The sequence below is a fragment of the Gambusia affinis genome, linkage group LG13 (assembly GCF_019740435.1).
Source record: "Gambusia affinis linkage group LG13, SWU_Gaff_1.0, whole genome shotgun sequence".
NCBI lineage: Eukaryota > Metazoa > Chordata > Actinopteri > Cyprinodontiformes > Poeciliidae > Gambusia > Gambusia affinis.
The window spans coordinates 3762898-3884793 of record NC_057880.1 but is presented as its reverse complement, the minus strand read 5'-3'; the positions used below and the strand labels follow the sequence as shown (position 1 = coordinate 3884793).

Below are 121896 nucleotides of genomic sequence, written 5' to 3'. Positions count from 1 at the left end.
CAGCAGTCATATTAGTTTGCAAAGTCAGTCTAAAAAATTTTTCTATAAAAATAGGACTAAAACAATCTGAATTTAAAGCTTCTTTCATTTCCATGCTATACATATATTCCGAGTGGGAAGTCTGACTTCGGGGAGGGGATTGTTCCAGTTGATTTTAAATTTTTTTTTTTAAAGTCCCGACTACAAATAGAATCCAACATATGGTTCTGTGTAATGTCATCCTTTAATATGTCACATATGTGTTTATCAAAAATGGTCAACACAAAATAACTTGAAAAAAAATTAAGACTGCATTCACCCCCAAACATTTCAGTTATTTATTTATTTTGTCCCGTTTTTAAAAAGATGACTTTACTTTTCTCACTCTTGTATGTATATTTAGAATTTATCTGTGTACATACAAATATTAATATCCCCAATAGAACACACGTCGAAATATTAAACTTGAGCAAAATATGAAACAAGTAATTTGGAAGCTACTTTTCAATAGGATAAGCATAACAAAGTGTTTTGCCTTGTGCCCCCATATAACTGGATCCGCCTCTGTTCCAGTGTGCAAATTACCATCGAACGTTTTCGTGCACGCACGGTTTCATTGCTTTTCCCAGAATGCAATGCGCCTCTGTCATGGCTGCTTACTGACGCTTCTTTCGGCACATGGATAGCTAGAAACAATCTCTTGTCAGATTCAGGCGTTGTGATTCGTCTCAGTGTCCAGGTTGCCTGGAGCTCGGTCTGCCGTGGGACCGTCCTGGCTGCACCCGGGAGATCCAGCCGACGTTTAGCAGAAACGAACAGTCATGTTGCTCAGCGTAGAGATTCCTGTACTGAGAGGCTTTCTGACAGCCAGCGAGGCTACGAATTGGACACAAAACATCGTCACTGATGCAGGTGAGACAGAATCATGTTTATTTCACGGGGTTAACTCCGCTTCGGCATCCGATTAATGTTGCCTTTAATGGCCATTAATTTTATTTTCAACATAATTGGCTGACATTTTGTTATTATTATAGGATGGGGAATCTGGGGGCGACAGTGTCGGGATTAAATGTCTTAGCCCTATTTGCACAGCGTTAAGGGTTTGTCTATTTCTCGAGTGAGCACAACATAGACCCACAAGGTTGGGCAATAAAATGTCAACTGGAGAGACGTGTGTATTTATACTTGTAAAATAAAACAGGTTTCTAAAGAGCTCATCATCTGTCTTAGCCGGTCTGTTCTATTCGAGTTGGCTGTTAGTAAGTGATTGTTTTACATGTTAAATCTTGTCGCCGAACAGTGGTTCAGATAGCTAACGATCAAAGAAAGAGCCGACCCTGCGTGGAAGTCTCGTGCTCAGTCTTTGCGCTCTCACGCGGCATCTCAAGCGGACCCGGAGAACATGAACACCTGGGACTGATGTGGGAACATGCTTGTGGTACGCCAGGGGAGGGAACCTTATAGCAGAAGTAAACGTGCTTGTATGCTCGCAGAGTATAAAAGAAAAAAATATGAGTTGGTGTTAAATTAGAAAGTGTCTCTTGCCGAGCTGTGCCTCGATAACAGTCCTTACATCCCTCTGCGCTCAACTTCGAAGGCATGTTTGGCTGCTTTTATTTCCATTTGGATTCATGAATATTCCCTCCTGATCGCTTTCTTGTTAAAGGTGTTCTCTGTAATCAGTCACCCTCCGTATCGGTCATCCAGTGGCGCAAAATTATGTTTCTTCTTCTCTCATTCATGATGAGCCAAGAAAATCCCAGTTCTACCTCCAATCCTAAACTAGGAAGTCTATAATTTTTTATTTGACTTATTTTTAAGCAAGCAAGCCAAAAATAAAAATAATAAATATAACTCATTTCTGAATATTAGTCCTTTCACTTGTAAATTTAATCCACTAACCAGCCAAATTTGGAAATGAAAGCTGGGGTATTTCAACTCAATCTCCTCATTCTGAATGTTTCCATACCCCCATCTGAACTGAAACACTGAAAAAGTTCAGCGCAACTTTAAAATATGTAACAAGTCACACACCGTCCCTGCTGGCTTCCAGCAGCAGGCGGAATCAAACAGATATAATATTGCATACATCTACAATATTGCAAAAATACTGCTTTTACTAAGTTCAAGCCAATTTCTTCGCAAGAAAAATCGCTTGAGTGTAATAAAAAATTTTTTTCTAAAGTGAATCTGTAAAACTGTGGCGTTAACTCAATGTCATAAAAAATTGGGGTGCACCCAACTTTTGTTTTGTCTCACCAGGGCAAGAAGTTAGTGTAGAGCAGTGGTGTCCAGAGTCGGTCCTGGAGGGCAGCCATCCTGCATGTTTTAGTTCTCTCTCTGGTTTAACACACCTGGATCAAATGATGTAGGGTGACCAGATTTGGGTTTCTGAAAAGTAGGACACTTCTTTTTTTGTTGACGGGGGGTAGAATCGGCGGACAAACATGCGCTAACGGGCATGTTTGTCATGTGTCCGCTGTGTTTTGAGGCAGTTGACCAAAATCCCGGACGATTTTGAAATTCCTGTTTCTTCTTCTGATTACAGAATGTTGATAGGATGGGATGACAGGGGTCAGAGGTGACTAGTCAGTCATAGCCATTCCAGGGAGTTAGAGAACCTTCTGTAATACTCTCTGTGATGACCCTTTGGAAGGTGTTTAGTATCCTGCAGGATACTAAACACAGCGACTACTCTACTACTTGGGTAGAGTAGTCGCCTTGTGATCTGAAGGTTGTAGGTTTGATTCCAACTTCCTCTCGCTTCCATGTCTATGTGCCTATCAATCTGCCTATCGATGTATAAATGGGTCAATGCGACTCAACTGTAAAGCTCTTTGAGTGGAAAAGCGCTATATAAGTTTAGTCCATTTACCACTCCTGTCTTTCCTGGATCAATCCCCACTGTGGGGACTGTGATGTTCTGTTCTCTCTGCTGTCTGCTATCGTCCACAATGACCTCCCTGGTCTTCCAAACACCATGATGAGAGGACTCATCACCTTAAACTGGCAGTGCTAATGGTGTCATCTGTGATTTTAATGTTAAAAATGTAAGCTATTTTTGGCTGTACAAAATTAGTTGCTCAGTAGACCCCCTAGTTTGTTTGCCTAGAAAACCTGTTCTTTTGGGGAAGTTGTGAATGCGTAGTCGAACTCTGATGCGGACCAAGCAAGCAAACTCTGGTTCACCTGCAAAGTTACTTCTGGGTTCAATTGAAGTGAACTCTGGTACGGATCCAAAAGCAGGAGTGGCCTACAGTGCAGGGCATTCTGGGTAAATACAACCAAAACAGACGCAAGAGTCTTATTGAGTCTTTCTTCGACAAAGAACAACGTGGCTCGAAAACAAAAGAGAAATCCTACAACTGCTAAAATCTGATTCCACTCCATTTTTGTTTCCATTTGGTGAGAAAGGGGGTTTGGTGTCCTGTTCAAAAGGTTTTGTGTCGTTTCCTGCTGTGGTCCTTGGTGCAGTGCTACCACAGGCAAGGAGGGGGAAAAGTTACTCAAAGAGGTTGGTGTGTTTGAAGTGTGAAGGAGAGATACAGCCTCTGAAATTATAACAAATGTTGCAACTTTGGTCCTGATCGAACCATTTGTACTGGACTATCAGATGTGAAAATGATCGTTTTCTTGCACTTTTGAATTTGTTGAACTGTTTAGGGATTTTACAGCTGTTACTATAAACATGAGAAAAATAATTTTTGTTAGTCCAGAAGCTGTTTTTTGTTTTATATAGAATCCTACACCAGTGACCGTACTGGGGACAGTGGTGGGGTCAGTGACTTGTCAAGGACATGTGGAGGCACTGTGGGGCCGGTTAGTGGGCTTTTACAGCCGTCTTTATAGCTGCACCATTATGGCCTGTGTGGTGTAATTAAAAGGAGAGGGATGGGGTATCCATGGGTTTAGAGGAGAAAGTCTTTATGATATGTAGAACTGTACGATGGCGCAGTGGGCAGCTAGAAGGTCCTGGGTTCAAATCCTGACCTCACCTGAGGTCATTCTGCATGTTCTCTGTTGTTCTCCCCAGATACTCCGGATTCCTCCTGCAGTCCAAAAACATGACTGTTGGCTTATTTACTCTGTACATGCATGGTTGTCTGTTGCTCACTTCAACATGGTGTGGAAAAAATGGTCAGTTTGACCAAGAATGAAATCTTAAAACACCAGCTCTGCTGTTTGCAGTTTTAGAGAGTTTGTTCTAATTAGTCTTAAATTTCTTGTTTCACAGAGGAAATAATGTTCTTGTTTAATTAAAGGCATAAATCATTATTCCAGCCAGCGCTTTGAAAATTGCATATTGTAATTTTTTTTTTATCTCTAGTGCGGAGTGTAGAAGCTGCATTTGAAACCAGAATTACTCACAGCACTGCCTGTAATTACTTCTGTCGACCTCTTATTTATCAGATTACCGTTATACTCCAGTTGTTTACTAACAGTATGGTAATTGCTCAGCAGGAGAAACCGGAACAGATTATACAGAGTGGGATTGTTTGGACGTGCTTTAAACAGCCCGGTGTTATTTCTCCTTATGAGTCGTGTGAGTTTTAATTTCAGTGATGTGTGAAAAGGAGAGGCCTTTTCAAGTCGGCTGCAGAGCAGTATTAAGGCGGCAGAAACCTCTGGAAATGAACTGACCGACTCCCCACAACAGACCACCAGCAGGATTCCCAGCTGTGCCCTTCTGAGCCATCTTGGGTCTGCATTGTTGCCCAGTCTTGTGCGCTCCATCCACAGTGAGGCTAATTAATGGCAGCTTATTTCACTAACCTTTTATGAGTTATGAACTAATTTGAGAGCCTCTCCTTTGTTTTCCATAATTGCTGCCTTTTCATCGGCACGCCTCAAGAGGAGCTGAGGTTTTATTAAACGTGTGGTCGTACCACTGCCGTTCATTTCCCCTCTCATAAAGCCGGGGCCGGCTCATTCTCCTGCTTGTCCTCTAACTCTTCCCCCGCCCCCCTCCTCCTGCTCTCATGGCGGCCCCTGGGTTTCATTAGATCAGCCGTGAGATGAGAATCTCCGTAGCTCCTTTACAATGCCAGAAGCACCTTATTACAGCCAAGGGTACCGTGAAGGGGTCGTCTGATTGACTAATGGAGGCGTTTGCAGGCAGGCAGGGAATCTGACTTCATGACAGAAGCAGAGGCTGACGTCGACTCGGTGACAGAAGGCAGGTAGGTCTACAACACAGATCAGGACTTGATCTTGATCTGATCATGTCCAAGATCAAGTTGGACAAGTTATCTGGAATAACCAGATACCAGGTTATTTTAGACCTTTTTTAGACGTGGTTATGTTTTCTAAACAGGCATTTTGTGGCCGTCATTAGAGTGAATATTGAGAACATGCATGAAGGAGGTAAATGGAAAAAGGCAAGAAGAAACCATGATAAATAAATAAAGACTCTTTGCTGTAGGGATTGATCATGTATTGTTCCGATAAGTAAAATTGTGTGGAACTTAACAACCAATATTTATTCCTATCTTGCTGATGTTTGTTTCTGGAGGCGGCGTAGAGGAGGTGTCTGTTTGTTGATGTGACTGAGATATATCTCTATCACTGCTTCAGTTAAACTCCCCACAATCTTTTGCTGTATCACCATCACAGGGTCCACATGACCAAGATCCTCTGCTCCATCTCCTCAAACAAACGGCAACAAGATGGAAATAAATCACTTTAAAAAAAAAAAGAAGCATAGCCAATCATCTGTCTGTCATCTCTAAGCCCTTTTAGATCAACTCACATATAGTAGTGCATACAAGAAGCAACGTTGTGTAGCGTGTCGTTAGCTTGCGTTGTTAAAAGTCCACCATGCTTCGTGGAAGATGATGGCAGGGTGGATCTGTCGGGTCAGACCAGCCCTGGAGTTCCTTTAGCCCTAAACAAAATGATGCCAGCTTTAGTATTCTTGGCATGCCGAGCTGTCTGCTCTTGCCTTGAATTTAATGGATGTTTTCATGTGGGTGTGTGTGTGTGTGTGTGGCACTGTTTGTTAATGTGGCCAGGTTGTATTCTGCAGCTCAGAACACCTCTTCTTCTTCTTCTTCTTCCTCCTCCTCCTTTCCTGTTTGTTGTCTCCACCGGGGAGCAGAATGCAATCAGTGCTAATGAGCTAACCCGGCTCCCTCTGCAAATAAAAACCTAATGAAAGACGAGGAGAGTTTCACTGGAGCAACAACGTTCCTCCTTTGTTGCTCTTCTTTCTTTTCCCATCCGTGTTTGACACCAGCTGGCCGTCTGTGTTACGGCAACATGAGGGGAGACCCCACATCATGCTGGCAGTATCATTCTTAGAACATCAGATGACAGAACATGGGAACAAGTACTTTATTTTTGTAAGTTTATATGTGTTGAAACATTTTATCATAGCAGAAAACGAACATTATGCAGGTCTGTGGAATTAGGAGATGATGCATTTAAATCTGACCATCTAATGATATTTATAACCTTTTGGTAGAATATTGTTTATATCCGTGAAGAAAGCTTTAAAAAGCAGTTCCTGTATTCATAGAACTGAAACTGGAAGGTGGCCCGATCACCTGGATGTCTCAGGTAACACACTGCAGGCTTTATGGATTATGTTTGCACACATGAGATTTGATCATTTATGACTATTCATCTCCATAATTCATAGCTACTTAAACAAAAAATAAAGTCAAATGTATTGATTTCCTAACTTTTTACAGGTATATGAAGGTTATGAAGTGACTATAGACGAGGCCTATTATAATATGGCCGTATATTTTGCTGGGTGTTAAATTGGCACGTAAATTATTGCGATAAATGATAATGTTGTTTGGAGTCCATTACCGAGTAATATGATGGTAATGACAACTGGAAGACATTTCAAATATACCAAAAATAAATAAACAAAACAACAGAAACGGCAAATAAACTAAATTATGACTTTGTTTTAATTGATTGTGTGATTAATTTATTTGCTGCTTATTGCGACAGCCCTACCATGGGTCTGAAATAAGAGAGTCTGAGTTTTGGCTGTGTCGTCTGTCTTGTTTTCAGCTGCTCTGTTGGTCTTGTTGCAGACGCGGGGCCCCTGCTGCGGGCCCTTCTGGACGGGGACTTCGAGGCCGTGCTGCTCAGCCCTCAGGTGGCAGGTGTGCTGACTGGAGACGGCAGCTGCAGAGACAGGGAGGACATGGAGGCCTACCTGGAGAGATGCCTGCTGCTGTATCTGACTGCCCATGGTGACGGTCACACGGACAACAGGTAGCCCAGCACGAATGCTGCTGTTCAGTCAGACTCATGTTAGATTTTCACCAGTAACTGATGGTCATTTTGTCTTCCATTGTTTCAATGTCAACTTTTTGGAAGGTCGATCTCAGTAAAAGCCACTGAAGGGTGTGGTTCTGATGTGTTGAAGAACTATTTTCTGAATCGGGTCATAGCTTCTCCTGGCTTCTCCTGGTTCCTGTGTCCATTTCGTCTCTCTTCCAGATTCCACATTTCTTCATTCTGTGTAGGAGCTACAGTAGAACCGGTTGATGGTTTTAGAACCTGCTGAAGCTTTTGCTCACTGAGACTTATAAAAACCATTTATTAAGAGAGAAAAGCCTTTTCTTAAAGCAGTGGTGAGTAACTCCAGCTGTTCTGTTGCAGGGAGCTTGTAGTCCTGGCCATGGCCGTCTCCTGTCTCCACCTGTTCGCTCAGAGCAACTGGACCGGACCTCCACTCTCTCTCCCCATGTGGGACCGGCTGCCTTCGGCTCTGCTGTCCTCTCGGGTACGACGCCGTTCTGTTCTGGCTCCTCATCTTATCCTTCCTTGTTGTTCTTGTGTTTCCACCCAGCTTTAAACATGAAACCAGATTGGTGGAGATTTATTTACTGGATCCACAGCAGTGAGTCTTAGAAATATGAAAGCCTTCAGATCACACTTGTGTTTGCTGTCTACTGTTGACTGCTGGCTTATTTTTAAATTTAGTTTTCATAAATTTGTTTAATTTTAGCCAGTGGTGGGACTTGATTAAAAGTGGCAAACCACTTTAGCCAAAGTGGTTTGCCACTTGTGCAGGACTCGAACTACACAATGAACTACTACACATGAACTACACAACCACCAGGGGCTGCAAGTTCTGAGAAAGCTTTTTCACCAGCAAAAGTACAAAATATGGTTAGATAAATAAGAAAAAGATAGCCCCAGATGGACACATTGCACCTCGGCTGTAAATGTCTCTCCAGTGAAAATACATCAGAAACTAAGGTAATCAGAAATGTAGATACCGGTCACAAGCACATCTTCTGAACTTGTCTTCTGGCCCGTTGGTAATTTAACAGATTTCTACATGGGCTGCATCTTTTGGCTTAATATTGTTGCCATCATCAAGGCAGTAAGGCAGTCCCTCATAGGCCAAAAAAAAAAAATCGCTTTTAAAAAACAACTGGTGAAGGACCTATTGTCGCAGAATTTGTCCAATAGCCCAATCTTAACGGAGAGCCCAACACACCACCTGCTCTGTAAGACCTGCCAGACCGATCAGCAGGATGATGGATGCTGCAGCAGACCTGGCCTCCAAAATCAATCATACATATTCTGAGTTTCCAGGACATGTGTGTGCGTGTGTGTGTCTCTGGTTGGTTCCTTCCTAAACATGACAAAGTTGGTTGGAAATGGAAGTGTGATTTCATGCTGTCACTGACCATACAGTCTGGACATGGTCTTGACCTGACCATGTTCACAACACCAGTGTTGTGAACACGTCAGATCTTTTCATTCCACCTCCTCAGCTTTATTATCTGCGTTCTTTGCCAAGTCCTTATTTTTCTGTGGATATTTAATCCAGAGTTTTCAGAGACAGATGTAGGACGGCGGCGATCTGGAGACACAGGAAAAGGTTCCCAGAAAGGAAGCCTCTCCTGGGTCCTAATTACAGAAGCTTTCAAGGTTTTGCTTCCTCAGAGAGCCTCACATCCAGGCACGCCGTAGCAGTTATCACGCTCGTATGTTTAGCATCCGTGATTTATGTACCATCACACTGGCTGTTTCCAAGCAACCACCAAGACATGCGTGACAGCAGAGGTGAGACGGAGCGCCAACATAGGAGGGCATCTCTCATGTTTATATTTAGTAGTTATGTGTACGTAACCAAGACGATTGCTTCTAGTAGGAAATATTTTTTTCTTTTGAGAGTTTAAAGTCCAAATCCTTCCACAGATTCCCAATCAGTTTCAAACTGCTACTCTAAAATCTTAAGACTGCTTCCACACAGATCAAACATTTCGTCCGGTTGAAAGATTACTCTAAACCTAAATCTACCAAGGGTAGGATTAGCTCTGCTATGAACTTCATGTTAGTGTAATAAAATAAATTTTTCTGGAGGCCTTTTAGACGATGTTTTCACACAGCGGCCGCTTTAGCTCACAGAAGATTTCTCTCCCTGGCAGGCGGTGCTGATAGTACTCAAAAACTTTGTTTCTTATCCAGACCAAGGTCTGGATAACCATCTGGCAGGCAGGCCGGCTCTGTCATGGAGATCATTAATGCTTTCATATATCAACATAATATCTGAACTTTTAGCGTAGCAGTATTTGCAAAGTAAAGCCAGCACTATCATATCTGCATTAGGGAAATTATTTTTGTTCTCAATTAATCGTTCTGACCATTAATCAAAAGCAAAATCTTCAGATTTTTCATTTAAGCCTTTTATAAAAAAATTTTTTTTGCACAAATGTTTTCCTAAAACTATGGCATTTGAGGAGTTTTGGGTAGAACATATTTACAGACAAAAGTTTTTTTTTTTATCTTGTATGAAAAATCTTTATATTTTCTGTACAGTTTTGCTTACTGCTCTTGAGTGTGGTGTTCTTTCAGCAAATTGTCTTTTTTTTTTTGATTCTGTACAGTCCAGCTAACAATTAGTCAGTTACTAAATTAGTTGGTGATTATTTTAATAATCAACTTATCATGATTGATTTGATTAATCATTTCAGCCCAGATCAGCATGCATTCAGTGATAACTCTAATATCAGCAACTGTTTGAAAATATTAACTTTCTTACATTTGCATTTTTTTTGGATAAAGAAATTTTCTAAAAAGTATGTAATTATTCTGGAATTTAGTAAAAAGGTAGTCTGATTTAATGTCAGACAGTGAGAAAAACAATGGTGTATTACATATCTGCTGTCAGTTTCTTGATGATTGTCAGAGTTTAATTACTAATTTCAGACCAATTTCTCATCTAAATGACAGTTCTGCATGAGGGTGATAAATCATAACACATTTTCCCACCTCCTTTTGAATATATTTTTTCTAGAGCCCCCAGTTGTTGACGGAGGCGACCCTCTCCAGCCTGCTCCTCGACGGCGAGTCAGTGTACAGCCTAGTGGTCAACCCCTTCCTGCTGCTGCTGGCCAGGGTCATTCTCACCAAGTGCTCTGCCAAAATGGATCGCCTTCAGGTACATCAGATTTTCTCTCGCCTCATAACTGGAGCATCCGCGCATCCTAACAAAGTCTTAAAAGTTGTTCAATTAATCTATCTTAAATTAAGACCTACAAATGTCTTAAGTACATGAAAAAATATAAGTTGGCCTTAAATACATTTCTCACAGGTCTTACATTTCGACAGGACAAATTAATCCCGTATATATTGGGAGTTTTTTTTCTTGCGGGACCTTTCTATGTTTTTCTACAAGTTGCAAAATCATTGGTAGTGTTTCCAGACACAGCTTTTCTATTTTCGCATTAAATAATAACTAGTCAGAGTTTCCACCAGAACACCTGCTAAGCCTGGTGGTGGGGGTGTCCACCAGCGGCCCACCATTTGTTTTGTGTTTAAAAATGTTTAAACATATAAGAAATTCCAAGGTGCACAATAAGTCATCATAATTTGTAAATAATAGCGTGAGGCCAATGGGAAGCTCAGGGATAAAAAAAAGCACTATTTAAAGTAAACAACTATTAGGAAGCTGAAAATTGAATGCAGCAGTAGAAATTCTGGATCCATCTCTGCACTCCACTGAAAGAGAAGCTGTACAACAGGAACTAGCCGTTAGACTGACGCCAGCAGACGTTTTGCCTCAGAAGCCGACATCATCAGCTGGATCTGGACACCCAGAAAGCCCATTTATTATTTGGTGATTTAGTCATAAAGGACTCCTTACATGCTAATGGTCTATAAGAGAGAAAACTACCAACTTGTTCCCCAGATAGTGGGGTGGGTGAACTGGCCTAGTTTTTCTTCTCATCTTCAGCTGGTCATCTCTCCTCCTGCTCTCTGCCGAATCACGCAGGCCGTGTTCGGACGCAGCTAATTGCCCCTTGAGCACGCTTGGCTGGCCTGCATGTGTGAATACAAGCTGCGGGACACTGATTCAGCGAGACAGACTATTAAAGGTTCGTGCAGCCGTGTGACAGAGGATGTGCTGCGCCTATACTGGAAGATGCAGCAGGCACCCGCAAAATGACTCGCAAACAAGATTTGACACGGTTCGGTTCCTCTCTAGTGCTGAATAAGAGCAGGGGGGCAGAAGGAGAAAGCGTTGACTGGCTGAGAGACATTGCCGGTTCTTTCTGTTGTAGTCAGATGGAAAAAGCAAAGCAGTTTGCTGTTTTTACTTTGTGTTCAGCACTTTTCCTCCGGCATGCGTCTTTGTGTTTGCTGGTGTTTCATTTGTGCTGATGGGGCCTGAAGATCAGCGTGTCCAGGTGAACTCTGAGCCGACTGCGTGTCAGTTCCACACGCTGCCTCGTCTTCTGGCCTCGCAGCCTTTCACGCCTTCTGCAAAGCTGGCATTTATTCCACACAGTTTTCATAATAATCCAGGACATTTGAACATGAGGCTGTATTGTTGGAGCATTAAAGGGTTGATATAAAACCAAGTCACCAATGGGGGTATTTGAATGCATCAGTCTTTAGGACTTATCCCAGCTTTCTTGACTTAAACAAAAGGAGTCCATCTAATATACGTTTGAAGATGGCTGACCTGATCTGTTTCTGGGTTGCAGCTCCTGCCCTGGTGGACTCTTCGTTACATCAACCTGCACCAGCAGATCCTGGAGGCTCGCTCTCCACAGCTCCTCAGCTTGGCCCACTGCTGCATGGACAGAGGTCTGTAGAAGCTCCGCTCTTCTTAACACGGTCCAGCTTTGGTTTCCACTGGGTTAGGGTTAGCTGTGCATATTAAGGTACATTTTGTGTTTGAACTATTAAAATAGGCACTTCTGGGCATTATGAGATGGAGTCTCTGAGTACCGGCGGTCCACTGTGCTAAAGGATTTTGGAGACCCATAACCTGGATGTCCAAGAATTTGTGTTAAATCCTTTATTGCCCCTCAGCAGGGAATTTGACTGTATAGACAAAAAGTCAGAACGCATACTGACATGACACAAATTATTGCAAGCAATTGGAACAAAAAGGTACCACAAAATGAGGTGGGATTCTGCTGCAGTATTAGTTAACTGAGTTAATTACAGACTGCCATTTAAGATGCCATGTGGGATACGGCTGGATCTGAAACTAAAGAAAACGTACAGCTGTAAAGAAGAGCCGCTGGATTTCATCACTGTCTGCATGGACCAAATATCTGATGAAGATGGTTGTTTTTTCTGTATTCAACAAAACCCAAATGCCTCTAAATGTGCACAACACACAAGCTTGTAGTTTTACTCACAAGAGAAAGCATTGCCAAAAGTGTTGCATTGTGAAATATCAATGAGGGAATTAATAATAGACACTGAACACTGTGTCTGTGAGTCAGACACCTCTATTAGGAGTTATGGCCGGAATTATGGAGATGCTTTAGGGGTTATGGGAAAAGTAAATTTCTTTGGAAGGACAAATCCTTTCTGTTATGATTTCATGGCTGCTCTCCGACCTGGGGCATTCTGCATGAAGGAATCAGTCCAGAGAAATTTTCTTCTGTCTGTGTTTCACTTCCTCAGTAGTTTCCTCATCTGTGTTCTCTTCCACTAACTGCACTACTTACTGGTTAAGGCTACCCCATCACTGGCTGCACAAGTGGAGTTAAGTTGGAACGGGTTTCCCCCAGTGAATTATCAGCCTGGCGGGTCACCAGGCTTTACTTGTGCCCCCACCAGGCTAAGCATTGCTTATTTTTATTTAAGTTTTTTTTTTTTATGTTTGCATTTTTAAAAATTTTTATAGTTGGTGTTCAGGTGTTAATCATCCAATTTTTCAATAATGCATAATTATCAAGTGATATTTTAAAATTTCCTGTAGGCTTTGCCCTAGTGCAGAGTGGCCGTGAAGATGGCCGCTCTGCACCGCAGTGGCAAGTCTTCAGTGGATTTCTGGTGGCAGAGAAATGCCGCTAGCTGCTAAACCAGCTCATCGTACTTGCTGTTATCCATAGCCCTTCTTCTTCCTACTGGCCACAAAGTGTGGGGAATGTAGGAAGTGATACATTAACTCAACTATGAAAACTATATAAAACATTCAGTTGATTTTTCCACAGTTGTTGTGATGCTGGTTGGATTAAAACCAGACAACAGGTTTGCTATTGTTGCTAATATGATATAACAGTCAGCAGTAGTAAAGAAGGAGCAGCATGAGCTGGATATAAAATTCCTGAGAGCAGAGAGGTGTGTAGGATGTGGTGGGAAGCTGCTGCACTGTGTGCCGGAGCTGTCATCATGTCTGGCTCACTTTAGATTGGTTTGCTGCTCTGTGGGGTAAGGTGCTGCTGAATTCATTTCCTCAGCTCTTTTTAATCACAATGTCTATTAGCAGTTGAACAGTTTTAATTAACTGATGTTTGAATGTGCTGCTGCTGAGTTTAACCATCATTAGCAGAATCAGTTTCTCTTCAGCGGTCAAGATCTTGTTTATTTCTTGTCTAGGTACAAACTTTTGAGTGTTTTTTCTCTTTTTTTACTATTGCTTTTAAGCAATAGATAATTTCTGCCTGTTGAGACATGACACTTTGATAGTTTGTTGTGTTATCCAGGCATTGAAATGTTTCGTTGAAAATATATTATTTAGAAGAAATGCAGGTGGTGCTCTCATGAGAAGACTAAAAGATCATAATCCACATCTCCATACTTGACTACAGCTACAAGCTGTTTCTCAGTTTGTGCTTTATCATGTAACTATATGGTCATTTTTCTATATTCTCAACCCGTCCAGAGAAGATTTTGATTGATTTTAATATTTCACATTTTTCTGATTTACTGCTTTTACATGTGTCACCTTCTCCTTAAGCTTCTTACTGATGCTCTGGCAGCCCGTTCCAGAGCAGTGTGGCCATCTTGTCCCTGTTACAGCTGTCCAGTGTTTCCCATGAGGAACAAGATGTTGGGAGTAGAAAAAAAGGATTTTATTGACGGATGTGTTTTTATGATAAAACACACAGGATGGCAGGATGTTTTATACATGCAGTTCCAGTGAACTGTGATGTTTGGAAAGACTCTTCTGTTTTGAGTTGACCAACCAGTGGCATCACACTGTTACTGAACATGCTTTACCCTTTAGTTAGCTGAAATCAAGTGTGTTTTCCTTGTTTAGTAAAATCCATCCACTGCATGTTTTTCTTGCTTTCTAGTGGTGGCACACACACACACACGCGCACACACCCTGCAGTGAGTCATTCCCTTCAATGTGAAAGTGGCTGTTCTGGAGGTGACTCGGCCGTCTTGCATGTAAATTTATTCCTGTGACTTTGTTAGACCAGAATCAGGAGTTCTCGGGCTGAGGTAGGTTTTGTGGGCCTTAAGTTTGAGCATCAAAGCCTATACAGCTTTAAGCAATAGATAATTTATGTCTGTCTTTGTTGCATGTCATGTAAAGGTCCAAAATTATTTCATTAAATTGAGATAGTGGGGTAGGATTAATAAGTATTCACTTTTTCCTACTCCGTTTCAAACAGAAAAATAGTTGCAAAGAAATTATTTTGTTTTCTCTGTCCTACGTATTGCTTGTTAGCTTGTTTTTTAAAATCTGATTGAAATAAATAATTACAATTTTTTTTTTTTTTTTTTTTTTTTTTTACAAAAGTTAGCTAAAATGCTATCAATACCATGTTGACTGACTTGCCCCATTTCAGCATCAGATTAGCTAAAATGCTAATGTTGGCATGGGAGCTATTACTAGTATGTTAATCTACAGCAGTAAGGTATACGTTAAAATGTTCATTTTAGCTCGAATGCTAATGTTAGCATGGGGATATCAGTAACACTGCATGGGAGGCGGTGCATTGTCTTGACTCAGCCCCACATATCAGATTTTTGATGAATTATCCCATTGCTCTGTGCTTTGTTTCCCATGCTAGTTTCTCCTGAGGAGAAATTCTTTGTCTCTGTTGAAAGGAGTGAATTTTTGATGAGGTTAGAAGGAAAGAAAATGAAGTAAATACAGCTTTTAAGGAGGTTGTTGTGGTTGTAGCTTTCCTTCTCTGTGCCGCAGCTCCACTCTGCTCACACAGCTTGTGTTTATAAGAAACACCAAGACGACAATTGATCCTCACAGGTGTGACAGAAATTTGCAGTGTCCAACATGAACAAGAAAAATACCTTGTAGAGAATAGTGGATTTGCCATTGTTCAGTATGGTCCTTGTACAGAGTATTGATTCATAGTATTATTGATAGCAACATTCTTGGAAACATGATTCTGTTTCTTTTCCAGTGCTGAAATGCCAGTCGGCGTTGTCGGACCAGAGGAGCCTGGCTGTCCAGTTCCACCTGGAGTGTGCCTACATCAGTCTGACCTACTACGAGTACGGCAGCGCCAAGGAGCACATCAACACGGCCAAGGAGCTTTCCGGGCTCCACATCGGCATGACAGGTGTGTGACATGCTGGTTGAAAATATGAGTGTTGTGTCAGAGAAACTCTTTAAAAATGTGGGGTTCTTAAGAATATTTGGTCATGTTGAGGTTGAACTCTTTTTCCTGATCTGATGCCGTTTAATCCAGGTGCTCTTGGGAAACGGACCCGCTTCCAGGAGAAGTTTTTGGCTCAGCTCCTCCTTGAGGTGAAAAGGCAGGAGGGGGAGGAGGAGGAGGCTGATCAGAGAGTCAGCGAGACCAGTCCCACTCCGACGCCCCAAGCCAGCCTACCCAAAGTAGGAACGGACTCTATCTTCATAGCGCAACAGGAGCTTTTGTCTGGTTGAGTTTCTTAACTTGGCTTAACAAATGCTTCACCTGTTTTAGACTTCACTTCTTATTGAAAAGCTTCAACTGTTTTCAGTTTCTATGCAGGCTGGAGCCTCCAGAATAATCTAGTAATTGATACACAATCACTCACGACCATTTGGTTTGGGAATCAGCACTGGAACTTATCAAGTCAGCATGAAATGAAATGAAATTGTTATTTCTGTCTGAGGGTCCTACCATCAGTTAACAATGTTCATCTGAGTTCAGATGAACAGAAGTAAACTCAATCACGACATCAACTTAATAAAAGCCAGCGGTTAACAATTTAACTTTCATCAAAGGCACCAGAACACCACTTCACTTTATCACTCAGATGGCCTTCACACCAGCCAGGGAACAAGGCTCGACATATAGGACTTGACAGTTTACGACGTTTAACATTTATTGATAAGTGTACTTAAACATTTATGCCATGCTATGAATGCTAAAGTTGTGCTTCTTCAAATTCTCTGCCAGCCCAATGAAGGATCCAGCCTTTTAGGACAAAAACATTAATTCAACTAATAGTTCTTCAAATCTCCTCCCAAGTTATTGTTAAAGATTTTGTGGTTGATGGTTTAATATTCGTCTTTTAAATATTTTCTAAATGTATTTACTGGTTGCTGGGCTGCGTCCCGAGAGGTCTCAGACTTACTGCTTTCCTCCAGCTCTTTTTTTTGTCAGTGCTTAAATTTATCACACTTCCATTAAGGAGGGAGGGACAGTAAATGGACTCAATCAAGACTGTCATTAGCCGGAGCTCAGCGACTCATTTTATAATGATGGGAGGAGAGAAGAGAAGCAGGTCATGTGTTCATCACTGAGCCAGAACCCCAGCAACCAAGGAGGGGCTCTGCCTCTTGGTCTGACTGGACTTTGTAATCCTGACTGATGCCGCATTGTCACCTGGTAGACAATTTTCTGAGGGCAGGGGCGACGTCAGCGTTTGGAGCAGTTTAACAAAAGCGATCTGAAATAAAAGAAACAGTCCCTTCCTGGCCTGTGATGCATCAAACCGCAGCGCTGTAAACAAGGTTTCCCCTCATATTTTCATCTTTTTGCTTTTTATCTCACTTAGATGTTTTTGATAATCAAACCCATGTTAATATTAGACCAGTACAGCCTGAACAAATGTAAAGTGTAGTTTTCAAAGGTTTATTTAATATACGTAACAGAGTTTTCTCCAGAAAACTTGCTAAGGCCGGTGCTTGAGGCACTATGGCAGTCATGCAGCAGTTTGTTGTGGTTTTGAGTTAAAAATGTTTATAGTTGACGGGAAGTTTGAAAATATCACTTGATAATTATGTGTTATTGAAAGACTGGAAGAGTAATGCCTAAACTCCAACTATAAAGCTCTAAAAAAAAAATCAATTGTTAAAAAATAAACTTAAATAAATAAACAAGTAAAGCCTGGTGGCCTGCCGGGCTTGTAATACACTGAGGGGAACCTTGAGCATTAAGCAAAACAACCTGACCTGATGTGAAAATACATGCACATCCTTTGTTTAGACATGAATTAACAATGAGTAACAACATTTTTATTTGGTTTAATTTAATTTAAGCGGGATCAAACCACTTATATCTGTCTTTTCATATAAAGTAGGCCTCCAATGTAACACATCGCGCCTCAGTCTAAGGAAACGAATGAAAGGATAAGAAGCATTAATGGGCATTGATCAATGATGCCTGGACTGGAGAGCCATTATCTCCAAATGAAGAGAAACTCAATATGAGAGCACGCTGATGACTCATCCAGGAGGTCTCTAATGGAAACAGACTAGCTTGTAGAACTGAGTTAGTGAGTGTTAATGAGTCAACAGCAGAAAAAAAACTTCATCCATGGGAGGCCAAAACTGCTGCCAACACAGGATTTTCCCCAGAAATCTTGTTTCTCAAGGTTTCTCCAGGAAACCAGAGTGGACCACTGATGGGCTGCTAGAGCATTTTTAACATTTAAAAATGTTTAAAAGTAAAAAAAATAAAATAAAATATGGAGGTGCACAAGCAGGCATCATAATCTTGAAATAACTGCGTGCGCGTGTAACAAACAGGTGCAGGACGGTGAAATTGGTGCACAACCCCTCATGCACACATCAGTGTGTCATTAATGAACCTAGCTTCATCTGTATTTACTGTCACTGTTGCTGGTGTATAAGAAATATTTAAAATAAACAAATGATGCTTAGCTTGGAGGAGGGTGGTCTAGTAAAGCCTGGTGGCCCGCCAGGCTTGTAATACACTATTGGAAGCCCTGCAACAACAACAATAAGAGCCTGACTCAAATCTACTTAAGGAAACCTCAACCTGGTGATCACTAAGGAATTCAAAAAAATTGACTGGACTGACAGAATGCAAGTGGAACATTTTGTATGGTGCAGCCTACATCTTTTTCAAGCTGTTTAAAATCTATTAACAGTCAGGCAGCGTGGTGGTGGTATTCATGGTTCCATTAACCATGAATTCTTCTCTCTAGCAGAAAATGACTTTCTGATGGCATTAAGCTCAGACTGCTCAGGTCTTCAACACAGCAGCAGCAGCAAGTGCTGCCTCAACAGCCAGACCCAGAAACATTGGTGTCCCATCACACCTGAATTTGTATTGATGCCTCTGAGTTATTGTCCAGCTGTTTGTAAACCCGTAATCTGGCATGTCAGAACAAGGACTAGCAGAGAGAGAGTTTTTTTTTTTAAACAAAATCAATACAATTAGAAGACTAAACACTTAATATTCTGTATGTTCCACATCAATTAAAGTACAGCAGGCTTATGCTGACTTTATGTCCTGACTTCTTTATATGTAATATTTTTTTCTTTTTGTTGCTATGCTATGCATTGCAAAAATAAATCTTGTCTCTCAACCCATATTTTTATCAGACGTTGACATATGTGACTGGACGTTTTTGTTGTTGTTGACAGGATTACCATCTGGACGACGACACGCTGCTGGATCGGATCACTTTAGCTGAGCCCGATCAGTACCAGCTGCCTGACCTGAGTGCTGAAGAGCAAGCCCTGGTCCTGGGTGTGTGGTAGGTCAACTCAACGCCACTTTTACTGATGTTATCCAAAAAAATAAAATAAAATTGGGTTGAATATCAAACCCAACTTTTTTGTTAAACTGGGTGTGATTAGGACAGGAGCAGAGTTGCAGATCCATGTATTTTCAGGGATTTTCAAAAGATCAGCGATCTTCTGGTTGTTTCTGCCCTTAAGGTGTTCTGATTGGGCAACACGCTCTTAAATCTAGTGGCTGATCACTAATAAAATGATGATAAAATATGCGTAAAATAGGGGTGCAGCGATTGCAGTTTTCTGGCCGATCATCGATTAACAATCTTTTAAAAATCCTAACTTACTGGTTCCGATTTAGGCCGATACGATTTTTTTGATATATTGATATACGTTGCTTAATATATCAAGAAAGTTGCTGAAATTGGCAACGATGGGGTGACCATTTTTAACTGTAAATGTGCAGACATGACCTGGTTGGCCGGTTTGTCTGTCAAACCTCTCTCACAGGAGTAAAGGAAAACACTGGTTGATTTTTAGACCCTTGCTGAGGTTGATGACATTGATGGATAAGATCGGCTTGACATGTAAAAATCGGGTGATCACCGATCTCTCAAAATTAAGGAAATCCGCACCGATAAATCGGTGCACCCCTAGCATAAACCGTTATAAACTCCACATATTCTCGTAGCATTTGCACCAAAAAAATGGCACATCATGATTAAAATGGCACATCATGATTAAAATGGCACATCATGATTGTGGTTGTCTCATTATTGTGAAACAACCACAAGATTCTCCTTACTCAGAATCTTGTGGTTGTAGAAAAGATCCGTGAATAAGATCAGTCTCACCAATCGTCCGTCAACCACAGTAAAAGAAATCGCACCCTAAAACAAAGTACTGAAAACAAAATTCTCCCTGCCCCATTTACCTCTTTACAGTTCTTTTTTAATAATATTTTATTTACTACATAATGTAAAAATACACCCTACATTGTTGCATCAAACAATAGAATTTTTCATAAGGATTTTTAACTTGACAGTGTAATATTGGGTTATTTTGAAGAAGAAGCCAATGCAAATAAAGCAATCCTTCAGTCTAATTTATTTTCATCCAGCTCTATACTTCGTTTTGAAGAAACTGATTGTTGTTGTCGCTATAACAACGTGGCCTGTAGGGTTTTTGTGATTCCATTAAAGCTGTATTTGTAATGATGTGACGGGGGTTTAGAGCAGTTCCTGGGACAGCGACCCGTCCATGACCAGAACCAGTTTACGGGCCCGTTTCCATCCAGAACCAGGGTGACCAACAGACACTCAGCCTAATACCAGAGCTCTGTACCTGTCGGTGATGAATTTCGTCGGCGCGACGGAGGCTGGATGGGTCAAGTGAAGGGCGACGCAGCAGTCAGTGAGATTGCAGGGAGATGATTGATGAGCAATGGGCTCTGTTTAAATTAAAGCCCTATCTGCACACCTGAATGTAGCTCCAAGGTAATGTCAGACAGGAGTAGATTAGACCTCTGAGTCCTCCAAAAAGCCACTCATCAGATTTATTCGTTTTAGTTTTTTTCCAGGCCCTATTTGTTATTGCTGGACCCAAGGAGCCTTGAGAACATGAACTGTCTCTCTCCCTCTCTCTGATTTATCCTCATGTTTATCATGACGATGTTGATGCAAAACTCGCCACACTCCAAACTGAAGTAAAGGTCAAGTGGAGGCGTTTGCTTATACACTAATAATTACTGCTATGGTGTCCATCTATCCATCCATTGTCTAACATCCTTGTCCCTTAGAGGGGTCAGGAGGTCCTGGTATTTATCTCCAGCCAACGTTTCGGGTGAGAGGCGGGGTCACCCTGGACAGGTCGCCAGTCCGTTGCAGGGCAGCACAGTGACAAACAACCATGCACACACACATACACACACCTAAGGAGAATTTAGAGAGACCAATTAACCTGACTGTCATGTTTTTGGACTGTGGGAGGAAGCCGGAGAACCCGGTGAGAACCCACGGATGCACAGGGAGAACATGCAAACTCCATGCAGAGCTGCTGTTTTGATATGAGCTGTGTTTGGGTGTTTGTTTACTGTAGAGGTCATGATGGAGCCTTTCAACCTGAAACATTACATTAAAACAGAGATGTGTGTGTGTGTGCTTTGTGTCTCTTTTAACCCCTTTCTCCAATTTCTGCCTGTTGGAGTTTCTGCGAACATATTCCACTTCTCACTCTGACTTTTCAGAGACAGAACATCCGTTGAGCTTTCTTATTCTTGTTTGTGTTAAAAAGAAACCTTTACTGAAAAAGGGATTTCATTTAAGGTGTCAGGATTTGGAGGATTAGTTGGTAGAGATGACAACGCCTGGCGAGGCTCAGCATGGGCTGCCGGAACGATTCGGTCTGTTCATTGAACCCAATGAGAGAGAGAGAGGAGGAAAGGGAAGAAAATGATTTTCCTCCTCTGTGGTACTCTGCAGGTGATGTCAGCCTCTGGCTTTGTTAATAACACTGTAACCCTCGGAGGATCCAGAGTTGGGGCTTATGGTTGAAGGGAACTGAATGACGCTGGAAACAGTCTGAAACTTTGTCTCGGAAGACGTTTCTTATCTAAAAGCCAAGCTGGCTTCTCTTAGCAGCCTTCAGATTAAACACAGCTGTGCTCCATCTTCATGCTCCTTCCTAAAAGAAATGTCCGATGTTTAGTTTCTCTTTCTTTCTTGCTTAGCTTATGTTGTTTATTGATGCATTAGCCACTAGGACAAATCTGTTCTGTCAAAACCCTTCTATAACAAGGATATCTCAAACAAAAGGGGAGTAGAATTGAGCGAGGTTAATGTAGAGTGTTCCACGCAATGGCCGCCATGCATCAGACAATGTGCCTTAAAAATGGCTGCATTGACATTTTCATGCTCATTTCTGCATTTATCTCTTGGGATATTCTTAAATCCCACACCTGCTCTCAGACGGTGTTCAGGTGTGTGTGACTTTCTCAGTGCAGCAGAGGAAACCGAGCCGGGTCGGAAAATTACTATCATTCAGATTGTTTTTATTGTGCATTCTGATGTACATTTAAATAGAAAAGTCATTCAGCTTCTGAAACTTTCAGAAAGCCGTGACACAGCTCTTGAGCTCAGGATTTCTCAGGATGGCTGTGTGGGGGTGTGCAGGTGTGTGTGTGTGTGTGTGTGAGAGAGAGATCCGGTTTTAATGATTTGGATCAAACATTTCATAGCCTCACCAGAAGATCAGAAGCAGCTCTTTGGTCTGGGCTGGGAATCTGAGGTCATGTTGCAGAGAACTGGAGGGTTTTTTGAATTGAACAGTTTTTTTTTTCTTTACAAAGTTTTTTTTTATATTTTAAGGCATGTAATTATCAATTAAAAACATTCAAATCTGACAGAGCACTGCTCCATATTATAATTCTACCAGCAGAGGCTTTTATTTTTATTTTTTTGAAGTGTGAGGTCTTTCAACAGAAGACGCATGTCTTCTTGAACAGGCCTCTGGGGGGCGCTGCACCTGGTTCCCGAACCACAGATAGGTTTTTGCTGGCTGGAGGAACGCTTGGGGAAAGTGTGTGACTTCATCCTGGTGTGGTTTATTGGATGTTCTGCAGTGTGATGACCTGATCTGGGTCAGAAAGCTCCAATACAGACAGAACCTCGCAGCACATCTGCATTTTGTCTCTCATTATCACTGCAGTGTCTGTGGGAGAGGAACCATTGAGTATTTACCAAGGTTTCACCACCATCACTGTGTGTCATTCACAGGGTGCGGCTAACATATGAGATGCAGAGAACAGTTGGTCCTGAAATAGTCCTCTTATCACTTTTACGGCTAAATCGACAGCAGTTTTTCAGTTTTGAACAGTGACCATTTACTTATGGAAACATGAATATTTGAACATTTCCTTTTTTTGGTCCTTTGCTCTTTCACAAATTAATTTGTTTATCCATGTGCTTGCTTATGAATGAGCTTATTTTAGATCACTCCTTCAGTTCTTCATTTCCTCATCGTTTCAGGTTGCGGAGCGGCTGGTGAGTTTGTCCTTCTGATCTATTCTGTTGTCTTCCAGCACTGACTTTCAGAAGAACAATCCTGTGCACAAACTAACAGCAGAAGAACTGCTGGCATTCACTTCTGTAAGTCCTTTTACTGTTCTTTTGACGAGAATGAATTGGTTCTCAATAATAACATTGACATAATTCTCTAAAATGGCTATAATACATAATGTTGATGCATGAGCGTGGTCGTGTTTCCATCTATGTTTTTTGTGCACATTTTGACGCCTCTGGTTAGAAAAAGTTTTGTATGGAAATGGCACAATACAAAATTACTTTCTCATTTTTTCAAAACAGGTTTTGGGACTAAGATTGTTTGTGGATTATTTGAAAAACTCTAAAGAGAAGATGGAAATACATTTATCTACAATGTTCTGCACCTTCCCATCCACTGTGCCTTAGCAGAGGCACGGAGCTCAGAAAAATTTCTAATTTGAAGCCTCCAGCTCCAGGAGTGGACTTTCCATTTCTGAGATGTGTGGGACATGCTAGTTTGGAACCTCTACGTCCTGTTTATTCCAACCATGTGTAGCGTAAACATGTAACGAAATCACGTTTTTTGCGTAGCCTGATTGATTTGCTCCAAACACATATAATTGCCATTCCCCCCCAACCCCCCTGTTTTGCAACATCTTAAAAATTTCCTTGAAATTTGCATGATTGTTGGTTGGAAACATAGCTGGTCATGACACTATCTGACAGCAACAGTCTTCAGTCAGAGGCATCTTTAGATTCACTGCCTGACTGACTGCTACTAGAGATCTTCAATATCCACGGCATCAGCATCCACAACTCTTTTAATACTTTAATGATAGATGTTATGACATTCAAAAGTATTTTTGAAATAAACTGAACTAAACTGAATTGAATGTGGACTATCGTAGTTTCCATGCAGGAATGTGTGTGAAGCGGTTTATTTTTTAAATCTTTACTTTCTTGTTATTTTCTCTGTATTTATAAAGTCAAGGTTAAAATCCTAAGCAAGCTGATTTGTGATAAAGGAGGTAAAGGCGTGAGGCATCAGTCATCACCACATACTAAAACCCAACATTCTCTAATTAAATGAGCTGTTTGGCAAAGAAGGTGGAGAAAGACTCTGGGTTAGTGGTTCAGTGACTCCAAATAATAACAGCCCAAGGCAGTCGAACTGGAACCAGCTTCCAACAGAGAGAGCACAGCTATTTCACAGTGCTTTGGTCAAAATCGGTCAATGTTTCATTGTTTTACTCCTCCTTAACCTTGAGGCTTGAGATGAAACTGGAAGGCATTAAAACAAAGGCTACACACCTCGGGCTCTGGAAAATGTATTCACAGGTTTCTTAGAGATCCAAAATGTTTTGCAATCATAGCCAGAAATTCAATGAAATCCTCCAATTGCAAAGCATTGTTCTATGTAACACCATCCTATGTGTCTGTCTGTGTTACTCTTGCACCAAGACTTATGGGGGGGGGGTTCAGGCTTCACAGCTGGTTTAAAGGCTCAGCATCAGGGAATCAATATCTAATCAGTGAAAAGGCAAGCTCGATGTGCTGCAGAAATGGGAAGCAGTTCAGGGCTGCGCTGCCTCACAACAAATGCTACACTGGGACAATAACATGATGAAAAGTGCTTTGGACTCCACTCATGAATAGCAATTTGAGCTGGATAAAAAGCAGCCGTTGTTTCCAGACTGTGACCTGCTGCCTCAGAGCGCTGACAGTCTATTACTGAAAAGCCCTTTTACTTTAGGCCATATATACACTGATCAGGTGTAACGGTATGACCACCGAGATGGGAAGTAGGGGCAATATCCTTCCATATTGCTCAACTCTTTACTCACCATTTAGGGGCTTATTATTGGCTCTAAATTTTTATGTCCGTAACCTAATTTGAAATGCATACAGAGAAGAACATGTTCACCACTTATATGTCTCATTGGCAATTCAATAAACATTAATTAATTAATTTTTTTAAGTGTTTGTTTTCTTGACAAGCTTTGAAGCAGCAACTAACCAGTTGCGGTACTCTCAATGCGTTTGCCTCTGTTTTTTAACTTAGTTTTTCCAGGTAAGTTTCCAAGAAGCTAGCAAACAAACAATTTTAAAGCGTTAACAGCTTTTTAAATACCGTTTTAAATGAGCGTCGCCATCTGGCCCAACAATCAGTCTTCAGTAGCCGACCGTCATTGATGGCGGCTGCTGCGTTATGACTGGAAAGGAAAGCTGCTGCAGGCCAGGCAGCGGCCGGCTCTGTGAGCAGGCATCTTCCCAGCCTACATGTAGATCCAGGAATCTGCAGGCTGGTTAGATGGTTGTCACATGGCTGGCCATCTTCATCAAAGCACTTCTTCTGTTTCTGTGTCCTCCCCAGAATATGATTCTACTTCGTGCACTGCTCTCCAGTGTAATTCTGACAATGAGACCTGACAGAGACAAACGCAGTTAAATGAGTTGAGTTTACAGAAAAAACTATGCTCTGAATTGGAAAGGTTGAATGTGTACTACAGATGTAAATGAATGGATTGTGATGGTCCACGTTGAAAGGAGTCACAGGAAGTATTTTGAAAAATTTGATTTTATTTTAACTCAAAAGTTACATTTGAACTACAAGTATAACTGAGCTTGTGAAAGAGGTCAAAGGAGCAAACTCTACTGGTGGCAATAAAAACATGGTTCATGTTTTTAACAAACCAAATGTCTGCAGATATGTTAGAAAAACAGTCGTTTTTTGGGTTTTTTTAACGGGGAATGATGGTCTATTGATAACATGTATACCATAGAGTCCTTGATGCTAAAAACTGCTTGTATTCCAGCTTTTACATTGTTGTAAATGCTACAATATGTCAGATCTATAATGTAAGGGCTTTTCTTCTTCCTGGCACGTTCAATGTTCCATTCACAAAGTTCTGATTGCTTCTGAAAAGCTCCCTGTGCTCGTTTATGTTAACAGGAGGGTGACAAATGCTGATCATGTCACATCATTTGATTTTAATCACCCAGTGATTTATATAGCTATAGAATAACTGCATAATTAGGACAGTTTACTGTTGCACTAATGACTCTGACAAGACCTGCTAAGCATCCACAAACAACATCAGTGCTTGTTCATCACTGCTACCGACATCGATCACTTTCATGAGACATTCACATCGTCATCAATAATCTGTGTGTAGAAATTCATCGTTGCATAATCCCGTCATTATAGATGATCCTGGCATTAGTCCTTATCTGACGTATCCATCTGTGGGTAAATCATCTGGATGTCTGCATCCCACCTGCACTGTTCCCTGGAACCCTTTTATCAGCTCTTGGAGAGCTGAAACCCCAAGCTGGCCCAGCTATTACACACCAGCTTATCACCGCAGTGCCCAGATAAAGTCTGCAGCTCTAATAGCTTTTAATAATTAGGTGTTTTAAATGAGGCTTGCTTGTCGATTTCTCACTACAGCGAGCAGGAGAAGTCTTTGACTTTAGTGCAGAGAGGATGAAGCAAATGAAAACTAGGTTCTGTTTCCTGGTCGGACAGTCAGATGGCCAGCTGCGAGATGCCTGACCGCTGTGGAAGCTCAGGTCAAACCTTTTAAAACGTTCCTTGTTAATTTTAACTGGAAAACACACATTCAGAGTGTTTTGTCTTGGTTCACTTTGTAAAAGACCAGTTCACAACACATGTCCTCCCACTGAATATTCAGCTTTACGCAATCAAATTCAGTCCAGGCTAATCCTGTCAAAGAGATGATTTAAAAAAATGTGGGTCTTAGTAAATACTATCCAGTTTATTCAACTCAGACATACGTTATCATTACCGCGGCGAAAATGTCAAGTTAGGCACAAAGTCTGGTATAAGACCAAAATGGAAAAAATATGTTTATAATTACTTTGTAACAAATCCAGGCAGAAGTAATAATTAAAGGAAAAACCAAACCATGAAACCAACCGATACTAAGTCAGTAATGTGATTATAGTGCATGTTAGAACAGGGCAAAGTACTTCCAGTTCCAAAAGGCTCAGAGAGTGACATTAGAAATACAAAGCTTGTGCACAAACAAGAAGTCTCCCTTTAACTTAAACTCTTGGTGTGTCTGAGTCTGATGCATTTTTTGTTTTTTCTTTACTCTTCAGCATGACAGTGGGTAGTGTTTAGAGTTTTTACTCTAGAGTAACAATGTTTTGTCACTAGTAAAAGGTCTACAGTGTGGAACATGTTTTCCATTATAATGCAACAACAAAATGTGACCATCAGGTTAAAGTACATTGAACATGCTATATAAAAAGTAGATTTTTGTTTTCTCTCTTTGTTGCAAACCATAATAGCTTATTCCTTCTTACTTAAATTTTCAGAATTCCGTCTTTTGGAAGGTTGATTAAATACATTAACAAAAAAATGTTTGCGCCCAGAAGAGTTCATCTAGTTTGTCACAGATCAGCAGATTACCCCAGAACTGCTCCCTATCACGTTAGAAATGATTGTAATAAATCCAATCTTCTGTCTCTTTTGTCTTTGGAACAGTGTATTCTGTCCCAGCCAAAGTTCTGGTCTGTGGAGGTCACAGCACTCTGCCTCAGGACCAAACTAGAGAGAGGAAGGACTCGCTGTGTTGAGAGAGCCATGATGCAAACCCAGGTAAGGAGGCGGCCAAGAGGTTTGTTATTCAGCAGTAAAGTGACACTAAATGACTTGGGACATCTAATGTGCCTCATGGTGAAACATCGATAACATCAAGGTGAGAGCGTTAGTACTGGTTTATCACTGGTCTAGTAACTTTCTACAACCGGTCTACCATATTTCTAGCATTGGTCCAGCACCACTCTACCACCAGTCTACCACAGGTCTTGGACTGGTGTACCATTGGTCTAGCACCATTGGTCTTCCAGCACAGGTATAGAGTATTCTAGAGAGATACTGTTGTGTTTTGAAACATTTGTTCGTGTTTTGCGACGGATGTCTCTAGAGTTGGAAAACATGAAGATTTGCAGTTGGACGTGGGACATCAACCAATCAGATAGACTCCACTATGTGACACAGTGGCCTGTAATTGATGTCCTGGCAGGTCACATAGGCACCAAGTCATCAAACTGGGTTTGGATGAGATGAAAGTAGAGCTGAAAGCGATCCTCATCAGCGTGCTGCTTAAGTAGGTGGTGAAGCTCACCAAATTCAGAACGCTTCTGAATTATCTGGTGAATCCATCCAGCTCTGAGGTGCCCAACAACGTTCGTTCTTTCAGTAAATAAAGCAAAGCCACTTCCTCAATTTCATCTGCCTTTGTACAAAGAGACCAGCAGAGGAAAACAACCAACGCGCATCTTTCCACACTTTGCTTGTTTGCACGTCTAGAGTGAAGATTTTAATAGAACTCTCGATATGAAATGTCTGACTTCAAAGTGCACAAACGTCCAACATGAGACATTGGACGCATTCAGTCTGAACACAGCATTAATATTTAATATTTTATGCTCTGTCCAAACTAGGACTTGCCACCCAATCAATCCATCCTGGCCGATTCAGTTACCAAATGCCAACTTTCAGCGTTAATTCCTGTCACACAAACCAGATTTCAGCTCAGGCTGGTGTTGATGGCAGACGTCTGTAAAATCCTTCAGCAACTTCTTGTGATTCACTACCAGCATCTGGATGAGATTGGTCATCAGAAATCATCATGGGCCACCAGAACGATTCAATACAAGAGAAGGAGTATGATGTGTGAGATGAGCCAGGGTCGGTTCGTTAGCACTGTGAATCTGCTGATTCATACATCAGTCCTTTTAGTCCTTTTTTTCTATCATTTTTCATCCACAGACCAAGAAAGTCCTCTTCAACTTCATTATGGGTTCAAACCTGGAGCTCACGATGAGTGTGCAGCATACTTTTTGCACACATATTTATATATGTTACATTCAGCAGCAAAACAGAATAAAAGAAAAAAAAACTATGCTCCATGTACAAGCAGTGCATTTCAATCAAATGCTGTTCTTTGGACATCTGTTTTCCTGAGTGTGTGTGTGTGTGTCTGCTTCAGAAAGCTACTGATGGCGTTACAGAGCTTTGCTCGGCTCGCAGTGCCGATGAGTAATTGAGTAACCTTGCCCCTTCTTTCCGAACAACCCTGCACACAAACAAAACCATTAATCCCCCACAGCTCCAAATGTTATTTTCGATGTTGATCAATAACATCCCAGAAATGGCGAACGCAGACATGGGATGGGTTTATGAAAAACCTGCTGAAGGATTTATTAGGCTGGCACGGTTACTGTAGCCGAGGACTACAGCTCCAGAGCTCCAAGTGGAACCATATGAAGCCCAGATTGGTTCTGGTTGTTTCTCAGACCCGTCCACTCTGAGGCCTGGTTCTGCACAGAGCAATTGGAAGCAGTAAAGCCTTTGATCAGCTCTGCTGTTTTCTGTGCCATTTCCCAGAATTGTTCCAGGTTTACATCAAACACACTTTCTTCCAACTTTACAGTTTTCCCCAACTTATTGTGTCTTCTCCGTGTTGAAGTGCATTGGTAACAAAGCCACTTCTGTTTGTTGTGATTGCTCTGTCAGTGTGCAGTTGCTTTCTATTTTTAGGTGTTTGTCCAGAGCTGCTCCACGTTTTAGTGCTTCCTTCTCACCACTCGTCTCTCCTGCTCACTTCTAGCCGAGCAGCTGCGAGTTCAGCATTTCCCTTCTCTGTATAAAATGTTACTTTTAACCGTCCTGTTGTCCTCGGGTCAAAATGACCCGCCACTGTGTTAAAACTCCCCAAAGATCCACTAAATGTTATTTTAGGACAACAGGAGGGTTAAGAAAATAATAGTGTTTAATGAAGTATTCCAGTAGAAATCTGTATGATTACAAAGGAAATATTTTTTTTTTTTTCTTTTTTCTCTCTCTCGCTCTATTTCAAAAGAAGGGTAAACTACAAGATTTCTTCTCCAAACCACTCCTTTTCATTCAAAACTTTTAAACTGTATATGAATGAAATAAACAACTGCATTCTAAAACGGCAGCCCAACGCGACTGTCCATATCTGTCAGGTCAAAGGTTGCATACCGTCTCCTACATGATGGTGGATCAGAGGTTCTTGTAATCTGACACCTAAGCAGTCTTACCTACATGTGTTTGGAGAAATGAACTGTCTATTATTTAATTTCCCGGTTTCTTTTGTTTTTTGTTTTTAAATTTTCACATTGTTATGGAAAAATTACAGCCTACTGCCAACTCTTTAATCCTCTGCTTCACTGTTTGCATGATCTAATTTCTGTAAACTTCAGATTTGGGACAGAAGGCCTTTGTACTTGAATCTATAAAATGTTGCTATGCAGAAGTGGTTTTGAGGACCAGAGGGTGCAGTAGAATCCCAAGTCATCGTCATTTTGAAAAATATGTAACTGGCCACCAAAAGCAGGAACAAGTCATCAGGGCACAAATTGAGAATTATTTATTTACTTATTTATTTTATTTTATTTTATTTTTTGCATAACATACTAGTTGAAGTCATGAAGAAATCACCTTGTGTTTAAATAACAGTTTCAACAACTGATGGCTTCAATAACATGGATGGAGTGACAAATGTGTTGGCAAATAGAGCATTTTAGAGCAATGTCCCAAAAATATAATAATTAAGTTCATACATCACATCCCTGGTAGATGCTAAGGCTCTGAACACCACCAGTTGATGAGCATCCACTTCTGGGAAGATTGTCAAAACTGTCAAAATGATTGTTCTTAAGATTCCTCTATATTGCCATGTGTCATATGGAAGAATGCATGTGTTCTCAGAAACCTTTAGTGTGGCAGTTTATGGATCAAGCAGATATTTAATCTATAAAAATATAATACATTTCCAAAGCATGAAGTGTTAAAAGATGAGATAGGAGCATCTTACCAGCTGCAGTCTGAAAGAGTTGTCACTGTTCTTTCTGTTTTCTCTGTGGATTCTCCCGACCATCAGCCATTTAGTACCTAATGACCCTGAAACCCGTCGATACTCGGCAGCCAACTGCAGTGTGTTCTCCGCTGGCATATGCAGTGAGGGTGCCAAGTTCATTGGTTCTCAATCTGCTTTAATCATCTCTTTAATCAATAAACTGCAGTTTCAAACTGTAACTGTAGCAGGGTAAATCTTACACTTCCAGTTCCCGGAAGAACATTTTCACTCTCTTCTCTTGCAGGCAATAGTCGATCATTTTGAAGACCAGAGCTGTCCTGTGAGCGAGCGCCTCAAAGTGTTCTACTGCTGCCAAGTACCGCCCAGATGGGCCCTCCAGGTATCACAGGCTCACACACGCACACACACACACACACACACACACAACAGCTCAACTCATGCTTCATGGTTTTCATTGTTCTGTTCCTCCATCCTTCACTCTCATGCTTTAGGTGTGTTTCCACTAGAGCAGGGGTCTCCAGCTCCCGTCCTCAGAAGCTGCTGTCCTGCCTGTGCACACCTGAATCAGACAACTGGCTGGTTGACAGGCCTCTGTAGAGCTGAAGGAAACTCAGCCGTTTGCTTCAGGTGTGTTGGCGAGAGGATGCCTCTGAAAGTCGTAGGCCAGCAGCTGTTCAGGACGGGAGTTGGAGCAGCGTGAAATGATCTAGAGGAACATTTTCCAGGAACCAGACTATTTAAAAAAAAAAAAAAATTATTATTATTTTTTTTGTTGTGTTTGCGCTGCTTTTGCCAGCTAGAAACTACGGTGGCCCTGTGGCACAAACTACTTCAACAAAATGAAAAACACATAATTAGCGAAGCGCAATTACAGATGACAAAAAACATAACATTAACGCTAACTTTCTAATGTCTTGGCTGTTGACATGGGGAGACTAAATCTTATAAGAAATGTTTTAAGCTGTTTGTTCTGAGCTGCTGTATGAAGTTTATGCTCCTGTGGGACATAAATATCTGATTGCTGTGAGATGCCTCTGACTTTGAAGTGAGCGTATCTCAATTCAACACTGAATTGTGCCGTCAGTGACGTCTCCTCCCCTCTTTACCCTTAAAGCGATAGAAAACATGAGTCTCCCTTTAAAATTACAGACATCCCTTCCTTTCCTAGGCCTTCATAGCTCCTCTGTCAGTTATAAAGCATTATAACTGTGACAGAATCATTGGTTGTTTAGTTTCATTGTGTACACCATGGACAGAGGGAACTCCACATGTGGTCAAATGTCTTTGCAGTGGGAGGAGTTACCGCTCAGTAGAGGTGCAGAAAAAAAAAGTATTCTAAAAAGAATCGCACTTCCTAGTTCTGGGTGTTCTGAATCGATTCAAAATTCTCATGAATCCATTTCAAAATCTGTTTTAAGTTGTTCATCTTTGCCGCTCGTGTTTCCGAGTGTAATGCATATCACCTAATGCGTCCACTTGGCCACTGTAGAACGCCGTCTCGCCCGCAGTGTATTAATTATTTGATATTTTTTATTTAAGAAAAAGCCAGGAAGCTAAGCTAACCCAACGCAGGTAATTTAAGTTACAGAATTATATGCAGAATTTTGTTTAAAAATTATTTGATGCACCTTATAGAGTCAGTGCATTTGTTTACACTGTCTTTTCCTGTTATCACATTAATTTGAGCAGGATCTCTAGACTGATTGAACAGGTAAAATAGTTTCTGAATTGACTCTTGACCCTAACAGACGGTGAGGAGGTTCTGGTGCACATGTGAAGTGTGAAGAGAGGTTTGCGGAACCTTAACGTAGCAGCAGAGCTACGAGGAGGAATTTTACGTTGCTCAGAATAAAGGAAGGAATTAAAATAAGAGCAGTAAGCAGAATCTGTGATAGATAGAATAAGATGTGTCGAGGAGATTAAAAAAGGAAGGGGAGGAGGAGGCAGCAACTGGCAGCATGTAATAACTGATCCAGCAATAAAGCTGGAATGGAAGAGTGTGTATCGGTGTTTGGGGACCTGACGGAGGCTGAGGGGGAGCAGTGCAGCAATCAGCTGCAGCAGGCGTGGAACAAAACACCAAAGGCCTTTTTATGGCTGAGAGGAGAACATCATTCATTTCTGTACCGCTTGGCTTGCCTATATATATCATGGTTCTGTGCATTTAACACAGGATGTGTTACTACTGCTGATAATTTGGTAAAAGATCAGGTTGACTGCTGCTTACTGTTGACGGTAAGAGGAGTAGAGTCTAATGAGTGCAGTGACAGGGTTTGGGCTGGTTTTGCTCTGCAGAAGCTGCTGGCCAGCCTGCTGATAGACCTGGGCTGCATCAGCTCAGCTCTGCTGCTCTACCAGCAGCTGCAGCTCTGGGAGGACGCCGTGGTCTGCTACGAGAAGCTGGGCCAGCATGGAAAGGTACGCTCTCTCGCGCACACACACGCCGTCGTGTTTTCATGACTTGTGAGGACTTTATATTGACTTCCATTCATTTTCTACAGCCTAACTCTAACTATAATCCTAAACCTAACCATCACAGACCTAACCCCTAACTCAAAAGCAGCATTTCCCCTTAGGGAACCAAGAAAATGTTCCCACAAGGAGCAATGGTTCCCACAACCCCACATTTTAGACAGAAATAGGTTCCCATTAGGATATAAAAACCCGGTACACACACGCACTCAAAAAGTCTTTTCATCTCTCAACCCGACTATAGACCAACTTCCTTTACTTTCAAAATGACTTCAGCAGTGTTTAAAAACCTGCCCTGCAGAGACATATTAGAGTAGAATATGCTTTATTGTCACACGGTGGGGAAATGCATATCCACACAAACAGTGAAAATAAAGTAAGAATAAGACTGTACATTAGGAATACTTTTACAACCTAAACATAATAATTCTGTCTGACTTTGCTACTGAAAAAAATAGCAGAATAGGAGTAAAAGCCATCTGCAAGTGATTGTTGCTACATTTGGATTAAAAAACAACAACTTGCAAGCCCAGAGAACACGGTCCCAACAGGGAAGTATGGCGGTGGCATCATCATGGTTTTTTTGTGGTTACTCTTGGTGCAGGATGGACTGGTAGGCCGAGTAAGAGAGATGACATCACAGGTGTCATCTCTGTGATGGGGAAGCTTTAAAGCAACGTCGCAGTACACCGGCAATTAAAGCTGAGCTTTCTAAATGGAGATGGACTCTAAAGAAACCACCAGATTAGTTAGAAACGGCTTAAAGACAACAAGTCAATATTTTTGAAGTGACTGTCGTCACAATGCCCTGATCTCAAAGTGATAGAAGATTTGTGAGCAGAGCTGAAAAAGATGTGTGTGTGTGCGTGTGTGTGTGAGCCAGAGAACCTGACACCAGTCCTGTATGGAGGAATGTTTCAGCAAACCACTGTAAGAAGTTTGTGGCAAACTTCAGGGAAATCTGTTGTTCTGATCCCAACCAGCCTGAAACAGGGTGAAACAGGGAAGGTTTAGTCTAATTTAATGTTAGATGTTGAGCGTCTTTTTAAAGAATGTATGTAAATATGCGATCTCAGCTATATTTCTGTAATTACTTGTTAGCGTGGCGCTTCTCTGGATGGTCGACGGCCTCAGAGATCTGCTTCCTCCCACAGGAACGTATTGGGCCATTTATTAAAATCATTTTTAGCTACACCTCATGCATAATCTTTTGTTTCGGAACATTGAATAAAAAACAAAAAAAACAAAAAGCCTTGTTCCTGCTTGAAGCTAGATGAACTCCTGTAACATGGGTCAGGTCCCAGGCAGCTCAGTATTTGTGCTGAGCGAGATTAGTGCAACCTGTCCAATCAGATCACACCCAGCTGGACGTCCGCCCGCTGGGGATGTCTCTGTGTGTACGCTCCCTTGGCTGGTGGAGCCAAGGGAGCGTTTAATACCCAACACTTTGTCCCGACGGGACCGCTCCTCTCCCTGACCCTGCTGCTTTCAGCGCACACATTCTGAGGCGCACCGGACCAGGAAGTCAGACTACTTTATGTGCTGTCTGATGTGGACGACGCAGGCCTGCCCCTGTCCTTCCAGATTCTAATAATGTGGATGATCTTGTCATGCCACGACGCCACGGGAACCATCCATTTTAAACCATCCCTCCCTCACAGAATAAAACTTTCTTAAACCTTTCTCTGTGCCAAGCTTTGTTTTCCTTCAGAAAGTCCAAACAGGACATTCACAAAGTTTATTCTGTTCTCCATTGTGTGGAGGAGTAAATGTGCCTTTTGAAGACCTATTCTGTTCTTCATCTGTGTATTCTTTTATATTGTATATTCTGTGTTATGGTCCTTATCTGGAAACCCCAATCCTCCAGCTCGGTGCAGCTGGTGTTTGGGATCTGGCCCTTTACTGTTTTTTTTGGCCCATAATTCTCTGGATCTTTTTAGAAATACAAAACGACGTCCTTGTTCAGAAGTTCTTCCGATATTATTTGATCACATCACCATTTTGTCTTTGGGTTATTTTTTTAATCCACAATGATTTTTGTTGGATTAAAAAAAAAGGTGAGAACTTTTCCCACAGATCTTCTGTGTGAAGTGCCAGCTGTTCAGGTCAGACTCGTCTCCAGGTGTTGCAGCTGTTTTTTTGTTTTTAAAGCAGAGCTCAGAGTATTTGAAGATATGAGACCAACCTGAACTCTGCTCTGATGCCTGGCCTCTGTAAAGATTCAGGCTTTTATTTCCACATCTACTTAAATGAAAGGCATGACCATGAGGCTGTTGTCAGCTCGTGGTGGAAGTGCTCTGTCTGTCGGACGCAGGATCAGAGTGTAGATGTGCAGACGTGACGTAAGTGCTGATTCTGATCCCTGGCCTCGCTCAGACTCCTCAGGTCCGGAGCTCATCTGGGCTTTCTGCCAGCTCTCTTTATTTAATTACACCATCCCTTGTCTCTCCAATTAGATTACCCAGCTTGCCTCTGGCTCATAATGAAAGTCTCCTTCCCCCCTTTTGCCCCGGCCGTGGTGGTCCCAGCCAATAGTCTGTTATGCTCCGACTGCACTCCAAAGCAACAAGGTAATCCATTTGTCTGGAGTGGTTTGGGCTCCGTCCAATGTTGCTTCTCCTGTTTCTAGTGCTGTCCTCTTCTTTCACTCAGACACATGGTAGTGAGCAGTAATGTTCCTGGACAATAGAAAGGTTGAGCACTGCTCAGCGGTGTGCATCTTCCTCCAGCTCGCTGTGTATTGGATCGAGGTTTGGATCAACCCCAGAGGAACAGAATGACCTTTGTGAATGTGCTGCAGTCATGTCATGTTTCTGTCTCTCGGACTCCTCCTCCTCTCTCCCTGTTTTCTTTGCGGTATTAACAGATATGTGTGCGGCACGGCCATTCATCATTGTGGCTGAACCTCTAAACCCGCACTGTGCGCCGCGTGTCTTTTTAGTTTCAGCTCCAGGCAGTCCAGCCTGGTGTTAAAGCCCTCTGATTGATGATCACCATCAGATAAAGCTGCCCTCTCTCCCATGTTTCCAACACTTTAATTCAGACTTTAAGAAAACTTGAAATTGAAAGTTTCACATTGCAGCAGATGAGCTTTGAGAACGACTTGACGGACTGGGCATTCTAATCGGAGGTGGTCTCTGTAAACACTGTTGTTGAAAAGATTCTTACAAGCAAGTTAACTTTATAAAACAAACAAGTGATAGTCCAGAAACCAGCAATAAAAGCAACGAGCTGATACTAGTACAATGAAGGGAAAGAATCTATTAAGAAGACTTCCCAGTACTTCCTAATAACAAGTTGGATTTTTTTTTTCTGAAAATATTTACCTCAAAGGTCTAAGAACATTAGATGTGTGAAATCTTGAAGCAAGGGATTCTAAACCAGCTTACCATAAAACGTCATCAAACTCATAACCTCTTTCCATAGAGCAGTCCCTCCAGTTCTTACAGATCCCATAATGTAAATCAACAGATCCCACATTTTTTCTCTGCGTTAATGCATAGTTGTAAGTTTATTGCAAATTTCTCGTAAAAATTGATAAAAAAAAATATTGAAGTGAATGCTAACTCCCACCTGCAGGTGGCAGTATTTCTTAGTTCTTTGACACGGCTCCCTGTTTTACTTGATGTCAAATTTTTAGGCGACGAGTGACAAAATCGAGCTACTTAAGTTCTTAAAACTGTTTTATTCACATCTTTTCCTTTATACGTAGATATGAGAAAGGGTTTAGTAATGGAAAAGAAAACGTTACAAAAATTCCTAAAGTAGCTTCACACAATTATGCAAAAAAAATCACAAAAAACAATCTTGAAATCCCAGAGGGCCCAATACAGAAAAACATCTATCTTATAATTAAGTTTGCTCTCAGACCAGCCACTGTTCTCCTGTTTGCCATATTGTATTTCTCCTGTCACCATTTGCTCAGGCTGAGGAGATTGTGCGCAGAGAGCTGGAGAAGAAGGAGACTCCGAGTCTGTACTGTTTGCTTGGAGACATCCTGAATGAGCATCAGTACTACGACCGGGCGTGGGAGCTGTCGGGACGGAGGAGCGCCAGAGCCATGCGCTCCAAGGCTCTGCTGCACCTCCGGGCCAAGGACTTCCAGCAGTGTGTGGACTGCTTTGAGCAGTCGCTGAAAATCAACACCATGCAGGTAATCGGAGACATTTCCCACTTTGTTCCATATGCAGTTTACTGACATTAGGCCTGTCACAACAAACTATACATCAATTAATCACATGATAAATTGAAATGAGTTCAATCATTTTTCTTTGCATGTTTTATCGTTTTTCTCTTTCTACCAAAAACTGGATGATAAGAGTCTCCACTCTGTTGTTTTGGCCTTTACCAGCCCTTTTTTTTTTTGAAGGTCAATTTTGTTTACACAGACTTCCTAATTCATTTTATTAGTTTATTTTGGATATTTAAAATGTCTTTCACTTCCAGTGTTAAATCTTTATTAAAATGAAAGTCTATTTCTCTTTGTAAATGCGTTCTTGCATTATTATGCCATTATTATGATGCTTGAAATTTGTGTCAAAGCAACAATATTATCATTTATCGCAATAAATTCTGGGACAGCTTATCGTCCAGTAAAATTTGCTTTTGCGACAGGCCTGACAGACACATCCTTTTCCAAAACGGAGTGAGCAAACCTTTAGTTAAAAATGAATCATAAACATTTCTCATTTAATCCTTTGCTTGCTTGCAGCTAAACTTTATTTTTGTTGACATTAAGTCATGTTAGTCATGCAGCTTAATTACTTATTTTGTGAATTTTCTGCTATTTAAAAGTCCTAAAACAAAGTTAATTATTACTTCAGCGTTTACATGATGTAACAATTTTCAAGTTGACCATTTTGTGACATGGTTGTTGAACTATTTTGCTTTTTACTGGTTGCTTTGTTTGCAGTACCTTGGTCTGCGTGAACACAGGACCAGAAACATTCTTTCTACCAACAGCAGAGCACAGTGGTAGAGGAGTGATGATCTGGTCACCTTGTTGTTATTGAGTCTATCATGATGCCCTTGGTATGCCAAAATATTCTAGCGTTATATGGTGAGGTCATTTCTGGGTCATCAACAGGACGGTAACCGCCAATATAAGTGGATCTGTGACGAGATGAGAAAAGAATCTTTAAGTTCAGCCTCAGCCCACAGCAGGACTCCACACCAGCAGAGAAGTGAGCAGACATGATACCTCTAGACTGTGCAAACAGCAGGTGGTCCAGTTTCTCTGCAACTACATAAAAGCTCAACAGCGTCTGATGCTGACGGATCGTCTACAGGGTAAAAATGACCCTGTGATTTTGGATTTGGCTTCAGTTCTTTAAAGACACGTTTCAAGAAAAACTCATTTCATCAACCGATGCTGACTGAAAGACGTTGCTTTCATGCTTTGAAAACCAGATTGTTTCTGTCTTCTTGAACAGAGGCTGTGAGCGATCAGACAGAGGTGACGTCTGTTACTCCTAACGCTCAGACTGGCTCTGATCCCCCTTTCTCCCTCCTCTTGCAGCTTGGCGTGTGGTTTTCCCTCGGCTGTGCCTACTTCGCTCTGGAGGGCTATGAGGGAGCCGCTAGAGCCTTCCAGAGGTGTGTGGGACTGGAGCCAGATGTAAGTGTATAAACATCACACATTGATCATGACCTGTTGGTTTCCTGGCTCTAGGCCTGGTCCATCCTATATACACCTAGGACTATTTTTCTGTGTGTGATTGAGCTTCTAAGTCCTTCACCCCAGCCTGATGCTCTTAATCAGCTGTCGCAGTGAACCTTGGGTTCAAGGTTCAAGGTGTCTTTAATATCCTCAGGGTGTAATTAGTGCTACAGGCAGCACGACAAGCATTTACCAACTACAAATACACTAAACAAAAACCAAATCATTGTATACACATAAAACTGTAACTACTAACAGACGCACAACGTTCAACAAGAAGTATTATGTAAAATGTTATGCTATAATCATGTTATAATGTTATTCCCTCATTAAAAATGCCTTAAAATTGCCCATATCTCTTTTTATCAAGAACTAATAACATTAATCTTTACAGCTGTGAAATCTGAGCCAGGGAATAGAGAGGGAGGGGACAACTTCACAGGTACAATCTTCTGTACCAAAGAATATTGAAATGACGCTCCCGGGACACGAATACTTCCCAGTGTTACACGCTCTTCAGATGTCACCGTCTGAACATCCGAGCAAAGTGACGTCATTTGCGATCAGTGCCATTTATCTACAGCATGTTGTAGTTTAAGAAGTAAACGGATCAAAGTGTACATTTTCACCAGTGCTGCTTCCTGGTTCAATGCTCTCCTCTTCATTTTTCCAACTTCGAGAATCTCAAAGGCCCCAGTTTCAGAATTTGTGTTCTAGATGGGAAATGGTTCTGCCTCGCCCTCAAACCGTCTTTATTGTTTCTTTTCTCTTCCCCTCCATCCCTCTCCCTGCTCTCCCTTTTTCAGAATGCAGAGGCATGGAACAACCTTTCCACAGCCTACATCCGCCTCCAGATGAAGTGAGTATGAGTCTGGGAGCTGCTGAATTTGTCTGCCCAGGCAAGACGTGTTTGAACTTGTTAGTATTCATAGGAGCATCAGTGATATTCAGGTGGCAGGCAAGAGAATAGGATAGAATGATCCTTTGTTCCCCAGGAGGAATGTATGCATTTCTGCTGCAGCACAGAGCGATGTGGAAGAAAATCCCATAAAAGCATATATTGTATAAAACAGCTAATCACAAAGTTAGGTCCAAACAACTAGAAGAATAGGAGATGGAAGTAAAAATGATGTAGAATACGGCGGCAGGCTTGGAATACTTGTTAGCAAAAGGTAACAACCAAAAGGTCACATTCAGGTAAAACTGCACAATATTAGGAGAATATGACATTGTGATATTATTGTTGAAAATTACATTAAACAGCATTAAACTCTGATTGCTTCAGTTTGATCGTGGTTTCAAAAATGAACGGACAGAACAAACCGAATCCATTCAGATTAGAGCCACAAAGTGGAGCATTATGGGAAAGTTTGTGTGGTCAAGAAGCCAAATATTCAAACCAGACTCATCATGTTCAGATCAGTCTCTGTCTGGCGATCCAGTAAACGGGTCTGGGTTTAACGGTTCAGAACCGATCAAACTTCAAATAAAACAAAAATATTATCCAAAAAAAAAAAAAAAAAAAAAAGACTTATTGGTTTGAGACTTTTTTGTGATGCAAGCGAAGCTGCAGCTGTCCCTCCCACAAATGACCGGCGGAGTTACAGTTCATTTGGCAGCTTTTCTCTAAACTTCTGACATCATTGTGTTGAAATTCCAACTCGGCAGCGTCAGACACACTCTGACCTCACCTCAGATGTTTGCTTTGACCAGCTGCTGTTCGACATCTTGTGTGGAATGATGAGGAGACTTTTTTTTTTTTTTGTCTTTCACATTCGTAGATAACAGGATATCACAGCAAATCTTTCAAAATACACCATTTTAAAAGGCTTTCTGACAAAAAAAAAAAAAAAACTCTGGGAAATTTTTTGATCAATCTCAGATGCTTTTGAAAAGTTTTGATATTTGAAACTTCCACGTTTTTCTCTAGAAAGCCTACTATTTTTTATTTATTTATTTATTTTTTTCTGTCTACAATGGCACTAATGCGTCGTCATAGGAAACATAGGCTTAAAACTGAAGTTCACAACAACCGTCAGGCAAGGAACTCGACGGAAAGTTTTCCCTGAAACAACAGATCTTTAAAGATCTTCTCTGGATTCTCTTCAACCTCTATAAACCTTTTAAATTGTGTGTTTTGAAAGATTTGTCATGATTTACGGTTCTCCAAGATTTTTTGGTGGAGGTTTACCACTCCTTTTTTTTTTCTTCTCATCTATAAAGTCCCTTACACACCATTGTAGTTTTAAGGTTGAAAATTTTAAAACAAAAAAAAAAATGTCCTGATTATATGCTTTGAACAACAGAGGCAGTTGAGATAGATAATTTTTCTGTAGAAGTTGTTTTGAACTACTTCTTTCTCCCAACCTGTTGAGTTGAATCTGAGGCTCTTCTGCCTCCTTTCATTGGCTGACAGAACCAAAGCCTTTCGAACGCTGCAAGAGGCCCTGAAATGCAACTACGAGCACTGGCAGATCTGGGAGAACTTCATCGTGGTCAGCATTGACATTGGGGATTTCGCTGAAGCCATCAAGGCGTACCACCGTCTCATGGATCTGAGGGAAAACTACAAAGATGTCCAGGTAGAATGATTTCTCATTAGTTTTTAAAAGTTGTACATTTCATTTCTGAACTAAGCCATTAGATCTGGTTTCCCCTCCATATTGTCTGCGTGACACAGCCGTCAGACAAAACCTGGGTCTGAACAAGAAGCTGTTTGTTCTGTCCTAAATGAATCTTGCGCATTGCGGTTGCATGATGCAACGGCCAAGCAGCAGCTGAAGGAGAAGCCTCTCTTACTCCTGTAACAGTGGTTGCATTCTAAGTGGAAACTTTGTGTCGTCCTAATAAATAAAACGGAGCATTCACCAAAACCCTGAACCGTCAGCTCTGTAAATCCACATCTGCTCTCCAGAAACGGTGGCATCCAAGGCATACATCACCAGACTCTCCAGAAACAGTTGTTTTTGGACGGCTCTACTTCATAAGGGAGCAGTGTGAGCAGCAACATAATGTAGGTCTTGGTAGGAAACGTTTTAGGTAAATTTGCTGCTGCTGTTTGACAGCTGCTTTCTGTTGAGAGCCAGGATGTTAGCTTGACCTATGACCTTCTAAACAGCTAAAACCTAAATCGATTTCTGCGTGTTGCGTTTCCATCAAGCATGGAGAGAGGACGTTAATGGTTTTGTGTGTTTTCCAGCTGTTTTCTCTGTCCAGAAACAGACGTTTCTGGAGAGTTTGCAGTTCTGAGCATTCAGTACAAAACAAGACATTGTTTAGCTTAGATAGATTCATTGACTCAGAGACAAAGACAAAGTCTCAGTCGGAATACAAAACAATGCCTTAAATAAATCAATTTCCTTCCCTGCAGTATGTTGTACACATTGTAAAGCTTCCTGGCTGCTTACTTGGGATGACCAGTGAAATGAAATGAAATTCCTTCAGTATTAATCCCACCTAATGTCATACTTAGTCCACTGGTATAGTCAGAAGACTCGGCTGAAAGACGTCGGACTCATTTTTCTGCCGAGTCCAACGGCTCGAAATTTTGTCCCATTTGTAGATTCTACAGATCCTGGTCAGGGCGGTTGTGGAGAATCTGACTGACAGCCAGGGGGCGCAGGCCGGAACCTTGACCCCGAAACTGAAGGAACTTCTCGGCCGTGTCAGTGCGCGCCACAGCAGCGACGCTGAAGTATGGCAGCAGTACGCCATGCTGTACGGTGGCGGCCGCAGCTCAAACCCAGACGACAACGACAAGGTGGGTTTCATGCTGGTGCTTTCTTTGTTCAAATATTTCATTGCTGGATTTTTCCTCAGCGTTGCTTTGTTCTTTGTGTTAAATAATTGGGTCAGTAGTTTTTTTTGGGGTTTTTTTTTATCATTACATTCTAAAAACTTTGTAGTCCGTCTTAAAATTAAAGGGCTATGAGTGGGAATGCACCAATCCATTTTTTTCAGTTCTGCACAACGTGAGATTGGCATTAGAGATGAAGAGAGATAGAAAGCTGCAATGCTGCACTTGTGAAAGTAAATCTTTTGGGCATCAACCTTGATACTCGGACGTTGTCTGAGCGCCAGACAGCCAGAGAGAACATGTTAAAAAAAGAGAAAGTGTGGCGAGGTCAGCGCGGGCTGCTTGTGTTCGTCTCCAGGCTCTGCAGTTCCTGTCCAAAGCTCATCGCTGTGAGGTTCAAGCTAGCGGCTGGGAGAAGGACCCTGTTCTTTTCAAGGAGGTGATCAGAAGAGCAATCACCATGGGAGAAGGTGAGAACACACTCCGCTGTGTGTGTATAATCACCACAGTTCACGCTTTCCACTCCTTAATAGGCAGGAGCTTGATGTATTCAGACTCATCCATGACCACTAGGTGACCAACAGCCCTGGCCCTAGCGTCTTGTTTTTGCAGTAATTGATCTTTTTGAGGGCTTTCAGCTAAAAGTTCTGCTTCAGATTGGCATCTTCTAATTATCACTAAACTCAGATATCATTTTCAGTCCATAGTCTGGCTCCTTTGATTGCCAGTGTTTGTTTTTGTTACAATATTTTTTCTGTTTTGGTTCCTATTTAACAGGCCGGCGGTTATTTTAGCTGATTCCTCTCTGTATGACGACCTGCTGGCCTCCATGCTGTCATACTGCATTGATAAATGCACTATTAATATTTTGTTAGGTTTGGCAAGGAATTTCAGATTGGGTCCTCCTAGGAATCAAAGTTCTGTGCAGATCTAGCCCAACAGTAGAACACAAAACCTAATCAGTTTAAGATTTAAAGTCTTAAAGCTCTGACTTTCATCGTAGCGTTCAACACACCAGCAGTCACTAGTAAACCTGCAGACTGATACTGAAGGGCTCTGAGGGGACAATATGAGCAAATACGTTCTTATGGAATAATGGAGCTTGTGAATATTTTTTCATTTCTACTTTAAATTTTACAAGAAGTAGCCCCCCCGCCCCAAGGAGAAAAAAAACAAAAACAAAAAAAACAGCAGGATTTTAAAGACCTGAGTGACTTTTCAAAACATTCAGGTTAAAGGTTACAATAGTCCAAAATAGTATCAAATACATATTCTGGTCCCCACTTCTACCGGTAACCCATGGATACCATCCAGATAGACTGTGCCCACTGTAGTCAAGCACTGATTTCCATTTCAGATGCAACAGGCTTCATCAGTAACATTACTCCCTGCCTCTCTGCCTCTGTCTCTCAGTGAGCATCAGCTGCAGTGAGCAGAAGACGAATCCTGCAGAATCTCTCCAGATGCTGTCGTCCAGCCGCCTCAGCCTCCGAAGTCTGGCCACCAAAGCCAAGGTACCTTCCCGAGGTCACCGAACACACACACACACGCACACACACACACATGCAGTCAGCAGACACTTAATATGGTTTGGAGTTAACGCTGAACTCAGTAACTGTTGGAATGACAGTAGTGTGCAGCTGATTGTCTGTAATGCCACAAGGAGACTAATGCATGCTTTGATGCTTTCTGCATTGCGGTCTTGAAGCAAATCCACACGGATGTTGCGACGGGTGAAGTCCATGCCGATCTACGGGACGGCGTTGCCGCTCTGGAAGGGCTGATCTCAGATCTGCAGGAGCTGAGTGGAAGGCTGCGGAACCAGACCCAATGATGCAAACTGCATCTTTATCACAACGTTTTTATACCTTCATGTCCACAATGTAATATAAATGGTTGTTTTAATGTATCAAGAAGTAAACTTGATAATTAAATGATTCATGTATTCATTCTTCATTCTGCAAATAATGAAGCTGAAACCAATTATTGATAAACAAAAGAACATACATAAATCAGGCTAAATGGTTCCTGTATAGGGTCAACCTAAAGCTTCTTTTCATTTACTGAATGTCAGAATATTAAATACTTGCTACAAAATCTCCCCAACCTTCCCTAGTTGAGCTCCCCAGTTTTTCTGCCTGTAGAACCTGTAGGTGCTTTTTTCTGTTTTTTTTATTTTATTTTTTTATTTACCAGATGGTCTGGTAAATTAAAAACAACCCCAGCATTTCCACTGAACACTGGGATGGTTCAGGAAGTAGACGGGTTCTGCAGGGTTTCCTCCAGAAAACCTGCTCAGCCCAGTGGTAAGGACACTACTGTGGTCCACTAGCTGCCACAAGGGTTTTTGTGTAAAAAAATGTTCAAAGTTACAAAAATTCTGAGGTTGTTGAGATCATAATTTGGACATAATAGCACAGCCAATGGGGAGGTGCAGGGACAGCCTCACAACAAGTTCAATGTGTCAGCTATAAACCTGGGTTAAGCCATCTTTACTGTCAATGTTACTTGTAAAAAAAAAAAACTACTTAAAATAAAACACTTAGCCTGGTGGGTAGCCAGGCTTATATTACACTGGGAGAAATCCTGGGTCCTGTGTCCCAGAGGGAAGTGTGTTTTGGTGACACACAAGAGCAGAAATCATTGTGAAGATGCTGACTGAGGTTGGCAAGAGTGTCATCATCCACATTGAAACGACTCCCTGACTGATATCAGCTGATGGGTCACTTGGTGAGGAAGAAGACATTACTTTCAAACGAAGACAAAGTCTGATTGTGGTTTTAAGTTCCTGGGTGTTGGTCTTGGTTTGCCCATAATGACCAATGTTACATTTCAAGGAAAAAGCAGGAAGTGTACAGGCCTAAAAATAATTTTTGAAGTAATTCGGTGGCAGCATTATCTTTCGATGCTGGAATGTTTACCATCACGAGTAAAGCAACGTATGTTGGACTATGGAAACAAGATCTCAACCCGGAAGGTAAAGATGGGACCTAACAGGTTCTACCAAAGAGGCAATGACTCACCATACAACCAAATTAGTTAAAAAGAAATCAAATTTACCTTTGCACACAAAGTACATTTTGGTGCAAAACCAGTTCTGTCAGGAGGAGTGGGCCAAATCCATTATAACCTTCCATCAGTCAGGCTCCTCTCTGAGCTCTGCAGTTCCAGCACAGTTGGATCCACTTCCACCTTCTGAAGCTTTGGCAGGAGGAAGCCCTCTGGATCTCTCTGTTTGTTGGATCGTGTACGTCCCAGTCCATAGAGCCTCTACCTCTGCTGCCAAGATGGACGGTACTGCAGCTGATTGATAAAGATGACTGCTTTTTGTCTCAGGTCAGATTACATGAGAGCCGTTTATGAAGCCATTATGCAAAGCCAAAACAGGTCAAATTATAGCATGAGGGAGTTAAAAACCGTGCAACCAATACATCCTGAATGCTGCTTCAAGTCGATGGTTTGAGCCAGTACTAAGGCTGATCTCAGCACAGCAAACTCCAACATCCAGGTAAGGTTTATTAAGTCCTTGATTCAAGCCATTTCATTCATCACCACATCATATCTCTCATAAAGCACAAGTAACTAATCTCCTTATTATAATTAAATTTCCTAAAGGCTATTCTTGGATAAATCCTGTGAGTGATTTACTGCGGTTCTGTCATCGTCCAGAGGAGTGCACCAATAACAGGACACAAAGCTTTACCTGTTCTGCTTCACAGTACCTCCAAACATTCCTGATGTGTTTCAGACATCCTCACCCTCAGATCTTTCTGTACAGTAGGTCAGAGACAGAGGAAGGCCAGTTAGTGCCGGACCGTCTACGATTTAAAGGAATCCAAATCAGCCTTTATTGTCATTGTACAGAAACACCATCCAAAGAACAAAAACAGGACAGATGAACAGCATGGGTAGACAGGTGTCTGAAGCCGCAGCTATCATGGGAGGTGCTGCCCTTTCTTTAGATGAGAAAATAAAATAAGGGTAGATGAGGAAAAAAAAAAAAGAGGATGCAGAAAATACATTTCTGTGTCCATCAGGAGTCCGTCCAGTATGTCCCAGTTATCAGTAACACATAGAGCCAGGGGAGAAAGTAAGCCGCTTTCAGTTTGTAAACATGACGGTAGCAGTTTTAGATGCGTAGCACCAACAGATGGACATTGCTATTGATCCGTGCTATGGCAGGAAAATCTGACGAGGTAGCACAGATAGTCAGAACTCTGGCAAGAATTTAAAACTCATCCCTGCATAGAGCCACAGTTGGCAACAATCTCTCTCTTCTCTGCATCTGCGACTACTTCTCCCACTGTTTATAGAGAATTTTGTCCCATTCCTCCCTCAGCTGATAAAATGTTTGCTGTATTAGTGGAGCTGTGCTCAAAATAGTAGCAGCATTTGAAAGTCAAAACTTGAAATGATTCTAACATCCTGTCTTTCCACACATTTAAGTTCATTAGGAAGACGTTGTTTCATTCTGCTCCTAAGAAAATGTGAAGAAGAAATTTCAGCTTAAAGAAGATATTTCCGATCTAAAGAAGGAAATAAAAAAAGGAAAACTAGGCTGCACAAAAAAAACATGCCGGAATCACTTTCTTTACAAAAATATTTTCTGGATGAACTCGAAAAAGATTTCTCTTTTGCAGTCCAGATTATTTTGGATGCATCCCAGTGGTTAAAGTCTCCTCACCAGTTGGCTCCATAATGTCATCGCTATTGGTCTGGAACCAAGATGGTGTGACATGATGTATTTCATGTGTCATTCATTTAAAGATGAGGCATTCAAATGATCCGTGATCCCCAGTATGCCATAAATAGATCTACAGTATGACAATTTGAGGCTCAAAGTTTTAGAGGAATCTGCGGAGGAGATTTTCATTTAGATCTTACAAGGAAAGAGGAGTGAGTCTGTGGGAAAAAGGAAACTTTATCTCCATGGAAACAGGACAGCATACCTTTAACATAACTGACTATGTATTTAGACAGAAGGAACATGTGACTCTTTGTGCAGAATGAACTTCACTACAGGCGATTAGCAGGAATGATTCGTCTTTCATCAGACAAGAGGACTGTCCAAAAATCCACAGTGTCTCTGAGGGATGATTTTCTCCAACATGTTTATTATGAACGAATTTAGTCTCCGAGCCATTAAATGAACTCTCTGACCACATTTTTAAAAAGAAAACTATTTCATCATCTGGCTACAACCTTCCTCTGAGGCATGCTGTATCTTTCTAGACTAGCATGGCAGAGCGCTTGTCCAGCCTCCGTCTTATTTCCCTAGAAAGCTGCGACCCAGTCGGTCCTGGATTCTGCTTACACTCAACCTTCAGGGTTCCACGTCCAGCAGCTGGGACCGCCGCCAAGATACGCCTAACATGCTGCGAACTATCAGGAAGCAAACATGGAGGAATGTGCAAACAGGAAGTCGCTTCCTTAAAAACTTTCTCATGCGGCCTAAATAAGATCACATGACATCACAGTGATAACTGTGAGAGGTCAGCACAAATAAGTCCAGTTTTCAACCAGGAGAAGTGGCTATCCTGACTGCTCTATCAAAGATGTGCCTGCATTTTAACTGCTAGATTGTTCTTTCACTGTTCCTTCACTATGTTCCAGTCATCTAGTGTATAAATAGGATGCGAGGACAGATGATAAGCCAGTTCACACCCAGGGCTAATGCTGATGTAAAACTGTTCTCAACCAGTACAAAATTACCAAATCACTGCTTTACAAAAGTAGGGATGGAACACATGTATTTGTCTTACATTTCAGATGAACATGACTTCCCAGACATGTTACAAAATTCTAAATACTAAACCTATTTATACCTCCCCTAAAGCCTCTGATACTCACTGTTCTGCCTGCCCGTCTTCCCCCAACGGTCTGGTAAAGAGAGTGGTAGAGGTGACTGGAGGTCCAGGTGACTGGAGTTCTGGGGTTCACCAAGCCTGTGTCAATAGGTTATGTGGAATTTTAAACCAGCTTTTCAACCTTGGTATTAGTCAGTAAATGTTCCAGTACAGTGTTCAGTAAATACTGCTAAAGATCTGTTACACCTGTCAATGATGACTACACACACTCAACAATCAACATGCAACTTTGGCATGTTCTGTATGTTTTTGATCCATTAGAAACATAGCAATTAAATGTGTTTTTTTATTTCTTGCTTTTTTAAATCAGTAAACAAAAGAAAACAAAATAATTTGACAATAAATTTGATCCATCAGCTTCTTTTAGTATTTCAGATGTTAGCCAATAAGGAGCCCACAGGGGATTTGGTTACCAGTTGTACCTGAATGTAGTCTAGTAAAAACAAACTCCTTGTTCTACCATGCTTTTTGCTTACCAGAGCGTCTGGTAATGAGAATGCTAAGGTTTGCCCAACGTTTGCATATGTCGCGTGTGTAATGCACCAGTTCAACGCTATGAAGCTTACCAGAAATTGCTTTTCCCCACTGCAAAGAAAGAAGTGCGAGCCGACCAAGATGTCCATAGCCTGCGTTCCTCTGTTCCCGTCATCCTGCCAGGTTTTGCTACCTGCTACAGGTCTTTCACTTGCTGCCCATGTCATTATCCACCTGGCCTCAGTGTGGATGCAGCTCCCTGGATTCATTGGCCTTCACTGTCTCCTTCCATGACAGGATCTGATTTCCCCCGCTGTTGTCATTCCCATTTCTTTGCCTGTTTCTGTCCTGCATTTCATACTTGCTCTTCAATAATGTTCATCATTGAAGGTTTTTGCACTTCAATTTCTAACATTATTCTAGTATGTGGAATATTACTGTTCATTAGAATGAGGGCTGTAGAACAGTTCTGTTACAATATCAACGTTGGCAATTTGCGTGACACTTGAGTTGTTGACTCTTTGCCACATAAAACGTTTTAGAAAGAAAATAATTTATAGGCTGGTAAAGAAACGACAGCAAACATCACCTGGAAGTATCTGTCTGTCTGTCTGTCTGTCTGTCTGTCTGTCTGTACCTGCTCAGTCTTGACCCAGTGAACATTTTTCTGTGACGTTTCTTGGGAAGAAACCCGCTCGCCAGTTATTTTTCGCTGATTTTCTGGGAGTCAGTATCACATTACAGAGACATGGACGCATGTGGGTAGGTTCTTTGATGGGGTGGGTCCGGTCTGTGTGGGTGTGGGCTTTCGGTTCGGTCCGGGTCCCCTGACACTCCTGGGCCCCTAAGAAACTCCCAAAATGCGTTCTTGGGGTTAGTGTGCAGGCCCCCCCCTCCTGACGTCATGTCTGGAGGCAGGCTGCGCGCGCCCCTGCTGACACCGTTCACCTCCAACTGAGGAACTTTGCTGGAGTTCTGCTCTCAGCTTCTCTGACTGCAAACCGAGTCAGGCCGTGTTTGAAGAAGACAGGCAGCGCTTCTACAGCCCAGAGTTCCTCTGGCCGTACATGTCCTGCTTCACTTCAAACTTCTATCTAGTTAGCAGACACTTTTTCCCCTTCCTCTACCCCCTGGAGGAACGGTAACTTTGGCTGGAAATCGCTGCTTCCTTGAACACACTGAGGAATACCCAAGTTTCTCCTGCTCGCCTAAAGTGAAAGGAGTGGGAACCGGACTCAGACTGACTTCTTCTCCTCTCCTCGGACAGTTGTGGACATGGTTTGGGTTATATGGGGCCTCCTCCTCTCCGTCGGCTTGTTCCTCTCCCCTGTCTGCGAGTCGGTGGAGCGGCAGCAGAGTCGCAGCGGCTTCAGGAGGCTGTACGTGCTGCAGCCCGGGCCGGGGCCGGGATCGGGCCCCGGTTCGGCTCCTGGGGAAGGCGGGGTGCGCCTCAGCTCCATCTCTACACGCCATGGCCCGTCCGGACAGCCCATGGTTTTTAACGTGGGTCTCACAGGAAGCTTTGGCAGCCAGGTTCGGAACCGCAGGATGGGGAATCCAGCGGCTCCAGCCCCACAGCCACAGGACCAGAACCAGCAGAACCAGCTGATGAAGCTGTCCGGGTAAGAGAACCTAACGGGAACTCCAGGACTTGTTTCCAGCTCTTTAACCTTAACCCACGCAGTTAGGAACAGCATCTAAAACTCCAGCTGAACAGCTGTTCAGACTCATGGATCGGTACCGACGAAGTTTGTTCCCGTTAATTCTGATCAGAGCAGGAGTTTCAAAAACCCACAACACTTTTAACTACATTACACTGATTACACCGACTATATTCATGCTATGTAATATTATTAAAAAGCTGCTCTTTCAGCGCCTCACAGAAAACCATCAGTAATGATCACACCTACCGCACGACCGGCAGGTCAAATACCAATAAATCAGATTTCTGTTCAATCAATACTTAAAACTTCCATCTCCATCTTCTTTGGCCTTTAATTGCATCAACAGATGATTAAGCCCTTAATGCCTGCATTGTATAAAAAATTGACCATTTGTTTTTCCTGTCAAACAGAAGTTGCATTACCTTGACATTATGTAAACATTACGCTCAACATTAATGTACATTTTTTAGATATGATGCTTATTAGCGCCACCAGACAGTTAAGAAATGAAACAGACTGTTCATTCTTAGTATGTTCAATGTATTGATGCTGTTATAGATTGCTAAAAAAAGTATTTGAACTTGAATCAAAATATGTTTCTGAACAGTTTTTAAAATACTGCAAAAATCTTTGCTGTACTGTCCAAATAACTCCAAGCTTCTCTTTTGTGATATTAAATCATCAATCCGTTATCTAACACACTCATGCCTTTACTGTACTGCCCTGGAAGCTTTTATTCCCTGAATATAATAATAAATATTTATATACAATTACCTCTACATTTTTTACAGTACCATTTAATATTAGTGTAGCTCCTTTGAATTCCTCAAATGCCTAGTGTGTCTAAAAAGTGTCATACCCAAATTTAAAAAGACCTTTTAGCATTTTTTTTTTACGTTTTAATTCTGTTTTAGAACATATTAGTCAACCTAAATATATTATTTATTGCACAATCTAGCTCAGGGTTAAGATTATTCACTGGATTTATGAGCAAAATCTGATGCGTTCGCAGATGAATCACATGTAATTCACATTTTTACTTTTATATTGATGTAAACAAAGCTTTCCTAATAGCAACATTAATATGCCAGGAAGATGAAACAACCAACATTTGTAGTATCAAGCATCCCATTGGCTGCATTCTTAACTATAGAGGTGTGAATTTAAATGGCTTCATTAGTACATAAGGGAATAACGATGAAATGGGGATAAACGTCGCCATCCATACACATCCTGTAGGATTCAAAACTTCTGGCTCAATCAAGGAGTTTGCAGTGTGTTTTTTTCTTTAAACGGTTTACTGGAGTGTCATAGTGCTAGTATGTATTATTCTCTTTTAACATCAGCAAGTCAGACCTTACAGAAAAACATTAAATCAGTATCTTCTGGTATTTAGAATCCTGTGGGAATTTCCTTGGGCTTTCTACACCTGGCAGGACAAATATTTCACCTTTGTTCCACATTTGCTCTGTCAAGTGTATGTTCTTTTTCTTTTTTTTTTATTCGTATTTTTACATTCAATGTAAATGTCATCATTTGTGGCAGTTGAGTGGTGAGGCAGACACAGTTGGCCCAGGTTACGGGGAATAAATGGAGATTTAATTACGAAAAAAACACAGAAATCCAGGCAGCACAAAGTGAGCAAAAGCTGGGAGCTAATCTCTGGTAGCAAGTGGTAATCAACTGACAGCAGGCAAGACAACAAGACAGGCTGACCAGGACCCAACCAGGAACACAGGTGGGTTTAAATACACAGGGAGACAATGAGGGGAAACAGGGAACAGGTGTCCTCAATCAAGACGTAGCCGGGACAACAGGGAGACTCAGCAGAACACAGAAACCCAAATAAAGACACAGAGAAACTCAAATCCTCACAGTAAATCAGATTCTGCCATGAGCAAGCTGCTATCCAAATCCCTTTTATGGTGTTTAGATACAAAAGCAGCTTCTGTCGGGGTGGGAACCTTTTTACTGTGTGGGCTGGATGATCTTGGTATGATTGTATGATCCAGTTGAGAAAAAGATTCTGAAAGTGCATTTAATGACTTTGTTTAAACTGGAAAGCAGAGATTATAACATCTGCACTGCTAAAATAACATAGTAATGAACAGCCACTGATGTTTTTGGTGGACCTGCTGCAATAAGCAATAAATCTATGAATCTGTTTCTCTTTCTATCAAAAATTGGATGACAAAACTCTTCAGTCTGGTGCTCTGGTCTCAACTTTGAGTTTCGTCTATAGACATTTATTTGTTGTTTCTGTTTTGTTTACTTATTTTGTATATTTAAAATGTCTTCCCGTTTCAGTGCTAGTTGTTCATTAGAATTTAAAGTTTATGCGTGTTTGAGAATGTGCCCCCCTGCATTATTATGCCGTTATAATTTTATCACTTGAAAAGCTTCTCAAAACAACAATATTTTCGTTTATTGCAGTAACTTATGGGACAATTCCAGCAAAATGAGTTCTTTTTGTTGTATTTTTTGTGGGCATAGAGATTTCCAAACATCCACATTGTCTCTTGCGAGAGAGGGAAAAAAACGTGAGATGCTTGATCTTTCAGACAGCTTGCTTCACAGCAACGTGGGGGAAGGGCAGAACTGCATTATCGTCCAGACTTTCTCTCATATTCAGTGACACATATGTGGTTTAATAGAACCACAGGAGCGCTGTGGTAGAACATTTTTGTGGTTTGGAAGTGTAACTTTTGACACTCTGCCCACCTGTAGCCAAGGCCAGCTCAGTTCTGCTCTAGTAACAATCTGAAAAGTGATTTTTATGTGGCGTTTGGTTTGTCATGTCGGTTGTGATCTGTATTTTCAGTCTTGCCAGTCCAGAGCTGCACTAGGCAAATGGCAATGAGAGCCGATGAGACGCTGACATAAGGTGTCTGAGGCCGTGTCCAGATGCTGGTGGTGCGGCTGCGCCGCAGCTGCCGGGCTCGGTCGTCTGGCTGCGGCTGTGGTTCAGGCTGTGGTTCAGGCTGTGGTTCAGGCTGTGGTTCAGGCTGTGGTTCAGGCTGTGGGTATATGCACCGCTCTGCTAATTTCAACTAGCTGCCTCTAACAGATGTGCTGCCACTTTATAGATTTATACACGCGAAGGCTATTTCAAAAAGATCAGTTCTGTTATATGTTTTTCTCAATGTAATCCAGAAAGGTGAAATGCTAAGCGCCACCTGGTTGCTGCCGTTGGATTTATGAAAGAAGAATGGATCTGAAAATTTGAAGAGGAAAATTTTCGCTTGAAGAATTCAAAGTTTCTGTTTCCAGTGTAGAATGGACCCAGTCTTTGGACTGGAACCCTGAAGCTGGCACAATGGTTTCTTTTGAACACCTCTGGTCTCCGTGGCGACCATGCATCTAGAGTCATTTTTCTGGTGGAAAACATACAATTATCCAAAAGTCTAAGAAAGCATTGCTCCTTCTCCCCTTCGTATTCCAGTCTTTAGAATTAGTTTTCATGTGTTGCTTGGTTTAGTTAGTTTTTTAAAATTTATAACAAAATTGATGTTGACCCAGAAATGAAGGAACCTTTAAAACAAAACTCTACGTCCTTTTGAATTTTGTCATTTAATCAAGAAAACACATTTTTTGCATTTTGCTGCCAGCACTTAACACTGTTGAACAGATTACCTGAAAAAAGTAATTAGTTATACTTACCAATAGGGCTGGTTAACACATCAATAACTGTCTATATTACAATAAATACATAATCAATATCAATAGATATGTCTGGTACAGTATTTTATAGTTTTACTGAACTCCAATCCAGAACCGCAAAGCATTCTGGGAGATGTAGGCAGAGGAAATGCTTTAGCTGCTCAACCTTTCATGACCTGACAAGCTAGGTGGGTGGCATCAGCTGACTCACTCCTCTTTGGTAACCTAGCAACAACCTTTTGAGTCGCTTGGTTCATGTTTTGCCATTGTTCCTCATAGTCGCTTAAAAAACAACAACAATGGCATGGAGTAAAAGCTTGAGACCAAATTGGGGGTAATTCAGGTAATGTCCCCAGTTTGGCAATATTCCAGATGCTTAAAACAAAAACAACCTGATGATTATCGATATTGACTGATATAAAACGTTGATATCGTGATACATTTTTCAGCCACATTGTTTAGAGGAAGATTCAGTACAATTATAAAAGTTCTTTCAAGAAATATTAATGTGATTAAAAACAAACCTCTCTACACAGATGTCTGTATTATTCCCTTCATATAAATCAATCTGATCCACAGTTTGGTCTGAGGAAACTGAAGCAAAGGACTGTGACATATAATGCAGTGGCATGATTACATTAAAAGTGTTACACAATGACTTATTCAAGGCAAGCAGGTTTCATTTTGATTGTTTCAGTCTTTATCCTTAAATTTACTTGTCTAATTGTCAGTCAGTAGGTTAAATTATGCGTAAACTGAACCATAATCTTTCCTTATTGGATACGCCCATCACTAAAAACCAATAATTTGGTCCAACATTTTTCAGTGTCCTCAGTCACAGTCAGCCCTGATGTGCTCAAGACTGCTAGATTCTTATCTGCAGTCAAGCATACCCAGCATGCAACAGGGTTGTTATGAATATCACATACCAAACTTATGAATGTCCATTCTGATGTGACACAAGCAACAGAAATAGTTTGAGAAAGGAAAAGAAACAGCCCTTCAACAAGGAAACAAGAGGCAGCATGAGCCTGCGGGATCTGCAGTGCCACATTATCATAACAGGAAGCAAACTGTTGAACAGGTACAACATGAACACACCCCTCCAGATCTCTGCAGCACCGTGGAAGCTGGTAATGACCCAACTAGAGTCATTTGCTGTCGATGGCGGCGACAGAAACTCCCAGCTGTACCTTACTCACTTATCACACACTAAAACATTCTAGCAGACTGCAGACTGAGCAGCTGGGACCAGACTGCAGGGCCACACACAGCCTGCTGCTGCTTTTTCCCTTCATCTTGCTCTCACTGAAGACTTCACATGAAAAAATGCTACTGGTGCCACCTGGTAAAACGATTCAACCAGGCACAACCGTAATAATTGCTTAATATTATGAAGTGTGCATTTTAAATGGAATGCAGAATGTACTGAGTTACTTTAGGTTTTTTTTCACACCTGGTTGTCTGGTAGACTCGGTTTGATTAGGACCAAAATTTCCACATTTGTTACATCTTCAGCCGGTGCAGCTTTCTTTCACACTGCTCCATAGCAAACGATCCAAACTAATGGAAAAACCTCACCCATGGGGGCGCTGCACCAAAAACTAATTAATAAAATGACACAAAGACCCATGAAGAAGACAGTGAACTCAACTTTCTTCACAAAATGTAACCAGAAATGGAGTGACGTCAGATTTTAGCAGTTGTAGGATTTAATTTTTTTTCTCTGGAAAAGACAACAAGCCATTTCTACAGTTAAGCGTGAAATTCTCACGTGTGTTTTGTTTGTATTGACGCAGGATGCCCTGCGCTATAGTCCACTTATTGCTTTTGGACCGGTCTCGTGCCCATTTGGTGTTCACATAATCACCAGTGTTCACTTTAATCAAACCAAGACCTGGAAACAGAGTTTGCTTTTTTTGGTCCACATTAGAGCCCGACTACGCATTCACATCTCCACAAACGAACCTGACTTTCTAAACAAACTAACAAACTAGAGTTCAATTAAAGTGGGTTAAGCAGGGCTGGTGTGTCTCTTTGCCTTTTCGTCACAGATTTTCTTGCCACAACTCTTAATTTTCTTCAGTCCGTCTTCTCGGCTTCTATCGAGTGTTCAAAAGACTCAAAAGTCAGAATCTGGGACGGTGGGTACTGCTAATTTAATCTTCATATGATTAGATTACAGTCAGGCTTCTGGTGTGCGTGTGTTTTTGTGTGTGTGAGACATCCTTCCAGAGAGGATCTGTTCTCATCAGCCTGATCAAGGTGTGAGCATTTAAGAGCTGCAGATGATTCTCCTGGTCCAGCTTCCCTGTTAATCCTGTTGTGGAAGAAACACACATAAGTCATTGGGCTTGATGTTACATTAAATTCACTTTATCTCCTTGCATTTAGACCCATTTAATACACCTGACATGATCTAATATCGCAGTGTGCGTGGCAAGACAGAGAAATTAAAAGCTATCATTTGGCTATGGATATGACCAATGATGTTTATTTAAAAGAAAGACAAAATAAAAGGAAATTTGGAGGAGTATACCTCGTCTTTTTTGGTGTCACTTCCCTACTACTTATTGACATTTCATCAGGCTGTCAAAACATGTTTAAAATATGTGCTGTATTTTGCATTTACAAGTTTATTGCTTACAACTTGTCAGACCATAAAGAAAGTAAAATTAGTAAAAAAAATAAAAAATTAAAAATTGAGGCCATTGTTTGGTTGATGTATTTCTCTTTTAATTTTTCTTCTCTTGAAACAGAAACAATCAACAGTTGTATGCAGGAGAACCGTACACAGTTACTGCAGCCTGCTACCTCCCCAGTTCCACCTTACGGTCACACACTGCTGTGGGATGCCATTCAGTTCTTTAAGAAGCATTTTGCTGCAAGTCAGTCACTGTGTTTTTGTTGGTCACATTGGCCAGGCTGATTCCACAAGTGTTCAGTGGAGTAAAGGTTTTGCTAATGTGTCTAAAAGGTTCTGAATCATCAAAAACAGTATCATCAGCACGATGATACTGTTTTTTGTTTTATGCCAAAATGGTTTTTATGTATTTTAAGTTTGTTTTTTATTCTGTCCTTATTTTAATATTCTTTAAAAAACAGCCCCATCTTACATCCGCTAACATTGTGTCTTTAATTACCCACTGAATGGAAAGTTAAGCATCTTTTTCTGCCGTAAAGTCTTAAAAATGTTTCGCGACTTGCCTTGTGAACCGAGTCAGTGAGACGTGAATGTGCAATACATTAACAACATATTGGATAAACGGATCCTGTCATGAGTAAGTCAGGTCAGTGGTGGGGAACTGAAATGACATAAAGATTTCACAAGCAGAGTGAGGTGAAGTTTCTCGGTGGACTTAAAACACAACGCTGCTGTTGAAAAAGAGCTGATCAAATCAGTCCTCCATGAACTGCATGCTCCTCTGTGCTGGTGTTGCTAGGTGTTTGCAGCACTGTGACTGTCTTTGTTTCGGTGTGCAGGGTGAATGTCTGTGGAGGGCAGTGCTGTCACGGCTGGAGTAAAACTCAGGGATCGCAGCGGTGCACCAAACGTAAGTCTACTCTAAATCACCTATTAGTATGTAGATGCTGTTTTTGATGTACATATTCATATTCTTTACGACATCTCTAAATAATTTAGAACACTGATGGTCATTACTTCTATGGAGGTGTCTTTGACAGACGGAAGAAATAAAAGATGATCAAAGATCCTGTTCATAATGGAAACCAGCAACTTGTTCACTTTTTACTGTTTTTTATGTGACAAATAGTTTGGGGTGGAGCTAAACTCTAAAACACTTAGTTAAAATTGAGTAAAAATCTAGATAAAATTGGATTCAATGTTTTGTGCGTAATGTTGAAGGTCTTTAAAACAAAATTCATGGAAACACTTTGTAACGCCTTTGTAAAACCATCTAATGATCTGCTGAACTAAAGCTATAGTCCAGAATAACAGTAACTGATCTGTTAAGTTGTTTTTCTTTCACACCTCAACTGCATACTTTTGGGGTTAATAAAAAGTATGTTTGTTAACCCCCAAATATGATTTATTAAAATTATTATTCAGAATAATAAAAATGAAAAAAGGGAGAAAATAAAAGGGATTTCACAGGGCCCTACAAGAGACCTCTGAAGGAGCTGCAAAAATCCGTAGCTCAGGTTGGAGAATCTGGACTTTATGTAAGAGTAGCAAGAAGAAGGATGTTATTGAAATGAAGCTTGGCGAGGTTCTGTTACCAGAAACCATTTAAAAGATGCAGCCCGAAGAATGTGCTCTGGTTGGTCAAGAACAGCTTTATTGGCTTACATGCAAAAGATTGACTGGTGGAAAACAAACACCTCATATCCTCCTGAGCTCACCGTTCCCATCCTAAAACACTGAGACAGTAACTAGAAGTGCTGCCATCTCATTCTCTAAGCTCCTTTTTGGTTAATGTATATTCAGCTGCTCCCGTCCACTGCTAGTTCAGCGCTACAGCCCCTCCTTAGTTGATTTTTTATGTGTAAATCATGTAAATTGTTCTATCATAATAGACAGCTGGAGCTCCTTTCCAGGCACCAATTAAAGAGACGGTGTTCGTTTATGTGAACTGCCGGGGTTTCACAGGCCAGTACCATCTGCTGTTGCTCAGGTGGAATTAAATTCTCACATGTAAGTGCCAGACTTTGTAATAAGCCAAAAACATGTCGGAAAGTGAGAATCTTTGCTGCTTTTCTCTGTCGTCTCAGTCTTGCTCCCAGCCACCTCACACACTGCTAATAAAAATGAAGTAAGTATGTAATAGTGTTGTATGTGACTATATAAAATGACTTATGTAGTTCACTTCATTATTTACTGTTCAGTCACACATAAATGGCATATATAGTCATATTATATAAATTTTAAAATGATTGAAAAGTTCATATCAGTAACTTTGTTCCAAGTGAAACATATTAGATTAATTCCACTCAGACTGACCTGTTCTGACTCTCAGCTTACCGCTTATGAAAACATTCAGGACTAGAATATTACATCAGACTAATAAAATATATATTTTCTAATGCAGAAATAGGGGCTTCATAAAAAACATTTACTCCTGTTTAAAGGTTGGTATCTTATAAAAGGTACTTTTAAACTTACAAACAAGCCTCGTTGGAGCCATATTGTAATTGTCGGCGATGCTCTTGTTCTGGCAGAGACTCTAGATAGTATACCTTTTAAACCTATAAAAGCCAGTGATGATAACTTTTACAGTGAAAAAGTACAAAAGCTACCATCATACAGGATAGTTGCACTATCATCCACGTGTGGACGATCAGCTGTGTTGTACCCTCGTGTGACCCCTTCGAAACAGAATCACCTCTTACCCCCTGCTGTCCGGCATGTTTAATCCTACTCTGCTGCAGATACAGGAGATTTACTGACCTTTCTAAATTCCTCATAAACATCAGACTGTTGGTCTACATCAAGGCTCGCCAAGTTTCCAGGGCTTCTTGTGCTTTTCAGCCACTAGCTGCGTAGTTCAGCCTGCATAGGAACTTCTGGCTTTGGCTTTGGGCTTTTGCTGTTTGTCTGCCTCATAGGGAAACTCCCTTCAAGCAACAATTTTGCTTACATTTTCCATAGATGCCATAGATGTACAGTACAGACCAAAGGTTTGGACACACCTTCTAATTGAAGTCAATTAGAAGGTGTGTCCAAACCTTTGGTCTGTACTGTACCTGGCGTGTTGCTGAGGTTTTAAACGGCCACCACGTGGTAGTTGTTTTTTATTCCCAGGCAACATTGTTGAGGAGAACGGCAGCAGGGAGTGGAGGGACCATCAGGGTGTCTGCAGCATTTCTGTGTGGGATTATGTGCCAACCCAGGAATCTGAAAAGGTCTTATTTTGAGTCATTTTAATGCAAATGATGATTTAATAAAGAGAAATAACTTTTGGGGTGTTTCGTGGTGCTGTGGTCAGGGCGGGTGCAGCCAGAGGCCGACCTGAGTTCCACTCTGTCCTCGATTCCTCTACACATGGCTATCCTTCCATTTTCTCTGTCACCACAGCATCTCTCTAAGATTCAGGTCAGGACTTTGACTAGGCCACTCCAAAGACTTATTTTTCGTCAGCCATTCAGAGGTGGACTTGTTGGTGTGTTCTGCATCGCTGTGCTGCTGCTGAAGCCAAGTTGCTTTCCGCTTGAGATCACCGTTCTCTGAAGGAGAACCAAAACGTTCTCCTTCAGGATGTTTTGGTTGACAGCACAGTTCATGGTTCCATTTATCACATAAAGTCTTCCAAGGTCCTGAAGCAGCAAAACAGCCCCGGACCATCACACTGCCAACACCATGTTTTACAGTTGGGATGTTTTTAGGGCAAATGTATCAGGACACACAGTTTCCAAAGAATCCAACCATCGTCTCATCAATCTGAGGAATGTTTTCTAAAATTCTTGAGAATCATCAAAATGTGTTCTGCAAAAACTGAGACCTTTTTGCTCAGCAGAGAGTTTCATCTGGGCGTTCTGCCATGCAGGCCATTTTTGCCCAGTTTCTCTGTCTTGCAGTGGAAGAACGACCTCTGACCTTAACTTAGCCAAGAGAGGCCTGCAGTCCATTGGATGTTGTTTTGGGGTCTTTAGCAACCTCTTAGATGAGACATGGCTGCACTGTTGGGGTAATTTTGGTAGGCCAGCTTCACCACTGTTCCACCTTTTCATCATGCATGGACAGCGGCTCTCGCTGTGGTTCACAGGAGTCATAAAGATTTAGAAATGGCTTCATAAACCTTTCCAGGTTGGTAAATATCAGTTACTTTCCCATTTTTTTCAGAATTTCTTTGCATTTTGGCATAATATCTAAATTTCGAGGATCGTATTTCATTCAGAGTTTTGTTCAAATGATGTCCTGATTGGGACCAGCCTGGGTCTGGCTAGAAACAGTGAACTCAGATGTGATAAACCACAGTAATGTTTTACCAGGGGGAGTTATCCATTTTTCACACAGCCATGCAGGTTGTTTTTCTCTCTCCTTTAATAATTGACGCCTTCATTTAAAAACTGCTATTTGTGTTTACTTGTTTAATCTGTGACTGATACTTAAATTGGTTTCATGTACTGAAACGTTTAAGTTTGACAAAAATACAGAAAATCAGGAAACACTTTTTCACACCACTGTATTTTGAAAACTCCTCCCATGAGAGCTTGAATCATTTAGTCAACATTTTATTTATAGTCCAGTCTTTGTGATATTAACCTTTCACAGACTGATAATGGTAAGATAACCATCATGTGAAGACCACACCATGCTGTGAGACCGTTCACATCCGCAACAGAAGTTGTGTCGTTCTTTTAAATTCCTTCAGTTATTTAATCCTATTTGCACAAGAAAGCACAGAGACTGTCTCTTGTGCCAAGTGATGCTGCATGACTGTGCATGTGGGAAACAAAAATGCATCAGTCAGCGATTTGCAGTTATAGAATTGTTTTATTGGGTTTTCCTGCAGATCTTTTCGACTGCACAGCCATTACCTCTGTGTGTAACTGCAGTGGCGATTTCATTTTACGTGTCTAAATCTAATTTTGTCTACCTCTGTGGAACTTATCTGACGAAAGCTGCTGATGTTTGGTTTATCCTAGGGTGACATACTGAGGTAAGAAGCACCTAATGTGATAAGCAAAGCAGATATACCCGCCCCATAGCGAACATTACTGCGGTTAATGTCTTTATCTCTCGCAGTCGTGATGTTCTAGGATTTGGTTTCATTTTTATTTCAACACCTACATCTTCCCTCCACCTACGCTTGGTTTTCCTTCAAGTGGAAGAAAGTGGAAGTCCAGGTAGCTCAACATGTTTTTCCAAACTATGCGACAAAAAGAAAAGAAAATCGCCGATAAAGCCAGAGAGTATTGTGAAGCTGCTTGCAGCATACGTTGTCACGGAAAGGAAATCAGGAAGGAGTCTTCCAGGTGGTCCTCCATGACCAAACAAATGAGTTAGAAATCACCACAGATATATCTTGTAAAGTTTCTCTAGGAAGAGATTTCTTTTTCCTGCTCTTCTCTGGAGTGTGGCAGTAGTGAACAATGTGCTTTAGATCCATGTGGCTCATCAGATTCAGAAGCTTATCTGGAAACGTTCCGATGACTCCTCCATACTGCTGGGAGTCAAGCAGCGTCAAATTGGACGAAAGAATAGCACTTTGTCAAACTGGCCTAATTTAGTCACGTCATGAACATGTTATCGACAAAAAAGCTGCATGTGGTGGAACTGAAACAGTTGTTTTAAAGTTAAATAATGTATGGATTCCAGTCATGCGTCATTTTCCTGGAACGTCTTTTTAACGTTTTTAATTTCTGTGCTGGACATTAAAAAGTATTCTTTATTTCAGAGTCTTTGTAGAAGTTTTTGAGTCAGACTAACCAGGATAGGTTGGGTTTTAGTCTCTTTTTTTTATTTATTATTCATCAGAACTGTTACTCCCAATCCTTCAACACAAACATACTGAAGACCATCAACCAGAACCTGAGCGTAAAGTATACTCACTGACAAAAATGGTTCTAAACCAGTTTAGGCTCCCAGTAGGACCATCATCAGATAGATTTCAGTGGGACTCCTGCTTTGCTTGGACTCAAGGTTTGCAGAGGAGCTTTTCTTTTATGATAAGCTGATTCTCTCCTCACTTCCAGGCTTTTTTCTTCTCTTTCTTCTTCTTCTGTTTTCTAATTATATTTCAAATAGACTATACACTACTTTTTATTGTCTATGTTTCTGTGTGTGTCTTACTATACTACTCTGTTAGCTGAATCCTTGTTTTCATTGTCTCATAAGCGCTTGGTTATTATGTGACATCATCAGAGTACAATCTTTAACAAAAGAAGAGCTTTATTTATTTTTAATTTTTATTTTTTATAAGGTCACTCCTGTCTGGTGGGAAGAGAAGCATTTCCTCCATCCGGAGCTTTAATGAGGCACAGAAATTCTCAACAGGCGCTCTTATTTTTGGGTCTATCTGAGCTCCTGGGGGCCGGCAGTGACTCAGATAATATGGAATTCAATACCTCATATATTGATGTCATATCTTTCCCCCTTCTACCTACTTTTGAATTCAGCAAACATCTGTCCTCGCCGCACGCAAGGTGAAACAGGCTGTTGTATTTGCTCCAAAGTCTGAGCAATTTTCCTTCCTGTTCTTAAGAACATCAAGCTGTGGCACCAGGGCAATGACATTTAAAACAGCCATCAAAAGGGGCTTGATGCATTTCCTGTCTCAAGATAATTACCAGTCCATACTGCTTCCCCATCACTCCCAAGCTGAGCCTTTATGTAGCTGACCTGAGAGACTGGGCCCAGCAGCCTGGGGGCGGGGATATTTACATTAGCCAAAGAAGAAAGGCTTCAACCAAAGTGGAACATTTACAGCACCGTTATTTCAAAAAATATTAATGTAAATCAGAGGGTGTATTGGGAGCTGGGGGGATCCACAGCAGTGAGGTCATTTTTAATTTTTGAGGTAATCCTGTTGTGAAAGATGGGTGTAACCCAACTATCCTGAAAACACAGGCAGACATTCTTGTTGAGCTGCAGCTGCTTCTAAGATGAACTTTAAATGTTACAGCTCTCAGTGTTTGTCCATCGCGTCATAGTTCTAACCTTGTTAGAATATCCAGACAAAATGTGTGAATTATTTCAAGAGATCAAGAAAAGAAAAAAAAAATCTCTTTGAGGTTTGAATGATTATCTCTTATTTGAATAGAAGTCAGAGGGTCAAACAGCTTCCTGTTGTTTCGGTGGATCTTCACAGATTATCCTACATGGCCTGCAGTTTGTTCTAACATATCTGGACATACACATTTTTTAAAACATTTACCGATACTGAAGAATTAAGAAGACTTGAAGATTTTCAGTATTGAACAAATTTTCTAAAGCCCACATTTATTCCCACAGATAAATCAGGTTAGGCACATATAATCATCCACATCAGCTTATCCTTAACTAGAGTATTCAGACTCAAAAAGAGGCAATTTTTCTGAAAGAACACAACCGGGACACTAATTACACCGAAATGGTACAAAAAATATATAGGTTTTCCATTTAAGATAAAAAACCCCCCCAAAAATCTTTGTGAAAATGTTTTACCCAGAACTCCTCAAGTGGCAGGTTTTGTTTCACCTGGTTCAAATTTTGTAAAAAATGAAATAAAATTAAAAAAGCTTGATAATTGACAAACCGTCAACAGATCAGCCCTGGCTTGTTGTTAAGTCAAGCAGGAAAGACAGAAAGGCTGAGCTTTTCATATGTTAATGTTAGAAGGGTTTGTTTATGTATATTATGCTACAAATGACCAAAAGTACACTAACGGATTAGCTCTTGCTGTGTTTTTTGCAAAAAAGGTTTTCTTATTATTGTTTTTCAATGTTTCATTTTTTTTCATCTGATTAATTATCAGAATAATCAATTGAAAAATGATTGTTAGTTGCAGCCCTAAATAACGTATAAAAAACTCTAACATTGGTAATCATTATAAAACTCACAAACAGCACATAGAAAACATAATACTGCAAACTCTCAAACATAAAAATATTAAAAACCTTCAAGTACAAATTACAAGATAACATCTGCCTGTCCTGTCAGGGACTCTTCACATCACCCGTCTAAGACTTTTTCACATTTTAAAGCTCATTTTGCTATCCAGCTGTGTAGCAGCTGCACTCAAACATGCTGTGGTGCAGCATGTTTGAATTTTGATCCTAATGTTCCTTGTAACTACAGGCTAATTTCCAAATTACCTTTTTTGTCCAGGATTGTAGAAATGGCTGTTTTTAATCAACTGCAGACCTTTTTAAAGAATTTCAATCTTGTTTTAAATTCCACTGTAGCACAGAGCCAGGACTGCTGAGAGCTCTTAATGATCTCCTCTTAACTATTGACTCAGATCGCTCAGTTGTTTTAGCTCCTTTAGGCCCAAGCGCGGCTGCACAGTGCCGCAGTTGGTAGAGCTGTTGCCTTGCAGCAAGAAGGTCCTGGGTTCGATTCCCGGCCGGGGGTCTTTCTGCATGGAGTTTGCATGTTCTCCCTGTGCATGGTGGGTTCTCTCCGGGTTCTCCGGCTTCCTCCCACAGTCCAAAAACATGACTGTCAGGTTAATTGGTTTCTCTAAATTCTCCCTAGGTGTGAGTTTGTGTGTGAATGGTTGTTTGTCTTGTATGTCTTTGTGTTGCCCTGCGACAGACTGGCGACCTGTCCAGGGTGACCCCGCCTCTCGCCCGGAACGCAGCTGGAGATAGACACCAGCAACCCTCCCGACCCCATTAGGGAAGAAGGGTGTAAGAAAATGGATGGATGGATGGATGGAGGCCCAAGCGCTGCCTTTGGTTGGGTCAATCACAGTATTCTTTTATCAAGCCTGGAGAACACTGTTGGTCTCATCAGCTCAGTTTTAGTGTGGATCAGATCTTATCCGGTCTTTTTTTGTGTGTAGGGGAGAATATTACCTCAAGTACCTCAAGGATCCATTCTTGGTCTCAATTTATTTTCTCTATACATTCTGTCACTGGGTTCTTTGTTTAGAAAGCATAATATTTATTTCCCTTGCTTTGCCAACAACACATCTGCTGAGCTCGTCATCCAAACTGCCACGCTCCAAAGAACGGCTGTAAACAGCATTAATGGACGGCATGTTGTTGTGATGATGTGACGGGGAAGTGTTGGAGAGGGTAGAGATTCTTAAAGCGACAGAGGGCAATTTTAGTTTCTCACTATTATTACAGATGATGCAAACAGGGCTTCTCCTAGAGTATTATAAGCCTGGCGGGACACCAGGCTTTACATGCCGTCCCACCAGGCTAAGAGCTGTTTATTTCAGACAGGGATTTTTTATACACCAGTAATAGTAAAGATGATTAAGCTAGGTTCACATTCGACGTGTTGAAATGGGCACAAAGGGGGAGCGCACCCATTGTACCATTCCTGCACCTGCCAGTTGGCCTCACACACTGTTATTTCCAGATTTAGATGCCTGTTTGTGCACCTTCAGATTTTTGGAGGCGCACGAACAATAATGGATTATTGTCTTAACTCAGTTGCACAAATAAAGATTTAGAGTCTATGGTAAATATTTTATTTTAGGAACACAGTTCTTTACTTACTGTTGTTAAACATCAGGGTTTTTTTTTTTGTTGCAATTACTTTAGTTATAGTTGAACTACGTTGATGAGTGTCCATGTGTTGAAACTGAAAGTGACCAAATCAGGACCCAGCAGGTGAACTTTCAGAGAATATTGAAAACCAGTCGGGTCCAAAAAGACTGACTGGTGCAAACCAACCCAAACCAAGGAGGAACTGTTCTTCCAGACCTCCTTCTGGTGTGTCACTGCTGTGTACTTAGACACACTTAGACACACTGCTGCTCCTCAGTGGGAAATTGCCTCATACAGGCTACAAACCCTGGGTGGAGTTTCATTGCTTAATTACGCTGGAACTTCCCACCCTGCTTGTAGCCCATATTATAGTTCATATTAATTTTGGAAAAAATTAAAAAATTAAATAAAGTTATCACTTTGCACACAGATACTGTACGCCAAAACTCCAGAGCGTCTCATCGGTTGGACTGCTTCCTGTGGGGAAAACTGGAGCACATTTATCAGCTTTGATCAGACTGAGGCTTCAGAAAAGGAGGAGCCCAACTGCAGAGGGAGGAACTTTGTTCATTCGCCAGATGTCTCTCTGCAGCTATTTAGTTTTCCCTTCATTAATCATTTTCACAGATCTCAGCGTCACCAATTAGGCTAACAAGCCCAGTGTGGGGTGACACACCCCTGTGGGAGAGAGAGGAGGACCGAGCTCTTTCTGAGTCATTCCTCCTGCTGACTTCAAGCACACAGTCATACCTTTTTGAGGTTGGTGACTTGAAAGGGTGTTTTCCAGTTTTAGTCTTCATAAAAATCATTTCGTTGAATGCTTTGTGTGGTGAGGAGGTTTCCTGAATCCCTGCCGGGTCAATTCAGGGGTGATGGCTGCAGATAGGAAATGACTGAATTTTAGGCATTTGCAATGAATAGTAAGAGGTTTGTGCAGGCGGCTATCTTTTATCTCACTCTCTTTGTGTACTTGGGCCAGTGTGTGAACGTCTGCCTTGTCGTCTGCTGAGATTGGCTTTGTAGTTGAAAAATGGATGCCCCTATAATCTGCCCGGGGAGAGTAGAGCTGCTAGTAATTACAGGCTCTTCTAGTCTCCCTTGACACACACACAGATGCACACATAAGCCCAAAATTTCATAACAGGTACTGCATAGCTACAATCAGTTAGTAGTAGTGGTTATGATTTCCTGTAGCGGGTTTGAAGTTGTGGGATCTGTGCTTTTCATTAATCAGTAGATGAGGACAATTTCAGAGATGAATATAATCCGGTTCGTATTAAATAAATAAGAATATTATCAAAAAGTTGCTTTATTTCAGTTTCTGAGATCCTTCCAGACACAAACCCAGCAGGCATTGTGGTGGTTGATCAGCATCAGAGATTATGAGTTTATGATCGATGCGTCCATCCCAAATGTAGGAAACATGATGGAAAGGGAACAGGATAAAGCGTCGAAACACAGAGGGCTCATCTAAGAGCTGGAGAAAGACAGGTGGCCCCCGGACAGGAGAAGTGTTTCAAACAGACACCTGGAAAAAAAAACATAATCAGAGATCTCAGAACAGCACAGATTTAGGAACAAGCAGAATAGAGTGTATAAAAATCAGTTAAGGCCCTAAGTAGCCGGATATATCATAAATCTGCCAGGCCAGAATGCATGACACTTGCAATATAGCGATTCAGCATATTGTGCAGTTCTAAAAATGACTAATGTATATTTTCCATAGTATGAGCAGAGTATAAAGAAGTCAGACAACAGAGTACATCACATTGATAAAACGGTGAGAACACAGTGAAAGTACATGATGGATAGGAAGGAAAGCTCCCAGAATCTCACTATTATTACAAAGTATAACATCTACAGAAGATCAAATGGACAAGAGGATTTAGGAACAGTGGATTCAGAAATAGATTTAGTTTGTTTGTATGTACCTTCATTTTCAGAAGGTTTGATGAAGACATTTTGTTTCATGTACGATCAAACTGGTTTTATCAGCGGAAAGTAAAGCTGTACATTTGTATAGATTGTGTGAAAGTGTTTTGTATCTTGTAATTTTCGGTGGATAATCTCCTACCATCCTGACTCAATCTCATTTGTTCTTTTTCTTTCTGCTTCTGCTCTGTTTCCTTCTGTGATGCAGCCAACTGCTTCCCTCCGTGCCAGAACGGAGGAATGTGCCTCAGGCCCCAGCTCTGCGTCTGCAAACCGGGCTCCAAGGGGAAAGCCTGTGAGCAGACCCCGGTGCCTGGGAGCGAACCCACCAATGGCCACACTAATGGTCACACGAATGGAAACAATGTGGTGCCACAGAGGCCCATACCTCAGCAAGTGCCGCCTAACAGCTACACCTCCACTAATAACTTGGCCCAGATGAAGTTAACTGTCAAGGCGGCCCCCCAGTTTGTCAGGCCCCAATACATCCAGCAACATATCCAGCAGCAGTAAGTATTGCTTTTTGATTTAAGCTTTATTATGCTGTGTGTTCCTTATAGTACTTTACCAACTTCAACACTTTCACTTACTGACTCATGGAGAAATTCCCTGTAGTCTTCCACTATTAAACTTACTGCTGAAGTAAGTGCTCACAGTTACATTTAGGTAATTCACACTTGCAGTATGTAACTTTTACAAAAGTAATTAAAACTGGCACCATGGTGTGACAGGATGATATGAGACAAACAGTCTCATTCAATGAGAAATCCAGCTCTTCCAGTGCTACCATCGAAGTCTGCAAAAATGCACCACTCCAGTTCCAAAACAACCAATTAGAGCCAGGAAGGAGGTCTTATCGCCGTCAATCAACTTCCTGTAGGAGCCTCAGTGTGGTAATGGTGGAGAAACAACTCACCATAACAGAAAAGTCATTTATCTGCCATCATCAGTAGCTACGCTAACTAGCCTAAGCATTTGTACCAGGCTATAGCTGTAGCAAAGCAGAAAGCAAGAAAGTGACTGCTCTGATTGGTTGTTTCTGACTAAGTGGTGTATTTTTGCAGCTAGTACTGGGAGCACTGGGAGAAGGCAGAGGAGCTTGATTTATTTATTTATTTTTTCCACCAATTACCCATTCTATACTGTCACAAGATAATTATAATTTAAACAAGATATTTTAAAACTTTTTAAAATGAAAATGACCTTAAATATGTTTAAATATAAGTTTTCCCCCAGTGAGACAATGGAGTAGGAGGGTTTGGAATGACATCAGGGTTCAGCTCTGAGCCTCCTGTTGTTTGCAGTGGTGATGAACAGATTCATGCCTGAGGTCAGGCAGGAGTCCAAAGAGTCTCTGATGTTTACACATGACACTGTGATCTGCAGTAAGAGTAGGAAGCTGCAGGACATGCAGGATAAAAAGTGTGTGTGTGAATGAGAGGAAGGCCGAGGTCCTGACGGTGGACGAGTTTTTTCCCTGAGGTCAGTCATCTCAAGCAAAAAGCAGCATAAGGGATGAAGATGATTGTGCAGGATGTGTTTCCATTAACAATTTTTTTGTGCTCATTCTGAAGTTACGCATTAGAAAATTTAAAATAACTTCCTCAATTTATGACTTGAGGAGGTTTTTGGCTTTTCCACAAAGAAAGTTGATGTCGAATAAGTTCTGATGTACTAAACTTTCCCGTCCACTGGTAGGTCTGTTCCTTATCAGAGGCTTGAAACTAAGAGAAACTTCTAAGTTTTAACCCTCCAGTTCGGTGGTGAGAGCCTTCGCTTTACGTAGACTGGTTGTTCTGCTTCAAACCAGTAAATGGAAGCACTCCTAATTTGCATTTTCTGTTTTTATTTTGCAACATTTCAAAAGTTTATTTGAAATTTGTATGATAATTGGTGGATTTTTGACAGAATAATAACTGCAAGAGTGGAAGGATTACTAGATGTTAACACGACCTACTGTAATGTGTGATTTGGAGATATCAGCACAAAAAGGATAGCAAAGCTGAAGATGTTCAAGTTTAATCGGAAGGGATTAAACCTCAGGACATGCAGAGGGTTGATATGGCAGAGGGGGCAGGATGAGATGACAGCAGGAGATCTGCTGCTGTGACCCCTAAAAGACGCAGCTGACAGAAGAAGATTAAAAATCTTCAGGGAACTTATGAGCTGGTATGTAGAAAATAATTTACAGCTCAAAACCTTTCTGTCACAGACGTCACCTCTTGCTGACATCTGGATTTCAGCATGGTGTCCAGTCGGATGGTGAATACTGCAAATATAAGCTAGCTGTTACTAATAGAAGCACAGGGAATATTTAGTTTGGTTTTTTATAACCTGGGCTGTCTTACTAAGGTTGGCCTGCCAACTCATTTCATCATCCTTCAGGGCTAAAACAGGCTCCCCGCTCCTTCACACATGGAGCTGAAGTGCTATTAGCTCCTGCTGCGGTTAGCTGTTGGTTTGTTTTGACTGTAAGTAATGCAGATGACTGGAGAGTGTGCACGGTGAAAATGCTCCAACATCTTGTCAGGTCCAGTTTGTGGACGTAATGGGTGCGAAAGCAATTCCCCACTTTTCTGCTCCGAGCCGGTTTGTTAATGGAAACATTGTCAGGGACCCGGCGCGGTGTCTCATTAATGCTGGCACACATCACATGATGATGTGAAGCATGTGGATGAATGTGATTTCTGTGTTCTGAGATTTCTGGGTTTCGTACAAGGCACAAGTAATCGCTACCAGATCTGGTTGAAAGCTTCTCCTTGTTTGCAGAAAAGATTTATTTCGCACAGAGAGCACATGTTCCCTGCGTTTTATTGTAAAACCTCCAGACAATAACTGGTAGAAAACCTTTCCCCGGGATAATGTTTCGGCTAGGTAGTAAATTCCTGGCCAGCATAGAATGTCCTATGTTACAGTTGCTAATCTTTTAAAATCTGTCTTTTGCAAGAAAAGTTGTACAATAAGTGAGTGAACAGCTGTTTAATCAGGTCTGGGAGAAGGTTAGAAACTACAGTAGCTGTAAAGTACTGAAGTGTTTGTAGGGTTCAGTTGAGGTGCTCTCACATCTGGTAGTCCGGTAGACTTGGTTCGATTGGCAATCGAAGTTGCAACATTTGTTCCTGGTGGTGGTGCTGCTCCAAAAACCACTGAAGGAAACAACACAAAGACCTCTGGAGAAGACACCGAGCGCAACCTTCTTCTTCAGAAAATATACAGAGATACAGAGGTAGAAGACAAAAATAAACATGTTTAAGAAAGTAGTTCAAGTCTTGAAACAAAGACATGATCAGAAACCAGGACCATGAAACAACTCAATGGACCATTACTGCCACCAACTTTTAAAGAAATGTGGAACAATTCCCAACCTTCCAACCCCTAAAAAACATCATGTCATTGTTCACACAACTCACATATCCTTCAAAATAGAATATGGCCTGGTAACTTTTACGTCTTGGGTCTTTCTGAACTAAATCAATAGCCTTAAGAGACCTGTGCAGAAACTAAAGGAATGTAAAGAACAGTCGCTCTTAGTTCTTCACATAGAGTTTTTTTTTATTTTGGCTTTATCTGTTTAATATACAACAGTAAGAAACATTTGAAGTTAGATTTAAATAATTTCATAACCTGGTAAAGAACAAATGTATTTTATTTTGTCCTGGTATCCTGAAATTGAACAAAGGTGTACTTTCATTTTACCATAACTACCTAATGCATGTGTCTCATTCATTGAGAGTTTCATCTCTGTGGTCCAAGAGTAACTTAACCCTATACATTACTAACATTTGGAGTCATTTTTCTAACAATATTTTTTTCACTCACTGGTCAATGGGAATAAAAAAGAAGTTTGGCCAGCAGTTAGAAAAAAGAAGAAATGTTGTGAACTAAAGGGTGAAGACAAAATGTCCAGTGAAAGTGTTTTGTGTCAGCACAAGGATCAACAATTACACTGAGCTATTGGTGCCACTCTAACCCAACTCCCATTTGGTTTTGAGTGCTTATGAGGGTGAATGTGGTGAAGAATGCTTCTCAAAGATCTCTGTCCAGTCTATAAATCATGGGCGACAGGCTAATGCTTTTATAATGGCTGTCACTGTGGTTCAGCTGCACGAGTCAAATCCTGCAGCTCAGAGTTTGTGTGCTCATTCATTCATTAAAGGTGAGAATAACCTGCTTCTATTTCCCACCAGAATAAAAGCATTGACTTGTTGCTTGATATGTTCTGCAGCTTTAGGACAATTATTTGTACAGAAGTTTGACGCTGCAGAGTTGGCCTTTCGTGAAAGCTGCTCAGTAGTGCTGCAAAGATTCATTCAATTTTAAAACTGAAAATCTGATATATTTGTAAAGCTTTTTGTCATTTTAAGAAATCTGGATTATGAATAGTTCACAAGTGTATGTATGTTTGCTATAATGACTACTTCCTCTTGTTTAACAGTGATCAGTATAACCAGCTTTGGTGCATTTCTGCTTCTTGTGTTTTCATCTCTATGATGGGATTCATAAATAAAATGTAGCCATAAATGAGCTGCATTGGTTAGAAACTGTATAAAATATTCACACTGAAATAATTTGTTGGCAAACTTTGTTCTTGATCTCTAACACGTCCAACTTGAGTCACCTATAAAGATCCCATTTACACCTATCAAGTGTCTTGCATCGACACACTTATAGTAGGACTGCTGAATTAATCTCCCTTAAACTCTCCATCAAGGGTTTTTGGTTATGTTAGGAAGTTGGATCATGTAAAACCTTCGAAAATTGAAGAACTCTGAAGAATTCAACCAGGTTTCAGTGAAACGATGTTACTCACTTCATCTGTGGGTAGCTTTGAAGTGTTGAGATCATGTTGGGAAGGGAATGGTTAGCTTGTAAACTAAATGCAACCATCTGTGCTTTGTGTCTGAATATAGAACCCTCCACCCTCATACCGTAGGATCCTAGTCATTGCATGCTCATAATGCTTTTGTTCTTGCATTAGATCACCCACAGTAGCCTTGTTTCTATCAGTGGCTTTTGAAGTAACGCATCATGGTTGATGGAAACTGCTAAATTTGAAGTAAATTCCTCAGCTCCACAAAAATGTCTTCATGCTGCTAGAAACTGCTACAGGAACTGGATCCCAGCCGGCTGTTTGTCTTGTGCTTGGACCTCGACGGGGTGGGTTTGGGGTGGGCTGGGTTCTGGGAGAAATCAGCTTGAACTTCTTTTTCTCTCTGTCTATAACTACTGTGTTTTTATTGTACTAATGATTGATGTGTGTCAAGTTGTAAAATGCAATAAAGAAAGTTGGGGAAAAAAAATGTCTTTATGCTTCCTTTAGTTGGTTAATACACTAACGGGGAGATGGAGATACGTTTGCTGAATAATATAATATTTACCTCACATGACCAAGACCAGGGGGCTGCACAGTGGAACAGTTGGTAGAGCTGTTGCCTTGCAGCAAGAAGGTCCTGGGTTCGATTCCCGGCCCGGGGTCTTTCTGCATGGAGTTTGCATGTTCTCCCTGTGCATGGTGGGTTCTCTCCGGGTTCTCCGGCTTCCTCCCACAGTCCAAAAACATGACTGTCAGGTTGGGCTCTCTAAATTCTCCCTAGGTGTGAGTGTGTGCGCGCATGGTTGTTTGTCTTGTATGTCTCTGTGTTGCCCTGTGACAGACTGGCGACCTGTCCAGGGTGAACCCCGCCTCTCGCCCGGAACGCAGCTGGAGATGAACCAGCAACCCTCCTGACCCCATTAGGGAAGAAGGGTGTAAGAAAATGGATGGATGGATGGATGGATGGACCAAGACCAGCTGTTTCCATCAGTTGTGTACATTTTTTATGAGCATGAAACATCACCAATACTAGTTGACCTGACAGAACAATGACAACTTGTCCAATAGTAACACATTTCTGAGAGCCTCTCTGAGCATCATCTGAGATGTGTGAACCAGGCTTAGTGTTCAACCTCTACTTCCTGTTTGTTTCCGCCATGTGTAATGTCAACATCTGAGGAGCTACACCTTCCTGTGATGTTAGGTCAAATATTCAGATATAAAATATAAAATAAGTTTTTTGATGTAAACATATGGTCTCATAACTTTTGTGAGGTGAGTGGATTTATGGGAGAGCGTTGAGATTAGAGTTTTTCAGAGAATCTCTGTATGTTTTCCACAATAATATACTTCCTCTTTGTTTGATGAAGGGATGTTGCACACGGCCAGTCACTGTTCTCATCCTCATCCACTGGCAACGACGCAGGTTCCCCTGTCCATGGGCTATCACTCTTTCCCACCATTCATGCTGAGACTGATCTCTGTAACTAAGTTGAGATAAGCTGCTTATCTCCATTAATGTCATGAGTGCATGATCACAATTCAGAGCACATGCTCCGTTTGGCTGAGCAAAGCCCTGGCATCCAGTGTGTAGCTAACAGACAGTGTGTGTAAGGCCTGTGTGACCTGACTGAGAAGAGAAAGTGTGGGAAACACCTTGTAGGCTTAACGCTTAATAATAGAGGAGGATGATGAACTCTAGCTGTGACCGCCAACAACTGGCCTTATGATAATGAGCACAGATTCATACAACTATGTCAAAAGGTGCTGTATGCAAACCGTATTTTAGTTGAGTATCATAAAATTCAATCTGGTCCCTAAAAGGGTGTAGAATAAGATCAAACAAACTCAAAATCGCCCACTCATAATTCTCTAGATTCCTCCTTGACACAGTGAAATGCCACAGAGTTGAAGAGTGTCTTGTCAGGAGCTGCCGCCCTCGACCCAAAAAAGCCCAATGTTTTCACAGTTTTAAATAGGGAACAGTTTGCATTTTATTAACATGTCTCACCTTTTCTCGTGCTTTTGATTAAATCCCTAATTAATGTTTTTTTTTTTTATCTCTTATTTGTAGTGTTTTGGTCTATCATACACACACACACACACGCACACACACACTCACGCACGCGCACACACACTCACAGCACTATAGCATGGTTATGGGGTTTGGTATCTGTCCTTAGATGCTTCACCATGTATAAGGACTGAGTTCTTAGTTTCTGTTCTGTCATTGGTTCAGATAACATTCTAAGTCCTAAAACTGAAAAATTAAGGTTGGTGACACTGTTGGTGGAAAAACCAGAGGAATTCATCAACTCTTGACAAAGTGATTGTACAGTAATTGACAACATCTAACTCATGTTACAGAACTGCATTCTTTAAATATGGAGAAGTTTCACTAAATGCTGTGGATGGGTCACTGATCACGGCTGAGAGTGCAGCTGCTTTCTGTCCACCGTCACAACTAAAACACCTGCTTTATTCAGATTCACTGTTTGTGTTGTTGAGGAAAATCTGCATATAACTTAGTTTTATTTATGTTACTCTTTGTAAAAAATGTTTTAACTCTCTTTATGCACTAGTTAAATGGATTGTCTGTTTCTGTTTATTTGTGTTGTTATTTTTTTGTCTCTCCAGAATCCGGCCTGTGCCGATCCACTCTGGACAGAACCAGCAATACGTCATCAAGCCCAAGTACTACCACACACACACCACACACACACAGATGCATGTTCAGCCCCAACCTGAGCGCCCCATCCCTCTGACGGTGGGACACAACTCCATCCACGGTGAGCAGGTCCTCTTCTTTCTGCTTTTAGTGTTTTGGTTTCTTTTATACATGAAAATCAACTTTCAGCAGGAACTTCAGACAGTTTGCTTTGTGCTTCCTGAGCTGCGACTCTTCATACATGCAGCACACAGTGTGATGTCTGTTGTGTTTAAAGCTTCAGAAATATTGACAAGCATTTCTGGTATTTTTAAATGCCACTGCAAACAGGAGTTGTAGGCAGGATTTATGAACAACAGCAATAAGATTTTATATTGAAATTAAAAATATATATATTGAATTGGGCCACTTCAATTAATCTATTTAATAATCTATTAATCTAAAAATGAATTTGAGAGGAGTAAAGAACTTAAAAAGAAGAAACATACTTTTGTTCTCTTGTACATGACTGTCTCTTTTGCATTATTTCACTAGTTCTATGTAATTAGTCTGAACTGCAATGAATTCAGACTACGGTAGTCTTATTGGAGTCTGAATGAAGCTGAAGCATTGTTTGGTTTTTGTAAAACAGAACTTCTTCAGAGAGGTAATCATTTTACTTTACACTTTACATTTTGTCAAAGAACATAACTTGGGTCCACTAAACACATTTTCACTTCCAGATTTGATTATTTTGTAGAAATCATTTTTCACTTTGGCGTTTAATGGCTTTGTCAAAAAGAAAAAACACCTTTCTTTGATAATGACTGATTTTTAAAAGCAATAAGGAGATAAAATATCAGAAGAGGTGAATACTTCTTATAGCATTTTAAGTTGTGGGCAGCAAGTATCTCAGTTAAAATAAGGGAAACTGGTGAAAAGTTGAAAAGTAGTAGAAGAAAGTAACAGAGTGAGGAGAAGAGGTGAGTTAAATCACATTTAAGCAACCAGGCAGTTCAGGACTGCCTGGTTGCTATAAATAAAACATCATACAGTAACCATTTATGAAACAAGCAATAAACATTACATCTTGTCCAACTCCATCATCAGTTTGTCCTCTAGCATCCTACAGAGATAGATCTGGATAAACTAAGCTTTATACAAAAACATCACTGTTCACAGCTTCTCCTTCTGTCCTGATTGGCCCGATAGACGTTCTACCAGAGGAGTACAGCTCAATGTGAGGAATCCCACATGGAGCGGTGGAGGGAAATGAGAATCGAGCAGAATCCCGTTGGGAAAAAAATGGCCAGATTGAGACATAATGGAAGTGTCTTTTCATCAGTCATGCTTTTGGATCTTTCAATATTTCCCACCTGTTTTGTTATCGGCTTTAAGATCAGGACTGTAACTGAAGCCTGCAGAGTCTGGGCTGTATCCCTTAGCTTTTTTTTTTTTACAGTTTCTTTGAACATTTTATTGTCTGACCTCGCAGTCTATTTCTGGGATGACCACTATTGAAAATATTGGCAGAGGTTCACCGTATTTTCACTTGTACCTTATGTTTTCTCTGTTGAATGGTGGAGTTCATTTTTGCTGATGGTTAGCATCATTTGCTTCTCAGGTCTTTGATGATGTCTTACCCTTTTGCCATTGTGTTAGCACACACTTGTACCTGTAAGGTGTGTGGTAGCAGTTTGATCAGAAAATTTGATCAAACCGGTCACACTTGTTGATTATCAATTACTCAAATGCATTGACTCAGATGTGTTACTTTTCCCTTTAACCTCTATAGCGATAAATGTACCAGAGAACACCAGACACATTTCTTCCAGACGTCTGTAAAGGGATTTCTCTCTGCTTTCTCTGCTTGCTGCAGACTGGATGGATCTCATTGTGATCCTCTCTGCTCTCAACTTGGCTGATGTCTGTGTTTTTGTCTGAGATACTCTGCTGACTTCCTTTTCATATGCTTGACAAGGCTGACAGTCTGCAGGAGGCGTGTGCAAAACCTACACAGTTACAGATGTGAAATCAGTAGATGGGGAAGTTTCCTCATTGCTGTGGTGAGAAGAATTTTTGACATGTTGTCGCAGGGAGAACACGAATCTGCCTGGAGAACTGCTGACAAACCTAATTATAGCTCCATATTTTTCATCTAGAGAAGTTTAGCACATTTCAAAGACAGAATTTAGTATAACAGACAAACATGACTGTTCTGATTGTGTCCCAACCAGCCAGCTCTGTCTCCTACACATGGCCCTGTTGATTTAGCCAACAAAGATGCTGCTAGATGTTCACTCATTCTCACAGCTTTATTTCAAAATGGCTACAGTCCTGTGGGCAAGTATTTACCCCCTGAGAAGGTGCTGGCCTCTCTGTGCCGGATCCAAAACTCCTACGGCCATCAGCTTCACTCCATGATTGTGCTGTGAAACAGCTGAGAGCCACAGACAGAGCAGAACACACTGGCGTTTGGACACACACCTCGCTAAGACAAGAGAAAGATTAAATAAATTAATTGATCTCATTGTATTCATTTCTGTATTCATTGGCATTTCCTGCATTTTTTCTTATTTTGTCTCATATCACAAAAGTGAAACCTTGTCCTTTTGGTTGTTTCTGGACCATATTTTATATTTTATTTAACCTTTCATTTCACCAGAAAAATTCCACTAAGAATAAACAAGAGAATCCTGGCAGTGGCATGCAGAGGTCACAGAACATTAATGATAAAAACAGATAAAGTTGACACCTTCACGAATAAATTAATTAAAATATTCCTCAGTTAAAATTTTTACAGACAGATGATATACAGAAACAATATAGTAGGCACAATAGTTTGGTAAAGAAATCAAAGTTATGCAGAAAAGTCTATATTTTGGGTTGACAGCTCAGAGTCAGAGAGATTACTTTAGTTGAAATCTGCTTAAACTAAAAATAAATGAATAAAATGCAATAAATAAAATAAATGAGTTTAAAAACTACGTTTAAAAACAATTACATATTCTGGAGATAGTGGCAATAATCTTGTATATGAACCTAGTATTTATTTTAGTGTAAAAGAAAACAAATCTTTTTAAACACATTACTTTCATTTTTAATTTTTTATTTGTCTTTTGTCATAAAACTTAAACTATTTTTGAAATATTTTTGTCCTAAGATTTATTTTATTTTTTTTAAAGAGAAAGAAGAAATAAAGAGCAACTCCACATACAAAGCTAATATTTAGCCAATAATCGCTGGTCTAAATAGTGTAAAAAGTGTAAATAAATATAAATAAAAATTGTTAATGAGCATACAATAATTTTTTCCAATGAAGATAATTGAATGTAACAAAAAAAAATTTAGGTAACTAATTAAATTACATATTTTAGTGATAAAAATTCCAAAATGATTGAGTGAGGAGAAAATCTCCAACTCCAGTATGTAGAGATGAAGAGTTGTTAAAAAAGCACTTTGTTTGATTTATTCTGAAATTTCACCTTAACAGGTACTTTGTTTCTACGATTGTTCTTTAAACATTAATACTTTTATTCCTATTAGGATAAAAATTAGATCTGACTAATTTTCAAAATAACACACAGCATCCAGTTTGCTTTTTTCCATGATGATGAAGTGTTAAGTTGGACTTAAGATCAAGCAGTTCAGGTTTCCCAGCTGACAGCAAACCAGACTAAATGACATGCATTTGATGAGGAAAAGGTTTTCAGAGGCTTGAGACCTCTAAAAAAAAGCACTGGAAAAAACCCCAACAAATTATGGGCTTGAGAAAAATTTGTGGTTCCAGTGTGTGTTATGAAAATCGGTTGGTATGTTTGGCCTGTGTGTTGTTCTAGTAGAGATCTCACCTGTACACATCATGTTTAAATCAGGCGTCCTCCTTTAAATACTGCATAATATTCTGTAAAATGTTCCTCTGGCTGCTCGACTTGGTTTCATAATTGTGCTGTGAACCAGCTGACAGGCGCTGCTCAGACACAGCAGAGCTCTGTGGAGACAGGGGTTTGGACCCGGCACACAGAACCCAGGAATAAGTGCACAGGGAACAGATTTGTAATAATGCAGAGAGACGTGAAGGTAACGGAGAGAATTAAAACAAAACTTAATAGAACAAAGAACCCTTTGATGCTAAAATGGGCAGAAAGACGAGCTGTGAATAACTCTGAGGTAGATATGAAGTGCCTTCAGGTATCTTTTCTTCCGGCCTTTTGTTCTGTGGGTTGGCATTCTTGAGGGTGGGGAAAAGTCGCTGCAGACGGAGAAACGAGTTGATAAGCTCTTCCCGGATTTATTTCTGGCTTTCAGGACGAACCGTTCAGTCTTCATGTGAGGGGAAGAAGTTCAGAGGATAGTTAGGTGAACCTGAAATAAAACCAGACAGGGGAAACAGGCACCAGAAGAACGAGAAGTGTGCACACAGGGGCAGACGTTGCTCGTCGTTTTGTCCCAGTCTTCTGATGAAGGATTTTGCAACAGCCCAGAGTTTTGTTTGCTAACCTCACCCACATATTTTATTTTTTCCTTGCGTCTCATTCACATTTTGGAGGCGCTTTTGGATTGAGTGGAGAGGGAGGAGTAACACGAGCTCTTTGAAGGAGGATCCACATTCTGAAGTTTTCCAGAAATGTTAATGACAGCATAGTTCAGTTCACTGTTTTGACTGGAGTCTCGGCAGTTCTGAGCGACCAGATTCAACCGGAGAGTAATTCGGCTTCTTATGGCTCTAACAAGACTCCCGCTGTCCCTCCTTCTGGTTTGTTCCGTTTTGTCAGCAGCGCTGGGGAACCAAACAGGAAGGATCAAGGTGGTCTTCACACCCACCATCTGCAAAGTGACCTGCGTAGGAAGCAGATGTCACAACAGCTGTGAGAGGGGAAACACCACCACCATCATCAGTGAGAACGGCCACACCACAGACACGTTGACAGCGCCAAACTTCAGAGTAGGTAGGTGATCCTGAGTCTGGCTGCTTCTGGTTCCCACCGCTATCGTCTCGTCTCTAATCATAAAACAAAAGTTTGGCTCAATGGAAGAAACGTATTTGAATTGTGTTGACATTGCTCAGAGAATTTGGGAATGATTGCCGGTCTCTGATGTTGTAAAGCCGTGAATTGCCAAAATCCATTTTAACTGCTTCGGATTTCTCTTTTTAAGAACTAAATGTATCGATTTTCAAATATGCAAATATAATCTATTTCTACTTTTTGTATGGCTCAAAAATTGAGTTGCCTTTATGCTAAAGTGTCTGTGGGACAGTAACAGAAAAGAGTTTACACAGCTGCCTCTGAAGGAATTACTGAGACTATAAAAGCAACAGTGTTTTTAGACGGATCTAAAGGAAATCTTTCATGCTAGATCATTCATAACCCCAAAGGTAAGGAGTTGTTTTTTATTTGCACACCTCAAAATTTAAAAGTGCATTCTTTTTGTGTCGGATTAATTTCAAATAATAATTACAATAATAATAATAATAATAATAATAAAAAACATGGTTAAATTGTGCTAGAAAAATCATTGTTTTACTTACTGCAAATTTTGGAGCTTTAAACAGCTTATCTATCATGACCAGAGGCGAAGTCACACTGTGTGTGAGCTAGAGCAGTCACTGTTTCACTACTATGCAGTTTACAAAGAATTTCATCTTAGTTTAAACCATGACAACATTAAGAATGAGATATCTTAAACAGTCTTTAGTGTTTTATGTCAGATATTAGTAAGATTAATGCAAGTTTCCTAGTTACCCGTTCTGACTGTGTAGTTAGTAGACCCTCATTTCCAGGGCATTTCCCAATGCTGATTCAGGTGGTCAGCTACATCTTGGTGAATCTCAAAAGAATCAGTCCTACCAGTTTCTATATTACAGTAGTCATGACTATTCCTCCACTGCTCAACAACATAAGCAGCAAAGTGTTTTGGGTGCAAAGAACCAGTGAAAGATCAGCTGCAGCTCACCTGTTTTTCTAAGTTAAAGAAGCCAAAATACAAGTACACAATGTCAGATGTCTGCACAAAGTGACAGTAGAGTACTGAAAGAGTATTTATAGAAGGGGCATATTGGTAGCAGTTCAGTATATATCTTAGCTTCTGTCTGGTGCTTCTATATATCTGATTCTTGCCTTCCCTGCATTGCTTTGGAGCAGAGTAGTTTAGACACTAATTTTGTTCATTTAGTGTCACTGATGTTGTGGCACTGATAATAAAAGGAGGACATGTGTTTTTGATTCTGGGTGTGAGTGGTGACTGCATTTTGCTCCTCTCATTGTGCCTTTGTGTCTGTACTGTGACATGTTGGCTTAGATGGATTCACAATATACAGTAGAGAATTGGATCGAATGGCATTTTAAAAGATCAGTTTCCAGATGTATTTGCAGGCATGTGAAAGAATTATTCATTTCTGTAGAATTTTTTCTTTGATCACGTAACGAAGCAGACTGGGCCAGACATTTGGAGAATTATTTACTCACCGGTCGCCACAAAAACCTTTACAACCACAGATGATCTCCTCTGGGGTCAGAGTTGGGGGGGATTGGGATGGGATGATGGTTGACTATGGAGGCTGACTAAGTTGCTCCTCCACTTCTATACCTTATGAAGTTTTAGTTGTTGTTTTTGATTGAAATGATCTGGTTTCTAGACAGTCAGCTGTGAGCTGCGACCATCCTGAAGCCGACTCTATTCTGGAAGTTTAAACCAAAGATCTCATGAAGCAGCTTCAGTGCTGTGGATGCCATTACATGGGAGTACTATTGCATGGATTCACCAAACTCTGTCTCAACCTGCCTCTGTTTGAACAAAGGGTAGCTGAGTGTCAGAGCAGAACAACTGAATTCTGCTCTGACTCAGCTGAACAAATGATTGGGACTGGATTAATGCAAGGTTTAAAAACGCTGTTAACCCTCCATGAACCAGGGAGTTCATCCCTTTCATGTCCAGATCAATAGTACTGTACCAAATGTAATGAATAACTAATGTCATTAACAACAGCTCTTGTACATCATCTCTGGGTGTACACATTTTGCGTTTTAAGTTGCCATAACTTCATATTCAAGAATAGAAAATGAGAGCAATTAGAAAAAAAACCCTAAGACAACATTAAGTGAATATTATAACAATTATTATCATTTAAGATATGCCAAGACTGTTAAAGTTTGTGGAATAGAGTTCACAAACTCTAATCCACAAATAGAGTTTGTGAAAATCATTAAGGTGTTTTTGTGTCATTTTGATACATGCTGTTCACTGAGCTGTTTTTTAAAATCTGAAATATCTGCTTCTTATTGAGGATTATTAAACCAAAAGTTCAGTATTCTGTTGGACCATATATTCCTTTAATGATAAATCATCTTGATAATTCATGCAGCTGTCCTTAGACATGGCGCGGTGCAACTGTTTTTCCAGTGACTGTGTAGACATGAACCTCGCTAACAGAAGAAGAGCACAGCCTGACAGCCTACGCTGATCTGATAAAACACTGGACAACTTCTGAAGGACGTACATTTGTGCTCTCAACATTTCACTCCAGAAGACTTTGTCATTTGTACGAGCAAAACTGACAAAGGCTCTTGTTTTTAGCTTGTTAAGGTAACAAAGCGCCTAAACCCCACTGCCGCTGGGTAGAGATAAAAAACTCAAGGAGAAACTTCATGCAGCACTGGAAGCTCTTTTAAATGTTCACAGATCTCAGTAGAATAAGCACCACTACTGCCGACCCGTTTACATCCACACAGAGAGACCGGTCACAGAAGTACTAACCAGATCACGCAGTCTGGCCAGAGGTCATTTGTTGTTTCATTTAGGAAGCAAAAGGTGGCAGCAGCAGCAAAACACCAGCTCCTACAGCCAACTCTGTTCTCTTCCTCCGTTTGGTCCTCCTCATCTTCATTACCTCTTGTGATTGCTACAATTTTGATTGATTTCATTGCACTCATATTAAAAAAGCTGAAAGACATTACTCATCACTGTTTTGGCTTTACGGATCTAGTGCATTTGGACCATTATATGTCATTTACCCAGAATGCATTGCAGCGTGAACAACATGGGAATTTCTTCGCGTGACAATATCTTATTGAAATGTATAAACACTAAACTGCCTGCAGTATTATTAATGTATTGTTTTTTCATCTAAAATAAGTAGTTCTCAAATAAAGTTTATTTTACAACTAATCATGGATCCTTTTAAGGGACTTTGTAGATTATAGTATTGTAAAAATATTGAAGTCAATCGGCCTGTTGCTCTTAAATAACAGAAGATTCCAACATAAAAGTAGTGGTGATGTCTTTGTTGCTTCCTCTAGTTACGACGTTCTACTTAGTAACTTTCCAGCCAACATCCGAGCTTCTCCAAGTATGGGCTTTATTTTTCAAAATACATTTTAAAGATGTTTGTCAAGCCACCATGTTGCAGAGAACGGTTATTTTTTTCAGCTACATGGACATTTCTAGGACATCCTCAGCTCCGTTTTCCCTCCAGGTTAAACCACCTCTGTGCTGCCTAGCCACCCTCCATATCCTGGTCTTAATGTTCAGATCCACACTACACTTTGCACATGTTCAGAAGCAAAGCTGATGACTTGTGTTCCTGCCCAGGCTTGCTCTTGTTCCCGCCCCTCTCCTGTAAAGCCCTTGTCCCTCTTTGTGCCGCCTCTCTCATCTGTTTAAAAATGAGCAGAACTGAACCAAGACAATGGTTGATCTGAAATCCAAACTGAGCTAAAGGGACTGCAACAAAATAAATCACACTTGCTATGTTATCATACTTTTGTTATGAGAGAAAAGAGGAATCTGAAATGAGTCATGATACACTGAAAGCAAAAAGGTGGATCTGGTTGTACTCCTTTCCAGTCTCTAATGTTCTTTGCATCTCCTATCAGAGTTGTCGTGACCACATGCTCTGAATTTCTGTCAGATCTCAAGAAATTCAAAAGATTGAAAGTGATAAAAGTTTAAACATGACCTAACATTTAACATGGTCTTCTAATAAACCTCCGTTTTACACCAGATCTTGAGCCTGTAGATTGGTTTGATACTGAGGCATTTAACCTGATAATCAGCTGAAGAATGATAACAGTGGCAGCCCAGTTCTTCATTCATCTGTCAAGTGTTTATAATGCTTTAAAACTTGAACTCTGTTGGTTGACCGCTGCATTCAACAGTTTTCCTGTTAAACATCCAAGTCTACTGATGGAGGCCGAATGTGTTTCCTCTGTAGAGAATTTAGAGGGAACTGGGAAGACAGAGGAAACCTGATCTTTGCTTTAATTTATCTTCCACAGCATTGTGCTTGCACTGAGCCAGAACCCGTTATAATCTTTAAAAGTCATCTTGAGAAATGGTTCTTCTGACTTTCAGGGGTGCTTTTAAACATTTCTTTTGACGTTTTAATGGATTTCCAGTCCAACCGTTTTCAGAAGGAAGCTAATGTTTACAGCTGTTCAGAGAGTTAATGTGATCCTGCTTCCAGGAAACTCTGTGTTCGTGATGGCTGGGCCTGCTCAGCACAAACAGGCCCAAACAGGACGTTTGTGCTGAGCATCGTGTAGTTGATAAAATAATAATGATAATAAAAAAATTCCCTAAAGTAAAACGCAACAGTATCCCAGTGTCAAGACACAATTTGAAAACGGAAATGAAGAACCTCTAAAACAAGTGGCAGCAATTGTTATATTGCTGTTGCTAAAATAGTATTCACAATAATGTTGCCTGTGACTTTTATTGTTACAAATGTTTTCATGCACAGCCACATAACGACAATGAAGGAAAAGGAAGAGTTCTGACATTTTGTGTAAAATGAAAATCATCCATTTAATATGCCTTAAATTTCTCCATTGTTGATCTGTTGCTACATGGAGACATTTCTAATAAAATAAAGTGATCCTTAAGCAGGAAGTGTGTTTTTGATGTATAATAATATTCTGCCTAAAAACTCAGCTTTGTGAAAGATCTGAAAAGTATCTATTTTTCTCCTGGTATCCTGAATGTTTCTAATTAAATCTGATGAGTAAGTGGTGATGAGGGTCATGGTTTGGACAGGAAGCTAAACCAGTAATGCCTTTGATGGCTTTAGTCTGACATGAGTCACAATGGCTGTGCTTCTGTGTGTGAATCATAAGTAGTGCTGCTTTCTGACTGGTAAGTGTGAGAAATGAATCGTTGAGATTGGGATGAAGCTGGAATCAGGGTTGAACCTCGTCTGGTTTGGCTGTTTTGTCTGGAGCCTCATCAGACTCTGTTAGATAAGTCAGCAGTGGAAACTTTACATTTTTATATCTGACCTCTTGTTGGGTATATAACAATTATATTTCTGCAATTAATGGCTGGTCTGCCTGTTTTCAGTGTAGCATTTTCTGTTTGTACATGCAGTGTTTGGGAAAAGAAAGTATATCTTTCTTATCTTCCAGTTTTACAGTTTTACATGAGAAAAGGTAATATGGTTTGTGCCAGAATTATTTAATTCCAGTGTTGTCCACAAATTTGAAATCCAAATCAAATTTAATTTTGATTGATTTTGATTGAAACTGTGTGTGAAAATACATACACAAGATGTGTATGTATTTTCACACACACAAACTCTGCATGTGAAAACTATGTTCTCATTCACATTCATTCACTGTATATAAAAACTAAGTACACCCCATGTTTCAGCAACTCTTGAACTACCAAAAACTTACAATAGTTATTTTTTTGGGTGACTATGTCAGACTTGCTTATTGAGGATTTTTGGCCCACTCTTCTCTTTAGTTATTTTAGCTTGTTTTAAAATCACATCACTACGTTTACTAAGGTTATCGTCTGGACTTTAACTGGACCATTGCAGCACCTTTTGGCCTTCAGTTGTAGATTTGATCCTGTGACTGATATCATTGTCTTGCTTTGTAGTTGAGCAGATGATCCCATATTCGACTGTATAATACTTTGGTATGAGGTTGTGGCTGTAAGGGGCCGACTAAGGAAGCTCAGACAACCAACCATCCACCACCCCATTGCTCCAAAGTGGTCCAGTCCAAACATCGATTTCATCTGTCTTCTTAAAGAAGTCTTGTGGTCTTTGGTGGTAGCTGAATGTACATCCTTAATTATCAGCAAACTGTATTTAAGTTGAATGGTTGTCAATATTAAGAGACATTTACTCTTTCAACTCTTTATTTGTGTTACTCTGAGAGGATTGTTCCACCAGCAGTTCCTGCTCTAACATCTTCTTTTTTCTCTTGTGTCCTCAGTGGTGTGTCACCTGCCGTGCATTAATGGTGGTAAATGTAGCGCCAGGGACAAGTGCCAGTGTCCCCCGAACTTTGCTGGCAAGTTTTGCCAAATGCCCGTTCAAAATGGACACCAGCAGCACCAGCAGTCGTCTGTGGCCTATGGCCAGCCTCAGATTGTCTCTACACATACCCTGCCTCTTACATACAGCCATGGACAGACGCCTGGTCAGTAGACACTGCTGTTATGTCAGTTCTACTTTTGAAACCTGTGTTTGGTTATTTATTTCAACTCTTGATATGCAGACCATTCCTCTGTGATTGTGAATGAAGGATTTTAATGATTCATGCTGTGCCTTTGGTTCGTGGTCCAGATCAACTATGTGAAGTGCAGCTTGAAAATGACCAAAGCCTTCTGCTTCCAGAGCTGGAATTAAAAAAATATTTTCATTTAAAAAATATAGATTTTTCTCAAACTTTAGCCATTATCAAAACATTAGTATTTTTTTAATGGTATTAACTTTAAGGGATTCTCTTTTCTGTTACCTGGTTAAATTTCTAGTAGAGCTTTAGAATGTCTGTATGTTTCTCTGTTCACTATACTGTAGTTGTCTGGTATAGACAAAAAGGATCATGGGTAATTTAGTTGATGCAGCCCCATTTCCTCACTTTGTCTCACTTTGCTTCCTTGTTAAAAAAAAAAAAAAAAAAGAAAAAAGATGCATCCATGCTGACTGGAGCCATATGTCCCACCTTTAGGGAACGGGTGAATGGATGGGAATATGACTGAGCCATAGTTGCACATATGGAACCAAACAGAATTAGAATAAAGTGTGTTGAATTTATCTTAATGTAGCTGGATACTGATTTGATTAGGCCAAACATACAATTTGAAGAAGATTCATAATGGTAGTATAAGACTTTTAGATTAATTTAGACATATTCAAAGGCTAACATAATATTTTCCTGATACCTGTTGGTTATTATATCTGTAACATCTATTTCTTGTATCTCACCAGTGTTCAACCCAGGCATTGTTAACATCCACATCAAACACCCCCCAGAAGCCTCAGTTCAGGTTCACCAAGTGTCCCAGTTGGACAATTACTCCAACAATGGGCACCAACAGCAAGGGTCCCACTCCGGCTCCTCGTCATCCAGCAGCTACAGCTACCGCCACTCTGAAAGCAGCCAGAAGGTTCAGCAGCACGTCTACAACATGGTTCATCCCAACCAACATGGCTACAAGGTTCCCCATTACCAACCCGTCGCCTCCAAGAACACCCTGGGTCGCTGCTTCCAGGAAACAGCAGCTGGTCAGGTAGGCCGTCAGAGATCAGTACTACGAGTTACCGTCGTGTCACACAACAGGCAGCTTTTCACTCTGTGTCTGTGTATGTATCCTCACAGGAAAAAGTTGTCGCATGTTGGAGTGTTGCTATGTTTTGACTGTTTCCAGATTACCCTAATTTCAGAGAAATGATGTGAAAAAACAAGATTTGCTTATTTATTTAGTTAAGGGCAGTTTGATTTAAATACATGCCCGTTCTGATAAGGTCTCTGCGTCCTGTCAGTCTCTGTCTCGCTATGTTTCCATCCAATTGTGAAGCAAAATACGACCTCGCCACAAAAGAAAATGCTTATTAGGCGTGTTTTTAATAATTAGTTAGTCAATCAGGCCACGCTAAGCATAATTTCGTCAGATGTCGCTGTTGCAAATTGCTGAAAAAACCCCAAAAACAAATTTAGAAATGGATAATTTCATCTAGTAAGGTACATACTCAACAGGCCATCATAATCTATTTTTACTCATAATTCTTTTAAATGACAATACTTCACTCAGCTGTATTTCATTTTCAAACAGTTTAATTAATATTCAACAAGCTGAACAGAGAATCCACACCATAAAACCACACATCAAGCAGATACATGTAACTCACACTTAATTCATAAACATAGACATGGATTACCAATTTGTCTCAGAGTTTTGATGTCAATCTTGAGGCTGAGTTCACACTCTGCAGCTGCACTGGAGACTGGAATTACAAGTGGCAGCTAAAGTTTTGAAATCAGGGAACATCTCTCAAATTGAAGTGGTCAGAAATTGGCCAGATTCAGTGAGCAAAGGAGGATGCACTCTTTCTGCATCAAGCGCTCTCCAAAACCTCTGTAACTTTTCAACCTGCTGTCAGTTCCTGGATAGCGAGAATTTATTTGGCAAATGTGTTTCCATCTCCATTTTTGCGCATTAACTCTTTTTTTCTGCAAAATCCAAAAACCATCTCAAGTGAGCATAAAGACTTTTTTAGGAAGTTTTTCGAATTTTGACGTTTCCATCAACCTTTTCTAATGCGAAACTTTGGCTACTGATGTTTAAAAAAGTTCCCTTTCCAAGGACAGATGAGCAGGTTGGGGGGGTTGGAAGCAGTCACAATCTGCCATCTGCTGGATGACCACTTATGATAGGACGGTTGTGAGAGTTGTCATGATGTAGGATCAGAGGTTGCCTAGGCTGGAGACAAATTTAGAAAGGCAAATCTGAAATAGCTTAGGCATGAGCAGAGGAGGTTAGTGAACATTTTGGACAGACGATGTTGAATGTAGAGCTGCTGGAGAGGAAGAAGAGGATGTGGCATTGAAGGAGGTTGGTGAGTTAGAGGAAGGTTCTGCAATTAGACTGAGGCGGAAGCAGGTGATCTACAGCCGCCCCCCTAAAAGGAGCAGCTGTAAGAAGCAAAACATCAAGTTAGAACCTAAAAGCAAATGTCTGCATGGGAGTTTGCTCCTTCCAGACTGCAGCCTGCTTTAACCTTCACACACCAGACGTAGTAAAATTCTTCCACTGAAATGTGTTCCACATCTGTCAGGCCAAGGTTAGCACAAACAGACCACAGCAGGTTGTTAAAATGGACATCTTTATTGTGTCACTGCCCGAACAATACAACCTGAGTCCAGTGGATGGTACTGATATCAGGTCCTAGACAAATAAAGAACAGATTCGCTGGCTGATGTGGAAAGAAATATAACTCCGCTGGGTTTTCAAGTCTTAAATAGTCATGAGCAGGTCACATTTTGTGAGGTTGTTTTTGCCATAAAGATAAAAAGTTGCTGCTGGCAGAAGAGGAGAAGCATCAAAATGATTTGGAGAGGTGGAGGTTTAAATGTGTGTGACTGTAAATAATCAGGGATGGAGAGAAAGTTGAGCACAGATGCACTTTGTGCTTTTCTTTATGGAATAAAATAATAATCCATCTTCCTTCCATCTGCAGTGTGGAAAGGCTTTGCCAGGGCTCACCAAGTTGGATCAATGCTGTGCAACTATTGGGACCTCCTGGGGCTTCCACAAATGTCAGAAGTGTCCAAATAAACCTTGTAAGTACAAATGTTCATCTTTTTCTTTTATCAATCGATGTTCCCTGATATCTCCAAATTGTTTAGTTATTCAAGTTATTTTGGAAAATTCTGTATATGGCAACAACTGCAATTTCAGGAGAAGCTTTACTTCAAATTAAACTTTAGTCTGTCGCCTTCACAATGGGACAAAACTAATTGTCCAGTTGGCCACTTCATGCTTAGTTTCCACTTTGTGGTACGGCATGGGTCAGTGCAGTTCGGTTTGATATTTTATGCGTTTTCAGGAGAGCATTTCTACCGCCACACTCTAGTAAAAAACATTTACATGTGTTGTTGCTGCAAGTAGTGGCATTTTTCTGTCCTTCAATTAATGGAGAGTGTTGTGAGATGGCAGCAGGTGTAACTCTACCATACCATTGTCTTGTGAACCAACAACTGAAGGAGGAACAGGAATGGTGTGGTACATAAAGGTCGGTTGTATTGACTGCTTTGACTCTGGAAACAGAGTAAATAGCATGCCGCACCGCACCGACATTTGCTGTTCCACTCAGAGGAAACGAGTCTTTAATGTCTGTAAGCTCTGAGCGTGTCAAACTGTAGTCAGACCCCTATTTTTGTGAACACAATCTTGACCAATGAAGTTGATCCTGATTCTGGTTCCAATAATAAAAACTAAAGCACTGAACATACAGGTTGCTCTGACCACAGGAGTTATTTCCAGAGAGGAAAGGGACTGGATGCCATGGTGGCGTGTGGTGTCAGCCCGGGCCTCTCAGCTCTTTTTATAGAGTTATACAGAGTTATGAGGGGGAGCTATGAAAGGTCCTGTCAGTCTTTTTATGTAGCAGCTAGCTATTCAACACTACTCCTTTTATAGATGGATGGAAGCTTTAAAGCCAAGGCTCACCATATAAACCCAGGAAGGCTCCATTGAAACTCCAGTAAAGGATTTTGATTAAAACTCTTTCCCCTGCAAGGTTTTAATTGAAACAGGTTGGTTACACCTGCATTTTAATCCGGCAGTTCCATTTTAACATAAAAGGTAAAGATGCTGATAAAAACTAAAGATTAGGTTCATTATGACATCTTGAACCAAGGATCTTTGTTCCCAGGTTGGAATCATTACCTGGGAATGATTACTTTCATTTTTCTCAGCAAAAATGTTACTTTCAGTAGGTGGATAATTCAGATTTCACACATTTTCTTCTGATGGATATTTGAAAGAGTTTGTGTTTAGTGGTAAGTAGTTAAGCTCTTTGAGATGAATACTTATTTCATGTACATACAGTGGGAGGTATTACACATCACAGGATTTGTCTGCTGTTTTTTTCTCTGCAAGAAAGGCAAAGGTTTAAGTTCAGACATTTTTTCCCCCTTCATTTTACAGTTGACTGTGAAACAGTCCATTGTGCTTTAGAGACATTGGTAGCTGGTAGTTAATTTGGATTTCTTGGTCAAACAAGTGTTGCTTTGTTGCCTCCCACAGAAAAAAGCCTCTGCTTGCAGGTATTTGTGTACCAGTTCCCTGCTGGTGGCCTTATCCAGCAGCTTGGCAAAGCTTGGTTTCAGTTTCGACTGCAACAGAAAAGAGGTTCTCAGAGCAGAATTCAACTCACTGGAAGTTGTATTGCTTTCTGATTAATATTTGTGCGTGTCATTCATACCTGCCTGACCCTGTTCTAGGTTAGGATCTGGGTTGCAGGGCGTCCCGGTTATCATTGGATGAGAGCTTGGGGTCTTCTATCACTTTTACAAAGACTCAATCATGCTTTGGACCAAACAACCAGCACCTCTGACCGATGTGAAGGGAATGCCTGAAAAAGCAGCTTTTATGCCATTCATATTCCCATTTCTCACGCCGTCTTCCTACTCCTAGCACAGTATTAGGAACTTTTAATATTGCAAAATGATTGTTGAACATTGCAATGATGATACCAGTTTTTCTTTTTTTAACCATCATTATAGTGTCCCCACCTCTCTTGCTCGGCTTAAAGACATTAAAGATCTAAATGAGCTGTTGACATATGACTGTAAACCAAAGTGGTCAGAATAAGCCAGTAAGGCACGTGAAATTATCTGAAAATTGCTACAAATGACAATCTCTGTTCCTTAACTAGACTTTAAAGATGCTTTCTGTTCATTGTAGAAAGTGTGTGCAGTTCTAGAAACTCATTTAGACGCTCATAAAAGATTTATGAAGCTAACATTCCAGTTGCTTCCTCAGCTATCCCTCTGATAGACTGTCCTCCAGGATATAAGAGGATCAACAGTTCTCACTGCCAAGGTAAGAGCTTCACCTTTTAATTATTTTTTAGTTGTTCTAGTTGTTGACCTTCTATTTTCAACCGTGAATCTTTTGTATAAATTTGGACCAAACTAGCTGCAGAAGCCACACTTTACATGTGTGTAAATTTATGGCTTTAACATGACAAACTTGGATGACTTTATATAGAACAAAGTAAGACATTTTTATTTCATCACTGTTTGTTGCTGCAACATAAGTCTGTGTAAAATGTAAAAAGGACTGAAAGGTGTATATTTGACACCTTGTCATGGTTCTGCCTCGTCTTTTGGTACGTGACCGCTGAAAACCCGGCAGCAATAAGAAAATACGATGAAGGGATGAGTGAAACACTCTGATTGTGAATTTGAGCAATCTATTGTAATATAAGCTGCAGTGCTGAAGTGATTAATTTTAAATGCCTATTTCTATAACTCTGAACTCACTTTGCTGTGGTTTCATAGGAAAGAAGCATAAAAAAAGCATCTTCATTCAGGGAGATGAACATAAAATAAAATAAAATAAAGCAAATAAATTTTTACCCGAATTCTTTTTCTCTGACTTTTTAAAAATCGGATAATACTTAGATTACTGATGGTGTTTGACAAAATGAAATATCATGTAAAAACAATGTGTGCGTTGTTTTTATATGACATTTAAAAATGTGGTAATGTGTGCAGATAACAGTGATGTTTTATAGTTGTTTGTTTATGCAGGTTTTAGCATAAAGATTTTCCTAAACATGTTAGCGCCTAACGGGAGACAAGAGCTAAAGTTGTTCAACATTTTGATGAACACCAGTAGAATCAACTTAAAGATCACTTCATGATTGACTCTTCAAAAGAACTCCCCTCGATTGAACATGTTTTCCATTTTTACCAACTGACAGATGTGGATGAATGCCAGCTGCAGATGGTTTGTCCTAACGGAGACTGTCTGAACACTGTGGGCAGTTACATGTGTACATGTAAACCTGGCTATGCCCCCGACGCCACTCTCACCAGCTGCATCCGTAAGTCCTCCAGTCTGCAACTCCAGTGGTTTCCTCTGTTTGACATATCCATATCCATAGCAACCAGTGGCTGCGTTAACACATAATAAGTGTGTGTAAATCTGGGTCTGTATTCTGCTAATGTCGAGAAACACAATTTCGTAATTGCGTGTTCCCATTAAATAAGAAGTTAAACTAAAATCACATGTGAATAAGCTTGTTCAGATGATAAGTCGTTAAACATTAGGCAGCGATGGATGTGAACAGTTAAATGAGATATATTTATAACTCAGCCATGGCGCTAGCCCTCATCATCTTATCCACCATCTATTCAGTCATTGGAGTTATGCTTGGGAGTGGATATGTATGCAGCGTTTTGGGGAAATTGCAGTCTGCGATTTAACAGAAGAGCTATGGATTTAACACCTTAGCATGACACACAACGTTTTATGAACTGTGTGATGTTGATAGAGCTCTGGTGGAGCCAGATACACATTGTCAGAAAAAAACAAAACAAAAACAAACCATCATCCTACTACCACTTCCTGTCATTTTCTTCTAGGTTTTTTGCCAGTAGTTCCATCATGTTGTTAATCACGTGACTCGTACGATGCAAAAAAAAACACAAAAAAAAACAAGTGTCTCTATGTGCAATTTGGTGTACTACATCTAAATTAATATCTCATATCTCATCCTGGAACAAAAACTTTTCATTGAAAACTTTTTTTTTTAATTGCCAGGTTTCCATTATGCAAATTTATTTTTGCACGTTCATTTTGCACAATTTTATGGTAAATGGAAATGCAACTGGTGATAAACTCTAAGTTTGGCTTGTTTCCATACTCTTTGAAGTTGATGTTTCCTCCCACATTTCCTGAGACTGACTCACTGCCAGAGACATATGGAGACAATATAGGTTTGTTTACCAAATTACAGTAAAAAAAAACAAAAACAAATCATTTTGACAGTGAGTGTGTGTCAAGCATCGGCGCACCAGAGCAGAGTGTGTGTGTGGCTTTCAAAGATTAAGACAACATAGAACCTGAGTTTTCATCACTGTTCTCTTTAGTATGTCTTTAAATTCCTGACTCATATTATTAGTGTTTTTGTTGCTTTTATTGACACAGTTACAGGATTCTTAAAACTAGGAAATCTTCACTGGATTTAAAATTTGATGCAGTTCCCCTTTTCCAGCAGCACAGCTCTTGGATTTGTGGAACGTTCCACAAAGTTGGAGGCTGAATTACCTCTTCAGTGTGTCATTAAGTTTGGCAGAGGCCTCATAATGAGCCATTCTCTTGATTCAGGTGTCAAAAGGACACACCTGGAGAGCAGCTCTTGAGGACTTGAGATGGTGACCCCTGCTGCATAAGATTCAGATCTGAGTACTGAGACGACTAAAACTGATTTTATGACTGGTGATGCATTTCTGGGCTGATTTAGTCGGATGTTGTGTTCTACATCGCAACCTCTAGTGAGTTTTCTTTCTAAAGCCATTTTGTAATTATTTAATAATTTATTTAGCCCTCGAAGACTTCAACAAGGTTCCGGAGCATCGTAGACCCTCTACCTTACCTACCTTGTGCATTGTGATTTTCCAAAGGTTCATTTTTTAGATCCACCTAAAATGTGTGTTCACTAAGCAAAACACACAGATCCAGTTAAGATCCCAGAAGAGTTTAACAAACTCAGTGTTTACATTTCTTGACAAAACAACAGGAATGTATTTCCTGGCAAGCCTAAGTAACTGCTTGCTGTGTAGATACCATCACAAAGCCACTCTTTGCTGTTGTCCTGTTAATAGTGACCTCCTGCATGCCTTGAACTCAGCCAGCATCTCTGTGTTAGTGCATGACGTATTGGCATTTTTCTTGTTTTCTTCCAACTTGCAATCTTTTCTTTGTTTTGTGGACATATGTTTCTGTTTTTTTTGTTTTTTTTTCTTAGCTTTGACTGTTTGGAGATCAATGATGGGTTTCTGCAAAACCACAAGAAGTCGTTGTGGAGAACCCAGCAGTAGAATGCTTGTTTATGTGCCGGGGTCTTTTTTTTTTTGGAGTTGTGGGCGAGGGAAGGTTTACTCTGGTGAAGGGAACTGCTTTATTTCTTCACGTTTTGTCCTCTCTCTTCAATATGTGTCTCCTACGCTTTGGTCTGCCATTTCCTACACCTCCACGCTCTCCGTCCTCCTCCTGATGCTGCTCTTCAGCCAACACACCTGCCGTCCAGGAAGAAAAGGGCGCTTGCTTCCGCTTGGTGAGCTCAGCGAGGCAGTGCTTACACCCAGTGTCTGCCCAGCTGAGCAAGCAGCTTTGCTGCTGCAGTGTGGGCAAAGCCTGGGGCCCTCGTTGTGACAAATGCCCCCCTCCTGGAACAGGTAAGGCTCCCAGAGTATTTATCACTAAGGAGCGTCACCACTGGTCCTTCCTCCCAGCAGCTGTGTGACTTTATGACCATCATTAATTAATAAATTAATCTAAAGTCGAATGATCTTATCAGGTGACTAACAATTAATTGACAAGCAGCCATTTTCTTAAAAACTTGAGTTTTCTCTTGTGTTCAGAGGGTCGACCGTCTTTCCATCAGATGAAGGGTTACATTTTCCACATTATGCTGAATTTTGAAAAAGGAAGCATGGAGTTATATTTAAAAAGAAATAAATGTCGACTGTATTATACTGACCAAGTAAACAGAAAATTGTGGTTTTCTTACATTACTAAACTTTGCCATATTTATAAAATCTAAAAAAAACTGGAACCTCTTAGGTTGCTGAATAGAAAATGTAAAGATGAAAAGAGTAGAATATGTGGACAATTCATTTCATGAACACAGGGATGTTTGTGTCTGGACAATCTACAGTCAGTGGTGAGAGCGATGCTCCTGGTTTCATTTCACCTTCCTTCTTATTGTAGCACCACTAAGCGGGTTGTTATGGTTACTCTCAGATGAACGTTAAAGCTTCAATCACCACAGCACACAAAATCAACCTTGCTTATTGGCAGCAGGTTTTTTTCTTCCATCAGGTTAGTTATTCTGTGTTATCCCTTCTTCTTTGCTCTCATATTCTCCTCCTCTTCGCAGCACATCAGTATTTTTTGATTAAGAAATGAACGCCGTTAAGGAGCAAATAAAGGAGTTTGTTGAGTGTTTATATTTCAAAACAGAACCACAGTAGGTGCTTCTTGAATCCCACATCAGACTGTTTCACCCTCCCATTCTGGAAAGCTTCCGCCATTATTATTTCTCTTACAACTTGCTCTGCTCACGGATGACCAGTAGCGCCCTCTTTTGGATGGTGACCACACTGCAACAGAAGGTTTAAGCGGACATTACTAGTTAATTGACTGGAACAAATTTTAATCTATGAAACCGTTAATTGTATGTCAGTTGTATTGTACATCAGTTCATTGCATGTTGATTAATTGTTTGCATCCCTTATGCCCTGCTGTTAGCTGGACTGTTTTTCCATATCTTTGAGGAATATGCTCTTCTCTTATATATTCAAATATATGTTCACATTTTGCACAATAAAAAAAAAAAGACTCAGTCAGTCACATGTTTCTTTGCTCTGAGTTTACTTTTTAATAAATGAACTGGGTTTCTTTTTCTTATATGCTGGAAGTTTTCCCTTACTGTCTCCTATTGTTTTCTCTTTTTATATTTTTACTTTAATGTAAGTCTATATGATCTGCTGCCACTTTGCTACTAGTCCACCTGAATTCTCTCATTGGGGAATAATAAAGAATGGTTCTATTCTATTCTATTCTATTTGTGGGAGGTATGCTACTTATATCTTTTGTTTCTAGGAATTATTACTAAATGTGTCTTTTAATGCTTATCCTAGTATGTTAACAGCAGTTAAACGTTCAGCATTGGTGTCATACTTTTGAATTCACAAGTAACAGTTAACATTATGCTTTTACTTATTGAAAGTAATGATGGGATGCTTTGTTGCCTGTGCTTGTGTCGTCTGTAGCCTTGTTTAAAGAAATCTGTCCCGGTGGAATGGGCTACACTGTTTTACCAAACCCTCCTGTAAACAAGCCAGGCACCGTTTTCCAGGAACCAGTTGACCTATTACCTCTGGAACCCCTGCCAACGCCAGAGAAGCCAGTGGAGGCCTTTGGGACACAAGAAGAGATTCTTCCAGGTCAGGGTTTATTCATTTAGGATTAATATTTACCACAGGAGTGAAAATTAAACAGCTTGATATGTTCTTCTCTCTGGCAGGGCTCTCAACATTCTGTGTCTGTTGTTGCAGAAGGTCTTGTCCTGTTGTCAGTCCTGACTTTGCTTTGGTCATGCATGGTTTAGTGTTACTTGGATTGTTAAAACTTAAATCAGAGTATCATTCTGTTTTTCAGCAGGAGAAATCTTCTTGTCATGCACACGCTGTACAGGTTACTGTTACTGGAACTATTTTAGATTAAAATATGTATTATCTCCATCCACCACTTACATTTAATGACAAATATGTAAATATGTCATCATATTTACTCCAGTTTCTCATATTGTAGCTCTCAAGTCCTTTAATTCACATTGATGTTACTGCAGTGTCTGTAAGAAGCAAAATAAATCCTCACTGAACCAAGACAAGCTTTCTTACAGTTTTGGTTCTCTGACCCAGAAATGTTGACATCTAGGTCTAATACTACACCTGGTGTCATACAGGAATCTGCATCATCTGTTTTCCAGATGGACCTCTTTAAGGTGACCAGGCGAGGCAAACTTATTTGACAGCTCACCCTCATGCAAAATGTAAAAAGATGATTTCTGCCGTTTTAGTAAAGCTAAAGATGCTACAAGACCTATTCTGTCTTGTTTAGTGCTTTCTATTTATTACTCTTAAAAATATGGTACTATAGGTTCAATGCTCACTTTAGCAAATTTACAACTCCAATGTAGCATTAGAAAGTCTAATTTGGGAGTCCTCTGGTATGAGAGTAGGATGATGAATCCTAACAGAAACATCTCTCATGTTGTTTCATTAGGGCAAAGATTAAACTGCTTTAGCTCAGTGTGGGCTCAGTTCAAACACGGCTCAGCCCAGCGGCCTGCAGGTGGGGGCTGAAACCTGGATAAGAGAAGGAGATCAGCTTTAGCTGTTCCAGCCCTGGTTATGAACCACATTTGCCAACCTCCATGAAAAGAGAAGACCTTGCAACATCTTATCCCTAAGTGAACCAAAAATCCTGAAAACTTTGAATGTTCTGTTGTAAGTCGCAGTCCAAAAGATGAGGATCTCATCCACTGAACAGTTAGTATTATGAAAGTTATTAGTATGAAAATCATAGCTGATAGGCTTTTATTGATGCTGTAAACCTTTTATAGTGCCACAGTGTTTTTTTTCTCTGGTGGTTGGTTGCAGCTCAGCCTTGTGGTAGGGGGAAGTTTTTCCTTGTCAGGAGGCTTTTAGACCCCGTTTACACTGAGCTGGTTTTTTTAGTGAAACCGTAACATTTTTGCCGTTTGTTGTTTACACATCACCAGCGATCAGAGTCTCTGACACAGAACTGTTTCCGTCTTATTTGGCCTTGGTTTCTGCAGCTGAAGCTGTGTTACCCTCTGTACCTTTGCTTTCATGTTAAGATGTGGCATTTTAATCATGCTTACCTGCCGGTGCTTGTGTGCAGTAAAGGAAGCCCTGCACACTAAAATAGAACACATTAAAACATATTCTGACTAAATTTCAAATAAGAAATGCAGAATTGTTTGCACAATGTTAAAATTTGAATACTTTTTTTTTTTAAAGAAACTGATAAAGTTTTCAATTAAAGTCATGAACATCTCTATCAATATGGTCGTGTTCAACTTAAGATATTTTCCAATAATGCCTGTCTCTATATATGTTTATGACTATAGTGGTGTGTCCTTTGTTTAATTTGATAGAAGTTGTTGAGAAGACGTCTCCTCCTGCTCCGGTGGAGATTCTCCCCTCCAATGCGGGTCAGGACATCGCACCCACTCAGTTAGCTGGTCAGTTTCCTGCCTGACTAGGTTTCATGTTTTGTGCAACATTTTAAGGACAAATATTGCCAAATGTTATGCAAATGTTAGGCTATTTTCAATAGGTGCTATGTGCCGCTGATATTTCTTTATCACAGTAACTAGTCTCTCATTCCTGGAAGCAAAATATGTATTTGCCTGTTTTTCTCAGAGGTGGATGAGTGCCAGATCAACCCTTACATATGTGGGCAGGGGGTTTGTTACAACACAGTTGAGAGCTACATCTGCCACTGTGATGAGGGATTCCACCTGGATGGCAGCCAGAACACCTGCGTAGGTAAGGATGGAACGAGGGAGGTCGACCGAAACACATCTAGGGACGCATGTTTAATTAGAGAGCTCAGAAGGGATCGCATACGGAGCTCAGCAGACACATGCAGCTAAAGTTTTGTTTCTAATCAATGTAAGAACAGTCCTCCTGTTCAAAAAAAAAACCTCCAACAGGTTTATGAAAAAGTGAGACATGTTTGGAGCATGAATACCACAGGAAACAAATTCAGTTGAACGAATGCAGAACTATAATCATGATTGTTTTAAAAGTTTTGGTTCCTGTTAGAGAAATCGCTAAGACTGATACTGAAGGTTGTCTGCAGTTGAAGGATTTCTCTTTTGTCTTTGGCAAAAGACCAGGAGCCATTTCTCTATCGCTAGACACATTTTTTTTTGTAATTACCCAGAATGCCCCGTGTTGTAGTTCTGCTTCCTCTTTTTGAAGGGGTCTCCGAACAGCTTGGCATACACATATGCATTTATTTCAATTGAACTGAGACCTGGTCTGCATCAGAATTCAGTTTACGCATTCACAACTCACAAAGCAACTGGACTTTGTAGGCCAATTATCCAGAGCTTGATTAAAGCAGATTAAACAGAGCTGATGTGAATGCACCCTAAAAACACAATTCTTCTTTCCTGAACATGTAATAATGCATCTGACTGAAGGTGTCTTATTTTTGAATATCAAAATAATGAGAGAACTGTGACAATCTTTACCTGAACCAACCGAAGGATGTGTTCGGTTTATTGGTTTTTGTCCATCATCTTGTTCCTTCGTCTGCTTGAGGCCTGAGGTCCTCACTATCCACATCTAGCATTGCTTTGCTGGAGTTTGCTGTCTACCTTCTTCCTGTATGTCTCATTGATGTTTCCAGTCTTCATTTATTTATCAGGAATTTGCTGTCTTCCTCCCTGAAGACTCCTTTTGGTGAGGGAGTTCTCTTAGGTTTGTGATTGAGGAATTTACTGACCTGATGGTCAAAATACGACGACAGAGTTATGAACAAATCACCTCCTGATAGGCACAACCATGTAAACAGCCACAGCTACTCAAAAAGAACAAATATTCATTCTAACTAAATATCTTGATATTAACAGGACTTATAAACCAGTGGGATTTTAGAAGAGACCAGCAATCAGGCTGTTACTCGTCTGTGCACCCACTGGCCTCACCACTCTTGTGAGGACATAAATACAATTCACTCTATCATTATGTGGTTTCCTGCCATTTCAGCCCAGCACTCCCTGCCCACCAAAACGACACTGAACCAGGGCTGCCTGGGCAAGCTGGCCTCATGATTATTTCCTCGTAGCTGCGGTAAAATCTCATCTCCGTCTTTGTGGAGGAAGAGGGATCGCATTTATATTTCTCTAAAAAAAAAAAAAAAAAGTACAGAGCTTATTTATATGCAACCAAAATATGTATTAACAGGAATAATAGAGAAAACATACTGAGACATAGTTGGGATCCTAGAAAGAGAAACAGCACACTGTGGTGAAACATGTGGTGCAACGTTTATTCAACTGTCATATATGAACATGCCAACTAAAACTTCAGCTTACACTAGTTTAACCAGTGTGTGCCCCTACATTTACTAAATAAAATACAGTTTGAGGTCTGTGCACTAAAAGGCGAATAACTGTTTCTCGCTATTATGCAAAGTTTAGTTTTTGCCAGTTAGAGCCACACCATACTGCACTAAGCACTTTGTATTACCTTGTTGCTGAAAATGTGCTATATAAATAAAATTACCTTTACCTTTACCTTTACATGTTAGTTGATTTTAACTACCGTTGTGCACTTTTTTGCCCATAAGACCCCAGTTCAGAACCCTTTGCCAATCACACCCATTTTTTATTTTATTTTTTACCTTCAGGAGGATCTTAGACAGTATCTGTCCAGCGACTGCATCCTGCCCTAGTCTTGGTCTCAATGTTGAAGTTTTCTGCCATGTTTCAAACGTCCTCATTTTTGACATCTCCAACATTGTCTGTGTAGTTCTGTTTGGGAGCACGGCGAACACTTATCCACTAGTGAATGAACAAGTTATGGAGGAGATATATATCTTTATCTATATCTATATCTATATATTGTTGCAGTTTTCTCTTGGATTAAAATCATTGGGTTAAAAGCCAATAACTGCACAGTTAGAAGCCAGCCTTAAGCCACATCTTGCCCAGGTGTCACACTTACTGACCTTTAGAGACAGCAACCTGAAATAAAGAGAAGGGAGAAGACAAGCAGTGCAGGAAGGGAACAACGGATGACTCTATTGAGGACTAATACCTTCCTCTGAGTCATAGATCCCTGGAAATATCTTGTTTGAAGACTTGATATATAAGCAATAACAACATACACAGATCTCACAAGAAAACTCTGTTATTGTCACCAACAGTGTCAGAAGGATTTTCTCAGAACTGTTACACAACGTCCCTCAACTGTTGGAAAATGTGTCTGTGGTTGAGGAACAATTTTAAGTCGTTTTCTGAATTGTTAGTTTTAAATGAGCCAATTTTATTTGTATCTGACATAGCTGTGGCTTCATGTATTGTTTTCACAGAATCATCTCACAGATCATTTTCAAGAAATGGTAAACAAAAAAAACAATTGAGCTTAGAAAAAGGCAATTTATTAATAAAAGTAACCATGTGTCTGAAATAAACTGAGGAATTGCAGTGTTTACATTTTTCAAATGAGAAAAAACCAAATGACCCAACCCTTAGTTAAAATTTTCCGGCTCCAGATGCTGTGGTGACGCAGGGATTAAGCACAACCCACATATGAAGGCTTTAGTCCTCAACGCTGCTGTTGCAGGTTCCTGACCTGGTGACCTTTGCCTCATGTCTTCCCCATGTCTTCTCATTACCCTCTTTCCTGTCAGCCTAGAGCCAATAAAAAAAAAAAATCAGGCTCAGTTTGTTTCTCATCTGGCAATGAGAACATAGATAATCACATTTTTGTTTGGAAGCTTAATGAGAACAATATTGGTGATTTTGGTCAGTTATCCATAAACATAAGCTTTATGTCCCTCATGCCCTGAACAAGTTTTTTCTTTTTTTTTACGTATGCATGGGGGGAACTTAGAGTGTCCGGTGAGAGGCAATGATATAATTACTGTAGTCCAAATGCTAGCTTACAGCTGCACTTCATTGTATCTCAGATAATTCCCTGCAGTTTAATTGGCTGCTGGGCGGCAGAAGGAGGAGCTCTTCAAGATCGTCACTCATACAAGAGCTGAAACTGGACACAAAATCACAGCTGTCTGCTTTTCTTTTGTCTCTTCTTCACAGACATTGATGAGTGTGAAAACAGGACAGTGTGTCCTTCAGGTATTTGCTACAATGAGCCTGGAGGTTACAGATGTGGTGCTTGTCCTCTTGGCTTTGAAGGGCAAGGAGGTCACTGCAATGGTAGGTCTGACTCCTTATGTTCACTGATACTCTGTTATTGTAACTAACATGATCTAGGACTGCTTGATTCTTGCTAAAATGTGAACAATAGTTCCTTTATGTGAACAACCTCAACACTGAACTGGATCAGTTCTCAGATTTACGTTACTGTACATAAACATCAAGGTGGGATAGTAAGATGCCTTGTCATCCAGAAACATAACTTTTCTGCCCATTGCGCCCTGAACAAGTTTTCTTTCATTTTGATGCATGTGCCGTCAATGAGAGTGTCTGTAGAGAGGCGTCTCCTGATTGCTTCTGGGAATGACATGACCTGTCCAAATGCTAACTGCATTGTATCTCAGATAATTTCCTGCAGTTTAATTGGCTGCTGTCTGCTTTTCTTTTGTCTCTTCTTCACAGACATTGATGAGTGTGAAAACAGGACAGTGTGTCCTTCAGGTATTTGCTACAATGAGCCTGGAGGTTACAGATGTGGTGCCTGTCCTCTTGGCTTTGAAGGGCAAGGAGGTCACTGCAATGGTAGGTCTGACACATTGGATCAACCTACCAACAGATTGGTAGGTTGATACTCTGTTATTGTAACCAACATGGTCTAGGACGGCCTGATTCTTACTAAAATCTGAACAATAGTTCCTTTATGTGAGTGTCAAAATTTCCTGTCGTGGGTTAACATATCAGAGTTTAAACATTATTGCTTTCTGCACTAAAGCATACTAAACTGATGCTTTAGTGCATCAGTTTAGTATTGTCCAAACATGAAATTCTTTATTTCGTGTGATTGTAGCAGAAGCTTACACCTCAACAGTGAACTGGATCAATTCTCAGATTTACATTACTTCATATAAATGTCAAGGTGAGATAGTAAGACGGTGGCTAATACCTTGTTTTAAAACAGAAATGTAAAAGGTTCTACAGCATCAGGCGTCCATTGGACAACAAATCTCAAATTTACTAGTTAAGTATGAAGAATTCTTCAAAGTGTATTATTTTGTGTGATCGTAGCAGAAGTTTAAACCTCAGCATTGAACTGGATCAGTTCTTAGATTTGTCTGAATTGACTGTGTGAGAATTGGCTGCTGAAAAGAAAATACTGAAAAAGCACACTGTTTATGCAATAACGCATAACAATGATTAACTCTTCGTTGACAATGTACAGTGCAAACCTGTGTATCTTTCCAGATATAGACGAGTGCCATGATGAGCGAGTGTGTGTCAGAGGCCACTGCCTGAACACTGAAGGCTCGTTCCTATGTCAATGTGGACCCGGGTTCAGAGTGTCATCAGCTGGGGACCAGTGTGATGGTTTGTATTTGTCGCTTAGACTGAACTGTTTATTATTCAGCTTGAGTCAGGCTCTCGCTTTCACCTACTGAATCAGTGGTTGACGTGCAGGTGTTTTCTCTCTGTATGGTAGAGCATCTCTGAAAGGCTTATTTTAATATTTAGAGTGAAACTCATCATATAGAGTTATTACTTACAGAATGATGTATTTTATCTACACAATAATGGGGAAGACTGCAGAAATCCTCCAAAAGCTGGGATTCAATTGGTTATTATTTCTTCTGTCTTCCTTTTGAAATAAACAACTGCTTATCTGAATCCAAACCTGGCATATTGATACTTAATGCGGCAAATATACCCTCCAGTTTTACTGTCCTAATCGATAACAATAGACCAAACAAACTGGCTCTTCCTCCTCCTGTGTTTACAATCCAGATGTGGATGAGTGTCAGGAGGAGGTTTCTCCGTGTGTGTCTGAGGGAGAGTGTGTCAACAACATGGGCTCCTACACCTGCACCTGCCCCGAGGGCTTCAGGCAGATCAATGGCACCCGCTGTATAGGTGACGAGTCTCACTGCTTTATGTGGTTGCTATTGTTTATGTGTTTTGAGGTTGTAGTTCCTCTTTGAGCTGATGGGGCTTCGACATCTTAGCTGCTGTGAAGCTGCCAGATAAACTTGTTTAAACTCCATTCTCTGCTGGTTTGGCCTGTCACTTCCCAGATGTGGATGAGTGTGTGGAGGAGGCTGAGCTCTGCTCCCCTCATGGTTCGTGTCTCAACACCGAAGGCTCCTATCTGTGTGTGTGTGACAGTGGGTTCACCGCCAGCCTCCATGCGCCCTCTTGTGATGGTAAGACAAGTATACATACACAAGCACACCGATTGTTTTGGATGGATAAATATGCTTAATAAATATACCTGATAAATACCATTTCCCCTCTGTTGTAATACCTGGACAGTCGCATCGGATCAGAGGTTCCACAGAATAAATGTGCAATTAGTCCAGCTAATTTACCTTTAAAAATAAGAATGATGTTATCCTGTTGAACCTTGTTGTGTTTAGAATACAGACGATGTATAAAAGTGAAAAGAATTCAACCTGATATCAATAATAGCTTTCACTCATGTATTGCAAAGACTGAATATCCTCTAGCAGTGTAAGTTAGAGGTAGATGGATCGATCCGAAATATCAATACCAAGTGTGTGCCAGTACTGGACCAACACTAGCATGGCAAGCTTGATGCTTTAGTTTCAGTTTCCCTCTTAAAATTGTGTTTTGTTTTGGTATTGTAATTTCTCAACTCTATGAAAAAATTTTGCTTTGATTTGCTCTCAAATGATCATTTTTTGGACTTTATTTAGAAAACAATGCATGTAGGTTTGTTTTATTTTTTGCTCATCATGTTTGTCATCTTAACGTTTTTGGTAGACACCTATAAACTTAATCTAAATAACAAAATAACAAAATAATTCAAAGGAAAAACCACAGATCAGAATGATCAGAATTTTGATGACACACTTAATAATAAGCATTAGTAATGATATAGGTATTGGTACAGGTATTGGAGATACTGGCCTTGTTTCGGTATCAGCAATATTGGCCCCATTTTCATCTGTACTTTGGTACTGGTATGGTATCACACACCTCTAGTGTAAGTAAGGAAGTAACGCCAAGCAGAGGGGTTAGTATTTATTATGGACCACCTGCTGAGACAGTCCTAGAAAACTACTGGTTGATTGGAACGTGACATGCATTATCCAGTATATGTTTTATATGTATATGTCATAAAGCTAAATCAGCACTTTTTTTGTCCAGAAGAAAGTTACCTCTGTTTGGCCAGTGAGTTTAGTGAGAACTCAGTATATCCCTGATCCACTTTTGAAACCATGGCAACGAGGTGGGTTGATGCCCACAAATGCTGGGGGTCCACTGTACTTCCAAACAGCTAAACCACTCAAGTGTAATTAGCATGTAGTAACCACCTAACTGGCAGTATGCATCAGTATTTCCTCTCATTAAGTAAAGCAAGTTTAAACGGTGTTATTGTGGAACACTTTGATTTGTCCTGAGGCAGAATCACATTCAGTGGGTTCAGTTACAACGTAGCGAAATAACTGCATATTGTTTTCTATTGTGTGCACCTACAATAAAATTTATCTCCAGTATTCAAAATAATCATTTCTGGGATCCTGGTTGGTTTCCACACACGTGTCGTAACTTCAGGCACTTCTTGCAATATTTCAGTTGACTTCCAGGCACCATTGATTTATTCAGATTCAGCTGTTGGGACTGCCTGGGGTGCCGACGGCTCTCCAGAGCAGTTGTCAAGGCAAACAACAGCTCTGTGTCACCATGTCTGCCCTGGTTTTCATCACTCTATTCTGTATCTCCATCACCCGGAGACACTCAGGGGTTTGGGGGATACGGCAGATGAGAAGAATATCAACAATTTCCTAGAGATGTGTTGCCCCAGCTTTCAGCATCGTGGAGGGAGTCCAGGGCTGTGTGTCAGAGCTGCTTCATGCTCCCTCTGTTACCTCTGAAAACCCGAGAGGAACAGGAAGAGAAGGAGACGGAAGACTTTAAGCTTGCTGTCTAGACTTGCAGGAATATTTCTTGACCTCTCTCTTGTGATTTATGCTAACTCAGACTCCAGTGAGAATGTGTGTGTAGCAGTCTGGGTGTATATTTTTTACGGCGGGTCCTTTAGTTATAGAGCATACCAGCATTCATTACAGCGCACTATTCCTCTTTTGCTCTGAATGCTGCAGGTTTTAATGTGTCTCCAGTGGAAAGTGAGGAAAGGCAGATGTTTGGTCAGATATTTCATTCTTACACCTCATAAAATACAAAGCATAAAATTGAAAGGCTAACGTTGAGGCATGTGAGTGGTGAAGTTGTTGAGCTTTTTTCTGGTTCCTGCTGCTTTCAGACATTGATGAGTGCGGGCTCAACGAGACGCGCTGCGGGCCCCACGGCTACTGTGAGAACCGGCTGGGCTCCTTCCTGTGCCTCTGTGACCAAGGCTACCAGGAGTCCCAGGACGGCCACGCCTGCGAGGGTGAGTGTTTGGCTCATATCGAGTGTGTGTCGGGTTAGACTCACCGATGAAAACAGTTACAGGTCCAGATGAAATATGGCAACACATGCAGACTAGTCAGGACCGTGTCAGTTTGATTAAGAGCTGACACATCCAGAATGGCACCGGGAAGCAGTGCTTTGCAGTGTTCATACTCCTCATAATAGGGCTGGGTTGAAAAACTCATCATGGTATAAGCATTCCAAATCAGTCGATATTGATCATTTTCAATATCAATAAATATCGATTAGGTTTTTGCTTTAAATATCTGAAATACCGCCAAAGTGGTGGCACAACCTTTTTCTGTTTTATCCAGTTTTCACCTCACGAACCGAGGAGGGAGTGAGTTGATGCCACCAGCCTTGCTCAACTCACTGTGAGAGGTGGAACAACCAAAGCCTTTCCTCTGCATATGTCTCTCAGAATGCTGTGCGGTTCTGGATCGGAGTTCTGTGAATATTTTTTTAACCAAGGGCCAAATTAATGCTTCATACATACTGGTAATATTTGTGTATGTGGAATATCTGCCTCTTGGCTGCTTCTCTTATTACTGCTTCCCTTGCCGTCCCTGACAGATTAGGTGGATCCATGCTTTGGTAAGTCTGCAGCTGGTAACTGGTAGCAGTGAATTTTACTGAGGGATATGAAAGTAAAGTGAGGTAAATACAAATCCTTGCCATATTATTAGGATTCAATTGTGAAAACCTGTGAATTTACTTTCCACTTTACAGTGACACATTGCTTCATGTTTGGTCTGCCACGTTAAATCCCAACAAAATAAACTCAGGGTTACGGTTCTAAAGTGACAAAATGGCTGCACTTAAAGCTGCAGCTTTACTGCTTCCCTGGTGAAACCTGGACTCTGTATTCAGGAAGGATAGGAGAGCAGCCAGACCATCTCCGAATGGCTCTAGCAGTGACTTCAGATAAGATTTGAAAGCAAGAATAATGAGCATAATAATGCATTCCAGTAGCACTTAAGGACATGGAGATCAGGCTGAAAACCATTGGTCTTGTTCAGATTTGATTTGGAGAAGCTGAAAGGCTCCATGCTGTTCCCATCTAGTTTGATTTCCTCCAGTAGGATGGCTTGTCACAACCTATTCCCAGCCACTACACATAAACACACACATGCACGCTCGCCCACAATATCCCTACCCTTACCCCTAACCATCCCATACCTCTATGTCTAACCCTCATCAAAAGTCAATTCACACCTTAGTCCTAAGCCTAACCCCTGACCCAAAAACAGCCTTTCCCCACAGGGAGCAGCATCCCCACAGCCCCACATTGCAGACAGAAATAGGTCCCCTAAAGGATATAAAAACCTGGCTCACGCACGCGCACTTAGTGGGCAATGCCACCAAAACACACATTTTGTTTCCAGACTTAGAATACAGTATTTACTGCATGCCCATTTAAACACAATTGCCATCTGTTCCTTGGCACAGTTTCCTGGTCCCACCCGAGTTCAGTCCAGCCAGCTGCCCCTTACACATGGAATCACTTACACACAGACTGGGAGCCAACAGCGGTGGTGTACCACTAACCAGTTAGAATGAGTGTTATTTCACTTTCTTCCTCTTTTCCAGCCTGGTCTGCTGTCTGATCAGCCAGCACCGTCTGTTTCCTCTCCGTTTTCAATCTGTCCTCCCCTTTAATCGTGTCATTTCCCTCCAACCAAAGTGAACTTTACTTCTTTTTAACGGGACTATTTAACAATGTCTCCAGTTTATCATCATTCTTGTTCTGTTTTTACTTTGCTTTCCTTTACTTTTTAGCCTAACTATTGTCATAGTGATTACACTGAAAGGAATTTACACATGACTGTTTAGGATTTTCCAGTGAACTTGCTAAGTCAAACATTTATTTGAACTTTGTTGCCCTGACAGATGCAGGATTAATAAGAGAAATAAAAGATAAAACTTTACAAATGCTGTTTTTTTACAGCTTGTAGTTGAAATAAATGAATAAATAATAAATAGGAAATCACAGACAATGGAAATCACACCAAAATTTACCATTAGTAGTAGATTCCTAGCTTTAAGTTTGTCCTCAATTTAAATCAGACTTTAGCTCTAAGCCTATCCCAGTCAAAGGTAATTAAAAATACCAGATGATTCCAAAAATGGGTCAAATAAATAATAAATTGACCTTAACCATAAATGTGAGGCTTGAGGGTTGTCACTTTCCTCATTCGCCTCACAAAGCAAACACTTAATTTAGAGTGTGCATTTGTACTTCTTTTTAAACAACATATAGACCAAAGTAACTTTTTGGGCTCAATCCAAAATGTGTATGTGCACATAATACATGCATTATCAAGCTAAAACTATGCGTCACCTGGAACACTGATGGTGAAATATGGTAGTGGCAGCATCATGGACAGGGAGGTGAGTCTGATTTATTGGAACATTTAGTTCCATCCACCTGGCCGCTAAACGTCATTATTTCACATACTGTCTTATATTAAACTGACACATTTTTCAGTTCAGATTCTTCATCAAAACCTCCGTGTGTGTGTGTGTGTGTGTGTGTGTGGGTGTGTGTGTGTGTGTGTGTTCTCCCACAGATACAAATGAGTGTGAGCTGCTGAGCAGTGTGTGTGGAGAGGCCGAGTGTTTGAACGTGGATGGCTCCTTCCTCTGTGTGTGTCCCAAGGGCCTGGACTACAACGGCATGATTGCCAAGTGTGAGCCCACTCAAACAGGTAACCCACACTGACCCACAGCTCAGCGCCTCTTTCATTCCAAAGACGGGTCGGATTTCCTTAGCTTGGAATTTCAAGCAGCATCTCATTAAGATCACCTGATCTATGAAAATAAGTCCTGATCCAGTGACTAAAGACAAATTATGGATTTTTTTTTTTTTACGTTTTATAATAGTTTTTCATTTTTGCTGTCAGTTTACTCTGCCAATTGAAAGTGGGCTAAGAACGCATTTTCTTGACTCATTTTGTTCATTTTCTTCTATACTATGTCCTGTTCTTCACAACAGACTCTCAGTTAAACTGACATATAGTTCATGAATGTAACCCCGTTCGAGCTTTACGGTTCTACTCATCCACACATGTTTATGAAAATCTGCATATCGTACAACGTAATTATGATGTGGTGCCTGAACCACCTTTAGTGTGACTCAATAAGATTAAAATCTGGCCTCCTGTTCCATCATGTGGATAAAAGTAATCCTTTAATTCACAATGAATTAAATGAAATAATCTAAAGTTAACTGTGAGGTCGTCACTCTGAGAGCTGCAGAAAATTATCCTAAAATATCATACATGTGAGCCTACGTTTCAAAAAACGTTTTCCAGAAGTCCAGTCAAAGTTGGAATTAAGCCTCTCACAATAAGCAATGAATCAATTAGTGATTAATTCAAATTACCTCAATAATTTCCATCATCAGTATTATAATCCACTTTATTTATGGTTTTGGTTTTAAGTTATCTTTTTCCATTTTGTTTATTGTTTTTGCTTGTGATGTTTTATTTTGGTTATTTAAAATATCTCCCAGTTCCGGAGTTCATTATTCTTTTACAAAATTAAAGTTTATCAATATGGTGTGACCTAAAAAGGGTCTCCATACAACAACATTATCGTTTATCGCAATAACCTTTGGGACAATTTATTGTCCAGTGAAATTTGGTCCAGTTAGAATGCTGGAAAATCCCTCAACAAGTTTGTTTAGGCTTTAAAAACCTGTTTGGAGATCAGTTACAATTTCAGTTCATGTTTTTCTGCTGGTTTCCTTTCAGCGCCTTCAGTGGAAAGAAAGGATTGCTACTATCATCTTAGTGACGAGAACCTCTGTGAGAGTGTGCTGAGCAGCCACATCACGCTGCAGGAGTGCTGCTGCACTCTTGGCGCCGGCTGGGGGGACAACTGTGAGGTGTACCCTTGTCCTGTTAATGGCACAGGTGAGCTGGTGGATCAGAATGCCTCCAAGCCTCTCATTTCTAACCTGCGCCTCCATTCAGTGTGTTGTTAAGGTCGATCGGCTTTAAAATCAAACTAAGATAAACTCTCAATTAGAAAACAGTTGGGGAACTTGGATAGAAGTCAGTGTGAGTCCTTGGTTTCCAATAACATCCATCCAGCAGTCCCCATTCTGTCTCCATGGAAACACTATCCATGGAGATCTATCACAAAACGTTTTGACTGTTTTCCTCCAAAAGACTGTATGTGCAGAGAGTCCAGTCCCTGCAGGAAGCAGCTCTGGAAACAAGAGCAGCTTAACCTTGGATCCTCCATGTCTGCTCTCTTCTAGACCAGTTCACCCAGATGTGTCCATCTGGAAGAGGTTTTGTTCCCAACGAAGACCTGCTGTATGGAGTAACGTTCTCAAACAGTTACAAAGGTAAGACAAGTGGAAATAGTTTATCCTGATCCAATTTAAAGGCATGATATGTTTTAAGATGTTATCTGGTAACGATGATTTTTGATCAACAGCTCTTCTTCAGTTTATACGCACCGAGCTCCATCTTATTGTGTCTGTAGCTGTTTTGTTGTTTTTCTCCCCTGCAAACTGAATAAGTTCCACTAGCTTGAAATCCTCTGCGAGCGTAATGATCTGATTGGACCTTGGTCAAGTGTGAGCGATGGGTTTCAGTTTTGGCTTTTGTGATGCTTTTTTTTTTTTGCATGTGCAGAAGGCTAGATCACTAAGCACACATCTGAGAGGATTTCCTGCAAGTTGGTGGACAAAGCTGTTTGGTGGTGTCAACTACTGCTGAACCCCAGTGGGATGGAGCTCAAGTTTGTCTGTGACACAGCTTGTCATAAATGCTAGGGCTAGTTAGCATGGCCATGACAGCAGATAGAGTTCAACCTGTACAGTAAGTTGTTTCTCCACCGTTAGCACATTGAGCAGCGAGTAGAGAGGATTGATTGACAGCACTACGACACTCCTCCTGACTCCGATTGGTTGTTTTTGACCGGGAGTGGTGCATTTCTTTAGATGGGAAAAGTAGCTCAAGGAAGAGGTGGAGGAGATCCGCAGGTTGTCTGCCTCATGACACAATGATTTTAATTTTTTTATATATTTTTGTAAAGGTTACATACTGCAGCTTTAAGCAACAAGCAGATGGGAATTTTGTCAAAGTTCCATTTTTGCAAACTGGAAAAGGGTGGATGTTTGCTTCATGGAAGGGAACAGCGCGACCAGGTGGGGTCAGGGTTCATTGATGGTGTCGAAGGAGGTTCTTCCCCAAGGCAGTATACATTAAACAACCGCTTCACCTTCCCGCCCCGCAAACCTTGTTGAGCTTTGAAAACGTGTTTTGCTGAGAAGTTTAGATTCACAAAGATGAGTTTTTCAGAGGTAATCAAACAGACCATGTTTGATCTCTGTTTGCAGACGCAGATGAATGCAAACTGTTTGAGAAGGAGGTGTGTAAAGGCGGCTACTGTGGGAACACAGAGGGAAGCTATGAGTGCTACTGCACCAGTGGACACTACTACGACCCAGTCAAGCTGGAGTGCACAGGTCAGTAAAACAGAGACGTGTGCTAGAGAGTCAAACGGCTCTGATTCATCGTCTAACTAATGAATCTGGTCTGTCTGTCTGGCGGTTCTGTAGATGTCAATGAGTGTTTGGACGAGTCCGTTTGTGACGGAGGAGAGTGTCTGAACACAGACGGCTCCTTCAACTGCTTCTGTAGACCCCCCATGGTGCTGGACCGCGACAGTAACCGCTGTGTTGTGCTTCCCCAGCTGGCTGGTGAGAGTTCAGTTTTTTTCATTAAAGTCTCTGTATTTCAAAACTGTTTTAGTACAAAAGAAGAAATGTGGACAAAAAAAGCCCATTTAGCCATCTTTTACAAAACACATCAGTTCAGAAAAACCAATCAGAGCCTTTGGATTGATTTCTGATCCCAGATTTTGTAATGTCTGATCTGCTTATGCAGGTTGTAGACCAGGGGTGGGTAATCCTGGTCCTCGAGAGCTGGTTTCCTGCAACTCTTAGATGTCTCCCTGATCCAACAACTGAATCACCTCCCAAGTGCAGTCAGGTTCTCCAGAGTCCTGCTAATGACCTCATTATTTGAATCAGGTGTGTTGAAGTAGAGATGCATCTAAAAGTTGCAGGAGACCGGCCCTGGAGGCCTGGAGTTGCCCACCCTTGTTGTAGAGGCTTCTCATGTCTGTATTTGGCAGGCTGGACAGTGATGCAGCTTTTAGCATCGTCACCACACTGACTGAAGGTCCTGGGTTCAAATCCTCACTTTGGTCCATGTTAGGGTTATTGATCTCTATAAACTGTCCTTATGAGTGTGTGTGTGCATGCGTGCCCCTCCAGCCCTGCATAGATAAGTGACTACAGACAGTAGATGGCCAGATCTATAAGGGACAACAAAATACTTGTTCTATATGAATGAACTTGAAATCAAACTTTCTCAACAATGAATTATTGATAGTACAATAAATCACTAGCTGTGTGATTTCTGCATCCCAAAACAAACCTACAAATACAGGAGATGGATTTATAAGTCAAAATTTCAGTTACACTATGAACAGGTTATGTAATTTTTACACTATTGCTGTAAACCAAAAGCAATAATGCTTTTATTGCTTTCTTTTTAACCAAAAGCATTAGCTTTTCTGTTTTTTTACACAACTGAAACTGTACTCCATGCTCCACAATGCCCATTGTCTACATCTGCTTATCCTTACAAGGTCACAAGGAAGGGCTGGTGCCCCTGTGCAGAGGTCGTTGGGTAAGAGGCAGGGCACAGCCTGTAGAGGTCGCTAGGTCATCACAGAGCAACATAGGCTACGTTCAGTCAGCAGGCGAATGCAGTCCAAATCTAATCATTTTTGTTTGCTTTTTTGCCCAAATATGAGACAAATCCAATTTTTTTACAGCAGTCATAATGACCCACTTCTGATCGGTTCCAGCTAAATCGTATACGTATCCAAATGTTTACGAAGTGTCTGCGATCTGAACGGTTATCTCACCTTCAATCCGACTCGTACTCCGTTGATGTGAGACATGCATCGTAATTCTGCACCAGGAGTGCATCACAAGAGGCTGTGCTTTCTTTTTTTTTTAGCTTCCTTTGTCTTATGATCTTCTCTCAACACCAGACGATGCTCTCTTATAAAGGCACAGATGCTCCATAGCAGAATGATGTATGAAGATATAAAAAGTAAAATCTGTGGATGAAAAGTGAAACCTATTCCCCAGCAGATCAAAGGAAGCTGAATGATTCTAGTCACTAGCAACCATAGATGGACAGATGGTCCTAATAATTGACAGTTTTGATATTATTTGCATATGATATTCCAGTTGATAACATTATTTTACAACTGAGTGCAAACAGCGCCCATAGGGTATGGTTCCTTTTAGATAGTAAAACTGGCTGTTTTTGTAGAGCAACAAGAGATGGAGATTTTGGACTATCAGGGGATCTGCTGGCAGACAGTCACAGAAACCAAGACGTGCATGCGGCCCCTGGGGCCCAACAGCAAGATGACCTTCACTGAGTGCTGCTGTCGCTTCGGAGAGGCCTGGGGGATGGACTGCGCCTTGTGTCCCTCCCGACACTCAGGTACGCGACTCAGACACACACTGCAACACACAACCACAGCTCTGTGACGTACCAAGAGCATCTCCTCCTTACAAAATATTTTGACACTTTAGGTGTTTTTTCTTTTATTATTCTGAAAAGTGGGAAGAATAATGCTGAAGTTGACTTTCCTGTCATTTTTTGTAAAAGTTTTTTACAAAAAATCATAAAATATCATATTTATAAAGTTTACAAGTTTGAAATGTTTATATTAGGATATAAAGTCCTGATTCTGCTGAGCAATCTTGATAGCTGTCATTAGTTGACGGTGGGGACCAGAAACGGAGGTAGAAGTTTGTCATGCTACTCAAGTACAAACCATTTTAGTCATACAGGAGGTTGGAACCTCACTTATTTCTTAGAGATGACTTATTCTTTAGTTTCTCTTCTCCACAAACTGTTTTCTCCTCTCCTCAGACGACTATGCATCCATGTGCAACATTCCTCTGGGTGGGAGGCGGCAGCCTTACGGCCACGATGCCCTGGTTGCCGGTCCGGTTCATGAATATGAAGTGAGCCCAGACTACTTGACATCACCCGAGCAGCAGCACAGTCGCAACGTTTACGAAGACAAAGAGTGTAAGTATTTACCCTTTTCTTCAGACATACATTTGTTTGATCAAATGACTGAGGACCTTTATTAGAGGATTTGTCTTCAGGGAGCAAATTCTACTGACAGACAGGAAGTCTGAACAAAATGAAAAAAAAAAAAAAAAAATACAGGGAACTGAAACCCTGGATGGCTAATAATGGTAACTGACTTAAAACCAGTTCTATGTGATATAAAATACCTACTTGATATTTCATCTTCACTAGTTCGATACCTGAAAATCAGAGGCGTAGTTCCAGAAATGTTAGGTTGAATTATGTCAAATGAATATTACATTTTCAGAAAATGTTATATTTTAAATTTGTATCAGGTAATGTATGTTTCCATGTTGATTAATGTAGAAAATCCATTAAGAAGAGGCTTCTGTGTAATTATCTGGAAAACTGAAAAATGTAGCTTTGTTGCTCAAGTTTGGCTTATACTTTAAAAATCAGTTCTTTTACTTTTTCATGTGGAAGTCTTATTTTCCACCGATGTAGATTTAATTTACTAGTATCTCAGATTAGTAATACTTTCTTCATTTTTCTAAAGGATATGTTCAGGTAGAAAGACGCCTTTAACCGATTTTAGTGATAACAAGTTGAAGTTATGGAAGAGGAGGGTTTTTTCTCTTTATAATATGAAATAAAAAGAAGTTTTGCACACTTCAGGATCCATTTAGTTACCACAGGAATGCTTTAAGTGGCTCCTTCTCCAAACCAGAGGGGATGAAAAACACCAAGAAGCTCCAGGAAGATGTTCATGTCTGTCTGTTCCCCTCAGCTGCATCCTACCACGGAGAGCCGCTGTCCTGGCTGAGCTGTTGTTGAGATGATCAGATTAGACTAATTCACCTGCCAGTTATTTTAACGTTGCAGCTCAGAGACCTCAACCCAGTGAGGTTTGGGAGCACTATGCTGCCATCTTGTGTCACAGCAAGATGGAAGCGGCTCTTCCGTCTTTTGGAAACCTTAATCATAATGTGTGTAAGCATCCCAAACATAGATTGTATTTATTCATTAGTTACTCTCTTGACTCTTAAATGTTGTGATTAAGTTATGTATGAACAGCATCCTACAAAACGTTTGTTTTTTTGTTACTGCATCCATTCATGTGGAATGTTAAAGATGAAGAAGAAGAAGGAGGAGGAGGAGTTTATAAAAACTGGAAACACTTGATCACCATATAGAAATTCACATTTCTCTACTGCTACAGTTCAATAACTCTAGATGTTACATAATGGGGTCTTTTTCATTTATCTATATATTCAACCACTCTCCAGCTACATTCCCATTATAAATGTCCACAAAACCTTGTCATTAATAATAATATTGCTGGCAAAACTCCCCACAATTTTATAAGTGCAGCTTTTCCATTAAGTAAGAAATATAATTAAAATCACAAGTGAATGCGTTTGTTAAATAAATCCACCATTCATCTAAGAAAAAGATAAGCATGAATTTTTAGGTCCACCCCCAACGTTAGAGCGATGGTCCAGTCCAAACATCCAGGCTCCTTCAGTCTCTGAAGTGAGGAGCTGGCTGTGATTCTCCAGCACCAACAAAAAGACCTCCAGTCATACTGAAAAGACAAGCAACACATTCTACTTATTTTCACTGATAAATAGAAATAAACACATTAACAATAAAAATCAGACCACTGTTCATCCATTTCCTTACTTTGGCTGAATCATGATAAACTGCCACTAGCCTTGTAAATCAAAACCAGCAAATGGATACACTGCTTTGATAGACTTAAACTTTTTTTCTTGAAGGTAGCAGATATTTTAGTCATGTTTATCTCTTTAACTCTTACCTTAATAAAAAAAGTTTGAAACTGGAGGAAGGGGCTGAGAGTTGCCGACAACTCGGCGTTGGAGCAGAGAGAGATAGAGCAGAGCAGCTGACTGAACAAAAAAATGTCTTTATTTCTTACCATCTTCAATGTAGAGCCTTTAGAACCACGAAATAAAATCTGAATATTTTTCTATAAAGACCCTGGTGCTTTGAACCTTATGTTTAAGTTATAATACGTCCCAGATATGAATTATTTCTGCCTACTTGTTGGCTCTCAGTCATCATGGACATGCAAAATCTAAAAAAGGTTTAAAAATAAAGCAGCTTCACAAGTTCTAACTTAAATAACACACAACTTGTATTGACAGCCACTACAATTATTCAGTATTTTTGAGGAATTTTATTAAGAGGAGTTACTCATTAAAACTTGTTTTATTCAGAGCCTCAATTTTTTTAAAGGTGTAGCAGAGGTTAGATCAGTGACACTGAACCAAACTCTTATCTCAACATTTAAGTTTTAGTCTGACTTTTATGGGTCTCAACTGTTTGTTTATTGAGAAAAATACGCCTGATATTCATTGCCACTAATTAGTCATTTTGGTCCTACAGCTTGATCACATTAAAAACGTTTTAAACCACATTTTGACGTCAGATTTAACTGTAACTCCCCGCCCCCACAAATGTGTGCTATGGTCAAATTTAAAGGCAGTCCAATGAAACATTAGAGTGTGTGAATTTAAAAAAAAAAAATTATTTTATTTTTTTTGGTGGGAACCTTTTTTGTGGCCAGGCAGTGTTTTCTCTGACGTCACGTCTGAGATGTTACGATTCTGTTGTAACGATCACGTGTTAGGTTTCCATCCATACTTCCGCTGCTGTTTTCCAACGCCGGTCAGATGATGTAAGGCAGGTAAGTTTATTAACCGCTCCGATCTGCACTCACACCTGGTTTGACCGGTCAGGCGTTGTGTGTGGTTCATGTCTCTGCTGCAGATCGCTTCAGCGCCTTCGAGGGTTTGCGAGCCGAGGAGTGCGGGATCCTGAACGGCTGCGAGAACGGCCGCTGCGTCCGGGTTCACGAGGGCTACACCTGCGACTGCTTTGCGGGATTCACCCTGGACCTGTCCCGCATGGCCTGCGTCGGTAGGCGGCCGCTCGGCGTCACGTAAAAAAAATATAATAACCGCCGTGCCTTCCCTCTGCTTCACGCCGGCACCTCTCTCTGCGTGCAGATGTGAACGAGTGCTCGGAGCTGAACAGCCGGATGTCGCTGTGCAGGAACGGAAAGTGCGTCAACACGGTGGGCTCCTACCGCTGCGAGTGCCTGCCGGGCTACAGGGCCTCCGACGAACCCAACTACTGCGTGAAGACGGACAAACAGCAAACATCCACACACCCTCAGTGAGAGGAGGCCGAGAGCAGCATTGCCACAAAAACCACACGCACAAGCTCATAATATTATACTTGTGAGGACATCCACTGTCTACAGTGAAATGAAAAAATTGTCGGCCGCAATCGAATCGTGAACATCCTGCAGCGCAGCTGACCGTCGGCGCGCAGCAGGAGGAGCACCGGGAGCAACGGCCTTCCTTTCCTTTATCATAACCAAACCACGTTTCATTTTACTGATCAGATGCCAAATAATTCTGTATCATTTTTATAATGGACTGTTAGATCGTGTTGTCAACAGCATCATATACACCAGCTGCATTTTTTTGTCTTTATACAATTAAATTATTATGCCTGAGAGGTAAATTATTGGTCAGCAGGATAAAAGAAATTACTTTCTAGTTCCACTCTAATGGTGCATATGGCTGACCGATGGTTCTGATTTACTTGTTTTGTTTTAGTCCAACCAGTCGATGGGATTAATGTGAGCAGTGAACTGGTCTACCTCTTTCCAGTTACCTGCTTTGAAGAATCCTTGGGAAACCTCTATATAAATACGTGTTTTGCTGCCAAATGCCTGGGCGATTATCAGAGACCTGGTCAGGTTGATTGTAAGCCAGAGTGTGGCTTTTTCTGGAAGTAAAGAGTTGAGGTGCTTTTTAGATCTGAGAAGAGTGAATGAAATCAGCAATTAATACACACACACACAAATACACACACACACAAAATCAAATCCACTATATTCAACACTGTATAAAGAAAACACATTAGGCAAAAACGAATTATAAAGTTACTTGATGAAGCTTATTTCTGGGAGTGAAACATGTAAAAGAAAGTATGTTTGTTTATATCTATTTTTTTTTATTTGTCTCTAAGTGGTGCTTTATGAGGCAGCAGAATGGATCTGCTCTTTTAGCTTCCCGACAAACCCAGCATATGGATTTATGCTGGGGGATTCACAGCACTTCGAAAACATCGTTGAATATTTCATACCGCAAGGATTCCAGCTGTCCGTTCCACTCCTTCCTCTGACCTCTGACCTCTGGGGACTAGCTGTCGTCATCACACCACAGCGCACCACCAGGCCGTGTAGCCTGACAAAAGTCACTCAGCTTTGGAAAGAAGTGTTCCTCGGGCTTTTCTTTTCGATGTGTAACAGCTGTCAGACGCAATCAGACGTCTGCAAATCTGAGAACTAAACTCTGCTTCATGTTTTCTACAAGAGCTGCTGCTCCCTCTGTCTACGTCTTCAAGAGACTCTAACCGGCTTTTCCTGACTCTGATCCACTCAAAAGTCTTGCCAGGTTGTGATGCTGTTGTGGGACAGTAATGGGAGAAGAGAACCCAGTGTACATTTCTACTAGAGTGGAGAGAATAGCTTGTGTATTTGTAATTTGTACATGAACAAATGGCTTTTTCTGTGAATTCATAACATAATGTACATTAAACCCATTGGTAATAAACCACAAATTGTTTTATTTAATTGTACTTCTTGGTCCTTTATTCTCCATTTTTAAACATTTACTGAATGCGATTATAGGCTGTATTATTATATTATTATTATATATAATAATAATATTATTATAGTTGTACTGAATAACTCTGCCTGTCATACCTGCCCCAGCTAGAAAATAAAATAGTTTACAAGTTTAAAATGTTTATTGTTTTTAACTAGGACTTCTCATATAAACACAAATTTGCCTTTTTTGACTTTTCATTTTGCTAAAATTATTTAAATTATAATCTTGTCCATCTTTGAAGTGTTGTAGGTGTTGTTCTTTTGGAGGTAGAGCAGTTGTAGAGTTATGCAACTGCATAAAAAGGACTTGATGTCCTTCATGTCAAAAATCAGATAAATGTTTCACAAATCACAAAAATATATGGAGAAAAAATATTCCCCATTCCCTGTGGGGGGCTCGTAGTTTTGCATCTTTGAAGTGACTCTGGATCCAAAATAAATATTCAACTCATGGTCCGGTAATCAGTGGCTGCAGTCGCTCTGAAGAATAAACCTTGACCCTGACTTATTTAAAATTCTGCAGAAAGAACGATTGAATTATAGATTCCCCAAAAGACACATCCCTTTGAAGAAACTCCTTTAAAAAGCAGCTAAAAACATTACTGTTCAATTTCAAGTATCTTTAAATCAACCAAGAAAAGGACTTACTGACTCCCTCATCTTGGCCTCTGTGGTTTTGTCTCTGCCACATCTGTTGCAAGTTGTTCTTCTAGTGAAGTTCATTCTGCCACAGTTTTTATCAGGACCAATCCAGTCCCTGTCCCTGACACGGAAACTCTTCCCTGACATTTCTGTGTCTTTGCTCTGGTCAAGATAGACCTCAGCACAAAAACACAGTTTCAGTAGTGAAAGATGTGACAACAACAAATCACACTAACCACTAAAAAAGGACAGCTAACGTGGCAAGACTGAAGGATGTGAATCCTTCCAAGCTTTTAAGAAGCGATTTAAACATGTCTGAAGTAACAAGCTCCTGTAGATTTGAAGTGTTTTGTTGTTTATGACATGCAGAAGGAGCAGAATACTAAAAGCACAGATTTTATTT

At 40.7% G+C, this 121896-nt stretch overlaps 2 protein-coding genes across 7 annotated transcripts; both read left to right on the top strand.

Annotated features, from left to right (window-relative positions):
- The first annotated feature begins 573 nt into the window (after positions 1-573).
- On the top strand, positions 574-44883 carry ttc27 (tetratricopeptide repeat domain 27). Its single transcript, XM_044136634.1, has 20 exons — positions 574-891; positions 7029-7212; positions 7603-7726; positions 10256-10399; positions 11949-12051; positions 15585-15743; positions 15873-16021; positions 19010-19122; positions 23181-23247; positions 27656-27769; positions 31303-31398; positions 33315-33437; positions 37417-37644; positions 39010-39108; positions 39957-40009; positions 41567-41732; positions 42713-42910; positions 43305-43416; positions 44360-44460; positions 44655-44883. The coding sequence occupies exons 1-20, from the start codon at positions 801-803 to the stop codon at positions 44778-44780; spliced, it is 2550 nt and encodes an 849-aa protein (XP_043992569.1). The 5' UTR covers positions 574-800; the 3' UTR covers positions 44781-44883.
- A 5318-nt stretch (positions 44884-50201) lies between these two features.
- On the top strand, positions 50202-120815 carry ltbp1 (latent transforming growth factor beta binding protein 1). Of its 6 annotated transcripts, none has more exons than XM_044136257.1 (29): positions 50202-50909; positions 58095-58165; positions 68857-69157; positions 76099-76250; positions 80887-81057; positions 87328-87534; positions 88326-88627; positions 90576-90678; positions 92885-92944; positions 93831-93953; positions 96142-96309; positions 97909-98082; positions 99822-99908; positions 100090-100215; positions 103503-103622; positions 104025-104144; positions 104805-104927; positions 105342-105467; positions 105629-105757; positions 107842-107970; positions 110561-110698; positions 111746-111907; positions 112258-112347; positions 113347-113475; positions 113569-113709; positions 115364-115540; positions 115976-116137; positions 118937-119086; positions 119176-120815. In XM_044136257.1, the coding sequence occupies exons 1-29, from the start codon at positions 50563-50565 to the stop codon at positions 119346-119348; spliced, it is 4461 nt and encodes a 1486-aa protein (XP_043992192.1). In that variant the 5' UTR covers positions 50202-50562; the 3' UTR covers positions 119349-120815. The 6 variants fall into 6 exon arrangements, with proteins under 6 accessions (XP_043992192.1, XP_043992194.1, XP_043992191.1 ...); XM_044136256.1 differs by having other exon boundaries at positions 50204-50909; positions 80884-81057; XM_044136259.1 differs by lacking the exon at positions 104025-104144.
- The last annotated feature ends 1081 nt before the right edge of the window (positions 120816-121896 follow it).

Coding starts and splice junctions, on each gene's coding strand:
- ttc27 (XM_044136634.1), top strand. CDS start 801: ATGTTGCTCAGCGTAGAGATTCCTGTACTGAGAGGCTTTCTGACAGCC. Junction 892..7,028: donor AAACATCGTCACTGATGCAG/GTGAGACAGAAT, acceptor GTCTTGTTGCAG/ACGCGGGGCCCCTGCTGCGG. Junction 16,022..19,009: donor CCCAAGCCAGCCTACCCAAA/GTAGGAACGGAC, acceptor TGTTGTTGACAG/GATTACCATCTGGACGACGA.
- ltbp1 (XM_044136256.1), top strand. CDS start 50,563: ATGGTTTGGGTTATATGGGGCCTCCTCCTCTCCGTCGGCTTGTTCCTC. Junction 88,628..90,575: donor AGGAAACAGCAGCTGGTCAG/GTAGGCCGTCAG, acceptor TTCCATCTGCAG/TGTGGAAAGGCTTTGCCAGG. Junction 112,348..113,346: donor GTTCTCAAACAGTTACAAAG/GTAAGACAAGTG, acceptor CTCTGTTTGCAG/ACGCAGATGAATGCAAACTG.